General features: G+C 44.6%; 1 protein-coding gene and 1 pseudogene across 4 annotated transcripts; both read left to right on the forward strand.

Annotated features, from left to right (window-relative positions):
* Nucleotides 1-4,347: 4,347 nt before the first annotated feature.
* BDH1 (3-hydroxybutyrate dehydrogenase 1) lies at nt 4,348-98,246 on the forward strand. 4 transcript variants are annotated; one of them, XM_053672896.1, is made up of 7 exons: nt 4,348-4,632; nt 64,236-64,362; nt 68,500-68,572; nt 69,240-69,350; nt 81,095-81,236; nt 87,691-87,843; nt 89,339-98,242. In XM_053672896.1, exons 2-7 carry the CDS (start codon nt 64,271-64,273, stop codon nt 89,806-89,808), a joined length of 1,041 nt encoding a protein of 346 aa, XP_053528871.1. In that variant the 5' UTR covers nt 4,348-4,632; nt 64,236-64,270; the 3' UTR covers nt 89,809-98,242. The 4 variants fall into 4 exon arrangements, with proteins under 4 accessions (XP_053528871.1, XP_037003316.1, XP_037003319.1 ...); XM_037147421.2 differs by lacking the exon at nt 4,348-4,632 and adding an exon at nt 42,973-43,201; XM_037147423.2 differs by lacking the exon at nt 4,348-4,632 and adding an exon at nt 48,331-48,416.
* On the forward strand, nt 51,284-51,914 carry LOC119050889 (c-Myc-binding protein-like; annotated as a pseudogene).
* Nucleotides 98,247-144,179: the final 45,933 nt, after the last annotated feature.

Below are 144,179 nucleotides of genomic sequence, written 5' to 3' on the forward strand. Positions count from 1 at the left end.
CTCTGTGCCACCTCACATTCAATCAGTTTTCTGGTTCGATGCTGGGCTATATTCCCCATTGTTCTCTATAATCCCCCCCCTTGTTTTTAGTTAGGACTGCTACAGAAGTGAGGCCTACAAAGCTTGCTACTTTCTGGTCTTTCACATAACCCTGGGAAAATAATCTGTAAATGCAGCAAAGTATATAGAGCATTATTAGAATCAATAATCAACTGGTGGCTCCAAGGACCTACACTCTTAGGTTAAGTCCACTAAACCATTTTTTTTAGATTTATGCATGAGATTATTATGGAGAGTTTGAAAAACCTCCTGACTGGTCAAGCACTGAATGTCCTGTAACTACTGATGCAGTTCTAGCTGCAATTTATCAATTTGTCTCTTTAAATTGGTAGAAAAAAAGCCCCCTTTAGGTGATGTTGAATTTTGCTCCAGGAGTTCTGGCTAGAGTCCCACTGGTGTGGAATGATGCACAGCTTGGAGAATCAAGGGTCACAGGTCAGCTGCTGGTGGGTCACTAGTATGTCCTGGCGCTTACCAATCCAGTTGAGCACTGATTCAGCTGCAGAGAGGCAAGTCAGGATCTTTTGATCAATCTGGGCCTGTTGGATCATTTCTAAGGTAGTATTGGTTAAGAGAACATCAACAGTATGAGCAGTTTGAACTGGGCCAACAAAGGCAGTAGTTGTCATGGCAGCAATAGCTGCCACAATTATAGCAGAGACAATGAATGCAATTAGGAACCTAACGAACAGTCAGGCTCTTAAGGAGGACAGTGCATTGTTAAGTGCTATTATGCCATTGGGATCCTCCCATTCTCTGGTTACATCCACTGGCATCCATACTTGAGTTTGCCTTCTAACTATATAAACTGTAGTGAGGCTTAACTGAGTAATATTGAGATGGGTAAAGTAGATGGCATATATAGAGCCTGCAGGGACTGGCAGAGAACAAATTTTTGTAGATTCATTATAAAAGACCTGAGCTGTCCCTGGGGTTGCTAAAAACAGGTAAGGGTGAGAGGTACAAACCATAACCCAATCCTGTTCTAGAGGGCCAATCTGATAGAAACATCTGCGAACACCTTTAGGGTCACATCCAATTCAAATATACGGATGCTTCCTAGTAATAAAAGGCAAGCCCACTTTCCAAGAGTTTAATGCTCTAAGGCTAGTGTGGTTAAGAGAAACAATTCTGATAATAGGTGCCCCAGTGCTGGGCCCCTCCCACTACATATTAGTATATAGGCATTGAGACTGAGCCAGAAGTATTGTTTTATTATCAGCCTTAGCTAATATTCTCCAGTTAGCACTCCAATTCTTCACCACAAAAGGACTTTTGGGGAGAAAAGCTACAGTGGCATTCTGTCCTTGGCATAAAGACCAGAAGATTGAGTCTTTATAGCTGGTGTCTAATGTACAAGGAGGAACCGGAGGGGGATTGGAAGTATAGTAGACCCCCTTGTGGGTATGCAGGCCAACTGTGGCTACTATGGAAAGCTGATAGTAATTAATGCGTTGCTCTTTGTTTGCAGTGTAAAGTTGCTCTTTTAAAAGAAAGCAAACAGTGTTAAGAAGTACAGAAAAACAAACTGGTAAGTGTGTTCAGCAACATAAACAGTATTTTTCAGCACTGGCATCCAGCATTTGTTTTCTTCTAGTGGACCAGTGTTACCCGGGCCACCTGGTCTGTTAGTTGATGGGTTCTTGCCTCTAGGTAGCAGAGCTTGGTGTCTATTTCTACAAGTGAAGCCTTTCACTCATGATAAGGCTTTATTCTTTTGGCTGGCAGCCAGACAGGACCTGTAGGAGTGGAAACACATGCATGTTAAGAGATCTACAGGGCCCTGCCAATTGTCATCTCTCAGCAGATTTCTATATAAAACCTGAAGGTAGGGTGGCTTTGATTCTTTTGTCTGAAAACACTTCTCAATTGGAGTACAGAGTGATTCATGACAATTTAGAAAATTATAGGTGAACATGGCTAACAGTCAAATTTGGGGGCTAGACTCATGACTCCCCCTTTTTTTGTTTTTTTAAGTAGATTTTTAAAAATATGATGAGACTGTTTTACAATTGCCTGACCGGTTGGATTGTAAGGTATTCCTGTTTTATGCTGGATATTTTAGCGTTGAAGGAAAACCTGAGTAGAATGGTCAAGGTATCGGGGACCATTATCAGTTTTAACTTGCTGAGGCCATCCTAAATGACTAAAGACTTCAAGCCAATAATGGGCTTGTATATTTTTTGCAGACTCTCCTGTTAAATCAGATGCATGTAAGGTGACAGAATAAGTATCAGTAGAAATATGAATATATTTGAATTTTCCAGAGGGAGAGTAATGAGTGACATCTGTTTGACAAATTATTTGAGAACCTAGTCCTCAAGGATTAACTGCCATAGATGTGTTACAGGAAAATGAAGCAACCAGACACCGAGGGATTCTGGAGTACGAGGTTTATTAACATGCATGGGCTCAAAGGAGTCAGTCTCCAAATTCTGAGCCACAAACAGAGGATTCTTGGGGTTTATACAGTCTACAGGGTCTTCCTGTCTAGGTAGCAAAGCGGGATACAGAAGCGGAAGTTAGTTCTAGCTACATGGCAGAAGCAGAGTACAAAGGCTAAATGCGGAGGTGCTAGTCCTAGCCCTTGTGAATATCCTGCTGTTTGCTTTCCCAAACTGCCCTATTGCTCTTCCTAGGGTGCTTGGGGTTTGGGTAAACAAAGGTTCTTCAAAGCTTCCCATATCGGATGGAGATGCCTTGGTAAGAGCTTGGCAGTCAGAACATTCTTTAACAATTTACTTAGCTTGGGAGCAAGGTATGTTAAATTGCTTTCAGAGTACCTGGCTATTTGGATGAAAAAATTGATGAGAAGCTGCTGCCTGCTAGAGGGCAGTATTGATGCTAACTAAGGCATCTGTATTATTGTTACCATCCAATCCACCAAGGGGCCAGGCAGGCCCAAATGGGATCAAATATGAGTAATGAAGAGGGGGTGTTCTCACTTGTCAAGGAGGGACTGTAGGGTCAAAAATAGATTAAGTAGATTGGAGTCAATAAAAGTTTTAATTAATGCCTGATCTAGATGTAGAATAGTATAAACAGTATATCCTGAGTCACAAACTATTCAGAACTTCCTGGCACTATTGCCACAGGGCCATGATTGCAGTGAAAAGCTTGGCCCTTTGAGTAGAGGGGACACGTGTCCCGAGGAGACAAAGTTTTTCCAGTTTTTGCCTTCTTGCCAAGCACTGGAGGCCTGTCTGGTCTTTCTGGACCTGTCAAGAAATACAGTTCTTACCCCAGTTATTGGTGTTGGGCTGACTTCTGTTTGCCTTATTTTAAGGAATGGAATGTTTTGGAGCAATCTCTCCACAGGCAGATTAATTTCCAGTCCTCCTATAAAATCAGCTATAGCACACTGAAATTCTAAAGATTGGGCACAGCAGTTAACTGTAAATAAACCTGAGTTAAGGGGATGTGAATAAAGTCGGGATCATAACCAAGTAACTGCTGTGCTCGCTCTTGGGCCTTTATGATAAGATGGCACAATGCGGTTATATAGGTGGTAATAGTACGTTGTGGTTGATGAGATAGGAAAAGCCACTCTAGCTAAGTGGGGTGACAGCTGTCCTATTAGACCTATTGGGGGGCCTGCGGTTGGGAAGCAGCAAAGCCAGACAGGAGACTGTGGAACAATTCTAGTTAGTTGCCGCTGCTGAATATGTTGATTTACTATAGTCAATTCTTGTAAAGCTTCAGGGGATAATTTCCTGGGAGAATTAAGATCAGGGTCCCCTTTAAGGGTGTTAAATAAATGAGTTAACTGCTGGGTAGGTATTCCAAGGCTGGGTTGCACCCAGCTGATTGCTCCTAGGAATTGTTGGAGGCCATTAAGAGTTAAATCTCTAGGTGGATTAATCTGAAGAACTTGAGGCCAGATTGTCCTATTAAAAAGGAAATAGCCTAAATATTTCCGAGGCTCTGAATTCTGGGTCTTTTTCTGGAGTAATTACTAGTCCAGCAGAGGCCACAGAGTTTTTAAGAAAGAAGGTAGTTTTTGCTAGAATATCTCGTGAGGGAGCTGCAATTAGGATGCCATCCAGGTGACAATAAATAACACTTTGGGGGAATAAATTTCCTACTGGCTGAACAGCTGGATGAAAAAATGCTGACAAATAGTTGGGACTATTTAACAACCCTTGAGGTAAAACCTTCCAAGGAAATCTCTCTATAGGCTGTGAATTATTAACCACAGGGACAGAAAAAGCAAATCTCTCAAGGTCCGTGTTAGCTAAGGGAATGATAAATAAATAATCCTTTAACTTTTTCCTATTACTTTTCCTGTTTAGCCCTGGGAGTCTGATTCTCACCCTCCTGGGAGGGCTCCTCTTGGCTTTAAACCCTTAATCCTTAGTTTCCCAGATTGCAGCCAGCAGGGAGCAGGTCTCCCTGTGAACCAGGCTCCAAGTGGTGGCTGAAGAACAGCCTTAGTTTTAAAAGCGCCATTTTTTCCTCTGCTTGGAAAGATAGGCCCCCTGCTGTTTCTGCACGCTTCAATGAGTTTGAGCAGCAAGTTAATTGCCCTGTTGTTCTCAGGACCTGGTAGCTCCTAGGTTCAGAGTTTATAAGGTAAGTGGGAAGGATGGGGGGCGGGGCTCTGCTAAAATATGTTTTAGACAAAAATGGTTACATGCCAAGGGCCTTTCATGACTCAGTTGACTAACCCTTCCCTCCAGGAGAATAGCCAGGGCTTCCCCTAGGAAACAATCAGTTTTTATAGGTAAGTTTTAAAAAATGGTGCTTAATCTTCCATGGAGAAGGGCTAGTTATCCCCAGGAGACAGTACCCCGATATTTCAGTTTTCCAATAAAAGGTCACGGCTCCAGCACAGACAGGGAGGATCCTTAATATTTCCGTAACATGTCGCACCCCCACCCCACTTACAGCATGCTTTAGATTCACAAATTTATTAACATATTCATAACTTTTAAAAACAATTTTTCTCCACTGGCAATACATTTACTTTTTTGTTGTTGTTGATTCTTATTGATTACTGCATTTCTTGAGTGTGCTCAAAAGTGAGCTGTCTCACTGTCTAGTACCCTTGACAACTTTAGGGAGGCTGAGAAGAGGGAGGGAGATCCTAAGCTCCAAATGGCTTGTTCCTAGGACTAAAGCAGTCCCTGGGCCTCCAGAAGGAGGATTCAGAGTGGTTAAAAGACACATGTTCTCATTGTTTTTCTTCCTATGCTTTTTACTGTCTGAGGGAAGTGACACATTTTTCCTTCTTTAAACAATCAATTTAAATTCTGAGTAGAATCCTTATGATGTAACAACATTAGTGATCTTATTCTGTTTACTAGAGGCTTAGCAAAATATTTTGAAACTGAGCTGCTCCTTTCAAAACAAAAACAAAATTCAAGCAAACCCATATTTTTTAATTAAATCCTCTAAAGGAGGGAGTGAGACACTAACCTAGAATCTTATCTCACACCACCTCATGCTATTTCAACTTCTGCCCAACTTTTTCCTAAATAGCTAAGTCTAAAGATCCCTTATCAAGGATCTTTGCATGACTCTTACATGCAATGGACTTCAGGGAACAGTTTCCAATCCCTGACATCTAGCTGGTCCCCAGATTTAGCCTCAGATTCTGCCCTCAGCCTCAGATGCACCATGACCCCTTCCACTACCAGGGTCACAAGATGCTAGGCACAAGCTCCAAGGAAGCTACTCTGAGGTCAAGCAGAGGGTGGAGAGGCCGGATCCCAGGTGTGCTGGGAGGGGACCTATGGCCAGGGTGGTGGGGACCCTTTCTGGACCAGCGATCCAGATCCCTCCCACTGAAGTCACTGGAGGCAGCTTTTGGGTTTCTTACTTGTGGAGTGAGGAGGGCAACTTCCAGGAGGCCAGCAATACAGGACGGATGGAGCTGGGGACGCAGGGGCTTCGGGCTGTGTCTTTTTGTGGGGGGTTGGACCGGCAGGACTGTTGAGGGAGAGGTTGTCCAAAGTCCCCAGGGCTGCCCGGAGGGCTTGACCAGCACTCTCTGGTGCTTCCCCTCTGCCCACGGAGATCTATTCACTGACCAATGAAGATGGCTGTGGGAACAGAGAGGTTGGTGGCTTGTTCCCCTTCCAATGTGCCAAGCGATCCAGGTATGGGGTGGCTGGATAGGGCGCCATGGATCCTACCATGGTCACTCCTGGGTTCTGTGTGTTGGTGGTGAATCCCGGAAGTCTTTTTGTCTTCATGCAGCGATGTGAAGAGACAGGACCCCTCTGCCCCCATGACTGGGGGCATGAGCACCTCAATTTTGGTTACCAGGGAGATTTTTCTTGCCAAGGGCCATGCCTAAGGTGAGGGTCAGTACTGGCTATGCATTCAGGACCACGGAGGGTGACGCGGGTGGAAACAGGGGCAATCCTGGGTCCTGGCTTGGAGACTCGATTGAAGACATTTTCCTCTGAAGTCCTGATATGACTTCAGGGGGCACAGAAAGCTGTCCTGTGTGTGCTGAAGGTGGCACCCTTCCTGTCTTGCCTGCTGCCTTCTCAGCTTCTTCCTCTTCCATTCCTGACACAGAGGACCCACAGTCCACAGCCTGCGCTAAGGACTCTGGGGCCTGCCACCTTGGGTTTTTGACATCACAAAGTGGGGATGGGATTCTCTGGCTGCCTAGGAAATGGTTCCCAGGGCGTCAAAATTTAGCAGTTGGCTGAGCTGGAATTCGACCTGTGCCCACAGCACCCAGGCTGACTAGCAGATTGTCTCCAACTTGCCAACTTGCTCCCTTAACATTCTATACACTGACAGGTAATGGTTTGGAGACAAGGAGAGGGATGGAATGCAGAGGCATTGTGTGAGGTGGGGCCACAGAGAGTAAATGTTAACACTTTTTAATTCTTCTAAATATGGCTGTTACAACAGCCTGTTCCATTCAGTGCACAACACAGTGGTTTACCCTTTACCTTGCTTACAATGCAGTCACCCCTCAAAGTCTGTTCAGTTCTTGTCACTGTGCAAACTTTTCACATCATCAATGTTTACCTCTCTATGAAAAGAGAAGACACATGACCATGCATCATGTCATCATCATTGCAGTGATTACTGTTCCTATTACTGTCATTTATGGATGTTTTGCAGAGGCATTGGCTCTATAAAACAAGGTGACCCCAGTCAAGTTTCTCTGTCCACAAAGGGTGCCTACTTGACCTAGGATGATGCAGGGAGGGGTGTGCTTCCCCTCAAGGAAATTTCTTCTTTCTTAACATCTTATTTATTTATTTGTAGAGAGAGGAAAAGGGAGAGAGAAAGAGAGGGAGTGAAATATCAATGTGTGGTTGCCTCAAACTGGGGACCTGGCCCACAACCCACACATGGGCCCTGACCGGGAATCAAACCAGCAACCCTATGGTTCCCAGGCCAACACTCAGTCCACTGAGTTACACCAGCCAGGGCTCCTCCAGGAAATTTCTAAAGGTCCAGGAATGCTCTGCAGGTATAGGGAGTGGCGACTCTGTGACATTTCCAAGTTCACCCAATGGCTCTGCAGAAGCACTGTAGAAGTGTAGTGCTGACATGATCATCCCCATCCCAGGAGCATAGGAACAGAAAAGAAGAAAATACAGAGATAAGAGAAAGGAAGAGAGAGTAAAGTACCCAAAGCTCCCTTCCACTGCCACAATACTAGATGAGGCCTAGCTGCTGAGAGGCTGCAGGGCTTAGCAAGGAGCCTGGTAGTCAGTCCCCAGCTGACTGCAGGCCACTTTTATAGCTTCCAGAGGAAGAAGGCCGACCACAAGGCTGGGCTGAGGGTGGGAGATGTGGAGGGCTGAGGAGGGAGGTGAGCAGGGAAAGGACACAGGGAGGGAGGGGAGATGGGGTGCACCAGGCACAGCAGTGAATGGAAGAAGGTTTAGAGGTTGGTGGCAAGTGGTCATAACAGCTGCCGTCATTGATTTCATTTATGCATATCATTTAGAAATAGCACATAGAAGTATCTCAAGTATAAATTTCTTTCACGTATCTGGAAAATGAGGTCATGTTCCTTTTAGAACATTGATGCCTGTGGCCTGCAGAAAAGTAAGTTAGTGATTCTTCCCACTCCTTCCTCTGCCTTCGATTTAATTTCTGCCAAATGCCAGTGGTGGTGTGGTGGCTGATCCCGGTTTAAGTCCACACAGGTTACTTCTTGTGTGTTCAGGGCAGTTGTGTGTTGTTTTATGTTTAAAACAACAACAACACAACTCTCAGAATAGCACCCACATCCAGTGTCATGAACTAAGTAGCTCCTTTGGCGTTTTTCCTCTCCTTCCCTTTCTTGTTCTCCCCTCCCACCCCACTCCCTCCTCTCCTAGCCCACTTCACACCACACCACCATCACCACCACCACTGCCCCCAGCCCCCAACTCCAGACCACCCAATCTGCTGTCTCCATCTAGAGTGTCATGGTTCTGGCTATTTCATAGGAATGGAATCACACTGTTTGTTGTCTGTGATGACTGGGCTCCTCTCACTTGGAACAAGTTCATCCATACTCATACACATCTGAGCAAGTATCAGTGCTTCATTCCTTTGTGTGACTGCAATATTTCCATCAGAAGCCTTACACACAAAATACATACTTGATCGAGTTTCCTACATGTTGCCAAATATGAGACCCAGTCTTAGAAAACTGTAAGAATGTCTCACGTGCTCTTTGGGGTCTCTTTTCTGAAGGTCTCCCATGAGTCAGGGTAGGCCTCAGCCAGAACCCCAGGGTTCTAACAGTGGAGTTTTTTTAACACTTGTGACTCAGGTTTTGAGCTATTGAAAAAAATGAGGTATCTGGAAAAACCTTTTAAGAACAGAGGCAGGTCTGGTATAAGACAGGTAGGGCTGGAATCAGCTGGAAGGCAGAAAGATGTGAGTGGGGATGTGGTCAGTTGGAATTCTGGAAAAGTTGGGTTAGGATGGCTTCAGTTTAAGTGCATTCTTGTATATCATTGAAGAGTGTTTAGGTCTCTCTTTAGCATGTACCTCTTCTGTTTTCTCAAGATCACTTGTAGAAGAAAGTGTCATTATTCCAGTGTATAGTTTTGCCTCCTTTGTCATACATTACTTGTGCACAAAAGTGAGGATTTATTTCTGGGCTTTCTAACTGTTCCCATAAATCTTTGTGTGTTGTTTTCTTTTTTTCCTAGGAGACAATACCATGCTGTTTTGAAAATAATAGTTTTGTAGTGTGGTTTGAGATCTGGGATTATAATCTCTCCAATTTAGATCCTCTTTCTCAAGATTGGTTTGGCTATGGGGGGGGGGGGCGTCTTTTGTGGTTCCATATAGACTTTAGAATGATTTGTTCCAGTTCTGAGAAGAATAAAATTGGCAGTTTGATAGAAATTGCATTATATATCTAAATTGCTTTGGAAAGTGTGGTCATCAGGAAACAATTTACCCTTACCAATTTATGAGCATATATTATCCTTCTTTTTTGTATGTCTGTCCATCTCAACTTTTTCCTGCAGAGTCATACTTTGGATATTACAGGTCTTTCACCTCTTTGACTTTGTTAATTCCTGGACATTTAATTATTCCCATTCGGTTATAAATAGGATGATTTTATTTATTCCTTCTTCAGATTTTTATTATTAGTGTATATAAATGTGACACATTTCTGTATATTAAGTTTGCATTTTGGTACCACACTAAATTTATTAATTCTATTCATTTTTTTTGTTTTGTTGGATTCTCTTGGGTTTCTATACATAGTCTGATGTCATCTGCAATCAGGTCAGTTTTGCTTTTTTTGAATGCCTTTTATTTTCTTTTAAAATGTATATGCTGTGGATAGAAACTCTAGAACTCTGCTGAATAATAGTGGAGAGAGTGGGCATTTTTTCTTTTTCCTCATCTTAAAGGGAAAGCTTTCTTTTTTCTACAACTGAGTATGATAATAGCTGTTGGCTTGTCATATAGAGACTTTAACAGCTGAAGGGGTTTTGATTTTATTGATTTCTGTTGTGTTTTAAAAATCATAAATTGATATTGAATTTTGCCAAATGGTTTTCCTGCATCTTGTCAATAATCACATGACTATAATTCTTGATTTTTTGAGTTGATAAATCACAATCTTTTAAAAGATGTTAAAACAGATGTGCATTTTGGGTATAACTCCTTCTTGATTATAACGTATAATTCTTTTAACATACTGTTAAATTCAGTTTGCTATTAATCTTTTAAGAATTGTGGCATCTCCTAGCTGGTGTAGCTCAGTGGATTGAGTGAGGGCCTGCAAACCAGATGATTGCAGTTCGATTCCCAGTCAGGGCACATGCCTGGGTTGCAGGCCAGTTCCCAGAGGGGGATACATGAGAAGCAACCATACATTGATATTTCTCTCCCTTTCTCCTTCCCTTCCCCTCTAAAGATAAATGAATAAAATCTTTAAAGAAAAGAATTGTGGCACTGTGTTTGTTATTGACAGTAAGCCTATTCTTTTGTTGTGTCTGTTTGGTTTTGTTAATCAGGTTAATACTGGACTCATGAATTTGGAAGTGTTATTCTGTAATTTTTTAAATAGTTTGAAAATAATGTGTACTAATTATTATTAAAATATTTGGTAGGCTTCACCTATAAAGCCATCTGATTCTGGCATTTTGGTTTTGGGGAGTTTTGGTTACTGCCTCAACTTCATTGCTAAGAATCGGTCTATAGATTCTCTGTTTCTGTTTGTTCCTTGGGGGATTCTATGTTTTGAAAATCCATTTTAACTAGATTGTCACATTTGTTGGTATACATTTATTTATAGAATACTTTAATGATTTTTTTATCTGTGGTGTCAGTTGACAGTTCCTTTTTGATTTATTTTTTTCCCTTTTCCTATTTGACGAGTCTTACTATATATTTTTCAATTTGCTTTTCAATGAATTGGCTTTTATTTTTACTAGTCTTTTCTCCGGTACTTTTATTTCATTTAGTTGTGATCTGATTTTTGTCATATGTTGTAGACCACTTTGCCTGGTTTTAGGAATTGTATCTCGACCTCTTGTGGCTAAGGGTGAGGAATGACCTTTGGGAGTGCCAGCCGCGGAAGACAAAGCTTGTCTCTGGTAGCAAATGCTGCCTCAGTTTCCTTTTCCTGCCCCCAAAGCTTAGTTGGAAGTCAATGATAGGTAAGACCCCTCACAGAGGGGGGCAACCTAAGCCAGACTCAATCACTTGGGATGCCTTCATGGAAGGACTTGGGGGGCTGCAACAAAGAGCAATGGACTCTTACACCATCGCCCCTGGCTTTGACATAGCCCGAGTTCCCATGTTCTCTGGGAGAAGCACTTCCTGGCTCTAATCCCCTTAAGGGTCTGAATACCTGTTGGGGAGAGGTGCAGCTCCTTGCCTTACTAGAGCATGTCCTGGGGAAAATCTGGCATCACAAAGACTTCCTGATAAACCTGTGAAATCTGCTCTGCTAAGAGTGCTTTCATTCATATGTTAAGGGTTCAAGCAGGAAACTCTAAAACTCTGTTCCTGACAGACTTGGACTCATAGGGAGCCCTCGGATTTCTTTGACATGTTATCTATTGTTTGATCCTTGCTGCCCTGTATTCCTGTGTACTAGAACCCAATAAATGGTCTTCAAGGATGGGGCTTGAGGCCTTTTTCTCCTCTGAGGAACCGGCTGCTGCTGACGTTTTCCCCTGTGAGACTGGCCACTGCTCACTTCTCCTCCCCAAGCAGATCATGTCATATTTTGGTCATGATTACTCTTCATCTGTGGCACTTGGGGGTACTCATGAGGAAGTCACCCCCACAGTTATATTTTTCTACTTACATATTTTTAACTTGTTTTTGCCTCTGTCTCTGGTTTCTTCATGTATAAATTTAAATAAATTTTTGGAAAATTTTCCTGCTCTTTTGGTAGCCTTGTATAGCTATAGTGTTTTCTCTTCTAACTGCTTTTACTTCATACGAGATTTGGTTAGGTTGTTTTTCGAGTTTTATGTGTCTCAAGGTAGATTTGGTTTTCTGTTTGTTTTCTTCTTTCAGCTATTGGTTGTGTAGAACCATGTTGTTTAATCTTCATACAGTTGTGTTTTTTCTCTTTTATTTTTATACTTAATTTTAATTATATTTAACATTGTGGTCAGACAATAGGGTAGATATACTTTAAGTTCCTTGACTTTATTGAGGCTTGTTTTATGGCCTAGTATATGATTTATCTTGGAAAATGTTCCATTCAAACTAGGAGTAAATGTGTAAACTGCAGTTTTTGATTTAATGCTTTATAAATAACTATCAAGTAAAGCTGATTTGATGTGGCAGTGAAGGCCATTTTACTCATATTAATATTTTCATTATAGTCTTTAAAATAAAATGACGATTTTTAGACATCTCATATCACGTTTAACTTTTAAAAAAAACATTAAAGCCTGGACTTTGGGTGGTAACACAGAGTACCACATACACAATTCCTGTAAAATTTTACACTTAAAACTGATGTAATTTTATTAATCAGTGTGACACCAATAAGTTGAATACTTAAAACATATTGAGGGAAGTGCATTTTCAATCAGCCTATCACAATAGAGAAAAAAATATTTAAATTTATATAACTTACCAGTGGTAGGTGACAATTCAATCCTGTAAGTTTTTATTTAATTATCAGTAAAGCTCACAGAGAGTGAAGAGAAGGCTGGAAATAGGAAAGTTGGTGGTTTTCATCAGGGAACTCTCACCAGGTTTGTACAACTGACTCAGTGGGCTGACCTGCGATTCTGGACCTATGTCCTCTGTGTGGCCCAGGTTAATGGCATTGAAGTGGAGGTGGAGGGCACCAGTGCAAGGCCAGCAGCTGCAGTGGAAGTGATAAAGAGTCCACATCTTCAGATGGGATTGAACCCAGTGCAGGATGATGCCAGGACCTCCTAACCCACAAGCCCATGCTTGTCTTCCCAACCCACACTCTGTGGAGGGGCAGGGGGAAGAGGACCCCTTTAAAGACAAAATTGTTTTGTCATTAATGCAGCCAGTGGGAAACATCCCTCAGTGATAAACAGTAACAGAAACAGAAACTGGTCATTGCGATGATGACATTATACATGCTTGAGTTTCTGTGTGTGTGTGTGTGTGTGTGTGTGTGTATAATATAATTTATATATAGTATATAAGTTAAATTATATATAATATAAATGGAGAGACAGAAGTTTATAACCTTAACACTATTTGCATGGGGAGAACTATACTTACAAAAAAAAATTTTAAATGTTAACATTTACTCCCTGTTGCCCCACCTTGTTCTTCCCACCACAGCCTGACCACTGCACCGCCTCTGCCTTCCTTCCCCCTCCTCTCTTCTACCACAGGAAAGCATTACCTGCAAGGGTGAAGAGCTCTCAAATTAGCCAGTTAGTGAGTATTGGACTGACTGGCCAGCTGGTCAACCTGTGTGCTGTGGCTGCACTTCTGCGTTTGAGCCCCTAAATGGGTTCCCCTCGCCCCATGCAACCACTCCCCAGGCCGCCAGATGTTTCTCTTAGGATGACGACAGCCTTGGGCAGCAGGCACTCCACAGGCCACACACAGGCCAATGGGCTGCGGGTCCACCAGGGGTGGGACAAGGTAGAGGAGGAGGAGGTGGCACAGAAAAACAAGAAGGTGCCCGACTTTGGCCCACCTGCAGGACAGCTCACTGGGATCCCCAACTCCTTACAGGGACTTCAGAATAAAGGTGAAGAATTAAATCCAGGAGCCAGGACCCAGGCACCCACATCCCATCTCATCTCACCCTCGAGGGCCTGCAGGTGCCACCTACGTGCACCCCACCTCAGGAACTAGACTCAGAGAACGGGGAAATATTGTCCTCTCGTGACTGACCCAAGTGGTCAGGAGTTTGGGCCGAATAGAGTCTGGTGGTGGATTGGGACTGAGAAAAGCTCCGCAGAGGCACCTCAGATGAATGGACCCAAGGAGCTGGCACGTCTGGATGTGTGGTGCATCCACCCCACTTGACTGAAGTTGGTGGGACCTCTGGAGAAAAACTGGGGAGAAAAAAATTGAGGGAACCATGAAGGCCGAATATCCCCAAGAACTCATCTTAAAAGAACAGGATAAAATCCTCATAGATCCTACAGGGGTATGGCAACCATTGCCTGAGGGCACTGTTAGACTGATGTTAGGAAGGTCTAGCATTACCACTAAAGGCATTTTAGTCCAGCCCGGAGTAATTGATTCTGATTATCAGGGAGAAATCAAAATTATGATCAGAGCCTTTGGATATCATGTCATTCCTGCCCAAACTCATATAGCCCAATTTCTTCTTCTTCTCTAAACAGTACCAAATACTCGAAATATTAAAAGAGGGGAAGAACACTTTGGTAGTACAAATAATTAATCCGTTTATTGGACCACCTCCATTAAATGAAATAAACCTCTTTTACTTATGCTTATTTTTTTAAAGATTTTATTTATTTATCTTTAGAGGGGAAGGGAAGGAGAGAGGGAGAGAAATATCAGTGTATGGTTGCCTATGTGCATCCCCTGCTGGGAACTGGCCTGCAACCCAGGCATGTGCCCCGACTGGAAATCGAACCTTGATCCTCTGGTTCGCAGGCCTGCCCTCAATCCACTGAGCTACACCAGCCAGGGCTAATAATAAACCTCTTTTAGAAATCAAAATCAAAGACAGAACTTTTCACGGCCTAGTAGATACGGGTGCCGATGTCTCTATAATTTCTAGCCAATATTGGCCTCCAGACAGCCTAACAGAGGCTGACACATCCTTAACTGGCATAGGAGGCCATTCTCAACCATGCAGAAGTGTCTGGTCCCTCAGGTGCTATGGCCCTGACAGACAGGAAGGAGAAATTCAGCCCTATGTCTTTCCAGTCCCAATTAACATTTGGGAATGAGACCTTCTTACTCAGTGGGGATTAAAATCACCCTCCCACCTTTTTGCTAATGGCCACTGTTCAGGTAACTCTACTTTATCCCTCACATGACTTTCAGATACACCTGTGTGGGTCAATCAGTGGCCACTGAAAGGGGAGAGGTTAGAAAAATCTCATGAATTAGTAAAACAACTATTAGGGGCAGGACATATTGAGCCATCTGGCAGCCTGTGGAATACACTGATTTTTGTAGTTACTAAAACATCAGGGAAATGGAGGTTAATACATGATCTTAGAAAATCAATGAGATACTTCAACAAATGGGAGCTCTCCAACCTGGAGTCCCAAATCCAGTTTGCTTCCCAGAGGATTGGCCACTTCTAGTCATTGACTTAAAATATTGCTTTTTTACGATTCTTTTACCTGAAAAGGACAGAGAGTGATTTGCTTTCTCTGTCCTGGTTCTTAACAACTCTCAGCTATTACAGATATTCCAATGGAGGGTTCTACCTCAAGGCATGCTAAACAGCCCAACTATCTGCCAATATTTCATCCATCATCCCTCATGGCCTGTCTGGAAAAAGTTCCCTAATTCTATAATATATCATTATGTGGACAATAGTCTGATTGCTGCCCCATCTTCTGAGATGCTAGCTAAGACTTATGCTTATTTAAAGAAGGTCGTATCTGAAAGCATTATGCTGAGTGAAATAAGCCAGGCATTGAAAGACAAATACCATATGATCTCATCTTTAACAGGAAGCTAAACAACAAAACAAACAAACAAGCAAAATATAACCAAAGACACTGAAATAGAGAACAGGCTGACAGTGACCGGAGGGAGGGGGGAGGGAATTTCAGGGGAAAAGGGGAAGGGTTTACAGGAACAAGTGTAAAGGACACATGGACAAAAACTAAGGGGGGTGGAAATGGGAGGGAGGTGGGGAGCTTTTGGGGGGGTGGGCTGGGATGGGAGTAAAAGACAGGAAACTATACTTGAACAACAATTAAATAAATACATACATACATACATACATACATACTTAAGAAGGTCATATCTAATGCAGGCTTAATTGTAGCCCCTGAAATGGTCCAATACTCTGAGTCTTGGAAATACCTGGGGAACATTCTTTTTCACAGGACAATTCAGCCTCAAACACTACAAATTAGTCCACCAGTTAATAATGCCTAGGAAATACCCCCCATCAGCTTACTTATTTATGCAATACCTTAAAAGGACACTCCAATCTAAATTCCCTTAGAACTTTATCCCCCCAGGCTCTCCAAGTATTAGACCTTGTCAGTCAGCTTATATAACCAAACCCAGCTCACAAGAGTTGACTGCAAATTTCCTATCAGGCTCTTCTGCTTTCCAACTTTAGGTACCCCCCCACCAGATTAATTGGTCAACTATTACCTCAGATAGGCATGACAGAATGGCTGTTTCTCATCAGCCTCAACCTACTATTACCACTTATATTACAGCTTTATGCCAACTGATTATTAAAGGTTGTGAAAGAACTCAGCAACTTTTTTGGCCATGATCAAGCCATCATTCACATCCCGCTTACCCAAATCTATTTACAACAGCTATTCAGTCAGTCTCTGGAATTTCAGTGTGCTATCACAGACTTTGTTGGCAAAATAGAAATTAGCCTGCCCTCAGAGAAATTGTTACAAATCCTCCCAATTTTCAATATTTGTCTGAAAGAAAAAGTAAGACCCCTATCCCCAAAGCAAGGACAATTTTTAATGATGGCTCAGGAAAAACAGGGAAAGCTACCATCACCTGGCAGGACAATAAGGAATGGAAACTGTATTTCCTATGGTCATGTTTGCACTCAATGGGCTGAGCTCTCAGGAGACATTACAGCTCTCCAAGAGTGGCCTCACAAGCCCATGACTCTGGTTATATCATATGTAATCTCCTTCACATAGACCAGGCTCTCCTTAAGAAATCCATTGACACCCCCCCCATACTCAGCCTGTTTTTAACCTTGCAAACTTTGCTAGATAAAAGGGAACATACTGTTTGTTACACATATGCATTCTCCTAAGGTCTCCCTGGTCCATTGTCTAAAGGCAATGCCCAAGCTGATGGTCTAGAGAGCATGATAGATAGCTTTCAAAAGGCTGTTGCCTCCCATCATTTTTTTCATCAAAATAGTCACGCGATTCCCAAGAAGTTCAAACTTTCATGTTCTCAGGCCAAATTATTAGAGTATGTCCAGATTGCCAGATTGCCTTAGGTAAGTCATTGCCCTCTATTTGAAATAATCCTAGAGGCTTAGAGCCACAAGTAATCTGGAAAACTGATGTCACCCATTAAGCCCTTTTTGGGAAGTTTACATTTATTCATGTCTCTATTGATACTTTCTCCAGAGCATTACACCCTTCCACTCTTATGAGCGAATCAGCTAAAAACATCCAGGCCCATTGGCTTGAGGCTTTTAGCCACCTGGGCCGTCCACAACAAGTTAAAACTGATCACGGACATGGGTATATAGCCCAAACCTCCCAAGATTTTCTACTAAGATGGGGAATTCAACACAAAACAGGCATCCCTTATAATCCCACAGGCCAAGCAATTGTTGAATGTACCCATCACATTTTTAAAACTCTTCTAAACAAAGCAAAAAATGGGGAGCCAGGAAACTCTCCCAGAAATCTCATAATGTTGGCTATGTATACTTAACTATTTTCTTAATTGAGCTAATTCTCTTAAAACACCAATCGAGAAACATTTCAATAGACAAAAGGTAGATAATAAGGGATCCCCTCACATACTGTTATAGAGGTCCTTCAGGGGAGGGAAAATGGGAGGGGCCAGTTGAGGTGTTAACATGAGGAAGAGGGTATGCCTGTGTTTCAGTACCTCCAGGCGCTATATGGCTACCTGCTAAAAGAGTGACACCCTGCCATGGGATATTGACCCTACCTACCCTTGTGGACAGCTCAGAATGAGAGGTTCAAGCATCTGAAGAACCTGACGAACCAGCTGTCTCAGGTGGCCATGACCGAAGGCTGATGTCAGATCCAAGCCCATTCACTCTCCCTTTAATATATCTGTGTCACCTTCTCCTCGAGTCAGACTTCCCATTCCTGCGGCTCCAGTGTGATTCTCTGCGACTCAGTCACTCACTCTCCCTCTGATACCTCTGTGTAACATTCTCCTTGTGCGAGACTTCCCATTCCCTTGGCTCGAGTGTCATTTTCTGTGACTCAATCATTCACTCTTTCCCTTATATCTCCACATCACCTTCTCCTTGCCTGAGACTTTCCGTTCTCTCGGCGGCTCCAAGTGAACCTCCGGGACTCAATCACTGATGGGCCGTCTCCTAGCAACCGGGTTGCTTCTCATCTCTCGATACTTCCTGGGCCTATTCTCACCTGGTGAGTATTCCAGTTCCAGTGTCTCCATGGGAACCACCGTGACTCAATCACGGACTTGCTGTATCCTAGCAACCGTGCTGGTTCTCCTCTCTTGAGATTTGCTGGGCAATTTCTTGTCTCCTGAAACTGCCCATTCTGGCATCTCCATAAGAACGACCTTGAGTCAATCAGTCACTGATTGTCTCCCAGCAACCGGGTAAACTCTCTTCTCTCGAGACTTCCTGGGCCAATTCTCATATCAAAGACTTTCTATTTGGGCATCTCCATGGGAACCACCATGACTGAACCACTGACTTGCCATCTCCTAGCAACCGGGCCAATTCTCATCTCTCCACACTTCCGTGGTAATTCTGGTCTCACAAGACATCCTGTTCTGGCGTCTCCATGGGAACTGTCGGAATTCAATCAGTCCCCGGCCATCTCCTAGCAACTGGACCATCTATTGTCTCCTGAGACTTCCCTGAGCTACTGAACCTTGGCCTCCCCTGACAAGAGAGGTCAATTCCTAGAGAATTTTATGCCTCCACAATTTAAAGCCAGCATACAGGGAAACACACTCGTGAAAGGAATCCACTTGATTGTGCTTAAAAAAAGGCACTGATTTTTTTATTCAATCAAGTTTTGAAGCCTTCATTGTAGAGATAACAGAATTAGTGAAGAGACAATTATTTGGAGATTTAATGAAGAAATATAGTCTTTCCATGACATGGGAAAAAATCCACATCTCTGATATATGGCTAACATCTAACACATATACTGGTCAAAGAAATACTGCACACAATAACAACCATCATAGCGTGTGATAGTGTTGAACAACCTGACACCATGAGAATTGGGTTTGAAACAATTATAAATTTCAAGTAAGGGATTGATTCAGAAAGCAACCGCCATCAGAGACTGCAATGGTGGCAATGTCATTGGGAAAGAACTTTTAGTTCATATGTGGCTGTACCTATGACACATATGAGTATATTACATATGCATATTTTTCCACCTGCAGCCTCATTTTTGTGTAAGTCTCTTCAGCCAAGCTGTGGCATGCATTAAGGCTCAAATGTGTTTTCCAAATTCACAATTTGAAGTCTGAAGGTCCATTATCTCACAGTATGCATGTATTTGGATTGACAGTTTTTAGGGGGAATAATGTTAAGAGAATTAATTTGGGGGTGTCCTAATCCAATCAAAGTGGAGCCTTTACCAAACAGTCAGATCACAGAGAAGCATAGAGGAAATTCTTGGGAACAAGAAGTTTAAACATACTCACCTGCAAACAAGGATAGGGTCCCCAGGAGATAACAATCCAACCTAGAACCTAATCTCAAAATTCGAGGTTGCAGAACTGAAGGTTAAAAGTATGTTGTTTACACCCACCAACATAGCACTGTGTTTTGACAGCACAAGCAAACTAATATTACTTACCAGGAGACATTTTAGATATCTGTGGCAGAACTTCTGACATGGCCACTCAGTGGAATCAAGTCATGTTCTAGTGGCATTGTAAGATTGTGACCCTGTGAAAAATGGTATCCAGGGACTTCCACCAAGATGGAGGTGTAGGTGGAAGCACTGTACCTCCTCCCACAACCAAGTTTAAAAACAACAAAGTTTTAGCAACAAAAACACAGCCCAAACCACAGAAAATTGAACTTCATGGAAGTCTGACAACAACTAACCCTTCAGCCAAACCAATAAACCGGTGAAGGAGGGAGCAGTGAGACAGACTGGGCAGGCCCCAGTAGCAGGAAGCAGCAGAGGGGACCGCCATTGTCCCTCTCTGACCCCGCCCCCACCTACAGCATCACAAACCAGCGACCTGGGTGGCCCCGCCCTGGTGAACACCCATGGCTCCGCTCCTTATACCTAACAGGCAGGAACAGATCAAAACATGGCTCAAGAAGAACTTAGAGCCCCAGAGCCGATAAATCTAAGTGATAAAGAAATAGCCAAACTTTCAGATGCACAGTTCAAAATACTGGTGATCAGGATGCTCACAGAACTGGTTAATTTCAGTCACAAATTAGAGGAACATATGAAGGCTAAACTAATTGAAATGAATGGAAATGCACAGGAAACCAATAGTAATGGAAAGGAAACTGGGACTCAAATCAATGGAGTGGACCAGAAAGAGGAAAAAAATGACCAAACAGAAAAGAATGTAGAAACAAGAATTCAAAAAAATGAGGAGAGGCTTAGGAACCTTCAGGACATCTTTAAATGTTCCAACATCAGAATTATAGGGGTGCCAGAAGGGGAAGAGGCACAGCCACCAGTGGAAAACTTATTTGAACAAATAATAAAGGAGAACTTCCCCATTCTGGCAAAGGAAATAGACTTCCAGGAAATCCAGGAAGCTCAGAGAGTCCCAAAGAAGTTGGACCCAAGAAGGAACACACCAAGGCACATCGTAATTACATTAGCCAAGATTAAAATGAAAGAGAGAATCCTAGAAGCAGCAAGAGATAAGGGGACAGTCACCTACAAAGGAGTTCCCATCAGACTGTCAGCTGATTTCTCAAAAGAAGACCTTACAGGCAAAAAGGGGCCAGAAAGAGGTATTCCAAGTCATGAAATCCAAAGACCTACAACCAAGATTGCTCTACCCAGCAAAGCTTTCATTTGGAATGGAAGGGCAGATAAAGTGCTTCTCAGATAAGGTCAAGTTCAAGGAGTTCCTCATCACCAAGCCCTTATTATATGAAATGTTAAAGGGACTTACCTAAGAAAAAGAAGATAAAAAAGATGAACAGTGAAAGGACAGCAAACTCACAGTTAGTAACAACCACACCTAAAACAAAAGCAAACTAAAAGGACAGCTAGATCAGGAGCAGAGCCATAGAAATCAAGATCACATGGAGGGTTAGCAACAGGGGAGTGGGAGGAGGGGAAGGGGGGAGAAGGGGGGCGAATAAGTAGCATAGACAGTAGGTAGAAAATAGATAGGGGGGAGGGCAAGAATAGTAGGGGAGATATAGAATCTAAAGAATTTGAAACATGTCATAAACTAAAGGGGGGAATGGTGGGGGACGGGGTGTGCAGGGTGGAGGGGAATGAAGGGGGGAAATAGAACAACTGTAATGGCATGATCAACAAAATATATTTTTAAAAAATGGTATCCACTGTGGGGATTCATGAAAAGAAGTGAGGTTGCAGCTTCTAACCTTGGTGGTCTAGGTTAGTTATGTGATAAGTTGCACAAAAACTGCTGGAATAGTTAATCACATGTGCCATTTACTGTATAAATGATTCTATTAGGTGCAACACTGGTTGATGTGGTTTCTCTGCCAGCAGAGCTTCCCTGTGTCATTGCAGAAAAATGCCCAATGTGTGATCTGTTTTGACAGGAAATGTAACCAGTCCCTCAAAGGAGAAAGATACTGAACAATTCTTTACTTGCATTTTCACTGAGTTCAGCTCATACAGAGATATATAGTATGTATGCAAAGCTCATCAGCTAATGTCCAAAAAGCTACAGTCATGAGAAACTGACATCATTTACAGATAATATCTGGAGAAACACAGAGCTTGTCTCAGGTCAGGGTTGTCTCTAGCTCGAGTGGTTGTTTCATAGCAACAGGGCAGATTAAGTCTCAAAGGAAACATTGTATATTCATTCTCTGGGCAAAATCACCCCTGGGAGCCATTTTTGCCAATACAAGGATGAAACTTCCTCTGGCACTGTTCCCAGGCTGAGTCACCTGGGGAAAGCACAGCAGCCAAGATACTAGGAAACTTTACAGAAAGAATGAGGACTCGGGCTATGACAAAGCCAAGGGATAATTATCCTTCTGTCCCTTCTCTGAAGACCTCTAAGTCCTTCCTTGATGGTCCATCATGACTGTGCATGCCTTAGGTGGACCCTCCCTTGAGTGATCTTACCCATCATTTTCTAACCAGACATCCACCAGGTCCAAGCAGGGGGAAGTGAATAAGGCAGGAGCTGTGCTCTCGTCATGAGGAAATGTTCTGTCTCTTTAGTGACTCATGCCCCCAAGGCCTTTTTACTCAGCTCTAGCCATGGCCTTATTGTCTGCTGCAGTCCCTGAAACCAAGCAGGATGGCTCACAACAAGTGGATAAGTGTCTGAGAAGGTCTGAAAGGACAATGGAGCTGACTGCTACACAAGCACCTAAGAAACACAGTTACACACACACACACACACACACACACACACACTATATATATATATATATATATATAGCCAAATGAAAGATATTTTAGCTTGCTGTCAAGTCTACTAACATACCATTTTCTCTAATATTCCCACAAAATATGTTAGCACTGACTTTGTACACCTTCATTTAACAGCTTGTGGTGGAGAGAATGGATGTTTAGATACCACTGGGAGTGGGACAGAGTATGATCTAGTATGAGACTCTTGGACTGTCCCAAGGCTTGCATAGACTGGATTATTATGGACTAATCCTTGTTATTTTAAATTTGGGCTGTAGAGACCTTCATGCTCACTCTCACCTCTGACAGGTTTTGACTGTTGTTTTGGTGTACCAGCCTGTGGGGGCGACTTCTCCGCGAGTCCCCCCATGTGCCACAGGCACTAGTGAATATGGCTGAGACATGCTGAGATCTGCTTGGGTAGGAGGAGTGGACTGTGGCCAGTTTCTCAGGGAAGACAAAAGCCAGCAGCAGCCAGTTTCTCCGAGGAGAAAAAGGTCCTGAGCCCCCTGCTTCATAGCCTTTTATTGGGTTGTAATACACAGGAGTACAGGGAGGCAAGGATCAAACAGTAGATAAACATTTTAAAGAAATCTGAGGGCTTAGTATGAGTCAGTGTCTGTCAGGAAGAGAGTTGCAGAAACTTTGGGAGACATAACTCATTTCCTCTCGGACCCTTATCATATGAATGAAAGCACTCTTAGCAGAGCAGATTTCACAGGTTTATCGGCAAGTCTTTGTGATGCCAGATTTTTCCCCAGGACACACTCTAGCAAGGCAAGGAGCTGCACCTCTCCTCAGCAGGTATTCAAGCTTAAGGGGATTAGAGCCAGGAAGCACTACTTCCAGAGAACATGAGGACTCAGGCTTTGTCAAAGCCAGGGACAAGAGTCCATTGCTCCCTCTTTGTTGCAGCTCCCGCCCCAGTCCTTCCATGAAGGCCTCCCAAGTGATCAAGTCTGACTTAGAGTGCCCCTCCTATAAGGGGTCTTACCTGTCATTGACTTCCGACCAAGCTTTGGGGGCAGGGAGAGGAAACTGAGGCAGCTGTTTGCTACCAGAAACAAGCTTTGTCTCCTGTGGCTTGCATTCCAAAGGTCGTCCCTCGCCCTTAGCCACAAGGGCTAGAGATACAATTCCTAAAACCAGGCAGAGCAGCCTACAACACCAGCCACCTCTCTAAGGCTAAAAAGAATTTCCATCTGTCTAACTACTCTTCCATGAATTTGTGTGCAGCTTTGTAAAGATGTTGTCTGGTATTCAGTCAGGTAACATTAGGGGGCTACCTAGGAATCGTTGAAGAATGGAACACCACCATAATGTGTTTTAATTTATTCCTATCAGTTACAGAGGAATAACTATATATACCTGAAACATTAAGAAAAATCAAAGGATACCTCAGTGGCTCAGGATGATAAAAATGTACAGTAGCTGGTTCTCCACCACTCACTTCTTATTCTGCAAGTCATGACCAGAGGTACATCACAGACAGACTCAGCTGGATTCCAATACCTAACAAACTGCTTCTGATCAGGAAAGTCACCCACTAATCCTAACATCTCCCCAACAACATAACACAAAAAATTGGCAATGGCTGCAATGCTGCCCACATGGGATCACAATAATGACCTAACTAATGACCTGAAAATACTCACAGGTGAATAAGCAAAGTTGCTAGAGGGAAAGCCAGATTCAGTGTTTATAGTGAGGGAAACAGTTATATTATGGCCTTTCCCAAAAGACACACCCTGAGAAAGTGTGGAGACAGCCAATTTTTTCATTGCCCAGTTTTCAACTGGGTTGCTTGTCTTCTTAGAGTGGAGTTGTGAAGCACAGTGTCTTAAAATAAGATTATTCTTCTTTAATCAACTCGTACCACATTTAATTCTCAAAAGGAGCCCTTGAAATAAATGCTTTTTTACCTCAGTATTACAGACAAGGAAAGTTAAAGTTTTTTTAGCTACTTTAAATTCACAACACCATTAATAGAACTTCCAGTTTTTCATCCAGAAACTTTCTGTTTCCCCAGCCATCCATAATAATAATACAGGAAGGAAGTTTAAATAGATTAGCAAGATGGATGGAAAAGAGAATTACTGGGCTCTAGCAAGGGGCTCTCAACAGTATTTTTATACCTGATTCTGTGGCTCTGAAGTTCACAGAGACTAGCCACAGGTTGTCTATATGACACAAGATGAACACGATACAGTTGATCATGTAAAGGCAGTAGAACAAGGCCAGCAGTTGAAGTGTAAAAAATAACAAAGTGGTAACAAGTTTAGAAATGGGCTGGACCAAATCCAGGGCACTTCCAGGCCCTTCTCACCCACAATGCCATTCTGTCATTCCCAGGACATTCTATAAAAATGGGAGGCACTTTCTCTGGATTCAATAACCACTAACCTATGTCTGTTTTCTTATGATCCTTCACTCAAGTTCACATTTGGAAAATGCCTACACATACAAAGAATACTAAGAAAATACCACATATGACATATGTGGAGAAGACATCAAGTGATGTGTTTTTTTGACTGTCTGATCCTCTGACCAAAACTGAAGATCAACTGTTGTGTCTGCTTTTTTAAAAAACTGAGTTATGATAAGTGTTTCAGGGTAGGCCTGTTTGAATGAGGTAAATAAGATACAGAGTTGAATGAGTGAACTGCATCCAAATGATACCAAATATCTGTGTGGGCCAGGGGATTTTCTGCTGCTCCCAGAAATTCCTAAACAGGCCAAACCAAAAAACAAAAATCCAGACTAGATAAACAGCATCTGAAACTCCTTAGCAATTTACTTTTCAGGTGTTTGTTTCTAACTTTGGATGGCCTTGGGGAAGTGAAGATGGAGGCAGAGGCCTTGTATGAGTAAGTGGAAATTTATAAAAATCACCAAGCACAGCAGGTCCAGCAATATATTCTGTAAAACCAAGTACTAGGTAAACACCAGCCATAGCTGATCCAATATATCATGCAAATTTATATGAAATATATATTCTAACATCTTTCACAGAAGCAAACTGAGACTCAGAGAGATGAGGGGTTAGCCCCAAGATACAATCTAGCAATGGGCAGTCACCCTGTGACATGGAGTTGGCCAGAGCTCACTTAGTGAAAACTGGTCCAAGATATTTTGGATGCTATTGGATGTCAAAAAGGAAAAAATGTACATAGTCATGTAAATGAAGGTCCTACATGCAAAGTTTAGTATCATGGACACTATGAGCACTTCAAGCGCTATGCCTTTTGGGGATTCCTGAATGTGCAAGCCTCATCCAGGGACAAATTGATATCATGCTCACAATAAATGACAAAAAAAAGGACAAAATGTCATCCACATTACATTTTCAAACAGAAGAATAAGCTTCTGTATTTCGCCCAGGAACATTAATTTCTTCAGAGATGTTTTTGCAGGCACATGTGTGCACAAGATGAAAAACCTCTAAGCTATAAATGTAGAATATGAGTTTAATGATGAGGAAAATTATTCAATTGTTGTTCTCAAGGCATTTTGTTAGCTAGGAACAACTGGTCCCCCTTTATGGGTAGACTGTACTAACAGCATTGTCTTAGTGAGTCTGAAGCCAACAACCTAATTATAGAAATAAGAATAGAAAACAACTGTACTTGAACAAAAATAAAAAATGAATAAAATAAAATTAAAATTAAATAAAGGGTACAATAATGAAAAACTAATAGCTTAGAGATTATTAAACAAAGAAAAGGAAGGCCTCAAGATTTCAAATTGCCCCTCAAAGGCTTATAGGTCAGAACTACAAATCTCCCAAAGTCTGGATGAACCACATCTGGTTTAAGCTCTGGACCTTCATCAATCATGAAAATGAGAGAAATGTCTGCAGAATGCCATTCCTTCCCAATCTGGAGACAGTGTGCAGGAACAACACACACAATGAGAACCCACTTGATCTCAGATGAAGTTACTGATTGCCTTTTGATTAACTTCAAATTGAATTTTGATTCTCTTATTATGGCAATTCCAAATATTTAAAAGTGGCAAATACTTAATTATTGCAGGAAGAGAAATAATACATCCCAACGAAGAATCTGTATGATACCTCAGGATGGAAGAAATCTGATTTGCTGGTAAACCAATTTACAGGTCCCTCAAAGTATCAGTAAAACAACTGCTCATCAATGACCAATGGAAAAACACATTTAAGGAGTAGAACACAAGGGCAGTTTCCATTTAAAAGAATGATAGGATTTCCAGCCAAGATGGAGGCATAGGTGGACACACTCTGTCTCCTCGCACAACTAAAATTAAGGACAACAAATATTTAGAAACAAAAACACCACCAGAAGAGACAGAAAATTGAACTGTACGCAGGTCCAACAACCATTCAACCAGGCGGGTAAGAGGGGTGGAGTTGGCAGCCAGCGGAGAGGGGTCGAGGCAGAAAAAGGCAGTGGCTGCCAGACCCGAGAGCACAGGAGGCGTGGGGCTGACCTTGGTTGCACATTTGCATGCATATAAACTAGGCAAAAATGGGCAGCAAGACAGACTGTGCAACCCAACGCCGGAAAATAAAGCTTAAAAGCACTGACTGAAAAGGTGCCAGGAGAGACTCCTAGCATCACAGGAGAATCCGTTGGAGAGACCCACAGGGTCCTATAATGTACACAAGCCCACCCACCCAGGAATCAGCATCAGTAAGTTCCAATTTGCTTGTGGAAGCAGTAGAGGGGACTGAAATTGAAGAGAGAGCAGAACAAGCACCATTGTTCCCTCTCTGACCCCACCCCTACATACAGCACCACAACCCAGCAACTGGGTTGCCCAGCCCTGGTGAACACCTAAGGCTCATATGTAACAGATGTGACAAGACCAAGAGAAAAAATGACCCAAAGAGAAGAACAGATCAAGGCTTCACAGCAAATACAACTAAGCGATAAACGGATAGCCAACCTATCAGATGCACAGTTCGAAACACTGGTGATCAGGATGCTCACAGAACTGGTTAATTTTGGTCACAAAATTAACTTGTGACACATGGACATGAACTAAAGGGGGAATATGGGGGTGTGCAGGGTGGAGGGGAATGAAGTGGGGAAGGGGATAACTGTAATGGCATAATCAATAAAATACATTATAAAAAATAAAAGAATGATAAATTCAAAGTCAATTTGCAATAAAGTAGCTAAAATCAGTGAGAAATAATAATAATGTAATAGCTACAGCCGATTCAGTTTGGAATCAGGCTCTAGCTATAATATACATAAATATTTCCCCTGCCTATCGTTCTATCCACAGACCCATTTCTGAGTGAATTCATTGAGACAAAGTGTTGTATGATACCAGCCTTCCTGTGTGCAACCATCATTTACATTACTACCTACCTGCTCACTTATCCAGCATAAACGAGACAATACATTCTGGACCTGCTTCTCAAGAAAGTGGGTAATAGGTTATCCCTTTGGCTCAAGGTGACTCTGCCAACATCTAGTTACTGCCTTTTTAGCATCCCCTCATTTATATGAGACTCAGTTTGCATCTCTGAAAATTGGGTTGTATAAAATAAACCTTGGGTACTTTTACATGGATTAAATGGATGTCATGGCAGCTTCCCCCTGATGCTTCTTCCTACAGCATATGCAGCTGGCCCAGCTGTGATTGTTGTATTTTATGAATTTCAACATTCCATAAAAATCACTTGCCTTTTTTCTCACTGGCCTGTGGCCATTATGAGTTTTTTTCTTTTTTTTGATGACCAAATAGAATTTATTTTTTTATTTTTATTTAAAAAAATTTTTTTATTGATTATGCTGTTACAGTTGTTCTATTCCTTCCTTCATTCCCCTCCACCCTACCCCCCCATCCTCACCATTACCCTCCCTTTAGTTTATGACCATGTGTCTCAAGTCCTTTAGATTCTATATTTCCCATACTATTCTTGGCCCCCCATCTATTTTCTATCTACTGTCTATGCTACTTATTTTCTGTACCTTCTCCCCCCATCTCCTCCTCCCACTCCCCTGTTGCTAACCCTCCTTGAAATCTTAATTTCTATGTTTCCACTCCTGATCTAGCTGTCCTTTTAGTTTGCTTTCGTTTTAGGTGTGGTTGTTAATAACTGTGAGCTTGCTGTCCTTTCACTGTTCATGTTTCTTTAACTTCTTTTTCTTAGATAAGTCCCTTTAACATTTCATATAATAAGGGCTTGGTGATGATGAACTCCTTGAATTTGATCTTATCTGAGAAGCACCTTATCTGTCCTTCCATTCTAAATGAAAGTTTTGCTGGATAGAGCAATCTTGGTTGTAGGTCTTTGGATTTCATGACTTGGAATACCTCTTTCCAGCCCCTTCTTGCCTGTAAGGTCTCTTTTGAGAAATCCGCTGACAGTCTGATGGGAACTCCTTTGTAGGTGACTGTCCCTTTATCTCTTGCTACTTCTAGGAGTCTCTCCTTCATTTTAATCTTGGCTAATATAATTATGATGTGCCTTGGTGTGTTCCTTCTTGGGTCCACCTTCTTTGGGACTCTCTGAGCTTCCTGGATTTCCTGGAAGTCTATTTCATTTGCCAGATTGGGGAAATTCTCCTTTATTATTTGTTCAAATAAGTTTTCCACTGGTGGCTGTGCCTTTTCCCCTTCTGGTACCCCTATAATTCGAATGTTGGAGCGTTTAAAGATGTCCTGGAGGTTCCTAAGACTCTCCTCATTTTTTTGAATTTTTGCTTCTTCACTCTTTTCTGTTTGGCCATTATTTGCTTTCTTCTGGTCCACTCCATTGATTTGAGTCCCAGTTTCCTTTTCATCACTATTGGTTTCCTGTGCAATTCCATTCATTTCAATTAGTTTCGCCTTCATATGTTTGTCTAATTTGTCGGTATAATCAACCAGTTCTGTGAGGATCCTGATGACCAGTGTTTTAAACTGTGCGTCTGAGAGTTTTGCTATTTCTTCATCGCTTAGATCTATAGGTTCTGGGGCTTTGAGATCTTCTTGAGCCATTTTTGGTCTGTTCACGCCCTTTAAGAGCGAGAAGGGGCGCCTTGGACTCCCAGGTCGCTGGGTTGTGACGCTATATGTGGGGGCGTGGTCAGAGCATGGAAATGGCGACCCCCTCTGCTGTTTCTTACAGCCGGGTGAGGAGCAGCGTCTTAGGTGGTTCACCTGGGCCGGGCCACTCAGGACACTGGGTTATGACGCTGTATGTGGAGGTGGGGTCAGAACAGGGAAATGGCAGCGCCCTCCACTGCTGCTTGCTGTGGGGACCCGCTGGGCCCCGGTCCAACCGTTCACTCCCTCGCCTGTCCACCTGCGCACAAATGCGCGACCACAGTCAACACGCAGCACCGCTCCCCCGCTGTCTCCCCCACGCTCGCTCGGTCGCTTACTAGGTCCAACCCTGCGCCTGGATTCCGTGTGCCTGGATTCTGAGCGTCTGGATTCCGCGCGCCTGAGTCCGTCTGACCGAGTTCTCCTGTGCAACCCCGCTTCACCAGCTGCTGGTTTCGCCCCTTACTGGTCAGGCTGAAGAATTTGTTGTTAACAGACTTCCAAAAAGTTCAATTTTCCGTGTTCTGGCTGTGTTTTCTGTTGCTAATATTCAGTTGTCTCTAAACTTGGTTGTGTGAGAAGGCACGGCACATCCACCTATGCCTCCCTCCATCTTGGCAGAAGTAAAAACTAATTTTCTTACCAAAGCCTCTGAATTACATACAGGGAAAGAGGGTGCAATTAGTCCATGGCAACTCTAGTTTGTTTTCTATCTTAGTGTCACCAGAGATGTCTGGTAGCTTAGAATGGGGGATACTGAGAGATGCCCTGTAACCCACTAGAAGAGTTGATTGGGGGTGACCAGTAACCCACTAGGGAACTCCTTGGACAAATGAAGAGGTATGCCTCTAGGGAGCCAGGAAGCTTCACTCTTTTTCTTCTTCAGGTACACCATGGACAAGGTGGGTAATATCCCTCCATTCCCTCAGGATCCCTGTTGAGAAATTCTTAGAAGCTGGAAAAAATTTGACCCTGAAAATCTCAAGAAAGAGAGGCTACCCTTTTTTTGTAACATAGCTTGGCCTTAGTATAAACTAGGAAATGGGGAAGTTTGGCTGAAAATGGGAGCGACAATTACAACTCCATATCCAGTTAGACCTGTTTTGTAAAAGGTTGGGCAAATGGTCAGAGGTTCCATATGTTCAAGCCTTCATGGCACTGTATCACAATCTAGCCGTCTGTTCTGAGACAAGGAAGGTAGCTTCTCTAAGGGCCAACAATGACATCCTAAATGACCCCCTTCTAAGTTTCCCACCTGTCTCTGAGGGGGAACCAAGTAGGCCCCAGTTCAGAAGTCTCTGCTCCCACCTCAGAGGAATTAACCTCTTCTCCACTCCACCAATGACACTTGGGGCGGAGCCTCATACATCCCCGTAGCTCCTGTGCTCTTGCCCCTAAAGAAAGTATTTAGGAGGTACAGAAGGCCCTATTTGGGTACATGTGCTGTTTTCAGTAACTGACCTGCAACAATGCAAAAGTAGACTAGGAAACTTCTCTGAAGATCCCTCACACTTCACTACTAACTTCCAAACCTCAGTCCTTGCCTTTGATATGTCCTGGAGAGAACTTTATATACCATATTTTGCTGTGTATAATGTGTTTCTCTGTGTAATGCGTACCCACATCTTTGACCCAAATTTTCAGGAAAAAAATACTTTGTTTTAATTTTTAAATTCAATTATTTATTTATTTCTATTTAGAAACAAAACCAATTATTGTATTCCAGGTTATTATTTTGCATACAGATATCATTATTACCTTCTAGACTTATACTTTTACTGCATAAGCATAAATAAAGAATTAAAAACATTTATAGATATGGAATTAGTACTATGCATGTATAATGCACATTCTTATTTTTCCCTCAAAAATTTGGGCAAGAAAGTGCACATTACACATGGCAAAATACAGTAATCCTGACTACCTGTTGCTTTCCAGAAGAGAAGCAATGGGTTTGGGAAGAGGCTGGCTATCATGCAGAAAAATTACATACTCAGAACACCAATAATATAGGACCAGCACCTCAAACAGTCCCTGATCAAGAGCTCAATTGGGACTATAATACTCAGGGAGAAAACTGAAACAGGAACACCATGATTCAGTGTTCATTAGCTGAGATAAAACAATGGATTAGGAAGCCTATAAATTATGACAAATCAGAGAAATAGCACAAGGAAAGGAAAAGAATCCTGCTTTCTCCTATAACAGGCTGGTTGAGATATTCAGGAAATAGACAAATCTAGATCCATCCTCTCCAGAAGGTCAAGTATTAATGGGGAAGCATTTCATTAGCCAGTCAGCACCAGATATTCATAGAAAGCTTCAGAAATTACAAATGGGTCCACAAACTCCTATTTTCAACTAACAGACACTGCCTTCTTCGTTTTTAACAACTGAGACCTTGAGGAAAGGGAGGAACAGATCCAGTGTAGGAAGAAGGGGGAGGGAAGGCAGAGTGAGTTAATAGCTCTAGCTGTTAGCAGCATCATTGGCAATGTCCAGCCACCTTAGGTGACCCAGGAAAGCCACAAAAACACCAAGGGCAAAAAGATCAAACAGGCTTTGAATGCAAACACCCTGACCACTGGGTAAGGGATTGCACTAGGCCACCCCCAGAGCCGTGTCTCATGTGCAAAGGTGCAAACCCTGACCTCTGGCACTGGGAGGTAGACTGCCCCCATGCCCAGAGCAGAAAGGGGCCATCACCTAAGGCCATGGCAGCACTTGAGGACTGAGTATGTCCTGGGAACAGACTGACTCCAGCCTGCACCGGTATTTTGATCTCTAAGGAGGAACCCTGGGTAACCCTTGATGTATCAGGTAAGAAAATGAACTTCGTTGTTGATATGAGGGCCACTTACCCTGTCCTTGATTCTTATGCAACTCCTCTCCTTTAGTTCAATTAACATTATGGGGGTTGAAGGGAAATTTTAAACTTGTTTTTACACAACCCCTGTTACCTGCCAATTTGAAAGCCAAAATTTTAAACATTCTTTTCTAATTATTCTTCAATGTGCTATATATACTATTGCTAGGTTGAGACCTCTTGGCCAAATTAAGGGCCATTTTGAAGTTTCAGGAGGTCCCAGTTAAGATCTTTACAATTATGTTAGCCAATAAAATAAAATTAGAAAATGGCATTTCAGAAAAAATTTTACAGAAGGTAGGTCCCCTAGTCTGGGACTCTGGAGTTCCTGAAAAGCAAGACTGTCCAATCAGTTCAAATTCACTTAAAGTCTGGGACAGCCATCTCCATAGGAAATAATATCCTGTCAAGCAGGAGACCCTAGAGGGTCTGCAGGCCATCATCGAGAAATCCTTAACACATGGGCTGCTAGTACCCTGTCAATCCCCCTGCAGTGCTTCAATCCTCCCTGTTCTTAAACTGACAGGGGGGTACAGACTGGTCCAGGACTTAAGGCTAGTTAATGAGACTGTCACTCTCCTCCATCCTCTTACAGCCAACACTTACACCATGCTAACTCAAGTTCTGGACTATGCTCAGTAGTATACAGTTTTAGACTTGGAAGATGCCTTCTTTGGCATCTCTGTCCACCCAGATTCCCAATACCTGTTCCCATTTGAGTGGACAGACCCCAAAACAATGACCCATCAGGATATACCTGGATGGTACTAACACAAGGGTTTAGAGATAGCCTTCGCCTGTCCTCAAGAGCATTAGAAAAAATATCTAAGGGAATTACAATGACAAGAGGGAGCTGTCTTACAATATGTGAATAATCTAGTCTGCAGCCTTTCAAAGGTAGCCTCAGATTGTAATACTATCCAAGCTCTGAATTTCCTTGGGGACTAGTAATATTGAGTCTTTAAGAAAAAGGCTAAAATTACTAAATAAAAAATAAATTATTTAGGAGATATCCTAACGCCGGGATCTAGACAACTATCACAAGAAAGAATAAAAACAATCACTGACAAACACCACCTGCTATCAAACAACAACTCTGCTCTTTTCAGGAATGGCTGGATATTGCAGAATTTGGATCCCAAGATTTGCATTAATTTCAAAACCTTTATAAAAAAGCTACTAAGGGACCAGGCACCAAATCCATCATGTGGGGAAAGGAACATGATCAGGCTTTTGATAAAATCAAGCATGCCCTAGTTAAGACCCCAGCCCTAGTAATTTAAACAAGCCTTTCTCTTTATACATAACAGAGATGCAAACTCTAGATTTAGGCATCTTAGTCCAACCACTAATGTAGGAATCTCAACCAATTTCATGTTTCTCTTAAAAGCTAGACGATGTAGCAGTCAGATGGCCTCTGTTTCTATGAGCAGCTGCAGCCACTGCCATACTAACAGCTGCTAAGTTAACTCTTGGGACCAAGTTAGAGGTCTTAACTCCACATCAGATACAAGGAGTACTAGAAAGGAAAGGGCATTTCTGGCTAACAGGAAAGAAGTTAACCAAATGTCAGGCCCTTCTCCTGGGCATTCCTGAAGCAGCCATAAAAACCTGTAATACCTTAAATCCAGTCTCCTTAATGCCTACAGAATCTTCTCCAGACTCGACCCATTTCTGCTCAAAGATTATTTATCTTACCTATTCCAGTAGAACTGACTTGCTAGACCAACCCTTAGAAAGCCCCGATGAAGAGTGGTTCACTGATGGAAGCAGCTTTGCACAGAACAGGCAGTGAAAGGTGGGATATGCAGTAGTTAGTTTATATAACATCATTGAGGCACGATCCTTTCCACCCTCAACCTTGGCCCAACAGGCTGAAATTATGGCCCTTATTCTAGGACAAGGCAAAAGGACTAATATCTGTATAGATTTCAAAGATGCTTTCCTTGCTCTGCATGCTCATGCTGCCATATGGAAAGAAATGGGGCTCCTTACTGTTAGAAATTCCCCCATTAAACAAGGACCAGAAATCCTTAATCTATTAGAAGAAGTTAAATTCCCTGAGCAAGTGACAGGCATGCCCTTCAAAGGTCTCCGGAAGGATATGTCCTCTATCTCCCAGGGAACTAAAAGGGCAGACCAAGAGACAAAAAAAGGCTGAGCTAGGGACTGCCAAACAACTAGTCTCATTCCCCTGTGTGAATGGCTCAGGTATCAAGTCCAAATATACATGTGGGGAGATACCTTGGGCTTTGGAGCAAGGGAGCATTTGTGAAGGACCTTGGATACACAATGACCAAAAACTCTTCCTACCCCAAGCCTCTTAGTGGAAAGTTCTAAAGGCTTTGCCTGACTTCTTCCACATAGGAAGGAATGCCGCAAAAGTAATGGTTAACAAATTATTTGTAGGCAAAGGACTAACATCTACCATTAAGAATGTTTGCCAGGCCTGCACCCTTTGTGCCTACACCAACCCTGGGGAAAAAAGCATCCCTTCCTCTGCTGTTAGAGCCTATCCAGTGAAGTGGGGCCTATTCAGGAGAAGATTGGAAGATTGACTTGCCAAAATGCCTCCCTGTATAGGATATAAATACTTATTAGTCCTGATAGATGCCTTTACTGGATGAACTGAGGCTTTTCTAATGAGGAAGGAGAAAGCCACAGAAGTAGCAAAAACCATCCTAAAGTAAATAATAGCATGATTTTGTCTCCCATGCTCCCTACAAAGTGATAATGGGCCACCATTTACACCTAAGATCATTCAATCAATCTCTGAGGCATAAAAATATTACCTTCACTCCACTTGGAGACCTCAGCTCTCTGGGAAGGTAGAATGGGTAAATCAAGCCAAAGAAAGGGTATTGGCAAAGCTCTGTCAAGAAACTTCTCAATATTGGGTTAAATTGCTACCTAAAGCACTCATGAGAATCAGGGACTCTCCTTAGGTCAGTACTAGACTCGGTTCATTTGAGATGCTATATGCTAGGCCTTTCTCAACTCTAGATCTTATATTTGACACAGATACCATCAAGCAGTTAGGTATATAACAAATTCAGGACAAGTACAAAAAGCACGACAGGAATATGGAAATCAGGTCTTACTCCCAGAGGAAAATTCCAGGCCACTGAATCTCTAGAGGATTGAGGACTTCTCAAAACTTGAAAAGAGGGATCCCCTACAAATCAGTTTAGCTATAAATGGTAGGGGTCCTACCAGGTTGTCCTTAATACCGTCATGGCTGTCAAGCTGCTAGGGGTAGATAGTTGGGTCCATATTTCTAGAGTAAAACCAGCAGATTCTCTCCAGGACCAGAGAAGAATCCTGACTCCACCTGTGCCTTTGAAGCATTAGAAGACCTCAAATTCCTGTTCAAGAAGAAGAAACCTTAAAGATAGGTCAATATAAAACTTCTTCTTGTTAAAAATCTGCACTGTTGCTACTCTGTCTTGGGTCAATCATTTTCTTTTCCGAATTACCAAGGATTTCTCCGGGGCAACACTTAAACAATTGCTGGGTTTACCATCATCAGCCACAATACAGTGGGTGACCTGATTGAGAAGCAAGTCAGTCATGAGTGGGTGACCTCACTGGGAAACAACTTCAGCATCCAGACATGGGCCAAGACAGAAAATCTGGACAGCATTAGGAGGAATATCCCTAACAGTACTTTGGGCCAAACTAACACACAATCTGAGCTTCAAAGTACTCTTCCCAGCCCAGAAACCCTAATTTCCAGTCCAGTAACGGTGACCTCTTGAGGTGGGGCCCACTAGTTCAGACAGCTTCAGTCCTGAGTTATCATTTGCAAGCAGTTACAGCCTCAAGCCAGGGGGCCTTTTGGCCCAAGGGACAGAGTATCACCAGTGGCCTGCCCCCTTGTACTTATGGCATGGTGCGTGAGGTAGCTTTTCACAGTTTGGACATTCCTTGGCACAGTTCCCTGACTTTAGACATATAAGGTACTTAGTATCCTTGGTAATGGACCTGGAAAGGCTAGTGGGACATGGCTGTCCTGCAAAGGCAGCTAAAATGTGTCTAACCTCCCATTTTTCCTTTTCCTGAGCTCAGATCTCTCTTGATCCAGTTGTAGAAGACTAAATTGGCTGTGGTTAACATCCTTTAAGGAGACTCCAGGATTCTGGATAAGCTTCTGGAGCTTTCCCCTAATATCAGAGGCAGATTGTGTTAGAAACCTATCTTTTAGCATGACCTGGCCCTCATATGATTCTAAATCTAGATTGGTGTGCTTGATAAGTGCCTCTTATAGCCTTTCCAAAAATGTGGTAGGATTCTCATCTGGTTTTTGCCTGACAGCATTGACCTTGGAATAGTTAATAGCCTTTTGTTGGCCTGCCTTGAGAAACACTTTAATGCAAATTAGAAAGTAATTTTCTTCCCATCTGGGGGGCAGTTATTGTAGTCCTATTCATGCTCTACCAATAGAACTGACTCTCCTATGGGGTGTTTGCTATCAGACGTGTGTGAGTTGTTAGTAATCTTTCCGGCTTCCTTTATTACCTTTTCCTGCTCATGATCTGATAAGGTCTGCCTCAAGACAACTATAGTGTTTTTACAGGTTAACTCGTAGGCTAGGGTAAGGTGTTGGAATGCATTTAGGTACTTATCTGGGTTGTTGGAGTAGCTTACCAAATCTGCCTCAATGTATTTAAGTTCTATGAGAGAGAAGGGGTTATTTACTGAAAGTGTGCTCTTCTGTAGTCTCAATTAATGGTAAAAGCTTAGTTGGTAGAGAGGGCCTAAAGCTGGAAGGTGTGAAGGTTGCTCATTGAGTTAGAGGTCCCAGATATGGCAGTAGTGATGGGGATGTTAAAGGCATCTCTTTTAAAGGGGTTTTCCCTATAGGCTGGGGTGTGGAATGATTACTGGATGGCATTATGGTAGGAGTTAGCTTAGATTTCTGGCATAGACCCCCTCTGCCCCTCAAACAAGGGATTTTTGACCACCTGACTAGGCATTTGCAAAAGACATCAAATTAGAATATGTTATTGTTATTTAAGCTTCTGTGTAGTGGCCAGAATTCCCTGTTAAGTAATTGATATTGAAGCCAAGCAGTGTTGTAAAAGTGTACCAGTTTTTCTTCTTTACAGTTTGGGATCAAACTGTGACCAGTTGGAAAGATATAGCCCAGTGGAGTCCAGCCTGGAATGAATGGACTCCTGATTTCCCATCTGGAAGAAAAAAACACCAAGAGATTAGAGAACCCAACATCCTGGGGTATAATCAGAGGGCTCGGTGTCCAAGGACCCAAGACCCTGGGCATCCAGAACTGATGTCTCCACTCTAGATGGTTCCTTCCAGCGGATGAGAGTATTTGTCCCTACCTTACTTCAACCAATGAGGAGTTCACCAATCAGCAAGATCTCCATAGTTTAGTGGTCACTTCCAGGAGCCAGAGAGGCTCAACCAAGGCGAGAGGGAGAGGATAGAATTTAGAATGTAAGGAAATGCTAGTGGCCTAGGGTATGGTGTGAATCTTAGGGTAGTCTTGCTTGTCTGCAGGAATAGCACCTTCCCTCTTATGTCAGTGGTAGTCTGGGGGCTGGGTGGCTCTGAGGTGACATAGGGCTTAAAGTTATGGAGCCTTTTGTTTCCATCAGATGGTGGCTTTTGCTCTTCCTCTGCCCTACTTTGACAGTTAGAAACACTGGAGACTATTTCTACCAGTTTCTCAGTGGGGGTGTGGGGTCCAAAGGCTAGCTTTTGTAACTTTCTCCTGATGTCTGGGGTTGTCTGCTGGATGACATATATCCCTGGAAGTGTTCAGCCCTCAGGAGACTCAGGGTTGATGTTTGTGTGCTTTTGTAAAGCTTCAGTTAATTGCCCCTGGAAAAGGGCAGGGTTTTCATTCTTTCCCTCTTGTCCTTCATCTACCCTAGTTTGAAAGACCCAGTTAGGGTCAGGCAACAGTAGGAGAGAATAATTTGCAGATCATTCTAAGTTAGGTCATAAGTAAGTGATTACTGTATAAAAGGGATTTACTTTTTTGTAACAACATTTTGAATTGATTGATTTGTTTCCCACTATCTAATTGTACCTGGGGTTTTGGGGAAATAACAATTGGCTTTTGAAAATTAAAAGGAGCCTTTGGCTTTTTCATTTGTTATTGAAATTATCTTTGCCATTTGTTTATGTACCTTTCTTTTTCTTTCTTATTACTAGTGTTTCCTAATTTCCATTTCCCTTCTTGATGTTCCTACTCCAATGAGCTTCCTTCCTGTATGTTTCTTTCATTTAGCCTGTTTGCTCCTTCCCTTTTCAATTAGCACAGACCCTCTACAATTTGCACAAACCTTCTGCAATGTAAGCAATCCTCATTTAACTTTCCTAGTCCCTTTTTAGCCCATCAAGAAATCATCAACCCAGTTTCAGTTCTATTCCCCACTGGAAAATACAGTGCTCTAAAGTGAACTGTTTTATTATCTAGTGACAACTGCAAGGAGGCTGGAGAAGGAAGGGGGAGATATTAGGCTTGGCTGAACTTCAGCTGCCTTACTTTTCAAAGTACCAGTTTTGGGGACTTCTGGTCAAGATGGCAGAGTAAGTAGACATGGTTCACCTCTTCACACAACTACATCAAAATTACAACTAAAATACAGAAGCACCATCACTGAGGAATGTCATAGGTGGGCACAAGTAACCTGGTTTTACTGGTGAATGCCCTGGTGATTGAGGACCAAGAATTGAACCAAACACACAGAGAGTTTACAGCAGAAAGAAAGAGAGCAGATTTATTAAGTGATAGTACACTACACAGAACATGGGAGCGAGCCAACACTGGGCAGAGATGGACCTCAGGGGCTGAAGGGATTCTATTCTTATAGGGCACATAATTCCTGGCTACTTTTAGTGGGCTTTTATTGCGCATAAACAATTAGTTATATTACTTTAAAGCTACTGAGCATGTGTTCTCCCATGATTTTCCTTGATTGGCCACCAGAGAAGGGGGTTCGCACAATGTTTATTTATTATAGTGCTCCCCTGATTGTAAGTCTCCTTGGGACCCTTAGGATTTAGGAGGTAATAAAAGGTTTATGCCTAAGAAGGTACACAGCTATTTGTCAAAAGGGAGAGAACAAGACACTTGCATGGCAAATACCAACACTGACCCTCTGGGGAGAGAAGTGGCAGGCTTACACCTGGTTAATGATTCAATCTAATTGTTCCCTGGCCATGGTTTAGAGACAGAAAGGACTAAGGGATTTTGAGTAGTGGTCTGAGTGTGCTGTTTTGTGAGAGGGGCTCCTTAAGGCTGTCACCCCTTTGGCCATCCCCAGCTCCCTATTTCCCCCCTGGTCCTCTGAAACAGCCAGGAAGGCTTGAAGTGCTGGGTGACCAACTGTTACTCTGCATGTCCCCGGAGAAGCCAAAGTTACATTACTGTGATGAGGGTTCCCTATGAGGCCCCTGCATGTCTTAGGGATTGACCCCAGACACCTCCGTGAGGCCCCCACTCATGTAGGGACACCTGAAAACTCAAACTGGAGGGAGGATGTACTTCTTCAGTCTTCAGAGCCCAGGAAAACCTGAGCATGCATTTTAGATTTTATCCTTGTTTCTGCCTCCAAACACAGGCCCTGAATGTTTGAATAACCTGTCCTCTCACTGCCGCATCTTGCTTTTAACCCCAAAGGTGTAACAGGCAATACAACACTGCCAGTGGTACTATATTCACTGCATTCTGGGCAACTGGAGATGAAGGGTGGGCTCCAAGTTACTGGGGAGTCCTGAATCAGCGGCTCCTCCTCTTTGGTTCTTGCCTTGCTTGCAAGAGAAAAATTCAGACAAGAGACAGCACGTATAGTGGAAATAAGATGTTTATTTATGAAATACATATGAGCATGAATCTGCAAGCAGGTATCTGGCTAATCTGAATACCCTACATATAGAGGAAATGAAGTTGTTAGTAAGTGTGTTTTATACACTTGAACCAGAAGCTACAAGCGGGCGCTCAGCTAATTATTTGGGTTCAGGGGAACCCAATTATTTGGGTTCAGGGGTTGTATATTTTCCTCAGTTTTTAGGTTCTCCCTTCTCTTCTCCCTTTCAGACCTTGGGGCAATTATAAAGGCTTTCTTTCCCAAGTAGTGGAGATGATACACACAAAATTTCAAGGGCTCCCCTTCTTCTGCACTATCATAGTCTTGCTTGTAATGTTTGGAATGCCTGACAATCTTATCGGACTGGGCTCAGGACTGCTGAATCAGTGGGTGTTTTTCCCCTTTTGTTTCTAGCCTTCTGTTTTAAGTTCTGCTTTAAGAATAAACTGCAGTGGTGTTGTGTCCCTGGCATTGCCCCATTGGGCTGTGAGCACTTGGAGGGCAGTGGCAAGAGACCTCAGGTGATGGAGAGGTTGAAAAGCAAGCCTTGCCATATCCCGCCTTGGCCTGGGACCAACCCTGCTGCCTCTGACCTGTGCTCCAGCCCCTAAGTAATGGCTCTTCCTGCTGCTGTTGGGTCCTTCCCTCTTACATAGAAAGATGAACCGATTTCAGAGCAGAGGGATCTATTTCAATGTTGTGTCAGGCTCCAATCAGGGTAGCAGACCACAATAGATATTTTTGTCAGGGTTATCCTAAGGAACAGAACCAACAGGATGTGTATGGATGAAGAGTAGGAGAAGGAGCAAGAGAGGGAGAGAATAGGAGGAGAGAGAAAGAGAGAGAGATGGATTTTAAGGAATTGGCTGACATGATTGTAGAGGCTTTACAAATCCAAAATCTGCAGCCTGGCAGGGTAGAGACCCAGGGAAGAGTTGCAATTCAAGTCCAAAGGTGATCTGCGGGCAGAATTCCCGCTCCTTCCGGGAAGTCAGTCTTTTTCTATTACAGCCTTCAAGTGGTTGGATGAGGTCTACCCACATTATGGAGTTAATCTGCTTTACTCAAAATCTACCAATTTAAATATTAATCACATTCAAAAACACCTTCACAGGAACATTCAGAATAAGGTTTGACTAAATATCTGGGCACTGCCTAACCAAGTTGACTGATATAAATTTAACAATCCTTGTCCATTCCTTGTCTACTTGGCACTTATACAAATCAGCTTAACGATACTTAATCTCCAAATAAAGACAAAAAGTTCATAACTCTACCTAATATGATACAACTATCCTGTAAACAACTGATAAAGCACTAATCCTTTCCCCAGAAGAGGAGGAAAAGTACTTATGAAGTTTATTCTACTTGACAGCCCATGCTTTCCAGAAGGTATCCAGCCATGTAATATGGAACATAGAGACATTTATTGTAGAACATACAAAATACAAGAAACACTGTACACAGGACAATGACACCTCAGTCCCCTTTAAAGTAGGCACCTTGGGACCTCACACAGTTCTCCCAATCACCATCAGCTGCCCCATCATATTTTCTTAAATCTCATTGATGGTCTGAAATATTTTCCCTTTCAAAGTTGATTTTAGTTTTGGGAAAAGCCAGAAGTTTCAGGGTGCCAAATCTGAGCTGTAGTGGGGCTGAGTCACTCGGGTGATTTGATGTGCCACCAAAAACCCTGCATGAGACATGATGCATAAGCAGGTGAGTTGTCGTGATGAAGCTGCCAATCACCAGTTGGCCATAACTGCAGCCTTCTGTATCATCCAAATAGTTTTCATGGAGGAATGTTCAAGGCTGATGCAAAATCCGATGCAGATTCATTGCTCTACTCGCTCATTTTGAATTCAACGGTCACATAGTACACATGCTCACTCAGTGGTGTCTACCACCCCCACTGATGAGTACAGTGAAGTTCTCATTGTTCATACATGTGCATTCCCGTCCACTCTTCTTGGCTGCCAGGTTACATCAATGTTGCACAAACCCTTCTCATTATATTAACAATGGTTGGACTTTTTCTGGACAGACCTCACTGATATAATATAAAGTCAAACCATCTTATGTTACATAATAAGGGTAAAAGAAAAGAAAGAAAATGAGGATATCACACATTCTCCTTTCCCAAAATAAAGAAGAAATACTCATGACAATTATAGCCCTTGTTTGTGTAACTGGTCACAGGGCTGTAGCTGGTCCTTATAACTACCTTTTCCCACTGCCCATTCCATTTTCCCTTCACTCTCAGCTAGTCATGGTTCTTAGCCTGGTGGGGTGACCCAAAGCTTCATTCACAAAGGACCTAGGCCATTAGTAGTCCTGCCTGAATTCAGTTGTTGTAGTTTCCCATTGACTTTAATCACAGAGCATGGTAATACTAAGAGAGGTCCTAAGGGAGCTGTATTCCAGATATACTTACCTCCCTCCACTGTGATGTTCAAGGGCTAGGCTTTGGCCCCATCTTCGTGCATCTGAGGCTGTCCAAAGTCACTTAGCCATCTTGAAGTTTTTCTCAGGTCCTGATTCTGGGTCATGTTCGGGACACGCTCATTCTGCCCAGGCCAGTTCCTGTGCTCATTTATGCTCACACGTACTTGGCAGGGAGAGCTCAAGATGGAGGTGGTTAGAGCTGCCCTTTAGCATAATTTTTCTTATGTGTCCCCAAGCAGAGCCACCTACCCTTGACCTTTCTGCTTGTCAGAAGGCCAAACTCACAGACATTTTAAGCTTAAAGTAAACTATTATAAAGCTGAACTTTGCCTCAACGACAAACACACAAACATCCAAAACTTTGTAGTTTTTCATTAGTTGGCTTCAGTTATTAAGAGTATGAGAATTCCCTTCCTAGCTAACGGCAAGCATTGAAATAACACATATAAAGCCTGGAAGGGGTCTGTTGGTGTGTCTTTTATATTCCATTAACTGCAAATTGAAGGATTATATGTGTATCTGGCTTGTAACTTGGCTGGAGAGGATCCTGCATGCTGAGACTGCCTAGGGAGCCCTGCTACACACCCACTAAGGTGAGAGAATGCTGAATGTGAGAACTAGCCATAGAAGGAAAACCTTCAAGTCTTGGGAAAAGCCTGGTGTGAAGGGAGGGGGCTGGCTGAGGAGCCAATGGGCTTTTGGAAAGAGGTACTGGCAACCCCAAAACAAGAGGCAGCAGCTCCGCTATTCAGTTTCCCTTCTGAAGTAGCAGGCTCTGTCCTTGGTAGAATAAGCAGAAAATACACTTAATAGACATTAATTAGAAAAATATTGAAAATATATTAAGTCAGCATATGATTTTGTATCCTGGCTTTCAAAACAGTTTCTTGTAACACATTCTTTGAAAAAAATAAAATTTGAAGTTCAGAAAATTAAATCAGATATAAGGGTCAAGAATCTTGTCCTATATTTTTATCTTTCAAAGTTTATATGATCAGTTAGGACCTATAATTACTTTTCCTAATTGAGGGCATCAGATCATGGCACCTGTAGTATCCTCACTAAAAGCAGTTTCTGTATAATTTCTAAGTAATTCCAGCTTCTGTTAAATTACTCACAGAAACAATGTCCAACTGGTTTAAAAAATGATGTTCTCCAAATAGCCTATAAATGTGGACTTTTATCCTTGTTTTTCAAAGCAAAAAAAACCTTCAGACAATTGGTGGTGTGCTTAAAAAAGTCCTCTTAGTGGGACATATTTGGGTAGGATCTGTCATTGTCACTTCCTAGCTGTGTTGCTGTGGACAAGTCATTTAACCTCTCGAAGCCTCAGCTTCCTCAGCTGCAAAATGAGGATAATATTTGGCTGCATTTAGGACTGCTGCAGAGATTAAGTCAAGTAATGCACACAAGGCACCTGGCCTAGTGTGTGGTACACAGCAATCAGTCACTGACTGCCAAGTTGCGTTACTGAAGACAGGAACCTGCACTGGGTTATCATGGCATTTGTTCCAAGAACAAAGCCCAATGCCTGGGATATAATAAGAGCTCAGTACACATCACCTGAAGGAAGGAAGGAAGATTTATGGGTTGCTGTAGCTAGGGGTGGGATGAACAGAGGTGGGGTCACAGTTGTTTTTTTAATCTCCCTATATTTTACCTTCCTCAAAAATCCCAATTACCTCAAAAGAATTGTGCTTAAATTTCCAGTCTGTGACCCCCAACTCTGTGGCTTAAACAAACATTTTAATTAATTAAATCTATTAAAGTGAAGAGACAGAAAGGGGGTTGGGATGCAGGTACTGATGCTGTTCCTCTTTCTCCCTTAAGGTCCCAGAACTTGTCTTCCTTGCTCATTCACTTAAGGGAAGACACTGTGTCTCCAGTTCTCACTTACTGGTCGAATTTAGTATTACAGTCATATGAAGATCATGGGCTCTTTTCAGCACACTAGATTCTGAGCATCACAGCTTTGTTTTAGAATACCCTGTTGGGCCTTTTCTTTCCTTCACTGTCAATTATAGGAAAAGCTACTTGATACTTTGAAAATTCTGCAGGCTAAGGGTAAGATTTCTTGCCCCCCCAAAAAATCTTTTAAGGAAAATTCAATTGCATCAAGACAAACAGAAGACGGTCAGTTGGAGATAGTACGAGATGGTGATATTGTTCTTTACCTCCAGCAGAACTAAACAGAGAGCGCTGCACATGTGGGTGGGCTCCTGCAAGGCTTTGAAGTGACTGGCTCTCTGCAGGACTTCACCGCACCATCTGACATGCAATGCTTGACACTGAAGGCAGAGAAGACCAGGGGCATTCGAAGATGGGGCAGGACCAGACCTAACATGGGAGGGCTGGGGCCTAGGAAAATGAGGCAATGGGTAGCTTGAGCTAGGACTCAAGAATGGTGTGAGCTGGGAAGCAACTGGGAGCTGATACGGGGACAGGAGAAACCACTGTGGCTCTCGGAGCAGGGGGATCTTCCAAGGGTGCTTCATTCCTACTACAGTCTTTCTAGGATGCTACCTACCTCGTTTACAAAGCCTGTCCTGAACACCTGCCAAAGCTCCCACTACACTGACATGTCCCCTTTTTAGACTTACAGGAAGCTTCTAATAATTTGTTTAGCTTATATACATATCTTGTTTACCTCTATGAAGGCAGGGACTAAGGGCTCCTTCTCTCCCAAACCTAGCTTGGTAATTAGCAACAACACTCTTGGTGTTGAAATGAGAGAAAATGTGCTAAGTACCTACCTAAGACCCTGGCCTGAGACCTCTTTTCCAGGCAGAGGAATTGCTTTTGGGGGGTGGGGTACGGGGCCATAGGAAGGAGACAGGCTGTGTTAGGAGTGACCTGGGTCCCACACCATTTCTGCATCCATGTTCAACCCCTGAGTTGAGTTTCTGCAGTTTCAAAGGGAGCAGCCAGGACCTTGAAAGGAAGGGGAGGTTTAAGGTGGGACTGAGAATGGCTTTGTGAGACTCTTACCTAGTCTGGCCCTTCAGTGGAACCTCTCTCCTGGGAGTGTTTGTTGCTAATACAGGGACAGGAGCAAACATTGTGACTCTCTGGGTGGGGAGATCTTCTGAGGGGACTTGCTGTCTCTGAGAGCTTATTAGTGATGTCGTGGAGGGCAAGGCAACTGGGAAATAAAAGGAGCAAAAGCTCAAACTGAACAAATCAATTTCTTGTTAGCAGGCTGGGAAAGCTCTGGTGAGAATGAGTTCTGGAAAGTGGACTGAGACACCTCTTTTGGGTTAATTTTTGGTCTAATCTGAGTTCCCCCCAAGAAGACCCTGAGCAAGGACTTGTGTCCAGGTATTTTATTTTGGGAATGAATCCCAAGAAACAGGAGTGGAAGACTGGGAAGAGTCAAACAGGCCAGGGGTGGAGAGAGAGAAAGGCAATCCAAGGGTGCATCATTGAGTTGCTCAAGTTGGGCACTACCATGGGCAACTGGAGTTCTATCATCTTAGAAGCAGAATTTCCCACTGTGAGAATAGAAGAGGAGAGTATTTATCCACCAGCTCCTGTCTGCCTTGGTCAAGGGTTGTCCCATGAGGTGTTAGTCCCTTTGCACTTTCAGGTTTATGCACATGTCAGAATGGCAGTCACTTCTTAAAGGAGTCCCAGGTTGCAGTGACAGAGAAGCCCTGAGGCAAGAAGACACCAGGTGCAGCTGAGGCAAGGTGCTCTTGGGTTACACGGATATGAAGCTGGTTGTCACAGCAAAGCTGGGGTAAAAAGATAGGCTGGGAAGATGAGGTTAGCCACAGGAAGAGTCTGATATAACCACAGGCAGGTCAAACATTCTTTTCCTGTCTTTATCAATAGGACTGTTTTCATTTAATGCTCAGTCCAAAGTAGGACTTATAGTTTTCCTAGGTGGGATAGTAATTCCCCTTTAATTAACTGCTTTTCCAGCAATACCTAACCCTAAAAGTGTAACCTGGTGGCTCAAAGTAGCAATTCATTGCTATGACTGTTATACAGAGTAACCCTTTTGAAACAGCACTGAAACAAGTACTCTGGCTTGAGTGTGTCTGTGAAATGGGTGCAGAGAACCAAGTGCATCCTTCTTTCATGACTGTTCCAGTTTTCAAGGCTCTGTGTGCCAGGAGCTGGGAATGAAGAAGAAGCTCATGGCATGGAGCTGACAGACTTCTTTAAAGCCCCACCAGGCCAGTTAACTCCTCAACACTCCCCCTTTCCCCCATTCTCATCTGCCTGGTCCCTTTCCAATCAGTCTTTATCTGCCAATAATTTGCTCAGAAAATTTCCTTTCCTCCTCAGCTCATTTCTTATTCTGGAGGCTTGTTGTAGATCGGGCAGCCTGATCTGTGCCCACCATCCTCTGCCATTATACTGCTGAAACTCTGGGAAGCTATGCTATTCAACTATTTTTAAAGACTCTTCAGAGCAAATCTTTAAATAAATTTCATCTGATTAAAAGATAAAATTAAAAACCAACTAATCGAGCACAGAAACCATTTAATCTCTTATCTAAACAGAGCCTATCAGGAGTGAAAGGGATGCCACTAAGAATTACTCTGACTGGGGAACTAGAGTATAAGGTCATGTTGTACCTTTGAAACATGTTCTGGGAGCTTGGTGGATTCCTAAATTTGTGAATCCTGTGGTAGCTTATACACTCACACAAGACTCAGTAGAGTTTAAATTCCAGAGAGTTATTGAATTTGTTATGAATACATAGCAATGGTTATGCAATAATGCAATTTGAATGCTGAAATTTTGCTTGCTACACTTGGTAACTGAGTTACTTCTGTACATCAGTTTCAACATAACTAAATCTATTTTATACACAATGGAATTTAAAAGCATTATCTAGTCCTAAACTGTATGTAGTTATATTGGTATATTCTTCGGACTCTACGTAGATTTCACAACAATTCCTATCATGCAAAACAGGGACATGCCCTCATGAAAACAAAAGCTCAAATGTGAGAATGATTTTTTAGCCCATAACTTACAATTATTGGTGTTATTATGTTGTTATTACTTCAGTTTTATATACACGTGTTGTATTGAACACAAATAATGTTGATAGCCTTATACTTTGAAAATATTTGACTGTATCTTTTAAAAATATTTTGTTTATGCTATTACAGTAATCCCAGTTTTTCCCTTTCCCCTCCCCCCAGCCTCCCTAAGACTGTATCTTTACAAAGAGATAATTTGTGGGCCGAGATGTCCAATTTAAAAAAAGCAATACTAAAAATATTAAAAGAATAAATACCAACCAAGCAACCCAGGTGAGCTCTAAAGACAGCAAACATGCATAGGACCTGGAAAGAGCCTCTTCCACACCAGGGTTTCCTCACTTCCCGAAGCAGTGACTTCTCTTCCCCTGGCAGTTCCAGGAGCAGGACGCGGGTGAGATGCGAACCCGGCTTAGCTGCAAGACGGACCGGCAGCAGGGGGCGCCTAGCAAGGACCAGCAATCGTAGCTTGGGTGCTTAACGACTGGGGGAACCTCTGTAGGAGCAAGGCCAGGCCGGATGCCCCGGCGCTAAGGAGGTGGCGCGGGAGCACTCCGGGCCCTGGCGACGTCCGCCCGGCCTCGCGATCCGCCCGCGCAGCCAGAACGCCGGCACCCGGGGTGTCCAGGCGCATCCGGGCATCTGAGGCCTCAGGCGGGAGAGCGTGAGGGGCCTTCGGGGAGGAAACGGCTGCAGCGCCCCCGTCTGTCCGCCAAGCTAGGAGCGCCAGTACCTGCGAAGCGCCGGATTAAGGCGGCGCGGCAGCAAAGCCGTCGGCGGCCGGGACCCCCTGCCCATTAGGTTTGGGGTAAGAGGAGGGGTCTGCATCTCTGCTGACGTGCGCCGGCGGCCTCTGCTTAGTTTGGTTTGGCCTCGCGCCGCCCCTTCCCTGTTGCGGGGTTGCAGGTGGAACGGGCGGCTGCGGAGTAGACAAGGTAGTAAGAGGGACCGATCCCGGCCGTACCCGTTTCAGCCTCCGATGGTCCTCAACCGCCGCCCTCCTGGGCCTCCTGTCCGCCTTGTGCGAGCCTCGGTATAAGGTGCTCTGCAGGAGGCGGCCCAGGTTGAATAACACGGCCCCGAGGCTCCCAGTAAAACCCTCCAGACTCATCCTGCCCTACTGCTGCGTTTTACGGACAGGGGCCCCGCCCCCGCCCCCGCCCCGCCCCAAATTGGGAATGAACCGGACCAAGGTCACTCTGTACTGCTTTCCAGTCCCGGGCCCAGAGCTCCACTCTCCACCGTATTTCCTCTGAATGCCCCGCACCCCTCCTAACCCTCCCGTACCCTCCAGGAGACCCTCTTCTCTCGGCCGTGAGGAATGCTCCCTTCCTTAGTGCTGTGGCCTTGGGAAGGATGCTAGGCAGAGGTCAGGCCGCCGGTACAGCTGTCTTGAGCACTAGCCTAGCCGGCGGTTGCTGGAGTACTGGTTGAGCAACAGGACTGGGAACGGAAGAGAACCAAGCAAAGTGGAGGCGCTGCGGGGGCAGGCTGGGGAGGCTGGGGAGGCTGGGGTAGGGGACCGAAGACGGGAGCCAAGGGGGCCCAAGGGCGCAAATGGAGCGGAGCTTCGTGGAGCGGCGCCGCTTCAGCCAAAGGGAGCTCAGCTCTGGGCCAGCCCCTCCGGCCACCCGCCGCAGGCCAACCGAAGGAAAGTTGGACCGAGATTGGCTGCGAGGTACAGCCTGCGGCGCCCGCGCATTTCAGGCGGCGCGCGCTCTTTTGCTTGCAGGATGAAGGCTGGGACCCAGCGGTCTAGGGCGGTCTGCGAGCCTCTGGCGCCAGTCTCTGCTGGGAGAGGGGTTGTCGCTGCACGCATAGTTGAGCTCTTTTTTTCCAGCTGGTCATGCAAGTTCTGAACACAGTCAGCTGATGCAGAGTCTCTGTTTAACCTTGCGAGGGGGTGCAGAGGCAAATATTTCTTTGTGGATGGCCGCCTGCAGGCCTCTTGCTGCCGGGATTCTGTACGACGCAGCTTAAAGTACCCGAGCGTTGGCTTCTGGTCCCGTACACAGCACGTACCCGCGGCAGGGAAGGAAGTTGACTTTTGAAATGTGTGTAAGCTTTCATACTCTTTCCCAATACACTTTTCTAGAGCGTCTGCTTCCTATCAGGCACCATAATAGATATTTTGCAGGAGCCAGAAATCAGTGGTACAACACGTTGGTCCTTTGTGTGGAGCACTCACAGTCCAGGTGGAGCTTGGTAATGACATTGGGGTTGTGAATACATACCTCTATTAGTACCCTCTCCAGGTAAGTGCTGTTACAGATGTACAGAAGCAAGGAGTGAAATGTGAATTTGGGGAGAGATTGATTTTTTGACTTAGGAGATCAAGAAAGACATCTTGAAGGAGGTGTTTCTTTGAATCAGTAGGACTTGGTCAGACAAGTCAGATGAGCAAAATCAGTAACTTGGAAAAGTATAGGGCTTGTTGAGAGTTGGTGTAGCAAGTGGTATAATGAGTAGATGGAAGAAGTATAGTTGGAGATGGGATTTGGAGGGGCCCTGGTAAGGACCAAGTTTTTCAGCTTGTATACTCTCATTCAAAATGTGGTAAGCTCTTATGAACAGAATGTCTTCTTCATCTGTCAGTTGGATTGACTTGATCTGCAACAAAATCTTGAAAATATCTATAATTCCTTCTTTTTCCACATCTTACATTTAATTTGTCAGCAAATCATAGTAGGCTCTACCTTCAAAACATAGCCAGATTGACCACTTGTAATTACCTCCACGGTTTTCACCAGGGCTAGTAGCTCTCTATATCTCTCCAGGGGTGAGTAACTTTTCTCTTTTCACTAGAGTCGTGCAGTATGCAACCCACATGGTTGTACAGTGTGGGCCCTGATTACTGCCACAGCTTCTTAACCCACTGAGAGTTATATTAAAATGTAATTCTGATCATGGTGTCCTTCTCTTGAAAACACTTAATGCATTCAAATATTATGTGCCTACTGTGTGCAGGGCACTGCTAGGTATTGGGATACGATGGTAAATGAAACAGACAAAACTTCCTGGTCTCGTATTTTACATTCTAATAGGACTGAAAGACAAATAAGATAAATAAGCACAATACATGTAATGTTATAATGTAAGTTACCAAGGAAGAAAAAAAATGGAAGTAGGGAAAGGGGATACAGAATGTCAGGGTGGGATTGATATGGTGGCAGGGGATGTCCTACTGAGTAAACATTTGAGTAAAAGACCAAGTGAGAGGATGGGCCCTGTGGACAGTGAGGGGAAGAATGTTCCAGGAAGAGGGAAAAGTATAGGCAAAGGCCCTGAAGCAGGAGCTTGCCTGCCATGTTCCAAAGGCAGCAAGGCCTTTGTGACTGAGGTGCTATGAACGAGGTGGTAAGATCAGAGAGGCATGGAAACCCAGGGCTCATGCAGGGCTTTGTAGACAGTCTGTACTGTTCCTGGCTTTTATTCTGAGCAAGAATGTGGTACAGGAATGACATGGTCTGACTCCTTCCTTTCTGCACCTTCACCCTTTTCCTGCATTTTTAATTTTTCTCAATTACAATTTATTTTCAATATTACTTTGAATTGATTTTAGGTATTAGACAATCATACTTTACAAAGTATTCCCTCCAATATTTCTAGTGCTCACCTGCCACCATGCATTGTTATTCCAGTATTATTGACTATATTCCCTCTGCTGCACTTTACATCCCCATGACTATTTTGTAATTACCAGTTTGTATTTCTCAGTCTTTACATCGGTTTCACCCAGTCCTCCAACTCCCGACATGGTCTGATTTCTATTTCACAGGATCATACAGGCAGTGTTGAACGGCATCTGAAGCGGGGCTGGGATGCTTCGAAGCAGGGAGCCTAGTTGGGAGGCTATTACAATAATCCAGGCACTAAGGGATGAAGGCTTAGACAAAGATGATAGCAGAGGGAAGTGCTGCCCAGAGCTCACCAGCCACAGTCTCTGGAGCCAGCTACGCAGCTGCCACTATTATTATGGCCCATTACGAAGCTGCTGACTCGAGGTGTGAGCAGTTCTGGAGTTACTTTAAGAAATCAAGGGGACTGGACACGCTGACAGGTATTAGCGAAGAATCAGAGACACCTAATAGTGCTCTGGATTTTTTAAAGCATCACTTCGGAGCTGCTAGCCCAGAAAATCTAGAAATAGAACTGCTTCACCTAGAATGGGCAGAAATGAAAGAGAAATATGAAACTATTGTAGAAGAAAATTTAAAAAAAAAGAACAAAGCTTACTCAGTACGAATCACAGGAGGAGAAATGTGCTGAATGGAATTCATCTTGGTTAAAAAGACCCTTAAAATAGTGTATGTGTGACTTGAATAGTTTATATAATATATAATCTTCTGAACAAATGCTATAGAACATTTAATGTGTGAATGAAATTCACCCATTACACATCAAGTGTTACAAACACATGTTCTTAGGATCACCAATAAAAACTTGGGGGGCTCCGCCTGCAGGGCCCCCCCGGCTGCCATGGATGAGAATAAGTCTACCAAGACATGATCTGCTTGGGGAGGAAAAGTGGCTGATCCCCCCACAAAAACTCAGTCTTTGAGTCTTAAAAGCAAGACAATCCACAGTGTATTCTGAAAAAGTAAATCTAAACAGCCATCTAATTCATTACTTTAAAAGACATTCTGTTGAGAGAAATGCTTTGGCTGAAAGAAAAGACATTCTGTGTATTAGTCTGACTAGGAATAATGGTACTACGTAGTTTATTTTAGCCAGGGAAAGTTAGCATGGAGCTGTTCCTTAGTTAGTTTAGGGTATGAGCACATTTCTTTAAAATGAAGATGATACTGTTGTTTATATTTTCTGTAGGTGTTGGATAGGACCAGGGTCTCAAGGTCTGGGCCATTTTTACTAAATGCTATTCTTGCTAAATGTTAAAATGTAGCACAGTATTGTGCAGACCAACTGTAAGCAGGATGAGCTTGACAAAAACCCAACATGGTAAGTGAAACCAACTGCAAAGAAGAAATCAGCATGTAATGATCAAATAGTGTATGTAAGCAATGGCTAACCCTCCTTTTAGTGAGACAGCTTACGATATGAATCCTCTGTCTCCTTTACTTGCTGCAAGTAAATAAAACTACCTTGCAACAACCACATTTCATACTTGAATAGAACATCTCAAGCAATGAACCCCTTAAGTCCAGTAACCCAGGCAGCTGGAGAGATCTGTGTGACATGAAATACTTTTGCCTGGGTTCCCATTTAATCTTTTGCTTGTTTGTATGATGCAGAACAAATAATTCTTCTTTGCCACCACCTAGCGTTAGATAACCATTGCGTGTGCCAGTTTGAACTCTGACATCACAATTTCACTCTATGCAAGCCTGCCCTATCTGGTAATGTTGCCTTGTTTGCTCTGTGCCTCAGTGGGTCCTACTTGCATGTTGGCCTTTTCATGGTGCTTTTCAACTTGCTGTTATAACAAGTTGCGCTAATTGTAATTTATATAACTAAACGGGAGCACCCTTTTCCCCTGCCTTATTTAGTTGATTAGTTGAACACAGAACATAAACAATGTTAAATTCTGGATTTACACACAAGTTGGAATGAAAAAGGTGATGTGGAAAATTATAGCTTGCAGGTATAATTATACAGTGCTTCTTTTCTCCCAAAGTATTTTTCTGGCCTTGAATTCATTTTATCTTCATTGTCCCTGTGAAGTAGGTAGGGTGAGTATGAGGAAAAGATTGGGTGCTAAATTTTTAGGCCAAAGACAGATATTAACAGAAATTATTTACAAACTGAGAATCTTTGGCACATCAATTAACTGCCCCGAGATTCACTTTCCCCATCTGTTAAATGAGAAGAATATCATATTTTGCCATATATAATGTGCACTTTTTTGCCCAAATTTTTGAGGGAAAAATAAGGATGTACACTATGTAGGGGTAGTGCTAACTCCATATCTATAAGTGTTTTTAATTCTTTTATTTATGCTTATTTATGTTTATATGCTTTTATTTATGTTTATTTATGATTAAAAGTGTAACTCCAGAAAGGAATAATCATATCTGTATGCAAAATAATACCCTTGGAATGTGATGATCAGTTTTGTTTCTAAATATAAATAAATAAAGCATTGAATTAAAAATTAAAACAACTGGAGGGTAGGAGGATAAGGGGACTAAATGGTAATGGAAAAACAGAATAAAGATTATATAAAAATTAAAAATCAAAAGATTTTTTTCCTGAAACTTTGGGCCAAAAACATAGGTGTACATTACACACAGGAGTGCGTTATACACAGCAAAATATGGTAATATCTGTGCAGCCTGCCTCACAGGGTTGTTGTGAGGGTCAAATGGAATGTATGTAAAAGATCTGTAAGTGGTAAAGCACTGTATTCTCTAAAAAAAATAGTAGCAGAGGATCTTGGACATACTGTGAAGGTGGAGTCAGGGCTGGCTGACCACAGCTTGGCTGTGGGGTGTGCGAGAAGGAGAGGAGTCAGGGATGAAGAGGATGTAAAAGAGCAGATGCGAAAGGCCATAGCACAAGCTCAGTTTGGACAGGTGACATTGGCAACACCTATTCAACATTTAAGCGGAGATGTTAGATGGGCAATTGGATATATCAGTCTGGAGTTCAGAGGAGACGGCTGGTTGGAGATAAACATTTGGGATTGGTAGGATGTTGATCACATGTAATTCTATGAGAACTTGCCATGGTAGTGGGAAGAGGCCAAGATTGCAGCCCTGAGACTTCATCGGTTTAGTGGTCTGACCTGAATTCAGTAGGCAAGCCCTGTTCTCCTAAAGATGGAATTCTTACTTACTCTGGCAATTGGTAATTTTGGGAGTTCTGGTAACACTGTCCCCTGGGGGAGGCCAATTTGTAACCATATATGTATATATAAATAAGCCCTGACTGGTGTGCCTCAGTGGATTGAGCACCAGCCTGTGAACCAAAGGATCACCAGTTCAATTCCCAGTCAGGGCCCATCCCTGGGTTACGAGTCAGATCCCCAGTAAAGGGTGCACGAGAAGCAACCACATATTGATGTTTCTGTCCCTCTCTTTCTCCTTTCTTTTCCCTCTTTCTAAGAGTAAATAAATAACATCTTTAAATAGATGTATGTGTATATATAAGTATATATATACACACACAGACTTTTTACTTAGGATCCATAACTTTGCTTAGATTAATCTGTAAACCCACTTAGTTTACCCTGGATGTCATAAGACAGGGGTGTCCAACCTTTTGACATCTCTGGGACACTGGAAAAAGAGTTGTCTTGGGCCACACATTACATACACGAACACTTAATGAAAACTAATGAAAAAAAAGGTTGGTGCATAATTTTCTTGATATCCACCACCACAGATAAGCAAAAAAGTCCTCAACATAATAACCCTCATTATGCAGCAGCCCTTTTAATAATCTTTTAAAATCATCAAGCAAGTCCCAAATGATCTATATATAGATCACAATACAGTGATCTATATTGTGATCACTAATATAGAAAATGTACATACCTAAATAATAAAACAGTATAAAACTGAGTAAGGTTGTAAGTACATTGACAGTTTTGTGTTGGGCCACATTCATAACCATCCTGGGCCGCAAGCAGCCCACAGGCACCGGCCGTGGGTCGGACGCCCCTGTAGGGTTTATGTGACTGTTATCTCGTAATGTGCAAAGCGTCTAACAGAAAGGCTTAGTAGTTAAACTTTGTGCCATATGTACACCAGCCCTAGCATTGAAGGTTTGTAGGAATAAGCCCAGTGCACTGACTTGTAGGACTGGGGGCTGATCCAGCTCAGACTGCCTGAAGCCGGCCAAAGTAGCCTGGAGGCCCCTCTAGTGACCTCCTCCTGAACTATTCTTCTTATACCCTCATTATAAACTAGCATCTTCTACCATTTTTGAATATGCGACATTTGTATAGGCATGTTTTCCAACTGTGCATGCACAGGAATGTCCCCACCTCTTCGTGGGAGGCTGCTGCTCACCTTGAAGTTTATGCACGATTTCCCTGAATAAGTTCAGGAATGTGCCACTTTGGGAGTGACCCTCTGGTGTGTCCTTGCTTGCTAGCTGGAAATAAAATTTGTTCCTTCTCATAAAATCATTTCAGAGTTTACTTTTGGCTAGCAACTCTGGAGGACCCAGTTCAGTCCAGCAACAAACCAAGAAGTAGAGAGGGTGGGGCCCATGTTCCTGTTGTCATTAGAAGATCTACAGTGTGGCATTCTCAGAATGTGGAACAAGTATAAGAATTAATAATAATGATCTGAGAAAGAACCTGCTTTCAGTGGGTTTTAGCCAATATTGTTTTGGCTGCAAATAACAGAAACTTGAAGCTGCTTAAATCGCATGGAGAGTAAAGACTTTGCCTACCACACAGAGCTGAAGGATAGGAGAGCACCGTGGCCTCCTACTCAGATCTGCCTGCCAATCTATGGTTGGCATCAATTCCACACCAGCAGGAATCCCCAGTTTGGGATGGGGTGAAGAAAAATTGTATTCAGTGCAAGCAGCTCAATTGTGATACAGCATGGCTATGAGAACAGCACCACTGTCAAAGCAGCTTAATGGTGTTACAGATCAATTATGAAGCAGCATAGCTGTTAACGAGGCACTGGAATGAGGGAGCCCTGGGGCCAGCCCCTCTCTGGCTAGATAGCTCTTCTCTGCTCCCTTCCAGCATGGTCTGGTCTGCTTTGCTCCAGTTAGACATCTCTAGGGTTTCAACTCCAGCAGGCAGACAGTCTTGAGTAGAAAGGGAAAGTATGCTTCTAGAGCCAGAGGGGAGCTGACTTTAATATGGGCAGAAGTCCCTGCCCCTGGCTCCTGATTGGTCTGTCCTCATGCAAATGAGGACTCCATATCCTCATAAGTTGGATTGGCCCAAAAGGCACATTCCTGATTTATCAGAATGAAGCTTCTCTGATTGGATGGTGAAGATGCTGATGGGGATATATAGCTGTGCAGTTCTAATTGGATGGGGAAAGCCTCAGTCCTATTGGTTGAAATGGGATTCCAGGAACTCCTTCCTAACGTCTGACTCAGATGGCAGAAACACAGTGCAGGCAGTCAGTTCATTGCAGAGGCAAGTGGTTCGGTGCAGGCTTCTCCCTGAAGTGAGGTTTGCATGAGAGGCCCCTGTGTAGAAATGGCTGACAGGCTCTGTTTTTTAAATTTGAGCCTAGTTAGCCACCAGGAGCCCTTCTTAGTAGGCATTTTCTTTCTAAGGATCCCCATGCTGAAGGACACTCTGTTGTTTTTCTCTTTCTCTCTCCATCTCCAACTCCCTTCCTTTCTGCACGTGTACCTGGCTCTTCTTTCTCCGCAGATTGGCTTTCTCCATCTCTCTGTGGCATCAGGCCCAGTGCAGCATAACTGCCCCCTTTCGCCACTGCAGCAGCCGGATCACATGTTCCTGCCCCACGGAGGCTGATCATTCTTTCTCAGTGCCAGGGGACAGAGTGATGGAGTCATCCTGGGTCAGGTGTCTCTCCCTGACCCAGTACGTCATGGCTAGGAGGGGGTCTCACTGTCCAACTATAGCTGCAGAGGCCAAATCATGGGGGTGAAAGGCAGGTCTGAGAACAGGCATAAAGTGATTGGGACAGATATCCAAAAGATGACCACTGCAGAGAGCGTTTGTGACGTATTCCCTGGAGAGAACTGGCCACCTCCTAAATCTAATCTAGTGACTAGAGTGCCTCAGACTAGTCCAAATGTCAGCATTAGGTTTGCCAGATTAGGGTCTCTTAAATACAGGTGCATAAGAGTCATTGCTGTATTTATGATAAAATGGTGAGAACAATGTCTGCTATATCATTTGGTGTTCCTATATCATGCTTTTAAACTTTTGTTCCAGAATACTAATTTTTCTAAGGAATAACAGGCATTTTTTGAATGAGGGCTTGAAAATTTGTCAGGGTGCTCTTTTGCAGGCTTCAAGGAAGCCCTCATTAACTGTGCAGTTAGCAGGCATAGCTAAATTGAGCTGGAACTTTTAGGCAACATTATATATAATAAGCAATCAGAAGGGAGATGGCCAAAGGATAATATGTATCTATCTGGTGAGGAATCTCAAACTCAAATCCCATGGCGTCCCCGGGCAGTTAGCAACAGTGATCTGGGTAGGCTTAAGATAGTAAGTGAAAATTGTTTGTATTGAGTTCAAGCATAACTTAGCTGCCTAGTAACCTTGCCTTCTAAAACACTACGCTGGCCAAATGAAACAGCTAAGTATAATAGAGGCTGCCAGTTTTTAGGCCTTGGAGTCTCACCTTAGCTGGTCTTGAAGTCCTCAGTTTGGGGTTCCTACATGGTATGGTTCCTGCCTAAACCCAGATCGCCCTCCCCAGTGGGGCAGGGCCTTTCCTTCCCACTTGGTTATGCCAAGGCCCATTTGGACTTCCTGTCCAGAAATAAGTGACTTCTCTTTCCTGCTTAGGGCCTGCCTTCTGTGTTACTTATTTCTTGATGATGACTCATCTTTTTCAAGGATGTCAGTACGAGGAATGTCTGTCCCTTGCAGGGGACACCTTGATCCTGACCCAGAGGAATAAACCCAGCTATGTCGTCTGTAAGATAGTCCTGTCCAAATGCAGCAATGGAGCCCGGCATCAGGACAAGGATGCACACTGTATTTTTGGTTAGGGGGTGCTCACAGGTTACAATGGGTTATGCATTGAAAATTGAAAGGAGGTACTCCCAAGAGCAGATGCAAGTGTTCTCAGTGAAGTTTATTCCAGATTACAGTTAACATGTGAGAATTTTGGTTTTGCTACAGTGTCTCATAAATCTGGTGGCTGGGTGTCGAGCCCCCCTGTGTCAAGTCTCCCAGGGACAGCTCATTGAATTCAAGGCTAAGGAGACTGTCTCCCAACCCCCACAATTCCTCTGTCATTCTTCGACACCTACCTCCCACGATCATTTCTGATTCTAAACCAATGGCAAGCGAGGGGCATTTCAAGTTTGAGAATTTAATATTTACAGAGAACGAAGCCCAGCTTAAGGCATTAAGAGGGCAAAGAACCCTGAAGAGTATGTGGGAATCCCACAGCCTATAGTACTGTGTTTGGAGTGCAAATAGCAATGTTTTTAAGAAACTTAAAAAAAGAAGAAACAGATTTGCAGGTCTACCATTCTGCATGTGAGACAGCATTGTGAATAGTGCATTCATTATTCAAGGGGCTGAGCTTCTATGCACTTTATTTTGACTCTACCACTTTTAGCTATTGCTGACTATAAGGAAAATAAAATTCAAAGCAGTCCTCTATTTGGAGATAATATTGAAGCATTCTCTGCCACAAGTATTGAGCATAAGGGATAGAAAGGGCTTTAATTATAGACGACTGGATTTGAAATCACCCAGTGGTGGTGACCTCAGACTCCAGTTCTGGTGAGAGAAGGTGGAGATGTGTGTGCTCAGCCAGCTGGTCTGTGCTGGGGTGGGGTGGAGGTCACCCAGTTAAAGTGTCTGAGTCCAGCATGGGCATGATGGGCATTGCCTTCCATGGAGGGCCAGTCTGGATGGAGTGGGGGTCTGTGAGCACACAGACTATCCCCATTCGGCAGAGACCCACTGCGTGCTTCCTTGGGGCCAGGTTTCTTCTAGGCGTGGGAGATTCTGTGAAGACAGGATGGCCAAGGCGCCTGGACTCACCAAGCTTGTGGTCTAGAAGATAAAGTAATGAAACAGGATATTAATTTTGGATTGAAGAGTGATCTTTTTTTAAAATTTTATTTAGTTATTTTTCAAGTACAGTTTTTTGTCTATTTCTCCCATCCCAGCTCCCCCTGCCCCGTCTCCCCACCTCCCTCCCATTTTCTCCCCCCCCAGTCCTCATTCCTGTGTCTTTCATACTTGTTCCTCAAAATCCCTCCCCATTTTTCCCCTTAAATTCCCTTCCCTCTCCCCTCTGGTCGCTGCCCACTTGTTCTCTATTTCAGTGTCTTTGTTTTTATTCTGCTTGCTTGTTGGTTTTGTTGTTTAGCTTCCTGTTAAAGGTGAGATCATATGGTATTTGTCTTTCAATGCCTGGCCTATTTCACTCAGCATAATGCTTTCCAGTTCCATCCATGTTGTCGCAAAGGGTAGTAGCTCCTTCTTTTTTTTTTTATTAAATTTATTTTTAAAAATTGATTATGCTGTTACAGTTGTTCTATTCCCCCCTTCATTCCCCTCCACCCTACCCCCCCATCCCCACCATTACCCCCCTTTAGTTTATGTCCATGTGTCTCAAGTCCTTTAGGTTCTATATTTCCCATGCTATTCTTGCCCCCCCCCCATCTATTTTCTATCTACTGTCTATGCTACTTATTTTCTGTACCTTCTCCCCCCATCTCCTCCTCCCACTCCCCTGTTGCTAACCCTCCTTGAGATCTTCATTTCTATGTTTCCACTCCTGATCTAGCTGTTCTTTTAGTTTGCTTTCGTTTTAGGTGTGGTTGTTAATAACTGTGAGCTTGTTGTTCTTTCACTGTTCATGTTTCTTTAACTTCTTTTTCTTAGATAAGTCCCTTTAACATTTCATATAATAAGGGCTTGGTGATGATGAACTCCTTGAATTTGATCTTATCTGAGAAGCACCTTATCTGTCCTTCCATTCTAAATGAAAGTTTTGCTGGATAGAGCAATCTTGGTTGTAGGTCTTTAGATTTCATGACTTGGAATATTTCTTTCCAGCCCCTTCTTGCCTGTAAGGTCTCTTTTGAGAAATCTGCTGACAGTCTGATGGGGACTCCTTTGTAGGTGATTGTCCCCTTAGCTCTTGCTGCTTCTAGGATTCTCTCCTTCATTTTAATTTTGGCTAATGTAATTATGATATGCCTTGGTGTGTTTCTTCTTGAGTCCAACTTTTTTGGTACTCTCTGAGCTTCTTGGATTTCTTGGAAGTCTATTTCCTTTGCCAGATTGGGGAAATTTTCTTTTATTATTTGTTCAAATAATTTTTCCACTGGTGGTTGTGTCTTTCCCCCTTCTGGTACCCCTATAATTTGGATATTGGAGCGTTTAAAGATGTCCTGGAGGTTCCTAAGACTCTCCTCATTTCTTTGAATTCTTGCTCCTTGACTCTTTTCTGTTTGGCCATTATTCGCTTTCTTCTGGTCCACTCCATTGATTTGAGTCCCAGTTTCCTTTTCATCTCTATGGGTTTCCTGTGGAATTCCATTAATTTCCCTTAGTTTAGCCTTCATATGTTTCTCTAATTTGTGGCTATAGTCAACCAGATCTGTTAGGATCCTGATGACCAGTGTTTTAAACTGTGCGTCTGAGAGTTTTGCTATTTCTTCGTCGCTTAGATTTATCTCTGGGGCTTTGAGGTCTTTCCTGCGACATTTTTGGTCTGTTCTGGCCCTTTAAATGTGAGAAGCGGCGCCTTGGAGTCCCAGGTCGCTGGGTTGTGACGCTGTATGTGGGGGCGTGGTCAGAGCGGGAAATGGTGGCGCCCTCTACTGCCGCAAGCCACGGGGACCGCAGGGCCCCGGTCCAATCACCCACTCCCTCGCCCGTCCGCTCGCCCGCAGACAGGCAACCGCAGTCAACACGCAGCACCGCCTCCCCACCGTCTCCTCAGCAGTCGCTCACCCGGTGGGTCGCTCGGTCGCTCACTAGGTCCAACCCTGGGCCTGGAACCCGTGCGTCTGGATTCTTGCGTCTGGACTCTGCGCCTGGGTCCGTCTGACCGGAGCCCTCCCGTGCAACTCCTCACGAGACGCCGGTTTCGCCCCTTACCGGTCGGGCTGAAGAATTTGTTGTTAACGGACTTCCGAAAAGTTCAATTTTCCCTGTTCTGGTTGTGTTCTCTGGTGCTAATATTTAGTTGTCCCTAAACTTGGTTGTGTGAGAAGGCACGGCACATCCACCTATACCTCCATCTTGGCGGAAGTCCCACTTTAGTAGCTCCTTCTTTTTCTCTGCTGCATAGAATTCCATTGTGTATATGTACCACAATTTTTTGATCCATTCATTTACTGCTGGGCACCTAGGTTGCTTCCAACTCTTGGCTATTGTAAATTGTGCTGCTATGAACATTGTGGTGCATAGGTTCTTTGAAATTGATGTTTTAGGATTCTTGGGATATAATCCTAGCAGTGGAATTGCTGGGTCAAAAGGCAGGTCGATTTTTATTTTTCTGAGAAAATTCCATACTGTTTTCCATAATGGTTGTACCAGTTTGCAATCCCACCAACAGTGAACTAAGGACCCCTTTTCCCCACAACCTCTCCAACATTTTTTGTTTGTTGCTTTGTTTATTATAGCCATCCTGACTGGTGTAAAGTGGCATCTCATTGTGGTTTTAATTTGCATCTCTCTGATACCTAGTGATATTGAGCATCTCTTCACATATCTCTGGATTTTCTGTATGTCCTCCTTGGAGAAGTGTCTGTTCAAGTCCTTTTCCCATTTTTTAATTGGGTTCGATGTCTTCCTAGAGTGGAGTCGTGTAAGTTCTTTGTATATTTTGGAGATTAAACCTTTGTCTGAGGTATCATTAGCAAATACATTTTCCCATACAGTTGGTTGTCTTTTTAATTTAATACTGTTTTCTTTAGCCATGCAGAAGCTTTTAATTTTGAGGAGATCCCATTTGTTTATTCTTTCCTTTATATTCCTTGCTCTAGGGGACATATCGGTAAAAATGTTACTGCGTGGAATATCTGAGATTTTCTTGCCAATGTTCTCCTCTAGGACTTTAATGGTGTCACAGCTTATATTTAAGTCGTTTATCCACCTTGAATTTATTTTGGTGTATAGTGTAAGTTGGTGCTCAAGTTTTATTTTTTTGCACGTAGCTGTCCAGTTCTCCCAACATTATTTGTTGAAGAGGCTATCTTTACTCCATTTTATGTTGCTGTCCCCTTTGTCGAATATTAATTGCCCATAGGGACTTGGGTTTATTTCTGGGCTCTCTGTTACCAGGCTGTTTTGATTACAGTGGCTTTGTAATACAGTTTGATATCAGGTATTGTGATCCCTCCTACTTTGTTCTTCTTTCTCAAAAGAGCAGCTGCTATTCGGGCTCGTTTATGGTTGCATATAAATTTTTGAAGTGTTTGTTCTATGTCTGTGAAATATGCCATTGGTACTTTAATAGGTATTGCATTGAATCTGTATATTGCTTTGGGTAGTATGGGCATTTTGATGATGTTAATTTGGATTGAAGAGTGATCTTAAAGAGTACCACCTCTGTGTCTTGCATGGGGGGGTTGGGGACAGCATTTGTGGAGTCTGAAAGCTCAGAGGAACTCAGCCATGTAGAGTGAGGAAGAGCAGGGACCAGGGCTCTGAGGCAGGAAAGAGCTTCGTGTACACAGGAAACTTCCAGAAGGTCAGTGTGGCTACAGTGTAGTGAGCCCAGGGGAGTGCAGGACTGGACAAGGTTAGGAAGGGAGGCAGAGGCCGTTCCAACAGGCAAGGGAAGGAGGCTTTTGGGTGAGGGAGTCACATAACTTGACTGCAGTGCTGGCAATAGAGTATGGAGAGTAGGAGTCGAAGGGGAAGCAGCAGGCTACTGCCTGACCCAGGAAAGACCACATAAACCAAGAGATCCGTTCGTTTTCCTTTCGTGAGGATTAAACAGATTAAACCTCCATTTGCCTCCTGCAGTGAACTCGCAGTGGTTGGCTAGTTGGTGAGATTACTGCAGACCTGTCGGCCAAGCTGGGTTTGGGCGAAGACAGCAAAAGGGCAGGACAGGAGCTGCCCCCGGCAGAAGCACAGCAGAGGCCGGGAAGGTTCACCAAGAAAAGAGCAATCTCTCTCTGGCTGTGGTTGCCTCGCTCAGCTCCCTCCCAGCCTCCCCTTCTTCTCTGAGGCCAGGAGTCATAACAAGTGACTAGGACAGGGAGGCACCAAGCCACACCATGATCAACAGTCAATAATAATACACAAGTACTTATGGTTATGAGTAACCATAAGGAGACACTAGGTCTTACCTTGTTGCAATAAAGTTGATTTAACCTTGAAAGGGGGTGGTGGGAGAGGCTGTGTGTGTGTGTGTGTGTTTCCATTTAGGTTGATTAAAGCGTGCTCATTTTATAATATAACTGCACTCCCCATGCAGTAATGAGTTACGGATAAATCCAGCCTCAGAGCCAGGCCCTGTGTTTGGTGGGGCTGGAGTGAGAGGTGAGGAGCCAAGTCAAATGTGTATAGTGTGGGGCTGCAAAAGCTGTCTGAGGAGGCACGTGGGCAAACAGGCTGAAGGTTGTTGTCCTGGGTCACACAGATTGATGATTTGCTGGGTATGAGGAACACAATGGCTCATGGAGCTGGAATCCCTGAGAGGACAGGCCTCTGAGTCCCTGAGTCCCCAGTGGTTGCTGCACAGCTTGGTTTGAGGACCACTGGTCTGGCCCACCTTCCTCATGCTACAAATGGGTGATGACTTATCCAGGGTTGCCCGGTGAATTGGTGGCACAGCCAGAACCAGGACCCAGGTTTCTAGCTGTCCCATCCTCCTGACTCTTTATATCACAAGGCTGCAGCTTGAGAGGAAGGTGCAGGAAGGCCTGCCTAATTGGACCTGGGTCAAATAGACAGGGCTCAGTTTGACTTTCACAGCCTGCAAGGAAGATGGCCCCTCCAGACTAAACCTCTGAGGGCAACAAGACGATACTGAGAGTGCATTTTGTGTTTCAGAATTCGCCTGGAGGAGGCTGTTCATTCCACCTTGTATGGCCACAATGCTGACTGCCCGCCTCTCTAGACCCCTGTCAAAGCTCCCAGGGAAAACCCCGAGTTTCCCTGACAGAGAAAGTGGAACAAGGTAAGAAACCGAATAGTGGAGGTGGCCTTGAGGGACACACTTTCTGGGCAAAGCAGAGCTCTTCACACAAGGATGACAGGTGGTCCTAAAGCCTGACCCTCAGCAGTGTCTCTCAGTCCCTGCCGTGACCAGCAAAGGAAACTCAAAGGTGTCCTCAGAAGACAGAGACCCACACAGGGCACAGAAGAATACCTTTCATCAGATTTTTAAACTTTTTATTTTGAGATAACTACACTGATATGAAAGTTGCCAAAATAGTCAAAGGGTTTCCATATCTTCCTTACCTAACTTCCCCAAATGTTAACATCTTACAAAACCATAATGCAGTCATGAAAAGCAGGAAATTACCACTGATATGCTATTAACACACCTACACACTTGATTCAAATGTCAGCTGGTTCACTAAAGGACCTTTGCTAGTCCACAGTACAAACCAGGGTCCCACAGTGCACTTAGTTGTGTTGTCTTCTTACTCTCTTCCTATTAAGGGACAGTTCCTGAGTCTTTGTTGCTTTTGAACTTGACCTTTGGAATAAAGTCTCTCATTGTGGGTTATGTGATATCCTCTTGTTTAGATTTAGGTATTCATGTTTGGAAAGTGCCACCCATGTGAGGTGGTGTCTTCTCAGTACCCTGCATCAGGAGGCCCAGGGCATTTCTGTCTGATGTGTGCCATTACTTTGATCACCTGGGTAACTGCTCTTTTCAAACCTTACACATGAAGCCAGGTAACTAAAATGTCCAGAGACTTCACTGAACCGCTGGTGTGATTTAGAGAAAGATGAGCACAAATTAAACAATCGGCTCTTCTTTGAGAGGTCTGGGATTGCCTTTTCCAAGGGGATTCAGTGCACTCTGCTTCCTCATTTTCCTCTGTCACAGCCAGAGAAAGAAAAAAATAACACCCTTTTCTTTTGTTTAAGAGCAGTGAAATTGAGTGTTAGGTTAAATTCAAAGTCCCAACAGCTAGAAAATTGATGGATATTTTCTATGCCAACTAATATGTTGAGAAGAGCCAGCATTTAGGCTTATAGGAGCATTCACTTAAAAGCATTTCCTCAGGACACAGCAGCATGGTTGGAGATGGGCTTCAACTACTGGAGGACACCATGTAACAAGAGTTCAGATGGTCCTTCCAGTAAAAATGACACCCTGTCACCTCTGTAGAGGGAACGTAGCCTGGCTCCACTGAAAAGCTTTGGAGGAGGGGAATTACTGCAATTTTTTTTTCCAGTGAGCGACTCATAGAAAAGGCAAAATCCTGGTGGGAAAATGGAGATGACTGTATTTGAACAATAAAAAAAAGATTAAAAAAAAAGAAATGGCAAAATCTTGTCTCAAAAGTGACTTTGAGAGATTTCTGGAGATTAATTTTTATAGAGGAGAAAATAGTCCCAAAGGAAATTAAATACTTTTACAAAGGTTTTATCCTCAAATTAAAGGGGAATGAGGTAATTGGTCAAGCTTCTGGCTCATGTGAGGGTAAAGAAAGACTGTCATGGGGAGATTCCGAATCTTCGGGAAGGACTGTAGAAATAACTGGTTAGGTTCAAGGGGCAGAGCTGAGTCAGAGGGCATTAGCTCTCCTCTGGGCAAATGCGTCAGCAGAGGCCTCAGAGGGAGGCCCAGGTGGGTGAGGAGGATGGAAGGGGTCACTGTGCCTGCATCAGGCAGAAGGACTTTGGGTGGGGAAAAACTATGGCCTGGTTATTTTGCTTGAATCTCAGTTGGCAAGGGCCTCATAATTCTGTCCCCACCTGTGGGTGGGCCCTGTGATAACATCCTTACCAACTGACCTTGCAGCCCTATATCTCCAGCTCTGGGACAGAGAGTACAGTACCTCTCACAGCAGGCCTCCTGCCTTCAGTAGTGCTCTCATAGAGTCCTTCTTCATAACGAACAGAAATCATTTCTCCTGAAAATTCCACCCCTTGTCCCTGGGTCTGCCCTCTCTATTCGCACTGAACAAGTTAATGTTTATCCCTAGGGACACCCTGCCACTTCACCCCTGTCCCCCACTGCTCTGACTTCTCATTCGCCTACATGTTTTTTTGTTGCTCACCTCCCATGGTTTCCCCACTCCATATCCAGGTCTCCCACCTGAGTGTGTCCTTTCGGCCTCTGCACCTTTTTGAGATGTGACGCCCTGAGCAGAGCACCACCCCCTTCCCGTGTGTGTCTGCCTCAGGGCAGTGGTCACCCAGTGCACACCATCTGTCCAGACGAAAGCCCCAGGAGTGTCTAGGCCTGGTCCCAGCCCTGACACCTGAAACCTGCTCTTCTTACTGGCTCTGCATAGTGGGCAAACTTTGGATACAACTTCGCAATATAAAGAAACAAATTTTTGATACATACAACAATCTCAGTAAATCTCTACGATTGATATCGAGTGAAAAAATCAATCCCAAGAACATCTTTGCTGATACCTCTGGTAAGGATTTAATATCCAAAGTTAATAAAGAACATATAAAACTCAACACCAAGAAAACAAACAATCCAATTAAAAAATGGGCAAAGGGCCTGAATAGACACATCTCCAAGGAGGACATACACATGGCCCATAGGCATATGAATAGATGCTCAGCGTCGCTAGTCATCAGAGAAATGTGGATTAAAATCACAATGAGATATCACCTCACACCTGTCAGAATGGCCATCATCAATAAATCAACAAACAGTACATGCCGGCTGGAATGTGGAGAAAAGGGAGCACTTCGGCACTGTTGGCAGAAATGGGGGTTTGTGCAGCCACTGTGCAAGGCAGTATGGAATTACTTCAAAAAATTAAAAATGGAGCTGCCTTATGACCCAGTGACCTCACTTCTGGGTATTTATCCAGAAACCCAAAACACTAATTCAAAAGAGTATAAGCAAGCCTTTGTTCACTGCAGCATTATTTACAGTAGCCAAGATTTGGAAGCAGCCCAAGTGCTCAGCACTAGATGAGTGGATAAAAAAATCTGTGGTAAATGTATACAAAGGACTATTACTCAGCTGTAAAAATGGAAATCTTACCTTTTGCAGCAGCATGGGTAGACCTGGAAAACATTATGCTAAGTGAAATAAGCCAGTCAGAGAAAGACAAGAACCATATGATTTCACTTATATGTGGAATCTAATGAACAAAATAAACAAACAAAATAGAGACAGACTCACAGATACAGAGAACAGACTGATGGTTGTTGAGGTGCGTATCGTGGGGCTGAGTGAAAAGGGGAAGGGAATAAGGAAAAAACAAACCTCACAACCTCATACACTTCACAGACAGACAACGGTATGGTGATTACCAGAGGGAAAGGGGGTCAGGGGAGGTAGACGAGAGTAAAGGGGAGATAAACGGTGATGGAAGGAGACTTGACTTTGGGTGGTGAACACACAGTACAATATACAGATGGTGTGTTATAGAATCATATACCTGAAATCTATATAATTGTGTTAATGTCACTTCAATAAATTCCATTTAAAATTTTTTAAAAGAAAAAGCAATCCCAAAAGGTTGCATAGTGTAAAATTCCATTTATGTAACATTCTTAAAATGACAAAATTGTAGAGATACAGATTCGGGTTAGAGAGGATGTGGAGTGGGAGGGAAGAGGGTGAGTGGCTATAAAAGGGTAATGCGAAGAATCCTTGTGGTGATGGAAATGCTCTGTGTTTTTACTGCATCGATGTCAGTATCCTGGTTGTGATACATAGTTTTGCAAGATGTTAACATGAGGGGAAATTGGGTAAAAGGTACAGGGTATCTCTCTCTATACTATTTCTTAACTGCATGTGAGTCTAAAATCATTTCAAAATAATAGGTCAAATTAACCAAACTATCACAAAGCAACATAAAGCCCGAGGGATAAATCATGGAATTTTCAAAAGGTTTGGTTAACAAAGCTACATCACCTGAACGTTCTTCCCACGCAGTGGCAAAAATGATCACTGCAACCGATGTCCCCCTTTCTACCAGCCTAGCAGCCCTGGGAGAAAGAGGACCTCTCCCTCAGTAGGCTGTCCTCAGGGTCTCAGTGTGGGGAGACAGTCTGTACTGCTCACTGGTGGCTGAGGGCACTCTGAGTTGCTTCTGCCCCAGGAACAAGGTCTAGGTGTGACCTCAGCCTGTGCTCATGGCTTCCTTTTCTCTTGCAGGTGCACACTGCAGTTTTATTCCGCCTCATTCGTCCCTGTAGGTCATCGCACTTACGCCGATGCAGTGACCCCCGTGAGTGGCAGCCCAGCTTCCTGGGAACCAGTCAAGTAATCAGAGCCCCCAGGCCCTGAGCCACCTTCAGAGCAGGGCTTTAGACCTTCCAGGTCACTCAGAGCCACTTTCTCGAATTCTTGACTCCCACCTCGCTCCCCACAAACCTCCCATCAAATGAGTTTTAGAGGTTAGGAGTTTAGACTCTAGAATCCCTCAAGCCTGGTTTTAATTTCATTTCTATTACTTAGTATGTTGGGCATTTAAAAACTATCTTTTTCTTCACTCATAACATGGTATAATAATCATAATTACTATATGGAGTTATTATGAGAATTAAGAATAATGCATGCACAGTGCCTTGCATGTGGTAAGTGATGATGATGATGGTGATAAGGGTGATTGCAGGTGACAAAACTGAGGTCCAGGAAGGGGAAGTAACTTCCTAGGCAACATTATTAGCCGGTGGCAGAGTCCAGGTTAGAACCCGGGCTGGAACCCAGTCTCCCGATTCTGAGTCCAAGCTTTTCCCACTGTACTAGGATGCTTCGCCAGACAGAAACAGCCAGGCAGGGAGCGCCAGGCCTAGTCGACTCAGGCAGCACTAGTTGTTATCGCCCAGAGGAGGCTTGGCCACTTTGCCCTCAAAATCCTAGTTCCTAACATGGGGTCTAATCTTCTAAAATAGGTCGGCAGCAAAGCTGTCCTGGTCACCGGCTGTGACTCTGGATTTGGGTTCTCCTTGGCCAAGCATCTGCATTCAAAAGGCTTCCTTGTGTTTGCTGGCTGCTTGATGAAGGTAAGAGATGGGTCATCTTCATCAACATTGTCCTTCACACATAGTCATTGTTTTGTAGGGATTTTTTTATTGCAGTAAAATACACGTGATGTAAAATTTACCATCTTAACCATTTTAAGTGTATTGCTCAGTGGTATTAAATATATTTGCATTGTCTAAATATCTCATTTAAGTAGAATCATACAGTACTTGTCTTTTTGCGACGAGCTTATGTCACTTACCATAATGTCTTCAAGGTTTGTCCATGTTGTAGCAATTTACAGAATTTCTTTTTTCAAGGTTGAATAATATTACATTGTATATATATAATACATTTTACTTATCCGTTCGTCTCCTGATGGATACTTGGGTTGCTTCCATGTTTTAGCTACTGTGAATAATGCTGCTATGAACATAGGTGTACAAATATCTCTTCAAGACCCTGCTTTCATTTCCTTTGGGTATATACCCAGATGTAGAATTGTCAACGATATGGTAATTTTAGAGTCAAACTGTCTTCCCCAGCAGCTGTATCATGTTACCTTCCCACCAACAGTGTACAGGGTTCTAATTCCTCCACATCCTCACCAACACTTGTTTTCTGTTTTTTGATGGTGGCCAACCTGATGGGTATGGTCCCAATACCTATGGTATCTTATAGGTTTGATTTACATTTCCCTAATGGTTAGTGATGTTGAGCATCTTTTCATGTGTTCATTGGTCATTCATATATCTTCTTTGGAGAAATGTCAATGCAAGCCCTTTGCCGATGTTTGAATTGGATTGGGTTTTTTTGTTGTTGTTGAGTTTTAGGGGTTCTCTATATATTCTGGATATTTATCCCTTACAAGTTGTGTGATTTGCAAACATTTTCTCCCATATTGTGGGTTATCATTGTACTCTGTATGTAGTATCTTTTGATATACAAAAATTAAAAATCTTTATTAAGTCCAATTTGTCTATTTTTCTTTTACTTCCTATGCTTTTGGTTTTATCCCCAAGACATCATTGCCAAATCCAATGTCATGAAGCCTTTGTACTATGTTTTCTTCTAAGAGTTTTATTGTTTTAGTTCCTCAATCTATTTTGAGTTTCTGTATGTGGTGTTAGGTAAGGGTCTAGCCTCATTCTTTTGCATGATGTCCAGTTTTCCCAGCATACATTCTGAAAAGACTGTCCTTTCCCCCCACTGAATGGTCCTGGAACCCTTGTCAGTGGAATTTAGGGTGCATGAAGGGGAGTATTGGGGCATGAGGCTGCAAAAGTAATTAGGGGACAGTTTCCCCAATTTAGACATCATTACCACAGTTCACTTTTAGAACATTTCTGTTTCTCAAAAATTTCCCTCTTGAGCATTTGCACAACTGCCACACCTTCCTTTTGTCCTAAATAGCCACTTTTTTCTGTCTCTTTAGATTTGTCTTTTCTGGACTATTCATATGAATGGAATCCTATAATGCACAGGTTTTTGTGCCAAATGTCTTTCACTTAGCATGTTTATGAGATTCATCCATGTTGCAGAATGTATAGGTAGTATGTTCCTTTATATTGCTGGATAATGTTCTGTTGTATGGGTATATTACATTTTACAAGTTCATTCATTTTTAATATATGTTTGGATTTGGGGGCACTAAGAATAATGCTTCTATGAGCATTCGCATATATTTTTCCATGTAGATATGTTTCTACCTGGTTCCTTTTAGTGGAATTTAGAAACCAACATTTGAACATCAAGTGTGCTCATTGCTCATGGGGCATTTCTGTTCTTTGTCCCTCTCAGTGGACAGAGCTAGATGTATAAGTAATCACACACACATATGCATATCTACATATTATATCTATTTATCTCCATTTCCTATAAATATCACACACACATAATTTATGAGGTGATACTGACCTCCTATTTCACTGCAACACAACAGCATTCTTTCTTGCTTTCCTCATTCCATATTTGTTCCTTTTTTCTCCTGCAGTTAGAACCCTGATTCCCAACTATATCATTATATTTACTCATTTGGTTAACCCTATGACATTTACACAATAGCTTCAGAATTGCTACATTCATCCCATTACATTACAAACAGCAGACCTAATAAGTAGTTGTGTCAGACTGGATCTTTCAAGAAGCAGGTACTGAAATAGGGTTTGATGTGTAAGAGGTGGATTTGGGAAATGCCTGTAGTAGCTAAAGCAGAATGAGGCATGTACAGGCAGGGAAATCCTTTAGATTGTAATGCAGGTCTGTGAAAAGAAATTGGCAAGATGGAGAATTAGGTAGGCAGAGCTTTCAACTGTGGTCTGAGAGTCTTAGCTGGGGTGATGGGGAGAATTTTGGCCAAGGTTACTTGTTAAGGGAGACCTGCCTCAGGCAGGAATGGCCCAGTGCACTGGCTGAGAGAAGCCCTGGCAAGCGTAGCTATGGCTGTGGCATCCATGCTGTGGTGGTTCTGCAGCACCTGGAGAGCTTCTGTCAGCTGCTCCCACAGCAGTTTGTGCTGCAGGAGACATGCTATGGTCACCACAGTACAGCTTAAGATTTCTTTAAAGTGTTTTTATCTGTTGACTGAAGGTATACTAAGTGCTTATTTGAAATTTACTTGGATTAACTCTTTTTTGTCTTTATTATTATATTAGTTATTTGAAATACAGTTTGATTCATTTATTTGTATTTTGTTCTTGTTGATTTAATTTAATTTTGGAATATTAAAACATTAACAAGGCTCTAAAGTCAAAATTATTTAAAAAGGTGTGCTTTGAGCAATGTTACTTCCCCACCTATCTTTACCACTTCGTTCTTTCATTCCCCTTCTTACACAGATGTTTGCATACTGCACATAGCCTTTTATAATTCAAAATAAAAACAAAGACACTGCAATAGAGAACAAGGGGACAGTGACCAGAGCGGAGAGGGGAGGAATTTCAGGGGGAAAAGGGGATAGATTTACAGGAAATAGTATAAAGGACACATGGACAACAACTAAGGGGGGTGGAAATGGGAGGGAGGTGGGGAGCACTGGGGGAGTGGGCTGGGATGGGAGTAAAAAACAGAAAACTGTACTTGAACAATAATTAAATAAATTAAAAGGAAAAACCAAAAAAAGAATAAGCTTAATATAGCTTGGAAATGATTTTATATGAGTTCATAGAGATCCTTCTTACTTTTAAAAACAGTATTACAGTACTCTACTGTGTGGGTGGACTGTAGTTTACTCCAGCAATCTTCTGTATATGAACATTGTTTTTCAATATTTTACAATTACAACTAAAACTGCAATGAATAATCTTGTGCATATACATTTTTGTATTATTGAGGGGTTTATGTTTAAGTTAAATTTTTAGGCATGAGAATAGTCTTAGGTTAAAGGGTTAAAAATATGTCCTTATTTTAAAAGATATTTCCAAATTTTCTATAAAAGGGGCTGTGTAATTTTATATTCCCATAAGTAATGTATGAGCATTCCTCTTTTCACACAGTTTCACCAAATGAGTGTGCATCAAGCTTTTGATTTGTACCGATCTGACAGGCGAAAAATACATCTCAATGTATTTCGTATTTCTCTTATTGTGAGTCTACACCTTTGTTCTTTTTTTAAAATATATTTTATTGACTGTGCTATCACAGTTGTCCCATTCCCCTCCTCTATTCCCCTCTGCCCTGCACACTTCCTCCCGCCTGCATTCCTCACCTTTAGTTCATGTCCATGGGTTGTACATACAAGTTTTTTGCCTTCTACATTTCCCATACTATTCTTAATCTCCCCCTGTCTATTTTCTACCTACCATTCATGCTACTTATTCTCTGTACCTTTTTCCCCTCTCTACCCCTCCCATTCCCCCACTGATAACCCTCTTGTGATCTCCATTTCTATGATTCTGTTCCTGTTCTAGTTGTTTGCTTAGTTTGGTTTGTTTGTTTGTTTTAGGTTTGGTTGTTAATAGTTGTGAGTTTCTTGTCATATTACTGTTCATACTTTTGACCCTCTTTTCCTTAGATAAGTCCCTTTAACATTTCACATAATAAAATCTGGGTGATGATTAACTCCTTTAACTTGACCTTGTCTGGGAAGCACTTTATCTGCCCTTCCATTCTAAATGAAAGCTTTGCTGGATAGAGCAATCTTGAATGTAGGTCTTTGGATTTCACGACTTGGAATACTTTCCAGACCCTTCTTGCCTGTAAGGTCTCTTTTGAGAAATCAGCTGATAGTCTAATGGGAACTCCTTTGTAGGTAACTGTCTCCTTTTCTCTTGCTGCTTCTAGGATTCTCTCCTTCATTTTAATCCTGACTAATATAATTATGGTGTGCCTTGGTGTGTTCCCCCTTGGGTCCACCTTCTTTGGGACTCTCTGAGCTTCCTGGACTTCCTGGAAGTCTGTTTCCTTTGCCAGATTGGGGAAGTTCTCCTTCACTATTTGCTCAAGTAAGTTTTTCAATTTTTTGCTCTTCCTTTTCTCCTTCTGGCACCCCTATGATTCGGATGTTGGAACATTTAAAGATGTCCTGGAGGTTCCTAAGCTTCTCCTCATTTTTTTTTTTTGAATTCTTGTTTCTTCATTCTGTTCTGGTTGGATGTTTATTTCTTCCTCTGGTCCAAACTGTTGGTTTGGTTTGAGTCCTGGTTTCCTTCCCTTCACTGTTGATTCCCTGTAGATTTTTCTTTATTTCACATAATACAACCTTCGTTACTGTTGTCTGGGTCTTTTTTTATGCTGTTGAAGTACCCAGTGAGTTCTGGAGCATCCTGATAACTAGTGTTTTGAACTGTGCATCTGATAGGTTGGTTATCTCTTCGTCACTTAGTTGTATTTTTTCTGGAGCTTTGAACTGTTCTTTCATTTGGGCCATTTATTTTTTGTCTCAGTGTGCCCATTACCTACACCCCTGTTCTTTAAAGGCATGACTTGCTCTCTTACTCTATCGGCCAGGAATTAGTCACATGGACTTAACTGCTAGGGAGGCTGGGAAACGTAGTGGGTATTCTGAGACAATGTGTACTCTGTTTAAAGTCAGAGGTTTTACTATGGTAGAAGGCAAGATGGGCATTTGGGACAACTTGCTGCCTCTGCTCAGTGGCTAAGACATTTTTCTTTATTTTGACGGTAACAGGAACCCAAGGGAGGAATTTTTTAATATTAGGTTTAATATCTGAAAAACAATAGCTGCTCAATGCAAAAATTTCTATAATATGAAAGTATACAAATAATAAAGTAATTTGCATTCCCTTGGTCTGAACATATTTCTAGATCAGAGAAGAGCTTATTTGTCCTTTTAATTTTTACTTCTTTTATGTTATGAAAGTAATACACATTTGTAATAGAATCAAACAATACAGAAGTAGATGAAAAGTGAAGTGTTTTAAATTTAATTTCTTGCCCCCCAATAACTAAAATGCATGTATGCACATCATTTGTGACTTTTGCTATTATAAACAAAGCCACATATCTTTGCATAGTTTCATTAGTGATTCTATTTTTTTTCATTAGTGATTCTGAGGAAAAAATTATAGATGCGAAAGTGCTAGGCAGAAAGGTTTGTAGACTTTAGATTTTATTTAAATCTGCCCAGTTTTTTCCCAAAAGGCTATACCAATGCCTGCTCCCTCTGACAGTGCATGAAGGGACTTGTCTGGGGAGGGATTTGCGGTGTGGGGGTGGCATGGTTGGAGCTGGGTTCTCTGTGTAATGTGGACCTGCCAGCAGGCCTGGCAGGAGCTGTGATGCCACAAAATGTTTTGCGTTTTAAAATTCTTTTCTCCATACGTTCAGTACCTGTCCCATTGTGCCGGCTTGTCCAGTGATACAAGGGGCTGGACCCGACTCCAGAGTGCAGGGCAGAGGCTGCTCAGTGCTGCAGAAGAAGGAGCCTTTGAGACAGTCAGGGCCTTGAGTTCTAGTTCCAGGTCAGTCGCTAACCCAGGGACTGGCAAACACTCCCCTGAGCCCCAGTCTACTCTTTGTTATAGTGACAGGGTTGGATTAGGTCATTTTAGGTCGTTCCACTCACTGTCAGCTTGGTGTCTATCTCTCAACTATTTCAGTGTTGTGATCTATCTTTTCTGGGCAAAAGCTAGAGAAGGCAGAAGTCATTAGGGCTTTAAAAAATGGGGAGATTAGTCTACAGCCTGGTTCTGAGATGTAAAGCCACATGACAGATTCCAGCTACCTCTGTACCCAGACACTGTGGCCATTACTTAGAGAGTCCCCTCCTCTTGTGCTTCAGATCTCAGTGCATCAGGCCACCTCGAGGACTTGGCTATAGCAGATGTCTTAACCCTCTTACATTGCTAACTCCTCGCTTTCCACTGGATCATTTTGTGGTGAAGCTGTGTCCCCACTCCCCCCCCCCCACTTGTACTGCTGCCCCGTTTTTCTGCCCGTCTTTGTAGAAAAGCACTCCTGTCAGCTTGTTTGTAGTCGATGTGTTCACCTTTGTACTTTCAATTTTCTCTCCAACCCACCTGGATTGGGTTTTTGCCTGTACCACTCCGTTCATTCACTCATTCAACAAATATTTATTGCATACTTACTGTGAGCTGACAAAATTCTGTGACAATAGTGCATATCACAATTCAGTGAAAAGTTCGTACCTTTGTGGATTTTACGTGGTGGGTATAGTGAGGAGATAGGCAAGGAATATGACAAGTAAACTGCTTCTCTGTGGGTTGGTAAATAGCTATGGAGAAAAATAAAGCAGGGAAAGATGGAGGGGTGAATGTGGAAGAGGAGGTGTTCAGTTTTAAAGAGGGTAGAAGGACCTTGCTATGAAGGCGACAATGGAAGAAGGTGAGGGAGCAATCTTGAAAAATATCTGGGCGAGAGGGGCCAGCTAAGCCAAAGCTCCAAGGAGGGCAGTGCCTGGTGTGTTAGAGGAAGAGCAGGGGACCTCTGTGGTTGCAGCCAAGTGAGTGAGAGGGAGGAGTGTGAGGTGAGAATGGCGGGGGTGGGGGGGTGTAGAGGGGAATGTGAGATTTTGTGTAAGAGAGGGAACAGATTGCAACTCTCTGGGATCATAGGGAGGCTTGACAGGCCAAGGTGGTGTGTAATCACCATCTGGAAGGATAAGCAGGAGTCCGCTGTGACGAGTGGAGGTGGCGTATCCAGGCACTGCCAGGAGTCTGATGTGGTCCTCATGGGAGAAGCGGAGGTGAGCTGGGAAAGGAGGGCAGGACTGGACCAGGAGGGGCTCTGACCTGGCTTCTGTCAAGGAGGCCGAAAGTCCCCACTTTGCCAGAGCCGTTGGTCACTTCTCAGACTGTGTCACACTCAACCCATCAGCAGACTTTGCCAAACTGCTCTTCTTTGTAACGCTTTTATTTCTTGACTTTGGGGGTGCTGCTCCCTCAATTTCTCTCCATCTTTTCTGCTAGCTCCTCCTGCTGTTTTTCCTACAATTATTACTATGTCCCAGGCTCTCTTCCCTTGTCACAGTATTTCTAATACATGTGACAAGATGCTTATATGTGACCTGACTGGCTTGGCTCAGTCGGTTGGGTATCATTTTGCAGAGTGATAGGTCGCAGGTTTAATTCCCAGTCAGGGAATGTGCCCGGGTTGCTGCCCGGTCTCCAGCCCCGCTGGTACATGTGAGAGGCAGCTGGTCCATGTATCTCTCTCACATCAATGTTTCTCCCCCCTTCTTTCTCCCTTCTTCTCTCTCTAAAGATAAATAAATAAATCTTTTTATTGAAAAGATGCTCACATGTAACACAGGCTGAGTATTGTTACACCTTGCTGAGGTGCTAGATCACTGACAATAATGCTGAGAGACTGTGAGATCTTTCTGCCAGGATTAGCCCATCACCTGCCTCACCATTGTAATAAATTGAGGTGGAGGATGCTGCGAGATTGAAAAGAGATGTTAATGTGCTGTGATATTTTCCATCGGGTCTCAAGAGAACTCCTTGGAGAGCTTACCATTTGTGCCCTGGAGTCCGAGGCCACAGAATGGAGTGTTATGTTTACCGAAAGAAGTTTAAAGGCCTGAGAAAGAGGCCAGAGTGGCTCATCTGGAAGCAGAGCAGAGAGAGCTACATAGGGGAAGGCCTGTCCTGCCTGAGCAAGACACCATTGCCTGAACCCCATATGGATAGTGGGGAGAGCTCCTGGGGTCATCTTAAGGGCACCTGCCCAGTGAAACCCCTAGAGGTCCACATGACCTGGCCAGGGGGTGCCTCACTGAAGCCCACGCTGAGGGAGAAGATGCCCAGCTGGAGGAGGGAAGGGCACAGGGATCCCCCAGTGGAGGGATCTTCCAGAACCCACCAAAGTGCACCAGGGAGGGAGGGCCAGCCCTAGTGCACCTGCCATCCCAGGTACCAGCCACAGACAGCGAGGTACCACCCTCAGAAGACTATATAGTCTTGCTCCCTCGTTTGTCAGCTCCTGGGTTTAACCTGGGAGGATCTGAGGCAAAGGAATAAGAGAGGAGAAGGAGCTGGAACATAGTGAGAAAGACAACCTCCACCCCTTCTACCTGCTGTCACACGCTGGCTTCCCACAGTCCTGAAGGCCTGAGACAGGCAAGCTCTAAACTGGATCCAAGTTTGAGAGTTTGGGTTTTCAAACCAGGCTGGGCAGGAGTTATTTGATTACCAGACTGAACTGGACTCTTTGTTCCAAAACAAGAGGTTCTCTATTATCTGAGAATGAGTGGAAAAGCTATAAGACTTGCCTAAAATTTCATCTGGGGTGGGAAAAAGAGCTTACAGATGAAGTTTAAAGGGATAGTGTAAGTAGCGGGTTTATCAATAAACTAGTTACACCAGCACCAATGCAGCAGGACTAAAAGATTGTCTCTGAGTATCGAGACAGGTGTGGACAAAGACAGAAAGAAACCTCGGAGCCAGGGAGGCACTGTGGTCCAGGCAATGTGGCCCATGGCCTGAGGACAGGTGGCTCTGGAGGTGGATGAGCCACCATAGTCTGCAGCTCACAGGCTGAGGGCAATTGGGAAAGGTCTCCTTGGAACAGCTGGGGACAAAATGAGAGGCCCTTTCCCAGTCAAGGTGCCCGTCAGGAGCAGGATGTGGAAGCTGCTCAGAGGCGGATGAAGACTCCTGGGGAGTCTGTCAGGTGAAGGTAGGAGGGTGGGATTTCTCTCCTGGGGGCCTGAATGCTGAACCTGAGGCTGTGGACAGTCTCCTTTGAGAGTAAGCTCTTAGATGCCAAGCTGCCAAACCAACCTCTTGTGGAAACCCTGACCTGAGGTGAGGGGCTTCCCCTGGGGGCTGCAGGCGCATTGGCTTCATGCTAGCTAGAGGCCCAAGGAGTGGTCAGGGGTGGCGTCCCGGAGTTGCTGAAGATGGCAGCAGGATTAGCCAAATCCAGGAAGAGGAAAGGACACTCAGGTGCTTCTTGTGGACTCTCTCCTATTGCAAGTAGACATCAGCACTCTTTTGAGGACTTAGATTTCTTGGGCCCAGCTCTGAGGAGCATTTGAGGAGCCACCGGATTAAAACAAGATGTGTTTTCCTGGTGCCCGTGTGCTGTGTGTGGAAAAGAGCGGTGTCTGCGGCACCAGCCCCTCCAGCCTTGAAGGCGGCATGCCAGGGAATTCTTCTTGGGTGAGCCCTCTGTGGGGACGGCAGCAGAAAGTCCAGGCCTGTCTGTCCTGTGGATGGAACACCTGCCGTGTCATTTGGGAAGGTTGGCACATCCAGGTCTTTCAGAGCCAAGCCTTGCGTGACCCAAGCCCCATAACTGGCTGCTGTGTCCAGAGGTGATTCTGGGAGTAGCTGCCACTCCCAGTGCCAGATTGGGACTTAGGAGCCATGTGTGTTGTGTCCGCAGTAGGGCCCCTGGGGTGGGGCACTGGGAACTCCCTGGAGAGGACAGCGGTTTAGGGAGATACCTAAAAGGAGGGGCATCAGCCTGACTTCCCGTCTGATGCCTGGGTGCTCTCCGCACCATGTTCCTCACCCTGCCCCAACCCCCACCTGCACCCTCAGTGTCTGAACACCTCCTAGGCAGTCCATGCCACCTCCGGACTGTGACAGTCACTCATCATTTTGAGCTGAATTTGACTTCTTGGCCCTGGTTCTGTTTTCTGGGCTGCATAGGACAGGTCAGTTCTCTTGTCACCATATTCTCCCTGAATTCTCTCTCCAGAATGATTATCTCTATCACCTTTGGCCCCATTGGACATGGTCCCTTCACTGTTCCCTTCTGAGTTCTTCCGACAGTGCGTCCCTCTGACATTGAACTCCAGTCCTGGGGTTCAGGTCCTCTGGTTCAACTGCTTATGCAAGACTCCACCTAACCCACAGAGAACTTTCTGCTGACATATGGACCAGCTACTCTAGCCCAGGCTTTAGTACTGGTTGTCCATGCCCTGGGCAAGCCCCTGTCTGAGAGTAGGCCATCCTCTGACCACTTCATCCTCCGTAGCTCCTCCTCTGCTCTTGTAAGACCCATTGCCATCCCACCACCATTGAGAAAATCACTGCCAATTATATTATGACTGCCAGTGTTTCATTTTCACATTGTGTGTAGCTCATCCCTAGTGTGAAAAAATGTCATAGAAGAGATGAAATATGATAATACAAACTGTCTCACGATGTGAGTGAGGACTAATGAGAAAATGCATGTCAAGTGCTTAGCACAATGTGAAGTGCAGTAAACACTCAATAAATGCCACCTGCTTTTATGTGAACCCTCCTGCAGCTCACCACACAGTCTCTGCCCACCTCTCCGGCCTCACGCCACACGACTGCCTCAGGGGCCCCTGTCCTGAGCTGTCACTGCCTTTGGAAAGCCTTGCCTGCCCACCCCACCTTCTATGCAGCCCCCCCACCTTCCACAAGGTTTCCTGCAACTAATACTCCTTGTGCGGTTTGCTTACTCATCTGCCACCTTCCCTAAAATGTGGATTTCTGAGAACAGGCACTGTTACATATTTCTGTGTCTCCAGGACTTAGCACAGTGCTGCAACATGATAGAGGCCCAAGAAATGTTTGCTGAGTGAGTGATACTTTTCTCATGTGTCATATTACCTGAATTTGCATAGTGCTTTATCACTTAACAGGCTTTTCAAAAAACAGTTTCCTCATTCCACGGACCTGAGCACATCAGGACAGGTGGCAGTGTCCTTATGACTAACTGTATCGGGAAAAACCAGGCACCTGTTAAAGGATGCACCTGAGTGTACGGAGCCTGGTTAGCGACCCAGCTGGCAGCAGAGCCTGGCTCTGGAAGGTGATAGGCCCTTGGCTGAGAACAGAGGTGGTGAACTCGCAGCCTGCTGGTCACGTGTGGCCTGTGGATGTGCTTTGGCCTAAGTATTGTTTTCTTTTTTTTGGAAAACACAAATAAGCTGTGAACACTTAAAAAATTAAGAGATTTTATACAGCAATTTCAGTCACAAGCATCTGTTAACCCTGAGCTTGCATGTATATGTGGACAAGAGCTGGCAGGGGCTGAGAGGCAAGACTGTGCTCCACTCCTGAGTATCACCCCTTCTCACCATGTGATACCCACATGTCTGGAACTGGTAGGTATTTAATTTGTGACCTCTGCTTAGAGAAATGGTCCTGCCAGTGAGGATTTAGGGGCTCATAGTTGTGTCTGTGGCACTTAGTTTGGTGCCTGGTACATCTTCAGCCACCCCCCCCCCCAAACTGGTGGAGCAGGCAGAGTGGACCTCCAGGGACCCCTGCCTCAGTCGTAGTAACCCCAGCTTCAGCAGGGACTTGGGGCCAGGCCCTGCCTTGGCCCTTGTCCTCGGCCTGGAGGCAGGGGGGTGAAACAGCATCTGTCTCCTCCTCAGGACAAAGGGGATGTTGGAGCCAAGGAACTGGACAGCTTGAAGAGCGATCGACTGAGAACTGTTCAGCTCAATGTCTGCAAAAGCGAGGAGGTGGAGAGAGTGGTGGAGATTGTCCGCGCGAGCCTGGAGGACCCTGAGAAAGGTAGGGGGCGCCTTGGGGCAGCGAGGCGCTGCACAGGAGCCCTTTCTAAACACCACCCTCTATTTGCAGGTTTCCTGCCAAAGACTGCTTTCTTTACTGTTCAAACTCCTGCACAGTAGGTTAAATGGCACACACTTTGCAACCAGGCAATGTGAAGTGAAGCCAAAGGTGATTTCAGAATCTACAGGATTGATGAATGGATGTGCTTGTCCGGGTCAGCTTGGCCAATGCCCACAGAAGGCCCACACAGAGCCCAGAGCTGGGCCTATGGGTCGGGAACACAAAGATGGCCAAGACGTAGTCCCTGACCTTGAGAACGTCACAATTCACTGGGGGACTAAACCAGGTGATTTCCAGGTCCCCTCTTGGGGAGCAGCATAGGACAGAGGGACTGAACACCTTGGGGTGAGCTGGAAAGGGGGCCAGTTAGGGCAGACTGTGGCAGAGCGCTGGCAAGGGTGTTCCAGGAGGAGGGGAGCCCGCGAGTAATGGCGGGAAGCACACAAGGTGTGCCAGGGGGCTACAGTCAGGGGTCAAGTCTGATGAAGCTGATGGCAGCAAATTAGGTTGGGAGGGAACTTGTCCAGGGCCTGCGGTGCCAGGCAAGGGAAGTAGCCACTCTCTTGAGGGCAGTGGGAGCCACCGAAGGGGATTTCCTGAAGGGAATGACCTGGTCAGACTTGTGAAAGCTTGCTCTGGGGCCTGTGCTGACAGTGCGGAGTGGATTTAAAGGGACAATATAGGTACAAGAGCCCTGAACGAGGGCAGTGAGTACTGGGGAAGAGGAGGATCAGATGCAAGTGCTGAGAAGACATAGCTGACTGGACTTGGAGACTGATGCATATGAGGATGAGGGAGAGACAGGAGGGCTCTGTCCTGGACACGTGGTACCCCCGCATGGAGGGGGTACCCCTCCATGTGAAGATGCTAAAGTGCCCAAGGAACACCCTGGGGGGAGTACCTGGGCTGATATCAGGTGTCCAAGGTTGGAGGCAAGACTTGGAAGGGGGGAGATGCAAGGATGGTCTACTGGGGAACATGAGCAATTAGGTACCAGAGAAGGGGAAGCGACAACTGTCAGAGAGGTTGGGGAAGTGCCCCAGAAGCCCAAGGGGCAGAAAGTTTGGGAGGCAGTAGCCAACGTGGGCATACACTACAGAAAGTTTCCATAACACAATGACTCAAGTGTCCTCCCAGTTCAGCCCGTGGAGGACCCTGGTGGGTGGGGCTCTATTGTGCATCAGAGGGGAGGGGACGCCATTCATGGAGAAAGCAGCGGCGGTAGCTGGTGCTGCCTGGGGAAGCCAGTTTGGTCTGCTGACTTCATCTATGGCATCGACCTTTGAGCTTCCCAACGGCCCGAGTGGAAATAGGATGCCTCATTCAGCTCTGCTTTCCCCCAGAATGGGGTGGGGGTGGGGACAGCTCTCCCGAGCAGTGACTTCAGTTGCTGGCAGTGGGGAGGGAAAAGGGTGTGGTGACCAGGGCCTGTGCTGGGCACTGTCAGTCAGGTGGGCATGCTGTTGTTCCTGGCACCTACCTTAGCAGCTCCTGTGCTGTGTGGATATTAGAAAAGCTGTTGCTCTGGTGGCCAGCCTGTCACTGATGCGTCACCTTGTCAGCCCAGTGCCATCCCCACCCCACAGCAGGCATTCCCAGGCCTCTCTGCTCTCTAAGGGGAGGCCTGTGACTTCCAGAATGTCTGTTTAGCAGTTACCAGGCAACCCAGGGCTCCTAACCCATTAAGAAAGTCTGGATGGGAACTCCATTGGGATGATTGCCAGTGCAGACGATGCAGCCTGCTTCGCCCCCTCTTCGTGGTCAATCCTTCTCCTCTCCGTCTTCCCTGGCAGCTGGGTTGCTGCCTTCATAAACTACTAGGCAGAGAAACAGCTGCAGTCAGCACCATGAAGCCACTTCATTTTGGCCTGTGGGTTTGTAGTGGTTTAAAATGCCTGTATAAAGGAATCATCACTGTAGAACTGAGCATAACATGGAGTTGCACCAAGTCTGGGGGCTGCTCAGGGGATCCTTGTCCCCTCCCACCAGGGCAGAACCACCTCCATTCCCTGCGTTGGTTTGAGCGGATAGCCTAACCAGCAAGCGCAGAGTGTGAATCCGGAGCCACGAGGGCGAGGCACACAAACCACTGTCCTTGGATGGTGCTCAAACCCCAATACCACCCTGATGCAAAACCTTTCCCAGATGCTTTTTCCTCATGACCTGTTCCAGTGAGGGTTGATAAACCATTCAACATGAGCTTACTTAACCAAAACTGCATTTAAGGGGGAAAAAAAGTTGAAGGTTTCTAGGTCTGAAAAGAAAATAAATCTGAGAGGTGTATGTTCGTACAGGTCTCCCCCTCCCCCTCCCTTCTCCTTCCCTCCCAGCTGTCCCCTGCCTCTTTCCCAGGGCTGTGCTCTTGGTAGGTAAAGCAAGCAGCTCTAATTCTCCCCTGCTCTGGCAGTACTGTCTCTGAACTCCAGGTGGCACCCCCCAAGAGTTTTCAGACCAGTTCATGGTTCTTAAAGGGGTGGCAGCTTCAGACTCAGCCTCTGCTGGAGCAGGAAGCTCCCCAGAGACAAGTGGAGGGCACATTTTGATGGCCAGTTTGGTGCCCTTCACCCTGGCTCAATGGAACAGTTGCTGCCAAAGCCAGGGGAGCCAGTCTCAGGGGTGAGATGAAGGGGATTTTCTGCTGCAGCTGTGAGCCAGCGGCCACCAGTCCCTTTGCTCCCCAGCAGGACTCCAAGGGACTGGACATCTGGAGCACGTGACTCCCACCCCAGGAAAAGGCCGAGTGCGTGGGCCTACTAGCAGGCTGTGAGCATGATCCAATCTCGAACCACTCCCCTCGCAGCCAGTAAATATTTATGGAGTACCTGCTGAGCACCAGGGGTTTGCCCTGGCAGAAGGAGCTAGCAGTTGGACACCAGCCCAGTGGAAGCTGGCAGTTCATGGTAGAACCTGTGGGGAACTGTGCTAGCACAGGGACCTTATGCCATGGGCAGGGAAGACCATGTTGTCTGGGATACCCCTGGTCTGGGAGTGAGAAGACTGGCTTTTCTCTGAGGTTCACCTCTCACTACAAATGTAACCTTGGGATTGTGTATTCACCTGTGCGGGCCTCTGTTTGCCCATCTGTGAAGTGGGGAAGGTGCTTTGCTAGCCATCCAGAACTCATACTTAGACCTGTCTGCTGCTCTCAAGCTGAGGAGTGGGGGAGCTGCACAGAGCCAGGAAGCAGCAGAGGCGGGAGGGGCCACGATGTCAGGGAGCAGCAGGCTGGCGGGCCTTCATGGAGGAGGACTACTTGAAGGGGAGTGGGTGAGAAAAGCCTGGAAAGACTGGCCGTGCCCTGCTGTGGACGGCAGCCTCCGGAGCAGGGAGTGACTGGCAGAGGCACCTCCAGTTAGAGAGGTTGGATCAGGGGGGAGGTGGGGAAGAGACTGGGACAGGGAGACACAGGAGAAGCTTCTCCGGTGGTACAGGAGGGAGATATGGCAGGACCCAACCCATGCCGTGGACACAGGAAAGAAGACATTGATTCCGGTGACACCACAGAGGAAGCCAAACAGCAGCACCGGGTTAATCGTCAGGACCGTGTCTTCACACGGGCCCGGACCCACATTCTGTCCTGTCCCCTCACTGTCGGTAACTTGAGCAGGGCACTCCACCTCTCTGAGCCTCAGCTGCTTCATTCGGACATCGGACAATTTAATATCTACTTTATAGGTTGGTTGTGAGGATCAGGTGAATTAACAGATGCAAAACGTTTAGGTCAGGGCCTGGCAGCTGCCCTTTTGATCTTTATCAGTAACGTTAACAGTACTCGTTAGGTGGGGGGAGAGACAAAGGACCTGGAGGAGTCAAATATGAAAGTGGAACTATGAACAAGGAGGAGGAGCGGGGTTGGGCAGCTGGGAACTTGATATACTGGTTTGGTTAGGGTGTGCTGGGGAGCGGTGGGACGCTCAGGTGAAACGGACTGTCAGGAAGAGGAGACTGGGGTTAGGAGAGAGCCATGTCTCCGAGGGGTACATGGGGCCCCTCCACAGAGGAGTGAGGGGGCCGCCGCAGGAACACAGCTGCCGCCCAGACCAGCAGGGATGTCATGGGTTTACTCAGAATGTGGGCCAAGGACTCAGGCGAGCTCCTGGGCCCACACACTGTCCCTGCTGATCAAGGCCACGGAGCTGTCATCCAGGAGCAATGTGCTTTCACAGGTCAAGCGCAGTTAAACTTTTCGGATATCAGTGTCAGCTGTAAATAACGTTAGACGGAAAAAAGATGATTTTGGGGGTGTGTGTGATATCGCCCCATACAAATCGAACACAAAGCAGCTGGAAAACTGCATGAACATAAAGAAAATGAGGCTGCTTGAGCCCCAAGTGTGATTTCAGAGGAGGCAATCTAGGACCAGACACCTGTGTCTTGGTGGGGCAGGCAGAAGAAAGGTGGCGAGGAGGGTGGAGGAGACTCGTGGGTTTTATTAATGCCAAGGGGGGAGTGAGCATCAAGAACAGTGAGCAGTACTCATGCTGTGGAGAAGCTGAAAGCAAGGGCAGAGTTTGGTGTCCTTAGCATGCAGCACCCTGGGTCCCCAGAGCAGTGGTAGGCTGGGAGCCAGGGTGCCCGCGAAGTGGGACGCTGCAGAGCTGGTTTGTGTTCTCAGAAGCCTGGCTGCTGAGGGACAGGGAGTAGATGCCTGAGGGAGTAGCACGGTTACGAGAAGGTTCTTTAGGATGTGGAGACTTTGTATTTGCATTCACCTGACAACCATTTATTAAGCACCTAATGTGTACAACCTTGAAGGGAAGGAAATAGGGGCAGTGGAAGAGTTGAAGTTGCAAAAAGGAGAGAGGACCAACAGCTTACCATTGAGAAGGTGGGGGGGTTAAGTGTCAGCCTCACCAAGTGGTGAGAGACGCTTCCTAGAAAGGGGGTGGGGGAATGACGGAATTATGCAGGGCTGGACTGCAGCTGTGGGGGCTATAGTGGCTGAGTCAGTGTTCACAGTCAGGTCACCAGTGAAATCTGAGAACAGGCTTTAACACTTGCTGGGGAGTGGGAGTGAGAACTCCATGAGTACTATATTAACCAGCAATTTCCTTTCCCTAATAAGTGTCCTTAACTCCCCATAATTGAAGGAGAAGACACCAGAGGTCAGTTGACAAGGCTTTAATTTGGGTAACACGGAAGGGAAGCAGCTTGAGACCAATTACTCTGTCATTTACACAAAGTCCATGATTAACTCAGAAGCAAGCCAGCCAGGGTTCCCTGAGACAGCCCCTGGGAGGGCAGCCCTGCCCTGAGGCTGCTGCACCAAGACAGGGGCTTTCATGGGCACTGGAGACTGAACCCTGAGGGTCTCCACACCAAAGTGGCAGGGCCCTGTTCTGTCCTGAGGCTCTGGCCTGTCCTGTCCTTGCATCCCAAAAACCAAACTCAAAGGGGGCCCTGTAAAACATGGCTGCCTCCTCAGCACCACTTTCCCCAACTAGCTTCTGCTTCTAACTTACTGGCACACTGAAGCCAGTCTTTTCCCCTCCGGGCCTCTGTGTCCCAAGTTGTAAGATTAGTTATCAGACTAAACGGCCTCTAAGGAACCTTCTAGCACCAGTGTTCTGTGTCTGTAAAGGCCAGCTGCCCCTTTGCTGGTCTTACTGGAAACAGTCAACCCAGGTATATTGGGAGAACGTGCATTTGCTCTGACCCTGTGCTCAGCCCCCACAGGACCACACAAGTCTGAGGCATGTTGTGTACCTGCAAAGACCAGGTGAATACAGATGAGTTAATGATGAACAGGTTACTGGATCACAGGGGCTCACCAAATGATAACCAGCAACAGTGCATTGTTAGGAGAAGGGAGGTCAGAGCATGGAATCATGGTTAGGTGGGTCTCAGGGTGAAGCAGGATTGGGGGCCAAACCTGAGATCAAGGCTTGGCTGAGCCTCTTACTTGCTGTGTGACTTTGGATGCGGGGTCAGCTCTCTGGTCTTCCAGAAGAGCTTGGCCTGAAAGGCTTCCGAGTTTCCCCTGGCCTCCAGCAAGAGGGAAAATGCCAGCGAAGGTTCAGAGGCAGGGATAACACACAGCTGCCTGGGCGAGGAGCATGGGGCTGAGCCTGTGGGGCTGGAATAGAGTGGAAGTGTGTGAGGTGAGGTGGGACTCCAGGCTAGGGGCACCAGCAGGCCTGGTCATGATGGGCCCAGAGGCTCAATTAAGGAGGAAAAAAAGATAAGGATTGGACCGGCTAGACTAAGGGAGGGTGACAGCCAGCACTATCTGTCTCCTGTTTTCTTTGGTGATTCTAGAAGGTGTCCCCAGAGCCTTGGGAACAAAGCTGGCAAGTCATGGGGAAAAAGGATGAAAGCGGGGAGGAAAGTGGGCAGCAGGCTGATGGGTGACGTAACAGGCGTGGTGACCTCAGTTCTGCACCCTCCCATCCAGGCATGTGGGGCCTGGTTAACAACGCAGGCATCTCAACATTCGGGGAGGTGGAGTTCACCAGCATGGAGACCTACAAGGAGGTGGCAGAAGTGAACCTCTGGGGCACAGTGAGGGTAACAAAATCCTTTCTCCCCCTCATCCGAAGGGCCAAAGGTGAGTTGGAAAGGGACCTCCCTTCTGCCCCCTGGACCTGCCCCACAATTTCATCTTTGCTCAGAATGGGAGTAGGTCACAGCAGATCTAACACCCGCAGCCTAGTGAGGCTGAGCACATGACTCCCAGGGGCCGGTGGGACCTGCGGGTGGTGGTGAGTGGAGGAGCCATTGCCTGGCGGGCAGAAAGGGATGTGTGGTTTTCATCAGGTATTTCAGATTTTCCCTGGCTGGTGTGGACCAGTGGTTGAGTGCCGGCCTGCAATTCAAAGGGTCACTAGTTAGTTCAATTCCCAGTCAAGGCATAGGCCTGAGTTGCAGACCAGGTCCCCAGTAGGGGGCGTGCGAGAGGCAACCACACATTGATGTTTCTCTCCCTCCCTCTCTCCCTCCCTTCCCCTCTCTAAAAAATAAAATCTTAAAAAGAAGGTATTTCAGGTGAAAGGCAAGCAATGCAGCGTATGAGAGATAGTTTATGCAGCAAAGGATCCTACTCTGGGGACCTAATCTAGAGAAATAACCAAACTCATGTACAGAACTTTGTATATATCATAGTATCGGTATGGGAATGGTTAGGTAGATATTGGTATGTCCATTCGAGTGTTACTATGCCATATTTTTAAAAAATGAAACAATTGTGCGAATAAGTAAAAAATAATGAGATTAGAAATTTGGAGAGCACAAAATGCCCAAACCATGTTAGGCAGCCAAATGTAACCAAACCACCTAAGAACAACAAAGATGACGGCAAGAAGGGAAGATCCATGTGATCTCTCCCAAGGTCCCAGCAATGATAGGATGAACCCACAGGGGCTAAGGATTTTAGAAGAACCCTTCAGTGACTTCCAGCTTAAAGGTTTCTGAAAGAAGACTCTCATAGGGCCCAGGATAGGGCTGTGCCTTTACTTCCTGGGTGCACACCTAGGGTAATCAGGTCCCAGGTCTGCCTGGCTGTCTGTCTGGAGGGGCTGGACCTGTGGGAGGGCTGCTTGGAGTCATCACTCTTTTCCAGTGCCTGAGACTCTGCTGACATGTCCTAGTCCTGCAGACAGGTTCAGAACCCTGCCCCTGCCCTTGCCCCTCCCTGCTGGCTGAGAGAACGCTGCCAGGTGATAACATTTTGGGGGGAAGCTACAGCGGGAGCGGTGAGACACAGCTTAGTTGTGTGTTGCGCATTATACTGTGCCCTCCTGGTATGCAGGCCTGGTTCTTGCTCATTTCTCCTCCCCTGTTCTGCCCAGTACAGCCGGCTACCTGGAGAATATCAGGATTGTTGATGCTGATGTGTGGGCCTGAGCTGGCCTTGAGTATGACCAAGAAGGCCCCCTGACCTTGGGTGGTGCAGAAGGCCAGGCCCTCACCTGGCAGGCAACAAAATAAGTATCAAGGGCCAGGAGACCAGGGTCTAGCCAGGTCTCTAGAAACACGCCAGGCACAGGCCCTCTGCCCCACCAGGCAGTGCCTTCTGAGCAGGTGCTTGCTGTCTTCCTCTGTAGGCCGCGTCATCAACATCGGCAGCATGCTGGGCCGCATACCTTATCCAGCCCGCTCCTCATACTGCATCACCAAGTTCGGGGTAGAGGCTTTCTCTGACTGCCTGCGCTATGAGATGCATCCTCTGGGTGTGAAGGTCTGCGTGGTGGAACCTGGCAACTTCATCGCTGCCACAAGCCTCTATAGCCCCGAGCGCATCCAAGCCATTGCCAATAAGTTGTGGGACGAGCTGCCTGAGGTGGTGCGCAAGGACTATGACAAGAAGTGTTTTGATGAGAAGACCGCCACCATGCGTACCTACTGCAACAGTGGCTCCACTGACATATCCCCTGTTATCAACGCTATCACCCATGCCCTGACCGCTGCCAAGCCTTACACCCGCTACCACCCCATGGACTACTACTGGTGGCTGCGAATGCAGATCGTGACCCACTTGCCTGGGGCCATCTCCGACAGGATCTATATACACTGAAGAGTTTCCGGCTGGCCTCTGCCGGGAGCCCTGGTGGGAGGGAGGACGGAGCTTGGACAGTCACTTCTTCATTACCCACTCGTGGGTAATCCACCGTCCCTGGAGGACCCCACTGCCAGTTTTAGTGTCAGCCAAGGGGTTAGCCAGCCCAGGCCTCCTCGGTGCGGTTGCAGAATGATGGGCAGGGCCCCTATACCTCAGGGCAAACATGTTGCAACTACCTTTCTATAGTTGATTTCATACAAAGATTTTTTGGAAATATCTTTATATTAAAAGCAGATTTATTATAAAATAGAATCCAAATCCTTTACATTTTTAAGTCAAAATCCCCATTCAAAAAATTTATCTCATTGCATCCTGGAGCCAACCTCATGAGTAAGGGAACAGATTTCTTTCTTTTGTATGCAAAGAATTTGTAGCACAAATTGGATACGTGAATAATCTTTTTATTGCTTCTGAATGGTCCAAGCCACGTGTTCCTGTCCCTGCTGTAGCATTGCTTCACACTTTGTGTTACAGGGTGCTCTGGATCCAGCCGAGTCTCCTCCGAGAGCTCTACGGCCTTGCCCGAGCCTTACTTGCCACGTGCCCATCATTCACCTCTGCGTGTGTGTGGTGCTGGTGTGTGTGGCCATAGCCGGCAATTCAGAACTGTGTGGAGAGAGTGGGGACATTGTGAAGATTTCTACTTGCAGATTTCTCCAACCCCTTAAGACTTAGGACTGACTTGTGGAGGTGCTCTTTGGCTAAAAGAGTGGTTTCTGGTTTGAGACTGCTTGGTTTTGCTTGGGGCGGAAACTCCATTAATGGGGCATTCTTGGCAGGAGCTATGGTACAAAGGCCAGACACTGGCACCTTCTCCAGGTGTGGGTCTGGAGTCTCTTCCTGTCTTGTATGATGCTCACACTCACACATTCACACACACATTTGTTCTGTGGAGCTCAAGATGGCCTTTGTTGATGGCTTGCCTTCCTGCTGTGGCCCTATTTTTAATTAGGAAGCAAGGTCACTGATAGGTAGAGTCTGAGTTATCACTTCTAGGGTTTGGGTTTGAAGGCTGCTGTCCTTGAAATTTTCCAGGGTCTGATGTTTGGACCAAAGCCAGACACTACCCTCCTCCAGGTGGTTTGCAGGCCTAGGACTGGCTCCTGAGTGCTCACTCCCACAGAAAAATGGGCCCTTCCACTCTCCTTGGGACGGCCGGGACGGCCGCTAGAGGGCCCGCTGCCTCCGCAGCCTCTGCTCCCCGCTGGGAGCTTCCACTCAAGCCCGAGGTCTCTCAGCGGTTCCTGATCCCCACTGGCACAAACACGAGAGGCCCTTTAGAAACAGCGTTCCCGGGTAGCTGGGACTGGCCGTGGGGCTCAGGCAGTGCCAAGGAAAAGCAGGTCCCACAACGGGCAAATTCACCCTGCCCTTCGGGCCTTTGTGCCCTGTCTTCAATCATGGATGCCCTGTCCCAGCTCCGTTCTGCAAAGTGAGGCCAAGAGGGCCCGCAGGGATGACAGGGAAGGCAGACAGGTCTGAAATTCTCCAGAGACCAGAGGGACATTTGATGGCCATCATGTTTATATAACATTAAGATTCTTTTGTCTCACAAAGCTTGCCTTTCAGAATTGCATTTTCACATCTTCTGTTTTCATGCTTAATTTTATTAAAGGGAAATGAATGTAACACTTGTCACACAAGTGCATGGATAGCTGGGAACTAGCAGGAAGCAGAGATGGGCACATGCTCTAAGTTGGGTCCAGCAATAAGCTGAACACTGCAGAACCTGCCTCCAAGTCTGCTGGGGTCTCCAGGAGAAAAAGAAAACTGCTAGGCTGGCCTGCAGCTGCCCCGATTTTTAATTTTTATCCTCATGACTGAAAAGCACAGAGAACGTCCCTCTCCAGATAATCTAATGCTAGTTCAAACCTCACATTTACCATTCATTTTTTGGCAGCTTAGTGCCTGCAGAGGTGCAGGTCTAGTTCTGATCCTTACAAGAGCTCACTGAGGTGGGCAGAAGAGAAGAGATGGCTGTTCCCAAGAGGGGAAGCAACTCTAGCATCACAGTGGATCCGGGCAGACCCAGCACCAGCATGAAAGGCTCCCGAGTGCTGCTGTTCACTTACCTTGTGGCCCCGACAGCCCTGGGAACCTTCACTCATTGTCAGCAGAGAGCTGCCCCTCCTTGTGGGGTTGAGGGGAAGGAGGAGACTTTTCAGAGGCTGTCACCCAGGTCTCACCATCCAGTCCTGCCGGGAACCAATGACACTGCCTTAGGCAGGAGCACCATCTGTAGCATACACTCCTCGGAAGGATTCACTGGGTCAGGGAGGCTTGAAGATGCTTCTCCCGCTGTCTGAGCCTGTAGCACTGGTCTGGGCCCCTTGATAAGTACACCCACCTCCTAGTCAGCAGGTGCCTGGTTCAGGGATGAGGATTCCTGATCTTACTTGATCTTCCCAGGGCCTGTGAGGTGGGGAGAGAGTCCAGCATCCCTTGCCAGTCCCACTCTGCCACCCCTGTGGTGTGAACTTCAGCAGGTGGGTCTCAGTCCAGGGCCTCAGTTCGAGCCTCCTGCTGGAGGAGGGAAAGCATGTAGATAAAGCCTCGAACTTGTGAAGTGTCAGGAGAGGCTCAGGTTGCACCCTGGACTTTGCCCAGTGGCACGTCTGTCTGTGAGACCCATGGCCTGCTGTCTTCAGCAGGCACTAAGCCTTCCCTGATGGCTGGAGGCTGGTGGAGGGTTTTTTGCAAGATGCTCCTGACAATGCCTTATTACAGAGCTATGCTTAACGTTCTACCCCAGGACCAAGGGGCACTGTGAGCAGGTGACTGGCCTGGCCCTGCCTGCCTCAAGCTGCTTGGGCTGTGCCTCTGCTGCCCACAGCAGGGGGCGTGCCAAAGGGTCCCCACTTGGGAGGCCTGCTCACCACCTGATTTAAACAGTGCCCAGCTCCGCAAAGTTGTGCGAACCTGGTACAGGTGCTGCAAGCAGAGGCTCCCCCAGCTCAGGTGGCATCAGGCTCGGGCTGCCAAGCAACAGCCAGAGACATCTGTATAGTCTGGGCACATTACACAGCCAGTTCACCCCTTTCTCTCTCCGGATTCTTGCAGCGGCCCTGGGAGGTAAGCAGGGTGGAGTCAGTATCTCATTTTATACCTAAGCAAACAGACTACTCCAAGTCTCTCAGCAAGTAAGGGATTCAACTGGGAAGCCAAATTAGATTTAACCTCCAACCCAGAGCTAGTGATGCATGAAAATCATGGCAGCTGGCATCAGGATCCAAAATAAGAAGGAGGAAATGCATCCATTATGTAACAGTGGGAAAATCTGTACACACATGCCCAGTGACAACTGCAGTGTGCTGCCACGTGAGCCAGCTGCTGCTTCCCTCCCTTCTGGGCTCTGGATGCCACTACCTAGGAGAGAAGGTACTGGAGGCGCCCACCAGCAGCCCTCCAGCAGGAAGTCTGCCTTGTCTGGACTAACACCGCCCCTACCTGGGGCATTTCCAAGGGCTCTATGAACACCCTAACCCAGACCTTGGCAGAGAGATTCTGGAGCTGCTCATTGAGGGTTAATGAGCACAGAGCTTGAGAATCCTCAGGTGAGGAGATGGAACAAGCAGGACTATGGTGCTGTGTGCTCTCATGGAGCCTGAACAAACCAACCCCAGCACCATAAGGCCTTCACCATGTCGATAGGCACCAAAGGAGGTGGTTTCTGAGTGGTGACTTTAGAGGTATAGGGTAAGCACCAAGGACCAGGCCATGGGCTGGGGCTGGGAGAGGCTGCCAGGAACCCCAAAACTCAGAGAAGGAAAGATGGGGCTCAGCTCTCATCAAGCCTGAGTCTCCACTTCCTGGGGGCCTCCTGGGGGCGGGCCCAGATTTGAAACCCTCCAGTGACAGAGAACTCATCACTTCCCCCAGATGGTGTTTCCTTGGTTGGGGAAAATTTATCCAAAGACTGAGTGGAAATCTACCACCTCTAACTGAATTCCTTTGGCACTTGGCTTGACTCAGACCCACATGGAACAATTTAAATCTCAACTAGTCCACTGGATACTTGGAAATGGACCAGTCAGGTCAAGAGTCCAGGGCCCTCATTCTGCAAGGTTTTCATACCCCTCACTGTCTGAGCACAAGGTTGCAGCTGTGGTTATCTCAACCCTCATTCTTGATGACACACACCAAGCTGAGTGGCCACCTGAGTCCCCTCATGCAGCCAAAAGCTTTGACCCAGGTTTGAATACACTTGGGGAGCTGCTGGGAGGTCCTCACATGCACATGCCCCTTCACAACTAATCGAGTGTGCTCACAACTTATCTTTCATCTGACCCTCATAAACAGCTTGTGACTTAGGCAAGACCATATTCCCATTTTACAGATGAGGAAACTAAGTCTCAGGGAGGAACAGCTACTTGCCCAAGACCACAGAAAGTAGGAGAGCCAAGAAAGAATCCCAGGCCTTCCCTAGGACCCCTCCCTTTAGCCCCCAGCTGACCTCAGTCTCCCTCATCAGGGACCTTGAACTGGGCTATACTCTGCTCAGTCAGAGGCTGACCATGTGGCCTGTGAGGTGTGGGGAGCATTAAACTCAACTTTTTCCTAGCCCACAGTTCTTCAGAAAGCAGCAGAGAAGGGAGGCTGAGTCTCTCCTGCATCTCACCGCAACTGTGTCCATTGTGTCTATGGGATCTGGCAGTGGCCTGAGCACTACGGAGTGCTGGAGGTGTAGAAAGCAGGGCCAGGAAGTATTCTCAGGACAGTGGCTGAGGACCATCCTGGCCTTGGCATCCATGAATATATGTTAGAGCAGAGAGTATAAATGGGAACCAACCTTAGGGGATGCTGAGGCCCCCAAACACCTTGTACTGTTCTCTCAGTGAGACTTAATCACTCTATAAAATGTAAGGCTGCTTCCACTCATCAAATTATAGATGAGCTTAATCACAGCTCCCTGAGTAATCACATTGGGGTCCTTCAGAAATAGCAGTGAGCTGGCTGCTCTTCTCAACTTCAGCTGCACTCAGCCCTACCCCCACCCCCACCTCAACCCTGTTTCAAGAGGAACTGTCCATCTTCCTGGGGTTGTCGGTGCTGCTAAATGGTGCTCTCAGATGATGTGAGCTGACTTGACAGACTGCACTGGGCTCTGTGGCTACTGCCACTACTGGCTCACTGGGACCACTCCCAGCCAGTGAGCTTCTGCTGGACCCCTGGCTGTGAGCTCTGCTCCCGGGTTGTTTACTCTCTCTCTCCTAATTATATTGTATTTTGGCCAAAAATTTTGACTCAATGTTTGATCAAAGGTATACAAAGTGTTATGGGACTTACCATAAGGAAAAAAGAAAGAACATGGTATTGAATAGAAATTTAGGGAAATTCAAGGGCACCTTCAAGGAAACAGGGTAAAGAGCAACAGATCACTAGGACCTGATGAAAGTTCTATGACATTATAAAGGGCATCATAAACTTCCCTGTGGACAGGGAGGGTCAATAGACTTGTTTCAATGGAACAGACTGGCACGTGATTTCAGGGGATATTGATGGGAATGGAGGAGCTACTGCTGATGATAATACAAGTGCCCTCAGTGTTCCCATATTCAGACATCAACCCTATGCTTAGTAGCATCTGTTTTCACTCCTTGTTCCCTTTATTATTTGAGTTTTTTCTCTGTGGCAGGCCCTGTCCTGAGCAGGAGTGTCCAAGGCAGGCATCCCACTGCCCTCCCAGAGCTCAGGAGGCCAGAAAGTTTAACCCAAGGTGACAAGTGCCATGATTTGGGGGAGGAAATGAAATGCTTTTTTTCTACCAGAAATACATAAAACTTAAGCTACACACAACTTAATTTGTCTTCTTCCCTGCCCAGCCTTGGAGCTTTAGGTCAATGGCATACTGAGGTCTGTCCAGAAAAAAGTCAAACCATTGTTAATATAACAAGAATGGTTTGCACAACATCGTGTAACCTGACAGCCAAGGAGAGTGGACTGGAAGGTGTGAACAATGACGACTTCACTGTGCTAGTCAGTGAGGGCAGTAGATGCCATTGAGTGAGCATGTGCACTGTGTGTCCATTGTATTCAACTGATTGAGTGAGTAGAGCAATGGATCCGCATCAAATTTTGCATTAAGCTTGAACATTCAGAAACTATCTGGATGACTCAGAAGGCCGCAGCTATGGACAGCTGGTGATTGGCAGCTTCGTCATGACAATACTCCCGCTTCATGCTTCATATCTCACACAGAGTTTTTTGGCAAAATGTCAAATCACCCAGGTGACTCAACTGCCCTGGGTTGAGTCATCTCAACAACCCAGATTTGGTGCCCTGCAACTTCTGGCTTCTCCCAAAACTAAAATCATCTTTGAAATGGAAGAGATTTCAGACCATTGATGATATTCAGGAAAATACGATGAGGCAGCCGATGTAAAATGGGAGAACTGTGTGAGGTCCCAAGATGCCTAATTTGAAGGGGACTGAGGCGTCATTGTCCTATTTACAATGCTTCTCGTATTTTGTATCTTCCTCAATGAATGTCTTTGTTTTTCATGTTACATGGCTGGATACCTTCTGGACTAACCTTGTATGTGAGGGACCATGAATGGGCAAGGGTCTTTCCCTTGCTCAGTTGTTTAGTGCTCAAGTACCTGGCTCCCAGCTGCCTAGCTGGCCTAGACAAGCCAGAGGCTTGGGGCAGAGATTGCTACAGGTCTCTGATATCCAGTCTTCTCTTCTATAGGAATATATACATCAACATATGGCTGGGCCCATGGCTATCTATAATAAAGACTATACTTCTAAGATTCCCTTGCAGCTAAAGGTGATCATGTGACTATGTTCTGGCCATTGGCATATAAGCAGACATAGTGTACAACAGCCTTCAGGAACCTTCCTTAAGAGATAGCTATAAGCCCCCTTTGGCTCCTTCAACCCTTCAATTCTACTGCCTTAAACTTGGATGCTGCCATCTTGGACCATGAGGTCAAAATCATGTATGGACATTACAAAATAGTGTCTGGATGCCAGACACTGGAAACTACTTTCCACTCTTGACCACTCATCTTGATTTTACGTGAAAAGAAATAAACTTCTGTCTTTTCTGTATTACTACTATTTTGGAATTATTTTTTTCTAGGCAAAGTAAACCCTAGGTAACATAGGCCCCAGCTGGACCAAGGATGGGAAAGCCATTGCACACACCTAGGGGCAGGAAACCACATTTGATAGCAATAATTATAAGCATTTACTGAGCACTTCCTATGTGCCAGTATGTGCATTATTCCATTTGATCCTTCCAGTAATACTAAGAGGCAAGATTTATAATCCCAATTTTATAGATGATTTAACTGAAGCTTAGGTTTAAATACCTTACCTAATCAGTCAGAAAGTGACAGGATTCAGAACCAGACTCTCTTTAACTCCTGAGCACAAGCCCTGACTGTTTCTCAGACAAAGAGCAGGGTTCCTGCCAAGCTGGCTGCAACCTCCCTGACCTCTCTTGGGCCAGTGGGGGCTGTGGCTCAGCTCAGATGGAAAGGAGGCTATGACTGTGCTGAAACTGGTATAAATCGGGCTGAGACTGGGCCACCAAAAGTGTAGTACTTATCCCCCAACACAAAATTCTAAGACTTGAAATATTTTTGAGGCCTAGCTCCTCTACCTAATGAAGATGTTCCCTCAAGAGCATCCCCAGGCCCTTGCTGGTGTGGCTCAGTGGATTGAGCGACAGCCGGCAAACCAAAAGGTTGCCGGTTCAATTCCCTGTCCGGGTACATGCCTGGATTGCAGGCCAGGTCCCCGGTTGAGGGTGTGTGAGAAGCAACCCACTTATGTTTTTCTTCCACATTGATGTTTCTCTCATTTTCTTGCTCCCATCCTTTCCGTCTCTCTAAAAATAAATAAATAAAATCTTAAAAAAAAGAAGAACATCCCCAAGGAGATCATCTGCTTTGGGCTGAATGTTTGTTTTCCCTCCCCAGCCCCCCTTCAGATATTGAAATTCTATCCCTCAAAGATGATAGTATTAGGAGGTGGGGCATTTGGAAGGTGCTTAAGTCATGAGGGTATAGCCCTCCGGAATGGGATTAGTGCCTTATAAAATAGGCTCCAAAGGACTCCCCAGCCCCTTCCACCAGGCATGGGAGGACACAGTGAAAGGAGCCAGTTATGAGCCAGGAAGAGGACCCTCACTGGACCATACTGGCACCTTGATTTTGGACTTCCCAGCCTCCAGAACTATGAGAAATACATTTCTGTTGCTTATAAGCCACTGTCTGTGGTACTTTGTTACAGCAGGCCAAGCTAAGAAACCATCTCTTAGATGGCTCAAGACTCTTCTTCTCCCACCTCCTCCTCCTCTTCTTCCCTCTTGATTTTCTTCCTTCTCCTCTCCTCTTTCTCTTCTGACCCTCACTCCTCCTCCTCCTCTTCTGAGGACCATAGAGGTTGTACCAGAGGCCCCTTAGACAGCATGGCCTCCCCTAAATGATCTTTTGTTTATCTTCAAAGATTTCCATGGAGGATCAACCTCAGAATGTCTAAGACAAAGGATTCCACTAGATGAAGGGTGTCAAACTCATTTTCACCAGCAGCCATATCAGCCTTGCAGTTGCCTTTAAAGGGCAGAATGTAATGTTAGGGCTGTATAACTGTAACTACTCCTTAACAGTTAAGCAAGAACTCGATGTTGTTGCTGGGTAGAAACAAGGTGCCAGGCCGGATAAAACAAGCTGGAGGGCCAATTCAGCCCACGGGCCTTGTGTTTGCTACCTGTGCACTAGATAGTCAGGAACCCTTGATGCTCATCACCTTTCTGCTACCAAGTTCCCTTGTCGCTTGGGCAAGTCCCTTCTCCTCTCTGGGCCTCACTCTCCTCATCTTAAAAGAATAGTAATGATAACAATAACAACCATTCCTAACACACATTTTTTTCCTGTGACTCAGGCTCAACACGTTTAAGTGCATTACATACACTAATTCACTTAATTCTTACAATGACCCTGTGAAAACAATACTGTCTCCCTTCTCATTCTACAGATGAAGAACCTGAGACACAGGTTTTTAAGTTGCCCAAGGTCATGCACTACAAAGTGAAAATGAGAACAATAAACTCAAAAGAGGACATAAGTCTCATACAGAGTCTCAATGTAGTAAAGGTCAAAGTTGCGGTCCTGAGTAGAATGGGGAGTGAGTCTCAGCTCTCATCCCTTGTCCTCCCTTACACTATGGTGGAGGCCTCTCCTTAGTTGTAGAACACTGTGAAAGCCACAAAACTCTGTAGTCTCTGAAGGCCCCTCCAGCTCGAACATCCTGAGAGTATCTCATGGCCAGGAATAGCCAGGGCTTGGAAGGCCCTGAACATAGAGGATGTGGTGCTCTGGCAGATGCCAGCAGAGACTGGGGTGAGGGGTTTGCTCAGAACCTGTCTGCAAGTTCCTCTACAAAATGACCTGTCTCTTTTCTAGGTGAGCAAAATCTCCACCTGGAGAGATCAGGCTCAGGAACCTTTCACTCAACCTCAGCTCCTTTCAGAAAGCAAGTGTTCTTTAAACTAATGGCAACACCACTCCCTAGATCAGAGAAATGGAGGCAGCCATGTCATTTAGGCAGGCAGATGCCAGCGGGCATAGCTGCAGGACCTTCTGCAGCCTTCCCTGGTCAGCCCCCAGTAGCACCTGTCCTCTGCCTGGTTCACCTCTTCAGTAGCTCCAGAGGTGCCAGCAGCGGGGACCCTCCCACAGGAGGCAGCACATCCCAGCGATCCCAGTGGCCTTGGGATCCCTGCTGGTTCCACGCGTCTCCTCGTGAAGCTTACCTGTCCTGCCTCTTCCTGCCTCCCAACTGAGCAGCTGGGGTGCATTCCTCCCTCCTCTCTGGGCCACACGGATGTATATCAGAGGATAATTGCCTCCCTCAGCTCTTTTGGGACCTAGGTCAGATTTCTAAGTCTCTTAGCAACAATGCCCTGTGCCTGGTCTTCAGTCCCTGTCCACCTCTCCCATATTAATATGCTGGACTGATTGTGGGTCAACTGTGCCCACTCCCCATCCCAGGCTGTCAGCTTCCCAGGGCAGGAAGCCAACCCAAGAAGCCCACCAAAAGTCACTTTCTGCCTTGTGGCTCATGACCTGCCCTGTAACCACTGGTGGAAGACATTTGGGGCCCTTCTGCAGCTGAGTCAGTCTTATGTTGGCCACCAGCAAAGCCTGGCTGCCAGGTCTCAGAGGAGCAAGGGAGAAGGCAGAGCCAAGGCAGCTGGAAGGAATTCCCTTTTGTCTAGTTTTGCAGGGCCTGCTTCTGCTTTATTTCAGCAAGGGGCTCAGCACTTGGAAACATCCTGCCAAACATTCTTGTTTTCAAAGGAGACTACAGCCCCCAGTGCCCTAGTAAGATTTGTTCATTGCAACTGTGTCAATACATTGCCCCCATTTATTACCCCAGGCCCCCTTTCTGAGCCTTCTTCTTCAGGATGTGTAAGTAGTCTGGAAGTGGAAAAACCTTCCATTTTCCTTTGATGTGCCGTTGAACTAGAGACACCTGTGCTGAGGGTTAGAGGCCTGAGCTGAAGGTGGTTTGCAGAATTTGTTTGTTTTAACCACTGGTTTATTGTGTGGTTTGATCACATTCCATCCTCTCTTCAAGCTTCATTTTTTCCATCTGCACAATAAATCAGTGGTACTTCCTGGAGTCTCAGCAATTCTTCAGAAGTAGCTGATAAGGGGTTTGCTTTAAGATCTTATGAAAAAAGGGTTCTAATAAAAAAAAGTTTGGAAACCACTGGCCCAAATGATTTCACACCTGTGTCAAGGAATTATCTGTTTAGGTCTCTGACTGGAAACTTTTCTTTAGGCTTAATCACCACAAGGTCCCTGAGTCTCACATGTCTTCTCTAGGGGTGACCAGGCTGAGTACAACACTGGTGATTGAGGGGCATTGTAATGCAAAGGACCCACCGCCCTGGGGTAGCCCCAAGTAAGGAGAGGAATTAAATAACTCTGCAAAGCTTTCCTGCATCCTGAGGTTGAAGGTCTTTCTATTCCCACCCCTCCCTCCTGGTCCAGGCCCCCTCTGCCTTTTTCTCTTACAAGTAATGATGCCAGCAATGTGCTCTCATTGGACACAGCAAACCTATAATGGAGGGAGGGAAAGAAAGATTTCCCCCACTTTACAAATGAGAAAACAGGTTCAAAGAGAGGAAGGCATTGAGCAAAGTGACAAAGCAAGTGTTTGGGAAAATGGTGTAAGAATTCCAGCATCCTGATGACTTCAGGTGAGCCGGGACTCCTGCCAGCTGAGGGACAGTGCTGAGAGGTGTGATGCGGTGAGAGGGAAGATACCCTCTGGCTGAACCAAGCCACCCTCTTCAATCTGCTCTAACAGCCAAAACAGGCTGAGGCAGGAAAGTCTGCGATGTTACTTCTCTTGATCCCCTGGGATCCGCTGAACACTTCCTAGGGCTCCTGAGCCAAGACACTGTAAGAGACGAACAGAGCATGCTGGCTGGACCAGGCCACAGGTAGGAGGGCCCTGATCCCATGACTCCCCTCGCCCTTAACACATGCACACCTGGCAGTGAGGAGGTCCTCATCCATGGCAAGTTCCCTGGCACTGGAGTGCTGTTAGCTGAAGGGCTTTTCCTGCCAGCCAGTGCATAAGGCTCTGAGAATCTGCCTTGAGCATCACTGGCAATTTCTTAGCTTCCTCTACATTTTCTAAGACAGGCCTAGCATGTCCTCAAGGAACACTGAGTGGAAATCAATATTCTAGTCACATCTCTGGTGTCTGTAATCCCTCCCACTTGGGCTGCACTTGGGGTTTAGAAGCACATTCACACCAGACTGGGAGAGAGGCAGAGTAGACCACAGCTTTATCCCTGTTTTATAAATCGGACAAAACAGAGACTCAGGGAGAGGGATGACTTGTCCAAAGTCACACATGACATTAGAAGGCCCAGAACTGTAACTGAGCTGCTGCTGTGTTGGGCTGGTGGCCTTACTGTGTCAATCCCAGCAGCCTCTCTAACAAAGGTAAGACCAGAGTATCCAGAGTATCCACCCTCATTTCTGGCATTTCCCTACAACAAGCAGCCCCACTTACAATCAGAAAGCGGAGACGGGGTTGTTAGGGGACAAAAGTCACACAACTGACTTGGGAAAGAAATCTTTTCCATGCCCTATCCCAGCCCTGGCCAGCCCAGGGGAGTGGGGGTCAGAAGTCTGGGAACTGGTGTCTGGCTCAACAGCAGGTTCTCTGGCGGGCCATGGTCAGGAGGGCATTCCTTTCGAAGTCTGTAAAATGGGGGAAAGCACTAGAATCACTATTCTTAAATACCTCATATTGGGATTACCTAGGAAATTTTGTACAAGACTTTGATATTGGGGCTTCGCCCAGGCCTAGTGGACCAGTCACAGGGTTGGGCAAATCTGTGGGAACCTGCACTGTTAGCTGGTCCCCTGGGAGATTCTGAGGCCCCCTGAGAGCGTCAGACGGGATGGTCTCAAGGGCCTACCCTGCTCTGACATCCCATTATTCAAGGCAGCAGGAAGTGGTGGTTGCACTTGGACTCACTGCTGATATCCTCCCAGGTCTTATTCTTTATAGTAAACCCAGGATCCTAGAAGTGGAAGATATCTTGACCTGATTATCAGAGTGCAGTCTCTTCCAGGAAAAGTACAATTATGAGAAAGCCCAGGAGGGGCAGGATTTTGCATTTTCTCAAGGCCATGAATGAACCGTACGTTCTTCGGGCCTCTGCCTTTCAAGGTGTTTCCCAGACCACCACTCTGGGGTGTGTTAGGTGACTAAACCTACAGGTGTATCCTGACAATTGGATGATTTCTTTTTTTTTTTTAATTTATTTTTTTAAATTGATTATGCTGTTACAGTTGTTCTATTCCCCCCTTCATTCCCCTCCACCCTGCCCCCCATCCCCACCATTACCCCCCTTTAGTTTATGTCCATGTGTCTCAAGTCCTTTAGGTTCTATATTTCCCATGCTATTCTTGCCCCCCCCCATCTATTTTCTATCTACTGTCTATGCTACTTATTTTCTGTACCTTCTCCCCCCATCTCCTCCTCCCACTCCCCTGTTGCTAACCCTCCTTGAGATCTTCATTTCTATGTTTCCACTCCTGATCTAGCTGTTCTTTTAGTTTGCTTTCGTTTTAGGTGTGGTTGTTAATAACTGTGAGCTTGTTGTCCTTTCACTGTTCATGTTTCTTTAACTTCTTTTTTCTTAGATAAGTCCCTTTAACATTTCATATAATAAGGGCTTGGTGATGATGAACTCCTTGAATTTGATCTTATCTGAGAAGCACCTTATCTGTCCTTCCATTCTAAATGAAAGTTTTGCTGGATAGAGCAATCTTGGTTGTAGGTCTTTAGATTTCATGACTTGGAATATTTCTTTCCAGCCCCTTCTTGCCTGTAAGGTCTCTTTTGAGAAATCTGCTGACAGTCTGATGGGGACTCCTTTGTAGGTGATTGTCCCCTTAGCTCTTGCTGCTTCTAGGATTCTCTCCTTCATTTTAATTTTGGCTAATGTAATTATGATATGCCTTGGTGTGTTTCTTCTTGAGTCCAACTTTTTTGGTACTCTCTGAGCTTCTTGGATTTCTTGGAAGTCTATTTCCTTTGCCAGATTGGGGAAATTTTCTTTTATTATTTGTTCAAATAATTTTTCCACTGGTGGTTGTGTCTTTCCCCCCTTCTGGTACCCCTATAATTCGGATATTGGAGCGTTTAAAGATGTCCTGGAGGTTCCTAAGACTCTCCTCATTTCTTTGAATTCTTGCTCCTTGACTCTTTTCTGTTTGGCCATTATTTGCTTTCTTCTGGTCCACTCCATTGATTTGAGTCCCAGTTTCCTTTTCATCCCTATGGGTTTCCTGTGGAATTCCATTCATTTCCCTTAGTTTAGCCTTCATATGTTTCTCTAATTTGTCGGTATAATCAACCAGATCTGTGAGGATCCTGATGACCAGTGTTTTAAACTGTGCATCTGAGAGTTTTGCTATTTCTTCATCGCTTAGATTTATCTCTGGGGCTTTGAGGTCTTCCTGCGACATTTTTGGTCTGTTCTGGCCCTTTAAATATGAGAAGCGGCGCCTTGGACTCCCAGGTCACTGGGTTGTGACGCTGTATGTGGGGGCGGGGAAATGGCGGCGCCCTCTACTGCCGCAAGCCACGGGGACCGCAGGGCCCCGGTCCAAGCGCCCACTCCCTCGCCTGTCCGCTCGCCCGCAGATAGGCAACCGCAGTCAACATGCAGCACCGCCTCCCCACTGTCTCCTCAGCAGTCGCTCACCCGGTGGGTTGCTCGGTCGCTCACTAGGTCCAATCCTGGGTTTGGAACCCGTGCGTCTGGATTCGCGCGTCTGGATTCCGTGCCTGGGTCCGTCCGATCGGAGTCCTCCTGTGCAACTCCTCCCGAAACGCCGGTTTTGCCCCTTACCGGTCGGGCTGAAGAATTTGTTGTTAACGGACTTCCGAAAAGTTCAATTTTCCGTGTTCTGGTTGTGTTTTCTGATGCTAATATTTAGTTGTCCCTAAACTTGGTTGTGTGAGAAGGCACGGCACATCCACCTAAACCTCCATCTTGGCGGAAGTCCTGTGTCTACAATTGGATGATTTCTCTGGTGTGGCCTCTCCTCACAGATTTGTAGGAACTCTGATTCTACCCAAAGAGTATGTCCTGCCCCAAATGGCCACCTTTCCTCCTTGTTCCTGAGGAGCCACGAACTTCCATGATGCCAAAGTAGTCCTGCCGCTCCTGTGGTGTTGCATGTATGGCACCTATATGCTTGGCTGCACAGAAAAGCCAGATGTCACTGCCCTCCTGGCCCCAGAATCTACCAGTTATGGTTCTTGGCTGAAAACAACAGAAACTAATTCTGGCTGAAGTAAGCAAAAAAGGAATTTATTCAAGGATGTGGGGAAGCATTGAAACTCACCAAGAATTCGAGAGAACTAAGCCTGGGAAATAGGTAGAAACAGATGTGGCTGCCTCCTAGAAAGGCCCTTGCCGTGAAGATTCTTAAAAATTAAAGAGGGGATTTAAATGCTATGCATTCCACAAAAGGACACATTCTCTACTCACCTGTGGATGCAGAAACCCATACAAGTCTACATTCCAAAAAATATTGTTGGTGATTTTTGCTGTGGTTGTTGCCAATAACTACATTTCTGTTTTTCTAGCCACATTTCAAATCCTGTGTGGATCCCGTCTGAGAAGAATCCTACCACAAATGTCACCTTCTTTGCTCTGCCCTATTTTATCCCTCATGATGCTACACACACACAGCCAGTGGTTCTGCTGGCTTCTTGCCCCTGATTCTAGACCAACCTTTGTGCCCCTTGTCCCCACTCATACACACACCTTATCCCATGTGTCCCCAGGCCGTCCTACATTCCCAGAAGAAGGGCAGTTGATCTCCAAAACTATCCACTGAGATAGCAGCCTTTTTCTCCAGTCAATTTTCTCCCTCATCCAACTAATTAGCAAATATTTCCTGGCCACCTGCTATGTGCCAGTGACTGCGCTGGATGCTGAAGGTAGGATTCCCTATCTCCATGGGGCTTAGAGTATAGTGGGGGACACAGGTATTAATCAAAGAATCATACAATATCTTGTGATAAATGCAATAAAGGAGGAGCTCACAAAAACCTTGAATGCTTTAGTAAAGAGGCTTATGCTCCTTACTAAAGCAGATGCTTTCCTGCAAAGGTGACATTTGAGTTAACATGAAAAGAAAGAACAAAAGTTAGCCAGAAGAAGGGAAAAAAGGAAGGAAGGAAAAGAGGAGGGAGGGTGGGAGGAAGAAAGGAAAGGACAGAGGGAGGAAGGAAGGAAGGACAGAGGGAGGAAGGAAGGAAGGAAGGAAGGAAGGAAGGAAGGAAGGAAGGAAGGAAGGAAGGAAGGAAGGAAGGAAGGAGGGACATTCTAAGCAGAGGGCACAGCATAGGAAAAGGATTCAGAAGCAGAATGAAGCTTTTCTACTCCCAGAAGTCAAAGTAAGCAGGGTGGCTGGAGTACCTACTATGAGAGGAAGTGTCATGTTGGGCCCACATTACTGATTTTAGTTTTTACCAAACCAACAGGAACTGTTTTAAAATATATATACATGAGTAGTTGGAGCCTGCAGTGTGGAAAACAGACTGGAGACAGCAAAAGTGGATGAGGGGTCCTATGAGATTCAGGTGAGAGTTAATAGTGTGTTGTGCTACAAAGTAGTGGCAACAGAATAAAAAAGAGGAGGAGTTCAAGACATAATTAGAAAGTAAAATTGACAGAACTTGGTGATGAGCAGAATATGGGATGGGGAGGTGGGTGAGAAAAACCATATGTCTAAGATGACTCTGAGATTTGAGACTTGTGCTACCAGGTGGGTGATGTCAGGGGAACAGTCATTCCTCACTCCCCATGTTTCCACATGGAGGGACTCCAATGAGAGTAACACTCCTGAGCCCTGTCTTCCTGATTATATGATTGGGGCATTAAGGAAAAGGAACTGGGTTAGTGTGGCTCAGAGCTTTCTAGGTTTTCTAGTTATCTCTCCCTGTAGGTATGATCCACTTTGCTGTCTAGCCATGCAGTGAGTTTAATAGGGTCGGCTCTGTCCCAATGGAAGCGTGCAGCTTGGGAAGCAAGTTCAATTCAGTGTGGGATAACCAGTCCAAACCAACTCTGAACCATGGTTCAGACCTGGGAGTGGAAGAGGAGTGTCATTTTCTTGACTCCCCTTCACCCAGCCTGAATATTCAGAGGTCTATTTATTGAGGTAGGGAGAACTGGAGAGAGAACATGAATTCAATTCAACTCTGTCTTTTTTTCCTGGCCACTTTGATTTCTCAACTTTAGCTCAAATGTCCCACTAAATCAGTGTACTTGCCTATATGCCTCTTTTGTATAATCTTGTGGGCATTAACTACATCAAAATGTTATGTCTAAAATTTGCTTTGCTTTGGTAGATCAGCCTGGACGTTAGATCCCAGCAAGTTCTCAGAGAGGTGAGAGCCTGCACAGCATCCTGGGGGTAACAATAGTTACAGTAACAACTACCATGACTGAGCACTTAACACAAGTCCCATACTGCAGCCAAGGCTGTCTCATTTAATGTTTACAGTCCCCTCTGGGACAGCGCTTTTATTATCCCTACTTTATACCTGGAGGCACTGAGGCCCAGAGGGGTTAATTGGCCAGAGGCAAGACCACCTGGCTAATGAGAGGTGAATCTGAGTTTCCAAAGCTTTTGCCTGTAAGCTTTATGCTGAACTGGACGATGTGCTGAAAGATTTTTAACCACCGTGTGAAACACAAAGAAGCACAGCTGTTTTCTATGCTCTTTGCTGAGAGATTCCTGTGACCTGTTAGCCTCTGCTTTCCTCTCCCCCCATCCACACTGATACACTGATTCTGCAGGCCTTTGAACTCAGAGCTTCTCTCTCCTTTTCTCTCTTCAGGCATTTTCCACATGGAGTTCCCTGCCTCTAATGCAGAGACTACCCGTCTGATAATCCAGCCAGAATCATCTGGAAGAGTTTAGCAGGCAGGCAGGAAGGCCAACTTGCTCCTTCATCCACTATGCGGCATAACCACACCCCAATGCAGAACACAGGCCAATCTGGAGCTGGTAATGAAATCACCTCGCCGTCACTGGCTTGTCTTCATTTGCAACGGGAAGTAATATTGTTATGAAATCCAGTCCCTTACAGTGCTGCATCAGAAGTAGGAATGGCCCACCAACCCCTCTCCATCCCAGCAGGCTGTGTGTGTCAAGGCCGGCTGTGCACCATGGCCCCCAGCCAAGCGTTTTCATCTAAGCACCTGGATGTAGTCCCCCCGCCTCCAAGTCTCTTCATCCTCTTTGTAAAATGAGGGTGATGACTGTACCAACCCCATGGAGCTGTCAGTGAGGCTTGTAAAGGCTTTGGTACACGTAACTGTTATAAAATGGATAGCTACCATCATCTTCATCATCATCAGTACTTGGTTTCCCACCTTCACGGGTTTTTTTTTTGTATCAAAATCAAGTACTATATGTAATATTATTTTTTAATACTATATTTAAACTAACTTTAAATAAACTCACTTATGCCTCCTCCTAAGCAACAGTATCCATGAAATCTCAGGTTTGACGGTTTTATTTATATTTTTAAAGACTCAGTACAAAAGGTACATGCGTACTGAAGTATGTTCACCCTGCACCACTAAATCATCTCATACATCAACCAGTGGTCCTCTTCCCTTTGAGGATCACCCCTGCAGGCAAGTGCTGGCACACCTCAGTTTCCTCATCTGTAAAATTTGTGTGACGTGATGAGGACATACCTTCCTAAAGCTGTGGCATGATGGTTGTGACCATGCTTTGTAAAGTGCAACTCACTAGCTAAGTTGATATCATGTAGTCCCCCTTCTTCCCACCCAATTCCAGGTTACTAGCCAACCCCAGGTTTGCAAAAGTATCTACTTATCATTAGTTTCTGTGCCCCCCTCCCATCTCTCCTTGGAATCTGTTGAGCTGTCCCTCAGGTGTATTTTTCCCAGGCCAGGCCCCTTCTGCAAGCCTGGAGCCTGCCCCAGGGTACAGGAAGCAGAACTTCCGGAGTGTTATCTTGACTGGCCATGGACTCTCTTCTTCTTGGCTGTCCACCTGACTCATGGACACTGAGACACCTTTCTTTTGAATCTGACCAGCAGAGGCAGCTGCCCATATTCTGTTTTTCCCTTCTAAATGATGACTTAGTGGGCATTACCTCCAATCCAAGCCTCTTCCCTTCTCTTCACATGGGCCAACAGGGCAAATCTCCACTAGCAGTTAGGGAGCTCCTTCAGCTTCAAGTGGAGAAGGCCAGAGCTTGGGAGAGGGGGCGGAGGGGAGGCTGGTGCCTGGGGTGCCATGCATTTCTCCAACCTCTCCTGCCCTGCCAGCACCCACGGCTTCACACCTGTCTACTTAGAAAGCTCCCTCTTACTTGTTTGGTGAGGTCCCTGTGACTGACTGGCTTCTATCAGGCACAGGAAAAGTGGGAGGAATAGAACACCAACTTTTGAAAACTGATGACAATATGATTTTTTTTATTTTAAGGGAGAAAGGGGGAAAATGCACCTAAAACTAGCCCAGAGTAAAAGAGAAGAGCTATTTTCAGTTTTCTATACAACTTTACTCTTTGCCTATCCTTTACCATGGAGTTCAGAAGAATGTGTAAATCAGCTCCTTAGATGTGAGTTGTATCTTCCAAACCGGTCAGAGGCTGTGAGATTGGGAGTCAAAGTGGCTCTTGTACTCCAGTTGCGGATCCCTGTGTCTTCCCCAGTCCTAGGTCCTGCAAGCGAGGCCAAAGAACACCTTGCATTTGGCCCTTTCTCCTTTTAGCACCCTCCATCCCCAAACCCATCCCTTCAGACTCTCATCTCGCTGCTCCCACTCCCAGGTCCTGCCTTGTGCCCTCAGCCTCCAAGACGGGACAGGCATTTGGCCATCTAGGGGTCTGCTCTGCCTGGGGTAGGGCTGAGTGGGGTGGGGCTGGGGGCTGGTGGGAGAAACAGGTCATTGGGTTCTGTAAGGTAAGCTGAGGTTGCCCTTGGCCAAGCTGTCCTCCTTGGTGTGTCTCCTGTGTATTGATTTGTCGGGTCTTAGAAAAAGGCAGAGGAATGGAGAGGGGGTCTGTTATAGCCTGAATGTTTATGTCCCCCCTAAATCCACTTGTTGAAATTTTAATCCTCAAAGACTATGTATTAGGAGGTAGAGCCTTTGGGAGATGCTTAAATCATGAGGGTGAAACTCTCACAAATGGCATTAGTGCCCTCATAAAAGAGATCAGACTGAACTCCCCAGCCCCTTGTGACAGCCTCATCAGGTAGGATAGTTAGTAGGTGACACAGGAAGCTTTACAACAGGGATTATAATAACAATAAAATAATAATTCTTAATAATCAAACTACAGTCTGAGAGCTGGGCCCTGTGTTGGGTGTAGAGGATTCAAACATAAACAAGACATGGTCTCTGTCTTCAGGGGCTCTAAATCTGGCTCATTTTGACTCAAAAAAGTTTAAAATAACTCTTAAAATCAACTCTTTTTTCTCCAGCAGCCCAAACTGATAACCATCAGATGGACAGAGTTCTGACTGAGGTCTAGTCAGTCTTCCCTGTTATTCCTTCATGATATCGTATGCTCAGATTTTATGTACATGGTGCGTGCCTGCATATCTTTCCACATTTTCATCCACACCAGTTTTGTTTTTTGCTTCTCAGATGAACTCTCAAAGAATAGAAGGAAGTGTGCTCATTCCTTTAAATTGCTTTGTATAAGGATCTGCTCAGCTGAATACCTGGGTCATATTTTGGTAAAAATGATGTTGATATTGACAGAAGCTTGATAATTCAATAACTATGTAAAGTGCCCTATTTTTATTTTTATTTTTTTAATGGATGAGAATAAGTATCCACCCATTCTTTTAAAGATTTTATTTATTTATTTTTAGAGATTGGCGAAAAGAGGCAGAAAGAGAGGGAGAGAAACATCAATGTGTGAGAGAAACATCAATCCATTACCTCTCACATGCCTCAAACTGCGGACCAGGCTTGCAAACCAGGGATGTGCCCTGCCCCAACTGGGAACCTTTTGCTTTGTGGGATGATGCCCAACCAAGTGAGCCAACCATCCAGGGTTCTACATCTGTTTTCATCACAACACTTTTGGTAGCTGCACAACTACCCCTGAAGTCCCTGACTCTGGCCTGATACTCCAGTTGATTGATGCATTGATAAGTGCTCTGGCAGCTCCGAATTTCTGTGTACCTGAAAGGTGTGCCTTCCTTGGCCAGAAAACCAGAACTACCAGCTAATGGAAGCTAGAACTGGCTGGGACCACCTCCTTTGCAGATATTGCAAATGTAAGGCAAAGACCTTGAAAATCAAATTCTACAAGATATCAAGAAGAGACAAGTGGAGAGAAAGAAAGACAAGTGACCAAGCCTGATGCATAAACACAGAATTGGTGGAATGGCACTTGTTCCCAAGAGGAGCTCATTATACAGCTGGTTCTCATCCCAGGCTGAAGCCCTCTGTTGGATTGTGAAGATATCCTGGGTGTGTCCAATAACCTGGATCTTCTTTGCCCATTGTTGGGTTTCATCTTGAGATACAGAGAAGAAAAAGGATGGTTGGTGTGTATATGGTGTTGAGAGAAAGATGTGGATATGAAAGAAAGAAATTCTCCAGCTAACTTCTCCAGCTACCACCAGTCAAAAAAACATTAGGTAAGCCCTACCCTGGGCCACCTAATTCAAGGCCCTCATAAATCCTGTGCAACATTCCCCACCTGATAGCCTCTTACTCACCCAGACATGTACTGGTATTTCATATTCCTAGTTCTTAGCCAAGGAAGGGAAGGATGTGGACCTGGTAGGCCTGGACCAACAATCAGAGGGAACCTAAGTTTGGTGCTGGCTCAGGCACTGACTGTATTATGTCTTTCACAGGATCTCTCTTAGAACCCCTGGACATGCTGGAAATAATCCTTGGCAGTTTTAGGGTTGTTTGCTGGCTGAAGTAGCTGAGAGAATGGAAATGTGCAGAGCAAGAACTACACTAGAGCAAACTGTTGGCTACAATAGGCCACACTGCAGACTGTCTTCAGTGCAGCTCAAGTCACCATTTATGACTAACCTTTCCCTGTGGATTAATTAGCTGCTGCCTGTGGGCCACCACTTCACCAAACTGGTAGAAACAGATGTTCTAATGTGATGAGAGCATCACAAAGTAGCATTTGAATTGTGAGGACCACAGAGTGTAAGGGCTGGAACTCCTTCATTTTTTAGATAAGGAAACTGAAGCCCAGGGAGGATAATATAGTTGTTGGCTCATATTTCTGCTTCTGTGATTAGAGCATAAATTTCTCTGGAGTTGGGACTACGTTTTTGAAGCCTCAAAGCAGAACAGAGGACTTGGCCCATAGAATATGCTCCATAAATGTTTGTAAAATGAAGAAAGGGAGGGAGGGAGGGAGAGGGCACCTGCCTGAGGTCACACAGGTAGCGATGGCAGAGCTGAACCTCACTTTATAAGGGCCTCTCTCAGCAGGCCTCCCGGCCTCCGGGAGATACTCCTCAGACCACCTCTCAGCACTGCCAGCCCTGGGCTATGCTGTCAACAAGTTCAGCTTGCTGTCACTCTTGCCCGGAAGGTGTCACCGATACCTTCAAACCCCAAGGTATTTGCTGTTCCACAGCAGGGCCCCAGTGGGGGATGTTCCCCTGATCCGGGATACTCCCCCGATCTCTGATGTCAACAACATCAGAGGAGACAAGACTTCATCCCAACTCCCCTGCTGAAGGGGCCAGGTCTGGGACATCAACCTAGGCTGGTGTCTGTGGCCTGGCAGGACCCTAGGCTGGAGAGGGAGGAGAGCCTAGAGTGAGGACCCCAGGGCACAGGCGGAATGGAGACTAGCAAGGTACATACAAAGGGATGGCAGAATTCTGGAAAAGTCAGTGAGGCAAGGCCTAGGAGACAAGTCCAGAAAACAGAAGGGACCCACTCAAGTTCACCCAGAGCAGACATGGATTAGAGGCAGGGTTGGTCTCCTTACAGGAGGAAGAGATAGGCTTAGAACAGAGAGGAGGAGAGGGAGCTGCAGCAAGACCCTGAGGAAATGTACTGCAGCTTCAGTCTGATTGTAGGGTGGCAGCAGGCTCATCCAAGGCATGTCCCAAGTCGGGGTGGGGCAGGGAAGTAGTAAGGGAGTGAGGGGGTCTGGGTGGCTCTGTGTTGGCTCAGACTTGCTCCACTTTCTGCCAGCCCTGGGAACCCCCCTGGTCTCTGTCCTTTTCACTGCCCCCACTTTAGGGCTGGGGAAAGGCCAGAGGTGGGTGTGACCTTTTCTAAACAGTCTCCAACCTCAGGGCCTTGTCAGTGATGTCACTTCCTGCAACGTCCACAAACACTTCTGGAGCATCTTGGTGTCTCTGGATGTGTGCTGGAACTGGACCTTGATCCCTGTTCCCAGGACTCTTTAAGATCTTGTTCGGGGAGTGAGGCACACTGAGACACCCAGCACAGGGCACTTCAAGACAAGTATGGCTACGTGTACACCCAGTAGGTTCTTTAGGAGAAACAGAGCCTTGCTGACAAGTTGGTTTCTTGGAGATGGTGAGGCTGGAACTGAGATTACAAGTTGGAATGGACATTTTGAGTACAGTCACTGCAGCAAGAATATGTAGGGGTTCTTGCAGGGGCAAAGGGAAGGAAATTTGCTGGCTCAGAGTCATGAAGTGAAGGTCAGTGTTTTTAAAGCATTTTTTTTAGCAGGGGAATCTTTCTCAAAGGAAACTTTACTCAGAATGCATCAACATGCTAAAAACAGAACTGCTCTGTCAGCTCAGCTTCCTTCTGACCCCAGTGCTAGCTCCCAAGTATTAATGGAGCTTCCCAGCCTGGACTAGTTCAACCTCCTTCTTGAACCATCAGGGAAACTGAGGCACGGAGAACAGAAGGTACATGCTAATGTTCAGTTGCTATCAGCAGCAGAGGCAGACGAGAACTGAGGCCTGTCTCCTCTCCCCAGCCCAGGACTTTTCCCAGTAAACCTTACTACATCCTGAATGGGGGCACACTGGACAGCCCTTCAGCCAGGCCTAGGACTGTCAGTTCCACCAGATGGAGGGCCATGGAGTGTGTCTGGGCGAAGACACTCTTTCTGGCCTTCTAGTTTGACAGCCCATGTTACACTGCAGCCTCTTGATGTTTCTTTCAACCCCTTGATTGAGAAGACTGGCATATTTGAATCATCTGTGGAACAGCTCCAGCAATGCAGGGCCAGAGAAACTTGTGGGATGGCGTTTGGGCTAAAGAGGAACAGATATCATTGGTGAGGTTTTGGTAAATAGAAGAATTGTCAGTGAATAAGTTTGATGGAAGAAGTGCTTCCTTAAACTGACACGGAAAAATGTGCCAATTAATTCATTTGTCTAATGGTATTGCTTTGATTAGTGGCCCCAAAACAACTAAAAAATGGTCTATCTTGAGCTCACAAATACTGCAAAAAAAAACCTGATAATTATTTGTGGAACCCAGATAAGACCTTCTGCTTCTGTCTACCCCAGGGCTCGTCTTGGCCAAGGCTTCTCCCTCTAGACTTCTGCCACTTTTCATGACGTCTTAGTTTCCGGTATCTCCTGGCTAAGAAGTCTAGCTGGGACTTGGAGTAAAACGAAACATCTAAAATGAGAAGCACAGATATTTATTTTTCAGTCTTTTATTTATTTTTGCTTTTCTTTTCAAACAAACAAGCTGAGAAAGGCACTCCGTTACTTCCTGAGGTCTCAGAGTCCAACCGCCCCTCTGCAGGCACCAAGGAAAGCTGCTGTCTCAAGACTTTAAGCCCTTAGCACCCTCTGGCACGTTACACTTGCACAGCTCTTTACAGTTTATAAAGAGCTTTCAAGCATATGCTGCCATCCTATCTTCATAAAAGTGCTCTGAGGCAGGCCAGGCGGGCGTTTTAGAGATGGCAAAACCAAGTGTCAGAGACGCAGGGAGACTTGCTCAGTTGGTGTTGCTGGTGAGCATTTTATTCAACAAATATTCATTGTTTTATTTATACTTATTTATGAATGATACTTGTTATTCTAGCATGAAACCAGCCAGACTGTCTTTCTTCCTAAGACTCTTTTAGCCACACTGGGCTTTTCCCCCTAAGGATATAAATAAAAATGGATTTTCTGCTATAAACAGGTCAAATGACTTAATATAGCCATATACAATTCAGAGGGACCTAGTAAATTCTAAATGAGTCATATTTCATTTGAATACAAACCAGAGGAATGCTCAGGCCTGCAGGAGAAAAAAATAGATTTGTGCGGTTGGAGGAAACTCATTTACTGAGACTACTGACTTCAAAAAAAATTTTTTTGAGCACAAAAGCCATTCTTAAAATAAAGTCTCCCGAGGCAGCTCGATATGAAAGCCTAACAAAGTGGCATCTTTGTAGAACCCGAAGCCTCACTCAGCACCTTTGGAAAACCCTTGTACTTACAGATGGGACACGGCTCAGAGGTCCAGAGCGAGTTCCCTCGGAATCAGCGCCTGAGCTGGGTCTGGAACTGCAGGCCCGCTGGGTTCCCACTGAAAGGTCCTGATGAAGAATGAGCGGATTGTGTCAACTCACTTCTTGGCCATGTCCACCGTTGCCCATATGACTAATAAACACACCCTGTCATTTCCAGTCTCCTGTGCTGAAGCTCTCCCCTCTTCTCAGAATGCATTCTGCCAGTAAAACTTGCAGTTTTTCCTCCAGACCTAAGTCAAAAGGATATTCCTTCCCCATGAAGCCTTCCTTAAGGAGCCTTTTGAGGCTTTTGATTCTTCTTGAGGCCAAAGTCTCTTCCCAGAAGCTAACATAGTTCTTCCAGCTCTAAAATACTGTGAAGCTCTGATCTCTAAAGATGTTACTCTAGAGTCTTTTTTTTTTTAAATGGAGCGGATGTACCAAATTGGTCTCATATCTGAACACCCAAGTCCTGACTAGTTAGATTCTTTTAAACTAAGCAAAGTTTCTCCCATTTCATCCTTGTCCTTATTCTCAAGTGTGTATCACACAGCTCCACACAAACGCTGCCTCTGATGGACCTTGACCAGGGCTTGTGAAACCAGCACAAGGGCTCCGTCTGGGCTGAGCCTGTGCCCCAGCCCTGCTCTTTCCTAGTCAGCTCAGTTTTCCCTCAGAGCTTCTGCCCCTTGGCCAATACCATGCTCACTCCTCTGTGCAGAGGCAAGTGCAGAGCGTACGTACAGGCATTTAGAAACCGCAGGCTGCCTTCTCAGCCTGATTACTGAAATCAGTGGGAAAAAATTTTAAATCAATTTTAAGTTTTGAAAAAACTGTGGAATACCAAATAACTGGTTTATCTGAATGTTCTCTTTTCAGTGAGCTGCTTTGGCTTGGGACAGTCACAGGCTTCCTTCTACTCGCAGGTTCAGCCCTGAGGCCCTTGTATTGGCTGCTCGGGAAGCCAGATTGTGAGGTCGGAGTTGCTCAAAAAAACCAGACGGACACAGCAAGCCAAGGAGCAGGATTTATTAGTGGGGAATAAGAGGGAAAGTGGAGCCAACCTAGGGAAGTTGGGGAGCCAACCAAGGGAGGTTAAGACTCGCTCGGTTGTTCTTAGGGCAGGGTTTTTAAGCACAAAAACCCCCAAGGGGTAACTGGTTGGGGTGTCAGAATCTGATTGGCTAGAGCTGGTTGCTGGGTGCCATTTCTCCTGACCATGTTCTAGATGTATCTTGTCAGGCTCAAGTTAAAGCTGCATCCTGTTATGCCAGATTGACTGACCCCAGACCCCAATCTTAGCAAGGCAAGTGTTTGTCCTGGGTAGGGCGGGCAGGCAGTTTCCCAGGCTACAGTTTCCCACAGTACAGTTTCCCACCTGGTGATTTTCCATTCCTCCTAGGCCGGCCTAGGTCTGTCACGGGTCACTATAGTCTACTGACTCCAGTTGGAAAAATTCATTTATGTCCAAAATATTTTTGAGCATCTATTATGCTAGCAGGATGTAAGTTGCATTGTGCTGCTCCCTTTCCCCCATGAAAAGATATGCCAAAGTCTTAACCCCAGGCATCTGTGGATGTGACCTAATGTGGATATAGGCTCTTTGCAAATAGAATCAAGATGAGGTCATTTTGGAGGAGGGCGAGCCCTATTACACTGCATATTGGAGTAGGCTCGCCAGACCCCAATGCAGCTTGTGTGCTGTCAGAAGAGGAGACCCAGACCCAGATCCATAGGAAAAGCTACCATGTGAAAACGCAGACAGAGATTGGAGTTATGCTGCCACAGCCAAGGAAGGGCTGGGGCTACTGGAGTCTAGAGAGAAGGAAGGATTCTTCCCTAGAGGCTTTGGAGGCAGCATGGCCCTCACAATGCCTTAATTTTGGCTGTCCAGCCTCCAGAGCTGTAAGAGAATACATTTTGTTGTTTTAAGCCACTTGTTGTGTAGTATTTTGTTACAGCAGCCCTAGGAAACCAAATCAGTGGCATACTGGGAACCTAGCAGAGAATAAGACAAGGAGTGTGCCCTAACAGAATGCACATTTTGATGAAGGAGGCATGACAATAAACATGGATGAAAAAATGTGAAAATGGTAGATTCTGGTGCTGAAGGGATTAAACAGAGTCATGTGACATTCCAGGTCTTACTTGCAGGAGGAGAAGCCCAGTGTAGGGAAGGCGGGCTGGAACCTGATTACGTGGGGCCTTGGGATGAAGTACGGGAAAAGGGATTGTCCTGGGGTGAGGGTGTCTGTGGACAGATGGCAGTGGCTTGGGAGAGAATGGTAGTGATGATGATGGAACCCAAAGATATTTCTGTGGAGATGTGAGAAAATGAGGAGTCAAGGGTGAATCTAGATTTTTGGTTTAAGACAAAACCATTCATTATGGGGTAGGTGCCAAGGTCATTTATTTAAATGGAGATTAGGGGAGGTGCATATAGGGGAGAGGAAAGGAATCAAGAGTTCTGTTAGGTTTGAGATGCCTGTTAAACATCTTTGTGGAGATTCAGGCAAGCCCTTAGCTATGTGACTTTAGTGGCAAGAGGGCCCCCAAACCCAGGATACTTCTCACTGTCCAAAGGCCTCTGATGAGATGGAGAAAGATTTTTTTCTTCCTATGAGAAGTCTTGTCTTTCTCCTGAGGAAATGCACCCCGGGTGGCCCTGAATAACTGCTAATGCTAAGAAACCTGCTAAGTAGCATGAGAGTTTTCACACTCCTTCACAAAGTATTTGTGCTTCAAAAGTTTCCTGCAGCATCTTCAAATGCATCTTCTACTTCTAGAAGTAGAAGTCTAGCTTCATCAACAGAGTTGTGTCTCTTGGGGATTCTGAGATAAACTGAGTGGAAGGATGGGGAGAAGCTGTAGGTGACCCTGGCCCGTATTCCCAAGACTCTGGGGTCCCAACTGCTTAGCTAATTAAGAAAGCAGAAGAAACCTTTTGCTTTGCACAGACCCACTTCCCACACAATGAACTTTGGGGGGGAAAGAGCCACAAATGCCTGCTCCCTGGGAAGGCCCAGTCTCCCGAGGGCACTAACTCAGAAATAGCAGCTATTTGCCCAGGGAGCTGGCAGTTGTTAAAACAATCAAGGATCAGTTGAACATGCCATTCTGGCTGGCTCTCCCCATGCCAGTCCCTCACTTTCAGCTTCCTTCAAAGACTTCTTTACTGCCTAATTAACTTGGAGCCCAGTGGCCTGAGATGGAGGCTGGCTACACTGGAGGAAGGAGAATTGCACCTTGAGCCTAAGGCCCAGCACTTGTTTTGGGTCCCTCAGCACTAGTCCCAGGACTGTCAGCAAGTCATTGCCAACCTGGGCCTCAGGCTGTGATGGCCCATGAAGTGATGATAGTGATTGTCCACCTTCTTGTCCTGTGCTTGGGGTGAGGGAGGGTAGGGAGTATCTTATATTTTACCCAGCAACTCTACAGGATACCTGGGCCCCATCAAGAAAAGGATTCAGCAGGTGTGGAGGTCACTTGGATCTCCAGAATGCTTCACCCATGTCTCCTTACTCTTAAATCAATTTGGATTAAGGAAATGGTCTATCTTTGCTAACTCAGTATGTATATTCAAGAGCTCCCTGTGTGTGAAAGGGCATTGTTTGAATGTGTGAGACACTAAATCTAGTGCCCATGAACTTAAACTTCAGTGTTAAAGGAAGGAGAGGAGACCAGACTCATGGGGAACCACAGGAGTGTGAGCTGGGGAGAAAATAAGGTTCAGGGACTTCCCAGCCCTCAGCATGGCCTCTTTGCCCAGTGACTGAGCACTGGGTACCCAGTCACAGCATTTGCCATGTCCTTTTGCAGCTTTTCTCTGCACAGCATACACTGGAGTTAATAATGGGCTTTGGACACACGGGCTTTTCAGCAAGGTGAAGGGGAACAGAAAGAGACAATTACTTCAGGCAACGCCTCGCCACAGAGCAGCAAATTTGAGATTTTCTGTTGCAATTTGTCATTAGCAGCACCAGAAGTGCACCCAAAAGAGAAAGCAAGGCAAAAAAAAAAAAATTCCCACCGTCCCTGCATATCCCAGACTCAGTATATACTTGTTGGTGCCCACGAGTCTCCTTCCCTCTGCCTTTCCTCATTATTTCCTGACCAACTCACAGAGAAGAATCAGCCAGAGCTCTGGAAATAGGATGTTTACTTTCAGAGGTAAGAAAGTTAAGAAAGGAAAAGATTGGAGACTGAGAGATTAAGCCCAACTGGCGAATCCAGGAAGACTTCCTGTAGGAGCTATCATAATGTTGAGTACTGAAAAATACATAAGATTTGGACATGTAAAGATGGAGGGAAAGGGGGTACATGTGAGCAGAGAAGAGAAGCTAAAAGAAGGAATAGGGTGGACAAGTCCAGAGTACATGAAGAAGTGGTCAAGATGATCGCAGACCATCCTGAGGGTTTCAGAGTTCACACAAGGGGCCAAGGGAAAGCAAAGTTTGCAACATCCTGAATGCTCAGAGAAACATTGTGACCCACTCACTTACCTGTTTTTCTCTTTCCTCTCAAGCATATCTTTCTCTGTTAAAGGCTCATTTGTAACTCGGGCACACTCCTTCAGAGGGAGCAGGTGTTTCTCTGGGGTGAAGCACCCGTACTGGGAAGCAGAGGGTACACGTGGGGAAAAAAGTGTGCCACAGCACAGCCAGGCAGAGAAGCTTGGGTCAAAGCAAGGGCTGAAGGAAGAGGAGACTAGCTGACATGAGGTGATAAGGTAAGACTGTGACTTATACGAAATACACTATTATATTTGGTCTTACTCCCTGTTTTTGTCACCAAGTCCTCCAAACCCTTAGAATTTCCTAGGTTGAGAGTGATCAAATTGTCTGTGTTATGTTAATCAGGTCCTTTTACCCCCTTCTTTGGGTGGAGGCTGGTTGCCAGGAGAACCAACCGTGTGATTAGAAGTTTGGAACTTTCAGTCCCACCCCCTGACTCCGGGGAGGGGACAGGTACTGGAGATTGCCAATGGCCTATGACGTAGTGGATTGTGACTATGAAGCCTCCGTAAAAACCCAGGAGGACAGCCAGAGGTTCTTTTTTTCTGAGAGCTTCCAAGAGGACAGGAGCTCCTGTGCTCAGGACCTCGCCTTACATGTGTCTTCATCTGACTGTTGATTTGTATCCTTCAATATTCTCTTAATAAATCAGTAATCTAGTGAGTCAGTGGATTCCCTAGGTTCTGTGAGCTGATGTAGCATATTAATAAAACCTAGGGAGGGTGTCATGGGAACCTCTGGTTTATAGTGAGTTGGTCAGAAATACGAATAACAACCTGGGCTTGAAACTGGGGTCTGAAGTTGGAGGCAGGGAGTCTTATAGGATTGAGCCCTCAGCCTGTGGAGTCTGATGCTGTCTCTGGGTAGGCAGTGTCAGAATTGATTTGAATTATTGGACACCCTGTTACAGAAAAGACCTGTGGTCCTGGGGCTAGATGATATAAAAGACCCCCCTTTTTCTCCGGGGGTCCCCCCTGCCCTGTACTAGGTTCCCTTTGCCCACCTCCAGAGGAAGGATGTCTTTCAATGCCAGAGATTTGTGAAAAGTAAAGGATGATTTCTTTAAAAGCTATACAGACTTAGAGTAGTGACTTAGTGTCTTCATTAAAATACTGAAGTTTTTTGGATTACCCACAGGCGCACCAGTCCTTCCTTCTCCCTCTGCCCTAGTCTGTGGTACCGTATCTCAGGAAAAGAAATAGAAGTCCATGATTCAGGCTCCCAACACCGTCAGCTGTGTCCCCACCATGATCTCCAGTTAATCCAAAGCCAAGTGGCACCATCTCATGGCCCACCAGCAAGAATCCTTTCACCCTTTCTCTTCCAGGCAAGGTTTCTCCTGCTACCTAAGCCACACATGGCAAAAGGGAGCACCCCAAAGCCACAGGGTTCTCCCTCCTATGGCTGCCACATCTGGGTTTAAATCCCCGCCCTAATCTTCCTCTGCAGCCCCATTTCTGACTCCTCCTATAATCAGTTACACCTGCCAGCATTCCTGTATTCTTCCAGCTTTACTGGGCTGCAGCTGCATCTGTCCTGGGGCAGGTGCGGCCTCATAGCGTGGAGCCAATCTTCTCCAAGCTCTCATGCAGGCGCTGTAACCAGGGGGAGCTGTTACATCTTGGGTGGAAGTGACTTCCTTCTCCCTGGCTCAAAGCATGACCACAGCTATTTAATATATTCATGTATCCAGTTTAAGGTGATAGATATGTTAACTGGCCATGCCAGAGGTTAGCTGCAAAGCTGTTGCTGTACAAAGTAGCTCTGCATGTTCCTGCTCCATGTGTCCCTTCCCCCAACTCAACCTTGTGGGGGTGGGTGGGTGGGGACATCCTATATATTTTTCTAATACTTCCTGGACACCTTGAGTTTTGGACCCCATTACAAATCCCTATTTTGGGCCCCTCTCTTGGCTGCACCCTGTTACAAATCTGCTGGCTTCGAGAACTGCTTGTTGGTGTAGGGGAGCCTCCGTACATATGCTGATATAGAGTCAAGAAACTTTTTCACCTTCCCACCCCAACACATACTCTGTCTTTGAAAATCAGGATTGACATCACCGACCTTCATCCACACTGTCCATGATTTCATCATTAGAATGCCTTCCTTTGAGTCCTGATAGCTCCTCCTTCAAGATGCCCCTTTTAAAATGCTCACATACTTATGAAGGACTACGCACCTTGGATTCCTCAGAAAGCGAAGCCTGAAGTAAGTGCTTATCTGTATCTGTTCTACTGAGGGAGGGCAATCCCGAGGAGAAGGAGTGAGGGGCATGGGGAGTGCAGCTGAAGGAAAGGCATTTTTTCAAGCTGGCCACAACCTGAATAAACTACAACTGCTTGTTTAAGGAGACCATCTTCTGAGGCCATATAACAACTACATACAACATTGCTTCTCAGTCTGGAGGAAGAAGAGAACACTGTATCTGCAGTGTCCCAGTGACTACAGACATTTGGTCCATGAGGTGTGAATTGTCCCACTCCTCTGCACTGCACATTCAAGAGCACCAGGCAGGCCAGAGGCATTCTGGGAAGCCCTGTGACTGCAGGCAGAGTGGGCAGCTTGGAGGCAAGGCACTGTGGGGACCAGCCGGGTGAAGGTCATTGGGACCCACACAGAACTGGTCACTACAGTGAAGACTGGGGCTGAAATAAGTTGCCTTTAGAGAGGCCAAAGTATTTTTAGAGATGTCTAAAAGGTATCTGGTTCAGGGACAGCCCTTCATTTCACTAGCAGGTCATGCAGGTCATGTCTTGGTTACCAGTCAGCTCTGTAGTGGGTGCCTCCCTGCTGGCAAAGCGCTGATTGGACCTGGCTGTAGTTGGGGGTGCTGGGTGCAGGGTGGGCCTCAGACAAGCTCCTTCCTTCACCCTCTGACCCAGGCTGGGGTGTGACTGTGATGTGAATCACCATGAAAGCCCCTTGTGGGCTACTTACTCGACTGGCAGGCAGACCCCTAGAAGGCCTCAGCAAACAAATGTAACCCCAAACAAAAAGGGGTGTTAAAGGGCCTCCTGAGGACCCAGAGTCATTAAGGGCCTATTCAAGCCAGGGAGCATCAATAGCTATTTAAGATAGGGTTTGGGGAAGGAACCAGTTTTGATTAAGAAAAAGGAAAGAATAAATATTTGCTCTCCATGAGGATGAAAGACTGAGGCAAGATTTCCCCCAGATTGACAGTGTTTCTATAAACCTTTCATCAACGCCTGCCAAGAAGTGTCTGAGTGGGAATAGAAATGAACAACTAGATTAATTTTTTAATCTGGTATTCCCTTACATATCCAAAATTTCCAAATTTTAAAAGAGGAAATACATAGTTTTCTAAAACACGTAAGTACCTTCATTGTCAAAGCACTCAGGAAATAAAACAGGTTTTAAAGCTCCACAGGACACGTTTGAAATGCTGCTTACTTTCAGTTTGGCAGAGGAAGGAAAAACAAGCCCAGATCCCATTTGAAGGGTACCGTGTTTGTCTAATACTTTTCTTCAAGAGCCCCAAGCTCTGCTGACTGTAAACACTTTCTCCTTTCCCCTCCGGGAAAGGGGGTCAGCTTTATTGGCCCAGTTTGGCAGCCAGAGAAGCAAAGCACATGCTGGGCAAATGATTTGTCCAAGAGAACACGGTGACAGTGTTAGGCATAACTGTTCTCCATTTTCTGTCTTCTTGGTTGAATTGTTGTTTCAGACTAGAAATCACCATAGAGACTCTGGATTAAGCACCAACGTTTTAAAGGGGGAAGAAGAGTAGCACCGTAGGTCACTGAGGGCCATTCCTTCAGGGTCTGGAAATCTGTGTTTGTTCACTTTGTCCCTCACCTGGCAGGACTAAAGCTGAGCACTTATCCGTGGTTGACAGTCCAGCACTTCACTAGCCCAGTGAGGACTCTCCTGGGCCTCCCAGTAACTTTGTCCAGAGTCAGGGTGCTGGCATTCACCCCAATGACTAAGTGTGGCATCAGTCATGACCTAGTGATGCTTGGGTTCAATACCACTTTGTTATGAGCCTTCTATGTGCTTTCTGGAGCAGGGCACTGAGTGGCCGTATGTGTCTACATTTGGCAGAGGTGAAAGGAGGACCATTTGGTGCTGACTCCGGGGACCGTGGCTCTGAAGTGCGAAAGGCCTACCGGGCCCAGGGAGTTCTGTTAACAGTTGCCTGGGTGCAAGGCAAGGTAGCACAGTCCTGCGAACAGCTGTCCCTGCCCTGGTTCAAACCCCAGTGCTGTTTGTTACAGTTCTTGGCCCTAGAGAAGTAACCTTGCTGAACTTGGGCCTCCTCCTCTGTAAAATGAAGGCGACAATCTCTACCTCAGAGTGAGGGAATTACATTGTATCATATATGTAAATGCCTGGCACACAAGAGGCATTCAATAATTCTGGCCATTGTTCTGACCAATTTAATTCCAAGTATCTCCAGGTGATCCTATTTCATTAGACTGGAAGCTGGGCTTCTGATTCCCTGTCACTCCTGTTTAGGCTTGTATCTGTCAGGGAGTCCACAGGTGAAAAATTACAGGCATTCCAGAGCACGCCTTAGCGCACACTCACTGTTTCCATAGGAAAATCAGGAAGCTTCTGGACCAAGGGGCTCAGGCCCTGACTGCAGGATGAGGTGAAGTGGTGTTTGAACACACTTTTTTATATATTTTTGGCAGATTCCTTTGGAAATCTGAAAGGGCAGGGTTTGTTGTTAATGATACAGCGTTTTTCATCTCTGTCTTCCCCATCGGATGGTGGTATCTGTTAGGCCTGGGGGTAGGGAAGGGGATCAGATCTTTAGGGATTTAGGATCTGCTCCCCTGGTTTCCTAACTGGCTAAGAGGAATTCCTTTAGGAAAAAAACATCGTCAGGCGAAGGAGAACCAATATGGTTCTCGGAAGAGCTGAATGGCTTCCATTCCTCCCTACTGCTCCTGCAAATGCTCTTCAGATGCCAACACAGGCAAGTCCTATTTCCTCTCCCACAGCCCATTCCCATGGGGCTTCTGTAATGGAAAGGTACTACATTGCACAATTTGTGCCCTTGCATGGGCCGCACATAGCTCCACGGGTGGACAAAACACGTTACAGATATGTGCAATTGTGCAGAAGAAGGTGTGAGTGTCTTTGTCTTATACTAGCATTGTATAAGTTATCTATGGGCTTTTTGCTCTTTCAGAGATTACATGAGGTACTCTGACTTCCTCTAATAGGATGAATCATGACACCCCCCCCTTCCTTCCACTCACAACCCCCAGTATCTCAGAATGTCTACTTGGAGATAAGATCTTTAAAGAGCCAACTAAAGTACAATGAAGTTGTATAAATGGGCCCTAATCCAGTATGACTGGTGTCCCTATAAGAAGGAAATTTGGGCACAGAAAGACCATGTGAAGACATGGGGAGAAGATGGCCAACTACAAGGCAAGGAGCAAAGCCTCAGTAGGAACCAGTGCTGCTAAGACCTTGACCTTGAACTCCTAGCCTCTAGACAACAAGAAAATACATTTCTGTTGTTTGAACCACCCAGTCTGTGGTAGTTCATTATGGCAGCCCTAGCAAACTAAAATATATCTCATTTATGTACTATCAAATTTTGTGATCTGTTGATGTTTTTAATTGGGAATTCCTCTTTTTCTTCATTTTAAGGGATACATTCAAAGAGAACTTGTTTTATTTATGAGTGAGGTTTATCAGAAATCACTTTGTGAAGCTCTTGGCAGATTTAGAAAAGGACAAATGGCCCTGGATGGTGAGGCTCAGTGGACTAAGCATGAGCCTGTGAACCAGAGGGTCACTGGTTTGACCCCAGTAGAGACACATGCCTGGATTGTGAGCCAGGTCCCCAGTAGGTGGCTCGAAAGAGGCAACCATTCATTGATGTTTCTCTCCCTCCTTCCCTCCCTTCCACTCTCTCTAAAAATAAATAAATAAAATCTTAAAAATATGTATTAAAAAAAGAAAAGTACGAAATGTAAGCCCATGCTCACCAGTGTTGGTACCTTTACACTGCAAATTCTAAACAGTAGAGATAACCTGAGAAGATAGATTTGTCAACACAAAAGGTTGTGTTTATGAGATTTGCCCTGCAAAGCAGTGGCAGGGAAAACAATCAATTGTGATAGCAAGTTATAGCAAGTTCCTTTTTTTTTGAGATATTTTTATTGTATTTTATTTTTAATTTATTTATTTTAATTGTTGTTCAAGTACAGTTTTCTGTCTTTTACTCCCACCCCAGCTCAACCCCCCAGTGCTCCCTACCTCCCTCTCATTTCCACCCCCCTTAGTTGTTGTCCATGTGTCCTTTATACTTACTCCTGAAAACCCTTGTTTTTTTCCCCTGAAATTCCCTCCCCTCTCCCCTCTGGTCCCTGTCAGCCTGTTCTCTATTTCAGTGTCTTTGGTTATATTTTGCCTGCTTGTTTGTTTTGTTGTTTAGGTTCCTATTAAAGGTGAGATCATATGGTATTTGTCTTTCACTGCCTGGCTTATTTCACTCAGCATAATGCTTTACCCTTCCATCCATGCTGTTGGCAAAGGGTAGGAGCTCCTTCTTTCTCTCTGCTGCATAGAATTCCATTGTGTAAATGTACCATAGTTTTGGGATCCATTCACTTACTGATGGGCACCTAGGTTGCTTCCAACTCTTGGCTATTGTAAATTGTGCTGCTATGAACATTGAGGTGCATAGGTTTTTTTGGATTGGTGTTTCAGGGTTCCTAGGATATAATTCCAGCAGTGGAATTGCTTGGTCAAAAGGCAGATACATTTTTAGTTTTCTGAGAAAATTCCATACTGTTTTCCACAGTGGTTGTACCACCCTGCAATCCCACCAACAGTGACCTAGGGTCCCCTTTTCTCCACAACCTCTCCAACACTTGTTGCTTGTTGCTTTTTTATGAAGGCCATTCTGACTGGTGTAAAGTGTTATCTCATTGTGGTTTTAATTTGCATCTCTCTGATAGCTGGTGATATTGAGCATCTTTTCCTGTGTCTCTGGATTCTCTGTATGTCCTCCTTGAAGAAACGTCTGTTCAAGTCCTTTGTCCACTTTTTAATTGGGTTGCTTGTCTTCTTAAAGTGGAATCATGTAAGTTCTTTGTATATTTTTGAGATTAAACCCTTGTCTGAGGTATCATTGTCAAATATGTTTTCCCATTGTGTTGATTCTCTTTTTATTTTAATAGTGTTTTCTTTATCCATGGAGATGCTTTTAATTTTGATGAGATCCCATTTGTTTATTCTTTCCTTTATGTCCCTTGCTCTAGGGGACATATCACTAAAAATGTTGCTGCGTGAAATACCTGAGATTTTCCTGCCTATTTTCTCCTCTAAGACTTTAATGGTATTACGACTTACATTTAAGGCTTTTATCCACCTTAACTTTATTTTTGTGTATTGTGTAAGTTGGTGCTCGAGTTTCGTTTTTTTGCATGTAGCTGTCTAGTTCTTCCAACATTATTTGTTGAAGAGGCTATTTTTACTCCATTTTATGTTGCTGACCCCTTTGTTGAATATTAATTGGCCGTAGGAACTTGGGTTTATTTCTGGGCTCTCTGTTCTGTCCCATTGGTCTATGTGCCTGTTTTTATGCCAGTACCAGGCTGTTTTGATTACAGTGGCATTTGATTACAGTTTGATATCAGGTATTGTGATCCCTTCTGCTTTGTTCTTCTTTCTCAAAATTGCAGCTGCTATTCTGGGTCATTTATGGTTCCATATAAATTTTTGAAGTGTTTGTTCTATGTCCATGAAATATGCCATTGGTACTTTAATAGGTATTGCACTGAATCTGTAAATTGCTTTGGGTAGTATGGACATTTTGATGATGTTAATTCTTCCAATCCATGAACACGGTATATGTTTCCATTTGTTTGTGTCTTCCTTGATTTCTTTCTTCAGTGTTGTATAGTTTTCTGCATACAGGTCTTTTACCTCCTTGGTTAGATTTATTCCTGGGTATTTTATTTTTCTTTTTGCTATATCAAATGGGATTTTTTTCTTGATTTCTGCTTCTGCTGTTTTATTGTTGGTATACAAAAATGACTTCGATTTCTGGATATTGACTTTGTATCCCACTGTTTTGCCAAATTTATTAGGTCGAGCAGTTTTTGGGTAGAGTTTATAGGATTTTCCATATACACTATTGTGTCACCTGCAAACAGTGATGGTTTTGTTTTCCTCTTCCCAATTTGGATGCCTTTTTTCCTTTTCTTGTCTGATTGCTGTGGCTTAAACTCCAATACTATATTGAATAGAAGTGGTGAAAGCAGACAACCTTGTTTTGTTCCTGATCTTATTGGGAAAGCTTTTAGTTTTTGCCCATTGAGTATGATGTTGGCTGTAGGTCTCTCATCTATGGCCTTTATTATATTGAGGAATGCTCCCTCTATTCCTACTTTGCTGAGTGTTTTTTATCATAAATGGGTGCTGTACCTTACCAAAAGCTTTTTCCACATCCATTGATATGATCATGTGGTTTTTGTCTTTGCTTTTGCTTATGTGATGTATTACATTTACTGATTTGTGAATATTGAACCATCCTTGCATCCCTGAGATGAATCCCACTTGGTCATGGTGTATGATCTTTTTAATGTATTGTTGGATGCGGCTTGCTAATATTTTGTTGAGGATTTTAGCATCTATGTTCATCAGCAGTATTGGCCTAAAGTTTTCTTTCTTTGTTATGTCTTCATCTGGTTTTGGGATTAGGATGATGCTGGTTTCATAAAAAACAGTTTGGGAGTCTTCTGTCTTCTTGGATTCTTCTGAATAGTCTGTGAAGGATAGAAATTAGCTCTTCCTTAAATGCTTTGTAGAATTTTCCTGTGAAACCATCATGTCCAGGCCTTTTGTGTGTCGGGAGTTTTTTGATTATTGCTTCAATTTCATCTGCTGTTATTGATCTGTTCAGGCTTTCTGCTTCTTCATTGAGTTTTGGAAGATTATATTTTTCTAGAAATTTGTCATTTTCACCCAGGTTTTCAAAATTTTTGGCATAAAGTTCTTCATAGTAATTTCTTACAATCCTTTGTATTTCTGTGGTATTAGTTGTAATCTCTCCCTTTCATTTCTGATTGTGTTTATTTGGAAACTCTGTCTTTTTTTCTTTATGAGCCTGCTTAAAAGCTTGTCGATTTTGTTTATCTTTTCAAAAAACTAGCTGCTGGATTCATTGATTCTTAGAATTGTGCTCTTAGTCTCGGTGTCATTTAATTCTGCTCTGCTCTTGGTTATTTCCTTCTTTCTACTTGCTCTGGGCTATCTTTGTTATTGTTCCTCAAGTTCTTGCAGGTATAAGGTTAAGTTGTTTGTTTAAAATGTTTCTATGTTTTTTAGGTCAGCCTGTATTGCTGTGAACTTCCCTCTCAGGACTGTCTTCACTATGTCCCATATGTTTTAGGTTGTCATGAGTTCATTTTCATTTGTTTCCAGAAACTTTTTGATTTCTTCCATAATTTCATTCTTGACCCATTCGTTGTTTAATAGCATGCTATTCAATCTCCATGATTTTGAGTGTTTTGGGTTTTCTCCCTTGGTGTTGGTTTCCACTTTTAGTTCCTTGTGGTCAGAGAAAATGCTTGGTATGATTTCAATTTTTTTGAATTTGTTGAGGCTTGTTTTGTATCCTATTATGTGGTCTCTCTTTGAAAGTGTTATATGTGCATTTGAAAAGAATGTGTATTTAGCTTCTTTGGGATGAAGGGCTCTATATATATCAGTTAAGTCCATTTCATCTAGGGCTTGTTCAATGCCACAATATCTTTGTTGATATTTTTGTTTGGAAGATGTGTCCATTTTTTACAGTGTGGTGTTATAAATTCCCTACTATAATTGTGACAGCAATTGTATAATTCCTGTCAATATCTTTCTTGAAGTCTTCTAAGATTTCCGTTATATATTTGGGTGCTTCTATGTTGGGTGCATATATATTTACAAAGTTTATGTCTTTTTGGTAGTTTCTTCCCTTGAGTATTATGAAGTGACCTTCTGGATCTCTCTTTATGGCCCTTTTTGGAAGTCTATTTTGTCTGATATTAGTATTGCTACCCTGGCTTTATTTTTTTCTGTCCATTTGCTTGGAAAATTTGTTTCCAGCCCTTCACTTTCAGTCTGTGTAGGTCTTTTGTGCTGAGGTGGGTCTCTTGTAGGCAGCATATGTGTGGGTCATGCTTTTTTATCCATTCAGCTATTCTATGTCTTTTGATTGGAGCATTTAATCCATTTACATTTAAGTTTATTATTGATAGGTACTTATTCATTGTCATTTTTATACCTGTGTTTCTCTTTGTCTCTCCTTTCCTTTCTTTCCTTAAAGCAGTCCTTTTAGTATTTCTTGCAGAGCTGGTTTGGTGGAGGTGTATTCTTTTAGACTTCTTTTGTTTTGGAAGCTCTTTATTTGGCCTTCTATCTTGATTGAGAGCCTTGCTGGGTAAAGTAACTTTGGTTACAGGCCTCTGGTTCTCAGTACTTGGAATATTTCTTGTCATTCTCTTCTTGCTTGGAGCATTTCCATTGAGAAGTCAGCAGCTAAACTTATTGAGATTCCCTTGTATGTTACTTCCTTTTCCCTCCCCATGCTGCCTTTAAGATTCTCTGTTTGTCTTGGAATTTTGCCATTTTAATGATGATGTGTCTTAAAGTGGGACTCTTTGGGTTCCTCTTGATTGGGACTCTCTGTGTTTCCTGGATTTGTGTGACTTTTTCTCTCATCAAATTAGGGAAGTTTTCCATCATTACTTTTTCAAATAGATTTTCTATCTCTTGCTCTTGTTCTTCTCCTTCTGGTATCCCTACTATTCAGATATTATTACATTTCACACTGTCTTGCATTTGTCTTAATCCCTCTTCATTCTTTCTGAGCCTCTTTTCCCTTTCTTGCTCTTTTTGGAAGTTTTTTTTCTACTTTGTCTTCCAACTCGCTGATTTCATCTTCTGTTTCATCAGTCCTGCTTTTGATTCTCCCCACTGTGTTCTTCAGTTCAGAAATTGTGTTCTTCATTTCCTCTTGGACCTTGCTGATAGTTTTTCTTTTTTCATGTTGATAATAGTTTGCAGTGAGTTCATTGTATTTCCCCTGTAGTTTCTGGTAGCTCATTGTGAGCTCATTGAACTTCCTGATAACCAATGCTTTGAATTCAGTATCTGGTAACTGACTTGCCTCTATTTCATCTAGCATTCTTTCTGAGGCTTCCTCCTCTGATTTCATTTGGAGATTGTTTGTTTGTCTTTCCATTTTTTGTAAGACTCTTCTTAAATTGATCTGTTCTTGCTCCCTAGGCTTATGGTGTGAACTTCTGTGGTATAATACCTGTGAGATTCAGTCTCCTTGATCTCCCAAGCTCACTGGTCTTGGGCTGTTCTATAAGTTGGCTCTGTGTTTGTCTTTGGGTTTTGATTGTTTGGGGGTCTTTCTTTTGTGGGTTCCTCCAACCAGCTGGTTAACTGAGTGTCCCTCTGTCCACCATCTGTTGTGATTTGTTGTGGTGGTGAGGGCAGGTTGTGTTGAAGCTAGTTCTTCTATGTGTACAAGGATTTGAGAATTCTTTTTTGTTCTTGTTCAGTTGTTTATACTGGGTAGTTTCTCCACTATTTAGTTGTATTTCCCTATAGGTCTTGTATTGAGATTTGTGTGGTTTCCACTCCCTCCTTCACCTTCTTCTGTTGTTATCTGTTGGTGGTTCTTTTGTTGTTTGGTTTCCTCTTCCAGTGGGTATCCTGGTGTTCACTGCTTCCACCTACACTTTTATTGTGATTCGTTGGAGGGGAAGGCAAAATGGCTTAAGACAGCAGGAGAGTATTCTATGCTATTTACAGTAGCAGGCAATACAGAAGAGATAGGAGATCCTTTGGCTACATATAGTGTTAACCGCAATCTTCAACCCAACTAGCCACTTTTAAGAAAGGATAGAAAGAAGATAAGACTCTTGTTGGGGAAGGAAGGATTGTGAGTTGGATCTATAAAGCAGTGAGTTTGTGGCAGGTCAGATTCTGAGGTAAGGTGAGAGTAAAGGACAGTAAACAGGTGTAGTGTGTGAGACAATAGAGTTTACCACTACAGTAACAGAGTTCAGGAAACTGTGAAGTGGGCTAAAATCTGGGAGGGGTCATGTGAAATATTTACAATTGTATGGAACAGCAATTATTTACAATAATATTAGAGCAACCATCATATGACAGAATCTATGTGATCTGGATAATAAGAATAGGGGATATAGGACTTTGAGTAGTGTGCTAAATGACCACAAGTGACGTGAAGGACAGTAAATTAGCAATACACTGTGAAAGAGAGAACAGGGGACACTTGTGAAATGATACAATATAACCAGCCAAGCAAAGAAGACTATACAGAAAGAAGAGGAATACAAAAATATTATTAAAATAAAAGATGTAGGAATAATGAAAAAATAATAATATGCAGTAACTTGTAGTTTCTCTGCAATAGCAAAGTGAAATTTGTCTCTCTGTCTCTACAGTTGGGATACCCCCTCTTTGGGTAAAACTCTGGTCCTTTCACAGTTCCAAGTTTTTTGTCTTGCTTGTAGGTAAAAAAAAAAAAAAGGCAGGAGAAGGGAGGAAGAAGAGATAAGTTTGGAAAGAAAAAAAGAAGGAATGAAACAAGAAAGGAAGAAAGAGAGGAAAATGGTATTGAAAGGTAAAACAATAATAAATTTTTAAAGATAAAAGATTACTTAAAAAAAAAACACACCTCTTGTTGGTTTCAAACTGGCCAAACCAGTTTTTCTGGTCTCACTGGCTGCAGCAGGCTGAGGGGTGATTGGTCTGGCCTTTCTCCCTTCCCAATGTGTACTCAGCCAGTCTTGTGAGCACTCTCCCAAGAGGTAGTCTGGCACCTCTCCCCAGTGCCCCACACAGGGGATCCAGGCCTTCTCCAGAGCACTCTTTCCCCGGGGGGTCATTGCCATGGGCTGGGGTGCAGGGCACATGCCTGGCGAGGCTGCCTGGGTCTCTGGGTTTGGGCAGGAACCCTTCCCAGTGCTATGGGGGAACACAGGGCCTTTCACCTGGCTGGGTGGGGAGTAGGCCAAGCAGCTGTCGCAGAAGAATCCCCCAAACAGTTTTACTTTTTGCGAAATTCCTCCTACTCAAGCCTGCCATGGAGTACAGCCCAATTCTCCAGCCAGACCCGTGACTATTGGGGTCAGAGCCTGACACTGCAACTCTCAACTCTCCCAAGCCGGGGACCACAGACTCCAAGGGTGATCACAGCCCTTGTGTGTTTGCCTCTTTGTCTTTATTCCCCTCTTTGCCACTTCAAGCAACCAGGTGTCTCCTGGTGCTGCTCAAACCCTGCTTGGCAGGGGAGGGAGGAAGCAGTTGACTTGGCTCTCTCCCAAGGACTCTGTGGCAGGCCCACTGCTCCCAACGAGTCTGTGGTAGACCCAGTGCTGGGCACCAGGTGCTGGGCGTGGGGCCGAGGCTGCCCCTGCCCCATTTCTGCACTGGTCCCTAGGACCTTACTGTCCTGTAGCTGTCTCCTTACTGTCTGGGTTTTCACTGTCCGCTACAATTTCTGGTCTCTTATTTTCATATATGCTGGGGTACTGTTGGCTGTTTGCTCTGTTCCTCTGTAGATCGGCCAGGTTTTTCTCCTGTGTGTAGGGGGAAGTGGAATCTGCTCCCTCCTACTCCATCGCCATCTTCCCAATCTATAGTAAGTTCTTTACCTTAAAAATTGATTTATAATCATTGTTAGAGAATTTGATATTTGTCTCACTGAAAAACTCTCCCTTTATATTTAATAAGAAATATGTCTCTGTCAGTTATAATTCTAGTTAATGTAATACAGTATGTTCTAGGCTTCAACTTTTCCTTTAGGTGTTAATAATTTGAGAAACCTTTATTACATCACCAGTTCTTTCCGAGGCCAGAAGATTCTATGATTTTTATAATAACTTTCTTTTGAATAGCACTTTGAAAGAAGTCCCATAACAACCCTGTGAATCATGTGTCATTTCTATTAATTAGCATTTGTGTAGTATTTTATCTTTCACAAATCACATTCATACACTCCATCTTACTTAATTGACAGAAATGTTAAATGAATTGGTCTAAGATGCACAGCAATTTTTAATGCTACACTGGGATTACAACTCCAGACAGTTTTGTTTTTTTTTTTTTCTATGACACCATCTTTTTTCTTCACAAATAGGCTTAGCATTTTGGCTCCTGATGGTTAAGAGTCCTGTAACTAATTTCTATCCATTCTTCCAGGCCCAGTTTGATATCACTTCTTCTGTTCAGACTCCCCCAGTATTACACAGACCTAATTGTTCCTTCAGCTGTAGCCCCAAGCTTGGGCCCTTCCTAGAGCTCTCACCCCCACTCTTTTGTATTTTGGTTACTATGCACCCATCTGGTCATCCCAATAGACTGAGCTCTATGAGGCTGAGAGAACTTACCTAGCCCAACCACCCCAGTGCTCAACGCATGTGTAGGGTGTGAAGCTGAACTGAATTCACATGACCCAAATAAGAGGTTCAGTGATGCTCCTTGGCCAAACAGGAATCCATTGCTTTCTGGAAGTGGATGGGAACACTGGTGCCTCATTCAAGGAATTGGATACAGGGCTGCCTAATTCAAACCACCCTGCACCTAAACTAATGCCCTCTTTCTGCTAGTCTCTGACTGCATCTATACTTTGCTTTAGTAGTTCTTTCGCTTTTACCTTGGGCAGGTTTCAGTGGTTCTACTTACCCTTCCTACCTGCTACACTCTCCTTCTGCCCCCAGCCCTGGTCCACAAACCTGTAGTGAACTCCCAAATCAAAATGACCTTCAAGCCCTGGCTGGTGTGGCTCAGTTGGCTGGAACGTTGTCCCATAAACCAAAAGGTCATGGGTTTGATTCCCAGTCAGGGCATCACCTGGGCTGTGGGTTCAGTCCCTGTTAGGGCATGTGCAAGAGGCAACTTGTAGATGTTTCTCTCTGACATTAATGTTTCTCTCCCCCCCTCTCACTCCTCCTCCTCTCTTCTTCTCTCTCTTGAATCAAAAGACATGTCTTCAGGTGAAGCTAAAAATTTTTTAAGTGACCTTCAAACTGCAGACCTATAGATCTTCAAATTCCAACCTGGGGCCATTGAGAGGCCAAGGGAAGTAAAAACTTGGCCTGTTCAAGAACTTTACCACTCTATTAATGTTGCAGAAATGTTACTACTGATAGGATGTGCTTCAGAAAATTTTTAGTCCATAATTTTTCAGGGTGGTGGAAGATAACTCTCAATAATCTATTTCAAATGCCCAACATTGTTTATCCGCATGAGTTTCTGCCATCACTGGTTTTTCTGTAGTCTCTGGGTCCTTTGAAGGTGTTAGAGAAACAGGGATAACGGAACATGCTCTAAAATGCAGGATGCTGCCACTCCCAAGATCCAGTCCTCAACCCAGATCTGACACCTTAAATCCTTCTGTCATTCTCACCCACACCCTAGACTCTCAATGGCTTCTTTGTTTTGGGGAAAGCTTCCTTAAAACTGCAGATTGAGCTGCTAGTTCCTTTCACACAGCAGACAGCAGGCTGCCCACAATTTTTCCTGGGCAATTCACTTGGAGCAAAGAGTGATCTTTTTTGAGGATTGAGAATATCAATATGCAGCTACTTTGCTAAAACGCTTCCTGTTTCCTGCAGTCAGAGAAATCTGCTTGCCTTGAGCTAGCCTCCAGTTTCTTGGTAAGAGCTCATTTTAGAGCTAATTTGGGTTCCATTAGTATATGGTTCTGTTACAAATCTGACATTAACATTGGCAGCTTGATGAGTAACAAAGGGAGGAAAAGCCTTTTACCCAAACTGCAGCAATGCTGGCACATATGGTGTCACTTCTCAAAGAACAGATTTTTTGTCTTTCATACCACTTCAGAGCAGTTTCCCTCTGAAATTAACAGCTCCAATTTAATGCAGAACATGCTGGGTGTCACTAGAGTTAAACTAGTGACTGAGAGCTGCTGGGTCCCACAAATTTGCAAAAACGATGTTCATTTGCACAGCATAACACCTCCCAAGTCCATGCTCATGGACAGGTACTCAGCCACCAGCGAGTGTGGGGCTTTTCTCCCCAGGGTCACAGAGCCTCCTACTCTGAGTCAGGTGGTTCTACCCAGAGCCCAGCCTGAGGATGCTAAGGAGGGAGGGTGCCAACATCTTCTTCCTCCTTTTCTGCCTCTGCCCTTAGAATGAAAGCCATTTAATTATTCTCTTTCTGAGTTTGGGACTCTGCTTCCACACACCTTAATGAGCGGAGGTTAAAGCATTGCTTTCCATTTCATTCCACTGCTAGATGATATTTCCTCTGCTGCCCAAGTGTTGGGACCTACATGGCTTTAACTGAGATCTGAGAGTCTAGGAAGACTCTCAGAAGACACGAGGCCTGGAGACATGAGACCTGACAAGGAAGACATGAGGCCTGCTTGCTAATTGAACAATGTCCATAGCTGACTGTATGGTCTGGTTCCCGGAGCTCTCACTGCCTTGCCGTTAAAAGAAGGGAGTTCTGAGATTCTCAATAGCGTGTAATAGTAACTTGCATTTGTCTAACTTTTTACATTTTTGTGAGAACTTTGGTGTATGTTGTGTCCCATGATCATCCCAGCATCCTGTGAGGTAGGCATTTGTGTCTTATCCTTGGGAAATTCTGACTCAGAGAGGTGAGGAAACTTGCCCAAGGTCACACAGCTGGTAAGAGGGAGAACTGAAACTTGATCCCACTTGGCCTCACTCCCAGTTCAGGACTCTCAGAAGTTAACAAACGGAATTAGAAACTAAGCTTTAAACATTGCATCTCATCCCCAGAGGTCATCTTAGAGAACAGATAACCATGCCCAATAGGCCTATACTGTTCAAATTTTCCATGGTGGGAAAACTACACAATACCTTGGGAAATTATATTCTTGCTTTGAGATGGGCAATATCATGAATGAGTACCCACAAGGGCTAAAATGTAGTAGAAATAGTATTAGAATTGGTTCTAGTCTTGGCTCTGTCTCACGTTGCTGTGTGACCTTGAACAAGTTTGGCCTCCCTGAGCCTCTGTTCCTAAATGAGGCAGGTTCTCTAAATTAACTTCCCTTTGAATAACTTCTATGGCAATAGGTTCAATGCCAAAACTAAAGAAGTTTTGGTTAGGGAGCACTCTCCATGCCCAAGACATTCATTCAAACTCTGAAAAAAAAAAAAGCTTCAGGAAGCTAAAAAACCAAGTTGATACAAACAGCAACCAAAGCAGGTTACCTCTATAAGTGACTAGGGAAATGCTAAAATGGGTCACACTCAGATCCTGTAGAAGCCAGACAAGGTAATAACAGAACACACAGGCACAGGATAAGGCAGTAGGGAGTGGTGGGCACTACAGTAAGCTGGCAAGCTCTGCCTGACTCAAGGGGACAATGACATTCTGCTCCAGACAAGCACTGTCAGGCAAAAATGTAGATGTAATGTCAACAATTTTCCAACTTTTCAAAAGAATTTGAAATCTGAATATTCATGGGAAATGTCCCACTCTTTAAACATAGGAAACAAATCTAAAGACTCGAAAACCCTTTCATGCTAAACAAAATGTGTCTGCTAGCGAATGCTGCCCAAGGTCCTCAGTCTGCTAATTCTCTGCGAACACCTTCTGGGTTAATCTGTATCTATCTTTACCTTGAACAATTCCAGAGGGCCTGTTTCCTGTTCGTACTTGGGATCATGCTGCAATAGTGACCTGCCTGTACCATTTCAAGTCAACAATGCTTTTCAACACGCAAATCCCTTTTCCCTTTTTCCTGTCCGTGGCCTTTGAGGCTGGACCCCTGGCAGGTGACAGCACACAGACCGGTTCCCACTCTGCCTGCCTGAAAACAACCTTCTCCAGGGAGACAAACAACAGTGAAAAGGGAAAATAGGGATTCGCACTTGATAGTGGGATAAAACAGATGAGGTTACTTTTTTTCCTGCTATCATTGCTACTGTATTGGATCACATAACTATTTTTATTATTAATACGGGTACAAATTAATTGCCATCCAAATGAACAAAAACCCAGATGAATGCCCTCACCATGACTGGAAACTTAAGTGGCAATTACATGGCTTTGTAACCCAATACAGCAAATAATTGTGCAGCTGTGCTGCACCCTCTGGTCACTTCATTGCTAATGGGAAGAGTGGATGTCCCTGGAGATTCCTTCACAGCCTGTGCAAACCTGGGAGGAAAGTGTTGCTTACTACAGAGCCTCTGTGTCTGCCTGCCTCTTCTTTCCAAGTGCGAATGAGGAAAGGTGTTTAGATTTGACAGTATCCTCATATCCTGCGTTTTCCTCTGAAGGATTCTGATCACCCCCTTGTGATGCTGTACTTATCTTTCTCGTCAAAGCAACATGTCCTGAAAAGCATGTTAGGGAGACTCCTGACATGGCAGCACCCACAGAAGCCCAGCTTAAGGGTGAGAACCCTGCTATGTACTCCACAATCCCAGTTCTGGCCCCATGAGGGTCCTGATCACACGGGGCTGGAACAGTCCAGTTATTTGGCCTATTCTTACCACCAACCCCCAATAAACCACAAGCATCTCGATAACAGGGACAGCATCTTACCCATCGTAGTGCCCCTCTCAGGGCATGGCACCTGGTATTGGTGTGGGCAGGATGCTCAGAAACAAACAAAAAGCTTGCTGAACCCCTTATCCACTCCGTCTGCAGCACCTACCTCCTCAGTGACGGCGTGTCCTCTCTACACAGCTACCAGGTAATTTCCTTCTTTGTGTCACAGACTTTTGTAATTTCCTGCCTCATTTTGTCATCTTTCACGTAACAGCAAAAGGAAAAGCATCCATCTAGAAATATATCCATGGTTTCCATTTCCAAATCCATTCTACCTCCACCTCACAAATGCAGTGTAGTGTAGTTAGTTTTTGATCAAATAAAAAGATAGTGTATGAATAACAGGATTTTACTGCATAAAAATATTTCATGACAAGAAGAAAGTCACTTAGTGGATAGCAGTCAATGCCAGACTCTAGATTAAATCTAACAAATATATTTTTCCTGCCCTTGTGATAGTTGCAGTAGAACATGTTTTGAAGTTTTTCTGATGGGATTTTTGATTCTCAACACAAAGAACTGAAGGCAGAGCTCATTACTAGTTTCCTCTAAACACTATAGCCCTTTGAATGTCTGTTTAGAATTCAGAGAATCTGAGTCACTTACAGGACATTTTTTTTACTCTGCATACTTTACATTCCAATAGAAAAGCTCTTAACTTTTCATCAAGAGTGGCTTCAAACATCAATTGTAAGCCAATTATAATGCGTCAATTATAAACCAGTGTTTTGTACTTGATCATGATTTCCTTATAGAAATTAGTTGCATGAGTTGAGAAACCAACTCGGGGTTCCATGCCTCCCTGCTCAAGAACTAAGATATATGGGAAATTAACCTTCAGAGAGGCAAACCACGGGTTCCCAACTTTTTCCAGTATAAGTCTTTTTTATCATCAAAATATTCCCAAGCCTACTCCCACATGATAAGTTATACTTTTATACTTATTGATTGAGAAAACACACATTTTAAAAGCTATTGTGAATTTTGATCATGCTTTAAATTGTATAAATTCTATTAATTGCTACCTCATATTAATATTTATTTTTGGTAAGACTGCCTTTATTTTTTTTATGTTTTACAGTTATTCTAATTATTTCTCTCTTCACCCCCCCCCACCTAGCCTGCCCCCCACTTCCATAGTCAATCTTCACCCCATTGTTCATGGGTCCTTCATACATGTTACTTAACTAATCTCCTTTTTTATTTTTAATATATTTTATTGATGATGTCATTACAGTTGTCCCATTTCTCCCTTTCATTCCCTTCCACCTTGCACACCCCCTCCCCTCAAATCCCCCCTTAGTTCATGTCCATGTGTCATCATTTCTTTAGTGTCTATATTCTCCACAGCACTCTTGCCATCCTCCTGTCTATTTTCTCCCCATCATCTATGCCACTTACTCTCTGTACCTTCTCCCCCCTTCTCCTCCTCCCACTCCCCTGTTGCTAACCCTCCATGTGATCTTCATTTCTGTGGTTCCACTCCTGATCTAGCTGTCCACTTAGTTTGCTTTTGTTTTAGGTATGGTTGTTAATAACTGAGTTTGCTGTCCTTTCACTCTTCCTATTTTTTTAACTCTTTTTTCTTAGATAAGTCTCCTTAACATTTTATATAATAAGGGCTTGGTGATGATGAACTTCTTAAACTTGACCTTATCTGACAAGCACTTTATCTGCCTTCCATTCTAAATGAAAGCTCTGCTGGATAGAGCAATCTTGCCTTTCATGACTTGGAATACTTCTTTCCAGCCCCTTCTTGCCTGTAAGGTCTCTTTTAAGAAATCAGCTGACAGTCTGATAGGAACTCCTTTGTAGGTGACTGTCCCCTTATCTCTTGCTGCTTCTAGGATTCTCTCCTTCATTTTAATCTTGGCTAATGTAATTATGATGTGCCTTGGTGTGTTCCTTCTTGGGTCCACCTTCTTTGGGACTCTCTGTGCTTCCTGGACTTCTTGGAAGTCTATTTCCTTTGCCAGATTGGGAAAGTTCTTCTTTATTATTTGTTGAGATAAGTTTTCCACTTGTTGCTGTTACTCTTCCCCTTCTGGTACCCCTATAATTCAGATGTTGGAATGTTTAAAGATGTCCTGGAGTTTCCTAAGCCTCTCCTCACTTTTCTGAATTCTTGTTTCTTCATTTTTTTCCTGTTTGGTTGTTTCTTTCTTCCTTCTGGTCCACTCCTTTGATTTGAGTCCCAGTTTCCTTCCCATCACTATTGGTTCCCTGTGCATTTTGCTTCATTTCAGTTATTGTGGCATTCATTTTTTCATCTAATTTGCAGCCAAAATCAACCAGTTCTGTGAGCATCCTGATCACCAGTGTTTTGAACTGTGCATCTGATAGGTTGGCTATCTCTTGGTCGCTTAAAAGTATTAGCTCTTGGGCTTAGATTTGTTCTTCTGTTTGAGCCATAATTTTTGGTCAGGTCACACCTGTTACATACGAAGGGTGGAGCCTTAAGTGTTCACCAGGGCAGGGCAACCCAGTTGCTGGGTTGTGATGCTGTATGTGGGGGTGGGGCGGAGAGGGAACAAAAGCACTTGCTCCACTCTCAGATTTCAGTCCCCTCTGCCTCTTCCCACAAGCAAATGGGGCCTTTCTGGTGCTGGTTCCCAGGTAGGTGGGTTTGTGTACATTCTAGGACCCTGTGGGTCTCTCCAACAAACTCTCCTGTGAGGCTGGGAGTCTCTCCCGGCACCTCAATCCTGCAAGTTTTTCCAATTAGTGCTTTTAGGCTTTATTTTCTGTCACTGGGGCCCTGGGTTGTATGGTCTGTCTCACTGCCCATTTTTTGCCTGGTTTATCTGCATGTGAATGTGTGTCTGCGGTCAGCCAACTGCCTTGTGCATCTCACTGGGTTAACTCGTTTCCTCCCTGTACCTGGTTCTGCTAACCACTGCCTCTTCCTGCTGGACCCCTCTCCACCAGCTGCTGACTCCACCCCTCTTACTGGTCTGGATGAATGGTTTGTTGTTGTCAGACTTCAGTAAAATTCAATTTTCTGTTTGTTCTGGTTGTGTTTTTGTTTCTAAATCTTTGTTCTTAAATTTGGTTGTGTGAGGAGGTACAGTATTTGCACCTATGCCTCCATCTTGGCTGGAAGTCTGTCCTCCTTAACTAATTTCTTCACCTTCTATTGAACAGTCTTTACCTCCCTCCTCTCTTTCTTCTATCAGTCTATTCTGTGATTCTATGCCTCAGGTTCTATTTTGCTCATTATTTTATTTTGTTCATTACATTTCTCTTAAAAGTGAGATCATATGGTATTTGTCTTTCACTGAATGGCTTATTTCACTTAACACGATATTCTCCAGTTCCATCCATGTGGACCCAAATGGTAGGAATGCCTTCTTTTTTTCTGCTGTGTAGTATTCCACTGTGTAAATGTATCACAGTTGTTTGATCCACTTATTTACTGATGGGCACTTAGGCTGTTTCCAGCTGTTGGCTATTGCAAATAGCACTGCTTTGAACATAGGGCTGCATAGGCTCTTTTGAATTTGTAGTTTTGTATTCTGAGAGTATAGACCCAGCAGTGGAATTGCTGGGTCAAAAGGTATTCTATTTTTAGTTTTTTGAGGAAAGTTCATACTGTGTTCCACAATGTCTGCACCAGTCTACATTCCCACCAACAGTGCATTAGGGTTCCCTTTTCTGCACATCCTTGCCAGCACTTGATGATTGTTGATTTATTAATAATAACCATTTTGGCAAGTGTGAAGTGGTATCTCCTGTGGTTTTCATTTGCATCTCTCTGATGGCTAGTGATGCATATTTTTTCATATGTCTCTGGGCCCTCTGTATGTCCTCCTTGGAGAAGTGTCTATTCAGGTCCTCTGCCCATTTTTCAATTGGATTGTTTGTCTTCCTATTATTGAGTCCTAAGAGTTCTTTATATATTTTGGAGGTTAAACCCTTGTCTGATGTATCATTGGCAAACCATACAGTTGGTTCTCTTTTCATTTTGATGATAGTTTCTTTAGCTGTGCAAAGCTTTTTTATTTGATGTAGTTTCATTTGTTTATTTTTCTTTTACTTCCCTTGCCCTAGGAGAAATATCAGCAAAAGTATTGCTATGTGAGATATCTGAAATTTTACTGCCTATGTTTTCTGCTAGGATTTTTATGGTATGACAAGTTATATTTAAGTCTTTTATCCATTTTGAGTTTATTTTTGTGTACGGTGTAAGTTGGTGATCTAGTTTCATTTTTTTTTGCATGTACCAGTCCAGTTCTCCCAGCACCATTTATTGAAAAGACTATTTTTACTCCATTGTATGCTCCTGTCCCTTTTGTCAAATATTAATTGACCATAGAGACATGGGTTTATTTCTGGGATATCTGTTCTGCTCCATTGATCTATGTGTCTATTATTATGCCACAATCAGACTGTTCTGAATATAGTAGCCTTATAAAATAGTTTGATATCAGGTATTGTGATACCTCTGACTTTGTTCTTTTTTTCTCAAGATTGCTGATGCTATTTGAGGTCTTTTGTGGTTCCATATAAATTTTTGGAATATTTGTTCTAGATCTGTGAAATATGCCATTGGTATTTTAATAGGAATTGCACTGAATCTATAGATTGCCTTGCATAGTATGAAGATTTTACTAATGTTAATTATTCCAGTCTGTGAACATGGTATATGCTTCCATTTATTTGTATCTTTCTCAGTTTATTTCTTCAGTGTTTTATAGTTTTCCAAGTATAGGTCATATACCTCCTTGGTTAAATTTATTCCTAGGTAATTTTTGTTGTTGCTGTTGATATGGTAAATGGCATTTTTTTCTTCATTTCTCTTTTTGATAGTTCATTATTGGTGTACAAAATGCTATCGATTTCTGAATATTGACTTTGTATCCCACTACTTTGCCTAATTCACTTATTAGATCAAGTAGTTTTTGGTGGAATCTATAGGGTTTTCTATGTATACTATCTTGTCATCTACAAATAATGACAGTTTTACTTCCTCCTTTCCAATTTCAATGCCTTTTATTTCTTCTTCTTGTCTGATTGCTGTGGCTAGACTTCCAGTACTATGGTGAGTAAGAGAGGTGAAAGAAGACACCCTTGTCTTGTTCATGATCTTAAGGGGAAAGATTTTAGTTTTTGCTCACTGACTATATAATGTTGGCTATAAGTTTTTCATGTATGGCCTTTAGTATGTTGAGGTACACTCCCTCTATTTCCACTTTGCTGAATGTTTTTTATCATAAATGGGTGCTGGATTTTATCAAATGCTTTTTCAGCATCTATTAATTCACTCATGCGATTTTTGTCCTTCATTTTGTTTATCTCATGTATTACATTTATTGATTTGCCAATATTGTACCATCCTTGCATCCCTGGGATGAATCCCACTTGATCATGGTGTGCCACCTTTTCCATGTATTATTGCATCCAGTTTGTCAGTATTTTGTTGAGGACTTTAGTATCTATGTTCATCAGAGATACGGGCCTATAATTTTCTTTTTTTGTTGGGTCTTTACCTGTTTTGGAATTAGGATAATAGCGCTTTGTAAAAAGAGTTTGGAGATATTCCCTTTTCTTGATGTTTTTGGAATAGTTTGAGAAGGATAGTAGTTAGTTCTTTGCATGTTCCCAGGAAAATGCACCTGTGAAGCCATCTGGTCCAAGGCTCTGTGTGTCAGGAGTTTTTTGATTACTACTTCAATTTTACTAGTTGTTATTAGTCTATTCAATTTTTCTGCTTCTTCTTGATTCACTTTTGGGAGATTGTATGTTTCTAGAAATTTATCCATTTTTTCCCAGGTTGTCTGATTTCTTGGCATATAATTGTTCATAGTAATTTCTTACAATCCTTTGTATTTCTGTGGTATCGGTTTCTACTTGTACTCTTTGATTTCTGATTTAATTATTTGGATCCTCTCTCTCTTTTTTTCTTGATGAATCTGGTTAAAGGTTTGTCAATTTTGTTTATCTTTTCAAAGAGTCAGCTCCTGGATTCATTGATCCTTAAATATATTTTTTAGTCTCTATGTCATTTAAATCTGCTCTGATCTTGAATATTTCTTTCCTCCTACTTTCTCTGGGCTTTGTTTGTTGTTGGTCCTCTAATTCTTTTAGATGTAGGGATAGGGTTTTTTGTGAGATTTTCTATCTTCTTTATGTAGTCCTATATTGATATGAATTTCTCTCTCAGTACTGCTTTTGCTGTGTCCCAGAGGTTTTGAATTGCTATGTGTTCATTTTCATTTATTTTCAGATGCTTTTTGATTT

The sequence above is a fragment of the Artibeus jamaicensis genome, unplaced genomic scaffold (genome assembly GCF_021234435.1).
Source record: "Artibeus jamaicensis isolate MK-2021 breed Jamaican fruit bat unplaced genomic scaffold, CSHL_Jam_final contig_793, whole genome shotgun sequence".
NCBI classification, from domain to species: Eukaryota; Metazoa; Chordata; class Mammalia; order Chiroptera; family Phyllostomidae; genus Artibeus; species Artibeus jamaicensis.

Excerpts from the sequence above, each read along its gene's own strand:
- BDH1 (XM_053672896.1), top strand. The coding sequence starts at position 64,271 with ATGGCCACAATGCTGACTGCCCGCCTCTCTAGACCCCTGTCAAAGCTC. Across the intron at positions 64,363-68,499 it reads GACAGAGAAAGTGGAACAAG|GTGCACACTGCAGTTTTATT; the intron begins GTAAGAAACCGA and ends TTTCTCTTGCAG. Across the intron at positions 69,351-81,094 it reads TTGCTGGCTGCTTGATGAAG|GACAAAGGGGATGTTGGAGC; the intron begins GTAAGAGATGGG and ends TCTCCTCCTCAG.